This window comes from Delphinus delphis, chromosome 1 (genome assembly GCF_949987515.2).
Source record: "Delphinus delphis chromosome 1, mDelDel1.2, whole genome shotgun sequence".
NCBI classification, from domain to species: domain Eukaryota; kingdom Metazoa; phylum Chordata; class Mammalia; order Artiodactyla; family Delphinidae; genus Delphinus; species Delphinus delphis.
Genome location: NC_082683.1, coordinates 82570627 through 82714805, shown reverse-complemented (window position 1 = coordinate 82714805; position 144179 = coordinate 82570627). Strand labels below are relative to the sequence as shown.

Sequence of the window (144179 nt, the reverse complement as noted above, 5' to 3'; positions counted from 1 at the left end):
GCAGGCTCAGTAGTTGTGGTGCACGGGGCCCAGCTGCCCCACAGTGTGTGGGATCTTCCCGGACCAGGGCTCAAACCCGTGTCCCCTGCATTGTCAGGTGAACCCTCAACGACTGCGCCACCAGGGAAGTTCCTAAGCAAATTTCTTACATTGTAACTGTTTTGTTTTTTACACATTTGTACTTTTTTTTTTTAAGTGCGTTCCTCTGTAGTTTTGATTGGCATTTCTCTAATGATTAGTGATGTTGAGCATCCTTTCATGTGTTTGTTGGCAATCTGTATAACTTCTTTGGAGAAATGTCTATTTAGGTCTTCTGCCCATTTTTGGATTGGGTTGTTTGTTTCTTTTGTTATTGAGCTGCATGAGCTGCTTGTATATTTTGGAGTTTAATTCTTTGTCAGTTGCTTCATTTGCAAATATTTTCTCCCATTCTGAGGGTTGTCTTTTCGGCTTGTTTATGGTTTCCTTTGCTATGCAAAAGCTTTTAAGTTTCATTAGTTCCCATTTGTTTATTTTTGTTTTTATTTCCATTACTCAAGGAGGTGGGTCAAAAAGGATCTTGCTGTGATTTATGTTATAGAGTGTTCTTCCTATGTTTTCCTCTAAGAGTTTTATAGTTTCTGGCTGTACATTTAGGTTTAATCCATTTTGAGTTTAGTTTTGTGTATGGTGTTAGGAAGTGTTCTAATTTCATTCTTTTACATGTAGCTGTCCAGTTTTCCCAGCACCACTTATTGAAGAGGCTGTCTTTTCTTCATTGTATATTCTTGCCTCCTTTATCAAAGATAAGGTGACCATATGTGTGTGGGTTTCTCTCTGGCTTTCTATCCTGTTCCACTGATCTATATTTCTGCTTTTGTGCCAGTACCATAGTGCCTTGATTACTGTAGCTTTGTAGTATAGTCTGAAGTCAGGGAACCTGATTCCTCCAGCTCCATTTTTCTTTCTCAAGATTGCTTTGGCTATTAGGGGTCTTTTGTGTTTCCATACAAATCGTGAAATTTTTTGTTCTAGTTCTGTGAAAAATGCCTGTGGTAGTTGATAGGGATTGCATTGAATCTGTAGATTACTTTGGGTAGTAGAGTCATTTTCACAGTGTTGATTCTTCCAATCCAAGAACATGGTATATCTCTCCATCTGTTTGTATCATCTTTAATTTCTTTCATCAGTGTCATAGTTTTCTGCATACAGCTCTTTTGTCTCCTTAGGTAGGTTTATTGCTAGATATTTTATTCTTTTTGTTGCAATGGTAAATGAGAGTGTTTCCTTAATTTCTCTTTCAGATTTTTCATCATTAGTGTATAGGAATGCAGGAGATTTCTGTGTATTAATTTTGTATCCTGCTACTCTACCAAATTCATTCATTAGTTCTAGTAGTCTTCTGGTAGCATCTTTAGGATTCTCTGTGTATAATATCATGTCATCTGCAAACAGTGACAGTTTTACTTCTTCTTTTCCATTTTGGATTCCTTTTATTTCTTTTTCTTTTCTGATTGCTGTGGCTAAAACTTCCAAAACCATGTTGAATAATAGCAGTGAAAGCGGGCAAACTTGTCTTGTTCCTAATCTTAGAGGAAATGGTTTCAGTTTTTCACCATTGAGAATGATGCTGGCTGTGGGTTTGTCATATATGGCCTTTATTATGTTGAGGTAGTTTCCCTCTATGCCTAGTTTCTAGAGAGTTTTTATCATAAATGGGTTTTGAATTTTGTCAAAAGATTTTTCTGCATCTATTGAGATTATCATATGGTTTTTATCCTTCAGTTTGTTAGTATGGTGTATCACATTGATTGATTTGCATATATTGAAGAATTCTTGCATTCCTGGGATAAACCCCACTTGATCATGGTGTATCATCCTTTTAATGTGCTGTTAGATTCTGTTTGCTAGTATTTTGTTGAGGATTTTTGCATCTATGTTCATCAATGATATTGGCCTGAAGTTTTCTTTTTTGGTGACATCTTTGTCTGTTTTTGGTATCAGGGTGATGGTAGCCTCGTAGAATGAGTTTGGGAGTGTTCCTCCCTCTGCTGTATTTTGGAAGAGTTTGAGAAGGACAGGTGTTAGCTCTTCTCTAAATGTTTGATAGAATTCGCCTGTGAAGCCATCTGGTCCTGGGCTTTTGTTTTTTGGAAGATTTTTAATCACACTTTCAATTTCAGTGCTTGTGACTGGTCTCTTTATATTTTCTATTTCTTCCTGGTTCAGTCTCAGAAGGTTGTGCTTTTCTAAGGATTTGTCCATTTCTTCCAGGTTGTCCATTTTATTGGCATAGAGTTGCTTGTAGTAATCTCTCATGATCCTTTGTATTTCTGCAGTGTCAGTTTTTACTTCTCCTTTTTCATTTCTAAATCTCTTGATTTGAGTCTTCTCCTTTTTTTTTCTTGATGAGGCTGATTAATGGTTTATCAATTTTGTTTATCTTCTCAAAGAACCAGCTTTTAGTTTTATTGATCTTTACATTGTTTCCTTCATTTCTTTTTCATTTATTTCTGATATGATCTTTATGATATCTTTCCTTCTGCTAACTTTGGGGGGCTTTTTGTTCTTCTTTCTCCAACTGCTTTTGGTGTAAGGTTAGGTGGTTTATCTGAGATTTTTCTTGTTTCTTGAGGTAGGGTTGTATTGCTATAAACTTCTCTCTTAGAAGAAAGGAAGTTTTTGCTGCATCCCATAGGTTTTGGGTCATCGTGTTTTCATTGTCATTTGTTTCTAGTTTTTTTTTAATTTCCTCTTTGATTTCTTCACTGATCTCTTGGTTGTTTAGTAGTGTATTGTTCAGCCTCCATGTGTTTGTATTTTTTACAGTGTTTTTTCCTGTAATTGATATCTAATCTCATAGCATTGTGGTCAGAAAAGGTACTTGATACAATTTCAATTTTCTTAAATTTACCAAGGCTTGATTTGGTACACAAGATATGATCTATCCTGGAGAATGTTCCATGAACACTTGAGAAGAAAGTGTATTCTGTTGTTTTTGGATTGAATGTCCTATAAATATCAATTAAGTCCATCTTGTTTAATGTGTCATTTAAAGCTTGTGTTTCCTTATTAATTTTCTGTTTGGATGATCTGTCTATTGGTGTAAGTGAGGTGTTAATGTCCCCCTCTATTATTGTGTTACTGTTGATTTCCTTTTGTATAGCTGTTATCAGTTGCCTTATGTATTGAGGTGCTCCTGTGTTGGGTGCATATATATTTATAATTGTTATATCTTCTTCTTGGATTGATCCCTTGATCATTATTTAGTGTCCTTCCTTATCTCTTGTAACATTCTTTATTTTAAAGTCTATTTTATCTGATATGAGTTTTGCTACTCCAGCTTTCTTTTGATTTCCATTTGCATGGAATATCTTTTTCCATCCCCTCACTTTCAGTCTGCATGTGTCCCTAGGTCTGAAGTGGGTCTCTTGTAGACAGCATATTTATGGGTCTTGTTTTTGTATCCATTCAGTGATCCTGTGTCTTTTGGTTTAAGCACTTAATCCATTCACGTTTAAGATACTTATCGATATGTATGTTCCTATTACCATTTTCTTAATTGTTATGGGGTTGTTTTTGTAGGTCCTTTTCTTCTTTTGTTTTTCCCACTTAGAGAAGTTCCTTCAGACTTTGTTGTAGAGCTGGTTTGGTGGTGCTGAATTCTCTTAGCTTTTGCTTGTCTGTAAAGCTTTTTATTTCTCCGTTGAATCTGAATGAGATCCTTCCCGTGTAGAGTAATCTTGGTTGTAGGTTCTTGCCTTTCATCACTTTAAATATGTCCTGCCACTCCCTTCTGGCTTGCAGAGTTTCTGCTGAAAGATCAGCTGTTAAACTTATGGTGGTTCCCTTGTATGTTATTTGTTGCTTTTCCCTTGCTGCTTTTAATATTTTTTCTTTGTGTTTAATTTTTGATAGTTTGATTAATATGTGTCTTGGCGTGTTTCTCCTTGGATTTATCCTGTATGCGACTCTCTGCACTTCCTGGACTTGATTGATTATTTCCTTTCCCATGTTAGGGAAAATTTCAACTATCATCTCTTCAAATATTTTCTCAGACCCTTTTTTTTTTCTCTTCTTCTTCTGGGGCCCTTATAATTCAAATGTTGGTGCATTTAATATTGTCCCAGAGGTCTCTGAGACTGTCCTCTATTCTTTTCATTCTTTTTTCTTTATTCTGCTCTGTGGTTGTTATTTCCACTATTTTATCTTTCATGTCACTTATCCGTTCTTCTGCCTCAGTTATTCTGCTATTGATTCCTTCTAGAGAATTTTTAATTTCATTTATTGTGTTGTTTATCATTGTTTGTTTGCTCTTTAGTTCTTCTAGGTCCTTGTTAAATGTTTCTTGTATTTTCTCCATTTTATTTCCAAGATTTTGGATCATCTTTACTATCATTACTCTGAATTCTTTTTCAGGTAGACTGCCTATTTCCTCTTCATTTGTTTGGTCTGGTGGGTTTTACCTTGCTCCTTCATCTGCTGCATATTTCTCTGTCTTCTCATTTTGCTTACCTTACTGTGTTTGGGGTACCCTTTTTGCAGGCTGCTGTTTCATAGTTCCCATTGTTTTTGGTGTCTGCCCCCACTGGGTAAGGTTGGTTCAGTGGCTTGTGTAGGCTTCCTGGTGGAGGGGACTGGTGCCTGTATTCTGGTGGGTGGGGCTGGATCTTGTCTTTCTGGTGGGCAAGGGTGTGTCTGGTGGTGTGTTTTGGGGTGTCTGTGAACTTAGTATGATTTTAGGCACCTCTCTGCTAATGGGTGAGGTTGTGTTCCTGTCTTGCTAGTTGTTTGGCATGGCGTGTCCAGCACTGTAGCTTGCTGGTTGTTGAGTGGAGCTGGGTCTTAGTGTTGATACAGAGATCTCTGGGAGAGCTCTCACTGATTGATATTACATGGGGCCAGGAGGTCTCTGGTGGTGCAGTGTCCTGAAGTCGGCTCTCCCACCTCAGAGGCTCAGGCCTGACACCCGGCCAGAGCACCAAGACCCTGTCCACCACATGGCTGCTAGTGCTAGAGGGTCTTCTGCAGAGGTGGGGAGTGGCTGTGGTCTACTGCGGGGACAAGGACATTGGCAGCAGGAATTCTGGGAAATACTCTTTGGCGTGAGCCCTCCCACAGTCTGCCATTAACCCCCCTGAGTTGTCATTTTAATATACCTTAATTTAAGGACACCAAGTGCGATTGAAAAGATAAAATAGCTCTCCACCCAGAACTGACCACTCCTGTCTCGAGCACCTGCAGCACTTTTTGTTCTATCTTCGTCTAGGACAGTGTCTTCTGCGTTATAGCACATATTTTTGCCTTCACCTCCCTAGGTCCCTTTGAGGGCAGGGGGAATATCTTGGTCTTCCTGGTGCCCCCGCAGTACCTTGCCCTGAGCTGGCACATAGTGAGTGCTTAGGGTAGGATGCTAGCAGGCTGGATCATGGTCAAATATACGTGCTCTGGATTCAAATGACCTGCTTTGAGCCCCCAGCTCTGATGCATCCCGGTGTGCGATCCTGAGCAAGTTTCCTTAGCCTTGCTAAAGGCTAAGGTGGAGGACTTACAGCACCTGCTTCTCAGGATTTTCATGAGAAGTAAATTAGATAATCCTAGTGCACGGTAAGCACTCAAAACATCCTGTGACTAAATCATGATGACCTAGACAGAAAAGTTTATCAATGCTGGTAAAACAATTAGTACTTCCCTGTGAAATGTTCAGGCAAAGGGAAACCTACTCATTTTAGACCATTGTTTAGTACCGATGGGAGTGTTAGGAGGTGGGTATGAGGAAAAACTCCATTACCTATCCAGTACTATCAAGAAGGCTTTAAGGAATTGAGGTTTCAGGAGCTCTTAGTTGAAGGGAGCTTCCCCGGGAGAGTCTTATAGGTAAGTGGGAGGATCCCAGAAAATTGCTCTTTGCCTCGCTCTCTGAACTCCGCCTCTCAGGTTCTCTCCTCCCCAAAGCCCTTCCCAGAACAGCACATCGCTGCTGAACTTGGAAAGGGATTGACACCGAGGAGCAGGTTCAGAGACTGTCATTGTCATGCAGTCATCTGCCTCCCAGTCTTGCCCTAGGGCATTGCCCACCCTGTCTCCTATGTGTAATGTGCCCCACAGGTGTACCTGATTACGTTATTCTGCCCTGGGAACTGTGTGCTCATTGTGTGTCGACTGCATGGCTGGATCTCAGTAATAATGGACATTGCTAAGCCTGCAATAACTAGAAACAATGCATTTGCCAATGCGGAAATAAAATAAGCAGACCCACAAGCGAATGGCCCGTAATATCTGAGTTAATTCTAGTGACAAAGAAATGGTGAGTCTGGGTGCTTTGAACCATGTCAGTTTAGAAGGTATATTCACAGAAACTATGAACTATAATCTTAGAAGATAAATATTAAAAGCTTTAAAAAGTAATTTGAAAAGAGTAATATTTGATACAACTAGTATATATCAGCCATGAATATAAGCTCTGGCCCACATTTCCAAGTCTCTAAGAAAACGAAAAATGGACTATGAGGTTTGGACCACTGTTCCATTGTGCCCATTTTACAGGTAGGAAAACTAAAACCCTGAGAAATCAAATGGCTTACATACCTGCATACATGCACACACAACACATAAATTTCTCTCTCCTGGGGGAAGGAGTGCATGCCACTTTTCCATGACCACTTTTGATTTTAAGACTCAACCATTTCACAAGGCCTCAAAATCCAGTGTGCTTTGCTCTTGGATTAACTGTGCTATTTGAACTAAAGGCTTAACTTGTTCTTAATCTTCTTTTTGAAATGTTGACTTAGAGAATTAGCTCCCTGCCCATCAGGTCCCAGGCACAGATGAAGCAAACAGCCAGCATGCACAGTTTAGCAACAGATAGAGCCTGGGTCGGAGATCTGGGGACCAGTTTGTCATGGCACCTGTGTCAGAGCCAGCATACCAGGGTTAGAGATCAAGGCAGAGACAGAGATAGTGGAGGTTATCTGAGGAGGCACCAGATACGATCAGGAAAGAGCATCGTGGCCACAGCCAAGACTTCAGTGACTGCAGCAGCCCTCTTGGGTAATTCAGAGTGGGCAGACTTTTCCATGAAGGAGAAGCAGAGATGGTGCCTTTCACACACCTGCTGTTATTGTTATCCATCACTGATGAGGCTGTGGTAACCATCCCTGCCCCACCGGGTTAACGAGCAGCTGGGAATCAGAATCTATGAGTATTGCCCGGCAGAACTGGATTAATATTTCCAGTCATAACATGACCTTTCTGCCCTATGTAGACAGAGTAAAGTGACTTTCTCAGGCATGGGGACAAGGCGCTCCTTTCCCTCTCTCGGGGTATTTGGGGGCAGCTGGTGAGAGCTTGTAGTTCATGGCCATACAGTCAGCTCCCAGCTCCTCTCCATTATGACAAGAAAATTCTCTCCATCTGACCCCACAGCTCCCTGACATCCCATACACTATCTCACTCAACTCCTGCTGCCCCCGTGGGGTTTTTCTCTCCTGGCTGCCCTTAATGATGATTGGGACATTATTGCCACGTGATAATCATGTTCCTGATGGGAGGAAGGAAGAGGGCCCAAGGTGATTTTTCCTAGCATCAGCCTCAGTCGTGGGTTCTCAGGCACCATCAGCATTTTTCTAAGCAGCTTTAAAGGTGATGCAGAGGGATTCCCTGGTGGCGCAGTGGTTGGGAGTCCGCCTGCCGATGCAGAGGACGTGGGTTCGTGCCCCGGTCCGGGAGGATCCCACATGCCGCGGAGCGGCTGGGCCCGTGAGCCATGGCCGCTGAGCCTGCGCGTCCGGAGCCTGTGCTCCGCAACGGGAGAGGCCACAGCGGTGAGAGGCCCGCGTACTGCAAAAAAACAAAAAAACAAAACAAACAAACAAACAAAAAAAGGTGATGCAGAAATGGCCACATAGGCAGGGCACAAGACTAGTGATGGTTTAATAAGCAAAACCCAGACACCCAGGTGCTGGTGCCACCTGACCTGCCCCCAGAGGCAGGCTCAGAGATTGGCATGAGGCAACCTAGCCTGGCTTTGGGGAAGTGACGCCCACAGAGGAGTCAGGTCTGTGGTGCAGGCAGCCCCTGGATCCCACAGGGAGGAACTCAGCTGAGGAGCCTCCCTCCTGGGCTCTCAGGTAAGGAGCAACCATCCTACACAGACAAGTGGAAATACAAGGGAGTCCAACAAGTTCCCTCTTGAGCCTGGACATTTGCATCATGTGTGAGAAAAGGCATGTGGAAGGCAGATAAGTGGAGGTGATTACGGTTTAAACGAACTCATCAGCTCCATTACGCCATAGCAAGAAGTAGGCCAGAAGGGTCCTCCTGACCCAAACTCTAGTTTATTCATCATAATCATGACCCATGTTTCTTAGTGAGTAACGGAAATGCTGAGGGATATTTATTTCATGCTGTCAAGGCAAGAAGAAGCCATTTTCAGGTAGAATCTCTTTTTATTCTGCTCTAGAGAGGGGAAAAGAATCTGAATGTGGAAAAACATTAAGGACCATATGAGTTGGAAACAAAGCAAAAGAAGGAGCCCTTTATTCTTGAATAAGACCAGGTTTTGGCTTAGCTTTCGTTTGGAAATTCCCTTTTGTTTCAAAGCCTGGAACTTCAGAGAGGGCCAGCTTCACAAGGTAAGAAACGCTGAGGAAAAAGAGAAAGGGACTTGAATCCAAGCGTCGGTTTCCGTGGAGCTTTCATAGGACCTGTGCATGCTTTAGTGCTGTCCTTGGGGAGAGTAGCATGTGTGGTGGTTAGGGAGTCGCACCCCGGAGCTCAACTGCCTGCTTTCAAATCCCAGCTCTGCCTCTTCTCAGCTGTGGAAACTTGGGCAAACTCCTTAACCTCTCTGGCCTTTGGGTTACCTCATGTTATAAAATTCTATCTACCTCTCACAGGGTTGTCATGAGGATTAAATCAGCTAATACCTAGAGGATGCTAGAATGATATCTTCCGGCCATTTTCACTAGTTGTAAATAATAGAAATAGATCACTGAATATTTCCAAATGATCATTTGTTTCTCCACTGGCATCATGACATCAGCTAAGAAGAAATAAGAGGCTATTTATAGAGGGAACAAAGTTAGTTTGCAGATTTCCTGGATTCTCAGAAAGTGACATCATGTCAGAGCTATGTCTAGTGTGTTGTCCATTCATCTAGCAAATATTTGATGGGTCCTGGCCTTCTGTGGAGGAGCAAAGGCAGACATGTTCCCACCTGTGTGGCGCTTAGACCAGGAAAGAACAGAATATCATCATAATAACCTCAATACAGGGCAATGAAGGTGGCAAGAGGGTAAGTACGGGATTCTGGCTGCTGACCAGGTGGAAGACTGTGTCTTTAACAGCCCCAGCCCCCCAGGTGCCCAGCACAGGCTAGACACATAGTAGGTGCTCAATAAACATCCAAGGAACTAATGCATACAGTACTTATTGTGTGGGACTGTGTGTCTCGTGTTGCCCTTTATCTCCTACTCTTCAGGGCAGGAACACATCTTCATTTTTGCGACCCCAGCACCTAACGTCACGCCTAGCACATAGGGCAGGGGGCCATAAATATTTGTTGAATTGATATGAATGATTGATAAGCCTGATGTGTCTCTCCCCCTGTTCAACGGTGGAGGCCTTTCTTGCTTTAACCCAAAGAAGTGAGAAACTTGACAAGATGGGTAGCCAAGTTACTTTTAGGAGCTGAATCTTTTCATACCCATTAAAATTATATATGTAACTGGTTTTCTGCTCACTCTCAGCTGCCACGACCTCCTCTTTCTTATGAAAACTCTCTCTCTTTAGGGTTAGGGTCCCACCTGCCCTCCCCCATCTCTCTGGAAATTTCTCCATTTTTTCCCTATCATCTCCCTCCTCCAGCTCCCAGCCTCAGTCCTAAGCCCAGCGGTCGCCATTGCTGCTGTTGGGCCACTAACGCTATCAACCCCCTCCCTCCAAGAGCAGACCCACACCCTGGCCCCAGGAGCCGACACGTGTTCCTCTGGCAACACTGACTGGCCCAAGGAGTGGGCATGAGCCTCAAGCAGGGACAAAGTCCTTCCCTGGCATGACGGCTGCACCCTGGGGTGATGAAGCTGACAGGACATGGCCCTGGGGCTGTTGGCAGCAACCAGGCCATACCACGTGGAGTCTCCCTAAGAGACAAGTGGAGGCCAGCTGAAATGGGAGATGGGAGAGAGAGCAGACAAGAATGAGAGAGAGACCCAGTCTCTGGGACTTCCCTGGTGGTCCAGTGGTTGAGACACCAAGCTTCCAACGCAGAGGGCACGGGTTCGATCCCTGGTCAGGGAACTAGGATCCTGCATGCCATAGGCACGAGGCCAAAAGTAAGTAAATAAATAAATATGACCACATACATTAAAAAAAGAGAGAGAGAGAGAGAGAGCACGAGAGAAACCCAGCCTCAGAGGGCTCTGGTTTCTGTAGCCCTTGCACTGGGCTGTGAGCTTACCAGACGCATAAACCCGTGCCTTCCCCTTTAACTGAGCTGGGCAGACTGGAGTGCTGCTGTCTGCAGAGGGATTTGCTGCCACCCTAACCCTCCTTGGGGGCCTTGTCCACTTTTACAGCTTTGACCAGACTTCTAAGCAAATGGCTCCCAATTTCTATCCCTAACCTCAAACTCTCCACAAGCCTGTGCCCCGGTTCCAACGTTCCGTGCAGGGCACTGTTCCTGGATGGCCACTGCCCGCCTCAACTTCAACTTGTGTAAGGCTCTTCGCTGCTGAGCTGCTGACCTTCTCCATGCTCTACCTTGGACTGTGGTGCCTCGTTTCTCTCCCCCGAGGCCTTCCTCCTCTCTCTGCTTCCTGCCGCCACCCACAATCAGGCGCTAAGTCCTGCGGCTTCCTCCTTCGCACTGTCTCCTACGGCTGCCTCCTAACTCAATTCTTCTGGCACGGCATGATCAGAGGAATAAGCTTCTTGAGGTTCTCTCTGCTGAATCAAGTCCAGGCTTCTTAGCGGAGCCCACAAAGCTGCCCGCCAGCCATCGTCCTGGTTTCTGGCCACACTCCTCACCTACAGGACCCCTGCGCCCCAAACCCATCGCGCATAGCACTCTGCTCATGCAGGCCTCAGCCCTTGCTCACCCCTCCTCTGCCCTGCCATTCCTCTGCGGTCCAGCTCAGATATTGCTTTCCTCCAGGGAACCTTCTCTCTTCCTCCGGAAAAGTGAACTCTCTCTTCAAAGGTCCCAAATACATTTTAGGTCTTTAAACAAAGTTTTATGGCTGTGGAGGAACTATTACGTGCCAGGCCCCGGGGACCTGACTTAGGATAACGCAGTCTCTGCAGGCACTGAGCCGTCAATGGACTAGCAAGAGACATGGCGACACATCCCGCTTCACTTATACCGCCTCCTCCTGTGGAAGCTTCCATATTAGTCTCACTCCCCTGATTAGCTTGAAACACATTTTAGAGAAGGGACCCATAGTATAGTTCCTGGCACACAGCCCTACACATAGGAATTCCTCAATAAATACTAACCTATATAAAGCAACGTCTAGGTTAAAAAATCCATAAAGGATAAGAGATGTAAAAGAACATTATTCTTTTTAAAAATTAATTTTATTGAAGTATAGTTGATTTACAATGTTGTGTTAATTTCTGCACACACACACTCTTTTTCATATTCTTTTCCATTATGGTTTATCATAGGATATTGAATATAGTTCCCTGTGCTATACAGGAGGACCTTGTTGTTTATCCATTCTAAATATGAGTTTGCATCTGCTAATCCCAAACTCCCAAACTCCCAACCCAGCCCTCTCCTACCACCCCCCGCCTTGGCAACCACAAGTCTGTTCTCTATGTCTATGAGTCTGTGTTTCACAGGTAGGTTCATTTGTGTCATATCTTAGATTTCACATATAAGTGATATCAGATGGTATTTGTCTTTCGCTTTCTGACTTCATTTAGCATGATAATCTCTGGGTCCATCCATGTTGCTGCAAATAGCATTATTTCATTCTTTTTTAACAAATACTATTCTTAAAATTAAGGTCCAGGCTTAAAACTAATCCTTTCAGTTTGGTCATTTTAACAGCTGTGTATAAAATTTACCAAATTCTGAAAACTACTGCCTTGGTACCACAAGCACCCTCTAGAGTATATGTCCTGTTACTCCCCTCACCACAGGGAATAGGAGTCGTTTCATGGTTTGTGTGTAGCTGATTTAGAACTGTGAGTTGCTACAATATAGTAACTTAAAGGGGGATAGTTTAGGACAGCAATTACAACTAGCCAAACATTATAAACATGCTTCCACTGTGGAAATAACTTGGCTTATTCAGGAATTACTTACAGGCTTGAAAGCTCTGTTTTCAAGAGTAATTGATGTAATAGGACAGAGCATCATTCACTAAAGGCAGCAAGTGATTGGATGAGTGATGGGCTAAAATTTTGGAGCATTTGTGACCTATGCTATTTTATAAAATGTCAGCAAATGAATTATCTAAAAAAGAATGAATCCTCCTATGCAAATGTTTTTAAACTGGTTATATCATTATTTTTAAAATTTTTCATCTGAGGTGGTTATTTCATTATTTTTAAAATTTTTCATCTGAGGAATTCCACACCCAATTATCTTTTTCTATTAGACTTGCCTTTTAATAGGGTTGTCTTTCTATATTGGAATTCATTTTTTTCCATGTACAAAACTTTGAGAGTTCATCGATACATCCAACCTGATAAAGTATATGTACTTCAAGCCCACAGATAATTTTCTGAGTTAAAGACACCTGTTTGATGGACTGACCATGACATACCTAAAGGTTATTTATTTTAATTTGCATGGAACAAAATTTATTAATAAATAACATTGTTAAGATTGTTCATATCCAAACTAAAATGCTGGCAGAAAATTGTACAAATCATTGCATAGGATGTAATGTATGTACATAGGAAGGATTCTTTTTGTTTTATATCCAAAGTCTAGCAGAGAACTCAGCATCAGGCAAGATACTCACGCATTTATTGAATGAATAGATTTCTGTTCATCAAATTAGTGCATATGTCAGGGTAAGTCCAGGCCACTCAAGACGGCTGGTCTCTTGCTCTTGGTACATCCGCTACTTGACCAGTGCCTGCTTCACTCACATGACTATCCAGTCCTTACTTATAGGGCCGAATTTGTCCCTGGTAACTGATGAGACAACCTGATGTCAATTCCCTCTATAAATGGTAGCCTCCTTCTTCCCTAAGTAGTAAAGACTGCTGCCATTTCCTGCTCACTGTCTGCCGCACATGGTGAAGTGTTGCTCCAGGACACTTTGGGTAAGATTCCCCCATCTATTAAACCATTAATGTCTCTGTCGCTGTCTCCAGGCTCTTCATCTCCAGGCTGGGCAACTGCAAGGCTTGCAGGCCTGTGGGGTTCAGCCCACAGTCAGGTATAAGGAGATCTAGAAATGGGGAATTAAGCGATGTTTTCATAACATGATACCATATAAAAACTTTTAAATCATATGTGTTATATTACTAAGAACATATGTTAAAGGCTTTAATTTTAAATGAGTTTTTCTTACTAAAACAATGTCCACAATTTACATTTATGATTTATTTATTTTGTCAACATTGTATGTAGATAATATATGATGAATATTTACTGTTCATCAAAATGAAATTTGGCAGGAAGACTGATAAGTCTTAAGCTTATAAAGATAGTTGTGTGCTGAAAATAATAATCCTGTCTAAGATTTGAACTGGAAGCTTTTTCTCTAAAATTATACTTTTCAGAATACTGGTGCTATGGGATAACATTTGGCAAAGTTTCTTGTAAACTATTCTAGACAGCTAGTAGGAGTATTTTGAATGACCAGGACAATAGATTTCATTTTATGGACTCTCAACTATTTAATTTCGGTCTAAAGGTTAACTGTTAGACTAGTGTATAATTATTTTCACAAAATGCATAATCATGACTGTCAACTTTTCCATGACTAACTATACCCTGCCAGATGTTTTTAAGGTTCTGCTAAGTCACATTTTTTTTCCGCCGGACTCTGTGTTCCCACACTTATTCCCTCTGGTCTTTTTTCATACTTTGCCTTTTACCTGAATTTTGGGTAAATGGTTTTATTGCTCTTTTTACTATTTCATATGAATATAATAGTTTCATATAAATTACTCTCAATTTCACCTTCTATCATAAAGCTTAACCCATCCCTTTCCTTGGGAGAGATACAGTTTGTGCAATTTATTCTGAAAAGTTATTAAGCCTTTCTAAGCAAGGAAAGCTAGCAACAGCTCATCAGATGACTGAAAATCTGCTGAATCACTCTAATATCGAGTCTTTTAGGAAAATGCTAACCATTTCCCAAACTTTGACATTTGTTTTCTGCTCTTCAGCCACTTCTCCTGATTAGATTTTCTGGCTGTAGCAAGGATCATTAATCATTAGACAGCTGGGGCTCATTGTCAAGTGAGACCTTGTAACACATGGTGGATTTGTATTTTCTTACCAAGTTGAGCTTTTAGGGAACATTCGCTGCTGGCCACTAGCAGAAGAATTTCGATGACAAATTTCATCTCTCGAGTGCCAGTGAAAATATCTGGCTGCATGCATGGTTTCAAAGTGTTTATTGATTCAAAATGTATTAAAGCCTACCAGGTGCTTGTAATTGTGTGAGAAATGTGAAGAAAAAAACCCAGTTCTTATTCCCCGAAGGAGCTCTAGTGGGAAAGACAGATGACAAACACACAGTTGAAATCAAGTAAAGTATTCCATGAGGTCAAGTCTGTGAAACAGGTGGGGAGAGCTATAAAAGTATAGAGGAAGCGCTGCAACATTGCCCCAGTCACCTTCAGACTCTTCACCAACCACATTTCATCACTGGTTATGCAAAGGCAATGCAACCCTGCTACATGACTCCATGCATGCATGTTTGAAGGAGAAAACATCAGAATATTTCTGCGGGAGAACAGTGAGGTCTCCAAACTGCAAATATTTTCTACACCAATTGCAGAGCATTGTTGAGCACCTACGGTTGAATAAACTAATTAAAGTGAGCTTGGGTTTACGACCTAATCTTACTTCCATGCATTGGGAGAAGAAAGCATGGTCGTGCAAAGAAATCTCCTGCGGTCAGAAAACCAGATGTGTATTGTGAGATTAGGCAAGCGGGGTTCACTCAGGCCAGCTGAGCACAGGATCGTCATCTGTGAAGGCATGTCTGCCAGGTCCCCCCACTCATGTGACATTCTAAGATCTAATCATAAGGGGATTGGTCAGGCCAGCCTGATTATCATTATAGTTTAGGACCATTTCAAACATCTGAATCTCCAAGGTGTATCATATAGGAGGAAACTCTGGTAACTGCTGAGCTCCACTTTATTGAAGGGGGTTAAAAAAACTGTTTTAATAATCAATCGGTTTCTGTGCAAAAAATTATCAGTTATGAAATTTTAACCGCGCAGAGCAGCACTAGAAAGCATTTGGCCACGGTCTGATCAACCAGGAAAAAAACTTTACTATGAAATGTTACTTACCATAGCCAGTTTTCTTCCTCTTCTTGAAAGTGGTCATTCTTTTTTAGCATTTTTCAAATCTTTTATTTTTTTTTTACCTTTGATAATTGACTTTATTTGTGGAGTTTTTTGTATACACAAAAACTTTAATTTTCACATATTCAAATATGCCTTCACATTCTTGCATAGCTTTGGGGTTTGCAGTTTTAATTAAAAAGGTATTCCTAACTCCTATATTGTACATGTGTTTTAGACTTGTCTACATTTAACTCTTTTTTTAAATTTATTTTTTATTTATTTATTTTTAACATCTTTATTGGAATATAATTGCTTTACGATGGTGTGTTCGTTTCTGCTGTATAACAAAATGAATCAGCTATACATATACATTTATCCCCATTTCTCCTCCCTCTTGCATCTCCCTCCCACCCTCCCTATCCCACCCCTCTAGGTGGACACAAAGCATGAGCTGATGTCCCTGTGCTATGCGGCCGCTTCCCACTAGCTATCTATTTTACGTTTGGTAGTGTATATATGTCCATGCCACTCTCTCACTTCGTCCCAGCTTACCCTTCCCCCTCCCCGTGTCTTCAAGTCCATTCTCTAGTCTGCGTCTTTATTCCTGTCCTGCCCCTAGGTTCTTCAGAACCATTTAAAATTTTTTTTTAGATTCCATATATATGTGTTAGCATACAGTATTTGTTTTTCTCTTTCTGACTTACTTCACTCTGTATGACAGTCTCTAGGTCCACCCACCTCACTGCAAATAACTCAATTTCGTTTCTATTTATGGCTGAGTAATATTCCATTGTATGTATGTGTCACATCTTCTTTATCCATTCATCTGTCAATGGACACTCAGGTCGCTTCCATGTCCTGGCTATTGTGCATTTTTCAAATCTTAAAGAATGTCATTCTATATTCACTCAAAAACCTATGCTAACACCCGACAAATTCTTCTCTTTCCTGCCCGATAACTTTAGTGAATATGCAAAATAAATATTCTTCTACTTTGTCAACATTTATGGCACCTTTGGTATCACAATATAATGTTAAACATATTTTTCTTATCAAACTGCTGATCTTGACAATTTAAACAATGCTGATTGTTTAAAGCCCTTTATGATTTCAGGACAGTCAGTGGCTCCACATACAATCAATTACTCTGCAGACAGAGCAACAATTCCTTGGGTCTTGTAAGGCACTTGATTGAAGTGTAACATTTTCTCCCAGCTGCCTTCAACTCCAGAGCACAAAGAATCACAACCCATGTGGGGCTAAAGATCCGTTAGGAAAAATGACTCCGGCCAGAGACTGCAAAAAGGAGGATTGCATGGCTTAGTTTTGCAAATATAAATTTTGTTTTAGAGTTGGAGGAGAACTCAAAGAGGAAACCAGCAAGTGCAGCTTTCAGCCTCCAGGAAGGAAGGACTACAAGAGCTAAACCTGGATGTGCTATTTCAGTTCAAGGAAAGGGGGAAAATTTAATTTTGCAAAGTTTCATTTCTTTTAAAATAAGTGTAATGCTATGGCTCAACAGGCTATATGAAAATGTGTATAGAGTGTGCACTAAAATGCGAGGCTAATTTCCCTAGAAAAAAACTGGGAGAGAAAGAGAGAGAAAACAGACTCCACTCTCCTAAAAACTCTCCAGTCTGTCGAGGAGGCAACTACAGAGTACAGTAAAAAATGACGGCAATACTTTGACAAGAACGCCTACAGAGCCGCTCAGTAGAATAAGAGTTAACATTCTCCTGCCTGACAACTTTACAGCAAAGCCCAGAAGAGGAAGCCAGAAAATTCAGAAAAACCAAAGCTTAAGTCTGACTATATTTTTAAATTTCATTTTTGGTTTCTTTATACTTGAGCAGAGCTCAGTCCCGCAAACTTCTTCAACGGCGGCAGATGTCACCTTGGAATTCTCCCAGAGGCAAAGTGCTAGATTTGGGGCAGTTCTTCCTCGGTCACTAACCCGAGGTGGGCTGGGTTGTGCCTGAGCTGACTGAACTTCGGACCCGTAGAAGCACCTGCATTGGCACCATCTCATAGGATGCACCCAGGCTAAGGGCCCGGGGAGGTAGGCGAGCCAGGTATCATTGCCTTCGGGGCGAAAGCCGAAATCACAGCTAGGAGAGGGCTCTGCTCCTCGTCACGCTGTTACTTGGCTGCAGATTCCAAGGCTCAGCCTGACGCGCGCAAAGCGCCCGGGAAATGCCCTGGGGGCCGGAGAGGAGCCCGGAGCCAGTACTTTCTATTAAACTCGGTAAGTACTGCGCTCCCGCTGGCGGGGACACTGTATCGCCAAATGGAAGGGAGGGTTCCCTCTCCTCCACCTCGAACTCCTTCCAACCGCCACCTTTTCCTTCCCAACAGACCTGCCGCCCATTCAGGCGGACATCTGGGTCGCTGGCCTGAGGGCCAGAGCTGGGAGTCAGGGGGTCTGGGCGGCTGGGACTCTGGTTCCCCTCAGCACCTGGAGCCGCCAGTGGCCGAAGGACACTCGCGCTTGACGGCCGATTGAATCACGGGTGAATCAGTCCCTGCAGGGTTTCGGAGTTTCCTACTGGGAGGAGGCGGGGCCGGGGTGTGGATTCGCCAGAAGCAGCCCAGGGAGGCTGCTGGAGCCTGGCTGGGGGCGGGGAGTCGGGAGGAGGGGCGGGGGCGGCCATAGGGCCTGCGGAGGCGCGGGCGTGCGAGGGGCTTTTTAAAGCGCGCCGGGCACGGGCTCCCACAGACTCGGGGTTCCTCGCGCCCCTCCTGCTCCATCCCGCAGCCCCAGGCGCCTCCAGTCCAACCTCAGCAGCCTCCCCTCCTCCCCAGCCTCCGGGGCGCAAGGAATCCTCCCGACCTCGCCGTCAGCTCGTGAACATGGCGACCCCCACCGGGCCCCGGGTACCCTGCTACGAGGCCGCCGTCGCTCGGGCGCTCCTATTCGGCTGGGTCCTGGTCCGGGTGGCCGGAGCCACAGGTGAGTGGCACCCTCCCCCCCACCCCCGAGCCCTGGGGCCCGCCACCGGGAAGAGGGAGGACAGTCCTGGCTGGCAGCAGGCTCGCCCTGCCGCCCTGAGGTGCCACCCGCCCGGGATCCGCCGCCCCTTCTGCTAGAGATGCTTGCTCGTGGCGTCCAGCGTTGCCTAAGTGCGTTCGGGGCTCTCGCTTGAAGTTTAGGAAAAGAGCTTCCCAGGGAGCCGACACCTTGAAGGTGGTGGGACGTGGCTTCTCACCTGCACGGGTCGGCGTGCAATGTTTGAATGTTATCCTTCATTATATATGCACTTTCCATAATAAAAAGCGGCTCTCGGTCTTATCTTGATCGTCTGTGTTTTAGATTGCGTTAGAGGCAGTCCCTGCAAAATGTCGCTTGGACTGGAGCAGGAACCACATTGTGCATGCCCTGTAAGCCTGTTCTGTGTGCGGGCAGGGCAGAGGCTGATCTGCTGAGAACTGGCCAGGCAGACCTTAACAATGAGGCATCCTAACCGAATACATCCGACGGTATTAACAGGCTTAACGGCTGCATTGTTGTCTGTGGAAGTTTCAGTATAGAGACATTTTAGATACAAATGAAAAAAGTCAAGGTTTGGGTTTTTTATTGGATGCAGTCCTAACTCTTCTTACACATGTGGGCTTTGTCCTTTAACGTAATTTATGGAAAACCCTTCCTAGCCGGCTTTCCCTGCTAAGTTGAACCTGGAGTCCTGCCCTTCCCGAGTTGGGCCGTGGACACCCTGGGCCACTGATGGCTCCTGGGCTGTGCTTCCAGGTCATTATCACAGGGCTTCCCCCATGAATAATTTCAAACAAAGGTTTCAAGATCCTTGTGTGTTTCCTCAGATTACCTGGTCAATCTTGCCATGAGGAAATTCTGGGTTTAGGAAAAAATTGCAGATTTTTTCTTATAATTCAGTTAAAGCTTTTGTGGTTGGAAAAATATTAATGTGAGGTTTATGATGGTGTTGGGGAGTGGGAAGCTGTTTTATACCATCAACATGAAATCGTGTGCTGAGAAGTTCATGTAAACATTAATAGCTGTTTCTCTGTTGTTTAAAGGCACTACAGATGTAGTAGTAGCATATAATTTAACTTGGAAGTCAACTAATTTCAAGACCATTTTGGAGTGGGAACCCAAACCCATCAATCATGTCTACACTGTTCAGATAAGGTAAGCCAGGTACCAAAAAAGAAAAATCAGATTTTTGCTGTTTCCTGTGCTGAATATAAATGTCTTTAAAGCTGACTGATGGATGAGATTATTTAACGGATAACAAAGAAGAGGGCATTCATCATAATTTGCTGGCCAGAGCCATACTCTGTCAAGCCTGCAACATTTCCAGACCTTAAACTGATAGAACGTTTTAATTGTTTTTGGAGATGATGGGGAAATTTGTAAGTGGAGTATAAGCTATGGATAGGAGAACCTTCTTGAGCAAGCCACGGTGGCACTGATCGCTGATAATTCATTTCATCTAAGTACACAGCTCTTTTTCCGTGCTGTCTAGACTGCTAGCGGGATTTAACATGTTAGAGAAGAGGTGGGGAGGAGTTTGGATGTATACATTGCCTTTAAACAGTGTTTGATTCATTAATCTTTGGATTCATGATTCAAAATTCAGTTGCATACATGATCTTGGAGGGGGTCAAATTCATGACTCACTGAGCGGGAACGGAATACTCCTCTGTCTGCACCCTGAGCTGTCAGGGCTGCTCTGCTCATCCGTCCCCATCCCTGATTGGCAGCTGTCCCCAAGAGCCCCTAATTCAGCATATTCAGTCTCAATGTCCTCTTTTTGATGGCTGTCACCATATTCTTAGCAAGTTTTTGGTTTCTGAAATGTTCTAGGAAGCTTGGTAGAGCTCTTATTAAGTAGAGGAGAGCAGCTGTGGAAATTAACACTGCTTGTAAAAGGCACAAAAGTATCGCTGGCTAAAATTAAAGGTGCTTTGCCATTTTGTTTAGCTTGTGCCAAGCCTTTTGTAGCATTTGGAATGCAGCTGCTAAGTATGGAGTGGGGCTTAAATTTAGGTGGTTTTTTGTTTGTTTGTCTGTTTTTCCAAAATCAACTTCATGACAACCATTGCCAAGGCAACACGGAAGAGAATTTGTGTGTGCATGCAAGCTTGTATAGATACATAGAAAGATTTAAAGGAATTTCATAACTCGAGGTAATAATTACTATTATGGTCAAACTTGTCAAATCAGATTCTACTGGTTGAGAGTTAGTAATTCCACTGATACAGAGCTGAAGTTTACCTTAGTAGATGCTTTCCTTCTGGGTAGTGAAAATAAGATTTTAGGAGGAATGCTTACCTCCGAAATATATTAAGTTTGGTGAACACGAGGAAACATATTTCTGAGTTACCAGCTTTTGAAACATAAACCTTTGTCAACTCAAAGTTCTTAGACTTTGCAAGGCTGTTGTTACGTAAGTGGACGCAGTCCCCTTGTGCAAACATCCTAGTGCAGAGCTGCCTCTTGAGGGCGCCCGCGGACCCGGGCTGGGGGTGGTTCCCGCCGCACCGGCCGTCTCCACACCTGTGCTGGAGGACGTGTGAGCAGTCCCTCGCCCCTGCCGGAGACCCGCACTCTTCGGCGACCAGCCCACGAGTAAATGGGATTCCTGGGTGAAGGGACCGTAGCAATCATTTTATAGAAGAGGAAACTGGCCCTGGGAAGGTGAGGGACTTATTCATGACTGCGCTGATGGGGCTCGCCCAGCAGGGTCCGGTACCACGGTCTACCCAGCGACGCGCACCACCACCCCTCAGTGGGTCTCCCTCGGGTCTGATGTGGGGCTCCAAAGCCGGGAGGAGGAAAGAAAGTCATTCCCACTGGTCTCCTCAGTGCGCCTTCCTCTCTCCCGGTTTCTTTCCCTAGAGAAAGCGTCTTAACCTGCTGCTCCTCCTGACCCACCCACCTCACCACCAGCCAGTCCTCAAACACAGGGTGCCGCTGCTGTGTCTGAAGCCCCTCCTTGGAGCGCCAACTGCCTTTTTCCCCTTTGGAAATGTTCACCGGTGGTTGCAAAGTGTTACTGGCTCAAGCCTTAGCACCGACCATCCCTTGTAGTATTGATTCCATGAAACGTTCTGAATTCTAAAACAGAACTCCCCAAGCTTGTAGAAATCAACTTGCTTCTTAATTGGTGAGTCTGGATTCTGTTGGGATTTTTTAGAAGTTCAGGCGGAACTTTTATTATTTCCAAATCAGGAGATTTTGCAATACCCAGAGGAACCTTGGAGGCGTTTATATTGTTCATGCTGATCATAGCATTCAGAGGAAATGAACTGCAGAATTGCCCCTTCCTAACCTGTTCACAGCACTTCATGGCTTTATTACTTTTGATGATTTAGTTGCTTGTGCTAAATTTTGTCAGAGGACTGTGGTTGCTACTGTGAGCTGGAAGGAACCAAATGCTATCTCTCAGACAGAGTATAGCCTCAGCACCCAGCAGTGCTGCTCTTGTTATCTGAACCATTTGTTTGCCATAGCAGTGGAGAAGAATCATCAGGTTCTCATTCACTTTTTAAAATAGAAATGATGTAATTTAAAAGAATGCATTCTGGTCATTCTGGAATTAAGACTGCATCTCTACTTTTATCACAGAAAATTAGAGAAATCTAAGAGTATGTAAACTGATATTTCTGTATCAATCTTTATTTGTGAATTTAAGGACCAAGAGTGTGTTTACTCACACCCTCTTAGCCCGATTACTTAGTTCAGACTTTTAAAAAAATACTTATTTGTGGTTCTCATGCCTGGATTTAGACAACTGAATCCATATGGCAGCTTGTTTTCCCCCGGTTCAACCTGGAAATGTAAACCATCTAATATCCAGCAAGGCCTGGCCATGTGCAAGCCCTAAAGCCCCACTGCGTGATGGGGGAGCACAAGCGTGTGGAGCCCTGGTACCACCCTCACCTTAAGTGCTTTAATGAGATGTCAGTGCTGGGGGATGGGGAAGGGAAAGATCAATTCTGAGCAAGGAGATCTGGAGATTCCTGCAGAAGGTGGGATTGGAACGTGGCCTTGAATGAAGGGTAGGGAACGCTAGTGGTTGATGATGGGGAAGGTCCGGGTAGCTGTCAACTTATGTGGGACAGATGTGTGTGGATCCAGCTGCAGTGACATTTGTCTAGGAATTGTCTTGGTTCTGTAGAATAATTTCATTTTTAGAAGCTCTTTATATCATTTCAGGATACTTTCATTTTTGGCAGTACTTTAAATCATTTCCTCTTCAATGACATCTTACAAAAGAAAGCTCTGTCTTTCGTCAGATCTGTCTCTTAGTCTCAGACTTTGACAGATAACCACCTGTATTGTTGCTCTATAGTTTTTGACAGCACATCTTGTGAAAGTGAGGGGGGCATGTCGTATAATGAGAGGAACAGACCCAGCTCTCACCGCATAAGCTGTGAGACCTTGTACAAGTTACCTAGCAGCTCTGTGCTTCAGGGTCCTCATATGTGAGGAAGATCCAATACCTTCTTGGAAGGATTATACCAAACAAAGTAACATGGCTGAGGGTCCAGTACAGTGCCTGGCTTATAGTAGATTCAATAACTGTTAAATAACCACACCAAGAATGGTCACAATAGAATGTAATAAGATAGAATATATTACATAGAACATAGAATGTGGTACACAGAATATAATAAGTGGACTGTAATAAATAATTGGGTCTTGATGGAAAATTGCCCTTTATCCCACATAGTCATGACAAATCATCTACATTTTAAGGAAGATATTTAACAGAACGGTTCAGAGCACAGACCCAGTAGTCAATTGCTGTCTGGCTCAAAATCCAGCTGTGTGACGTGGAGCTGGTCACCCAGTCTCCCTTTGCCTCCATTGCCTTACCTGTAAGAACAGAGACAATTACAGAGCCACCCGCAGGTTGCTGTGAGGATTCAAACTCATCTGAAGTGCTCAGCGTACCAAACGCCTCCTCGGGATCGCTTGTGGGAAGCTGCTATCGTAACAAGGCACCCCAGCCAGAAACCAGTTTGTCTTGTTGGATGCAAATCATAATGTTCCATTTCTCTTCCTTCAGCTCTAGATTAGGAAATTGGAAAAACAAATGCTTCTACACAACAGACACAGAGTGTGACGTCACCGATGAGATCGTGAAAAACGTCAAAGAGACATACTTGGCCCGGGTCTTTTCCTACCCATTGGATGCCATCGGTTCTACTGGGGAGCCTCCGTTTACCAACTCCCCGGAGTTCACACCTTACTTAGAGAGTAAGTAGCTCGGTTTGTAGTAACCGTTCATTCTTGTTTTAAAAACTTCTGAATATTCTTGTGAGCTTGTGACCCTTAGGAGCCATGACGTAAGAAAATATTTATCCATAAACACGTCTTCTTTCTCAGACACTGGTAAGTGCCACAGGCCTCTTCGCTCATTCCGGATGTGGCAGGAGGTTCACGGAACGTGAACTTTGGAGTTGATAACAATGTCATCAAGTAGGTTTCTCCACCAGTCTGTCCCCAGACCCTACCAGTAACTGGCTGGATGAGGGGCAGGGAGTAGGAAATTCACCAAGCCTGGGGTTCCAGTATTTCCCCATATATATTTAGGAGAGTCTATATACCTCACTTCTGAATTTTCAGAAGTCCCAGTTGAGGGTTTTTCACAGATGGTCACGAGTCCAAGGGGAGAGTTCCGTCTCCCTCCAATCTCATCATCGGGCTTGCTGACCTTTCTAATCGCTTGACCATGATCTGAGTCCTGTGATGTGCTGCCACTTGCCGGGCCAGCTCCCATCCTGCTTCCTTCATGCTGGTCTTGAAAACGCAGAATGCTTTTCTCCCCAGGCTTTGGCCCAGGAAACTGACTTGAGCGTCTACTAAGGGAGAGCAGAGGATTCCTGCCAAGTAGGAGACGTAAATTTTTTGTCACGGCTATGGTTCTGAACTAGGTATTTTAAATAAACACATGTAGCACATTGAGAAGAGTGAAATCAGCTGCTCTAGCAGGAAGACTTGGAATGAAAGTGTTGTGTTATTGGTGCTTTTATATTTACCCTTCTGACACCCAGAGGGGAGTTTCTCAAAGCAGGGATGGAGAGAAGGGGCCAGAGGGACAGGCAGCCGCCTTTCCCCTTAGCACCTACTTTGAGGGTGGAAATAGGCCCAGCCTCACCCCAGGTGAATCTGGCTGCCTGGCTTGAGCCCCCGTGTGCCAGAGCCCGTCTTCAAACTCCCCTAGTGCTTCTGCCTGTGTGCCTCTCCCAGCACTTAGCTAGAGTAGCGACCCTACCCACAGCCGCCTGCAGTAACTGCAGGGTCATTGACATTTATTCTCCCTCCACTGGCAGCATCCTCATGATTCCTTTTTATAGTTCTTGAGTTTTTTGTCAGCCACTGCAAATCCTTTTTCGGTGCAAGAGGGGAAATAGTTTATTTATTTATTTATGTGCTCACACACACACATACTTGCACATAGTTTCTGTTAAGTTATCGGGATTTGTTTTACTGTCCTTCAACCAAAGCACATGAGATAATTGAGCCATCAAAGAGACCTGGTGGTTAAAACTGGTTCCTTGAGGTACCAAAGACAGACATTTCTTGGGCTTTCCCACAGCCTCTACTTTATTGTATGTAAGATCTGGAACCTTATGCAGTTGGTTAACCACATGTGGCTGCTGAGCACCTGAGATATGGCTAATGCCCTAAGTGTAGAATACATGCTGGATTTTGAGAAAGATCTCCAAAAGTTTTTATACTGATTAAATGTTAAAATGATAATATTCTAGCCATATGGGGTTAAAAGAAATATATTATTAAGATTAACTTCACCTGTTCCTTTTTACGTTTTCTAATGTGACTCCAAGGAAACTTAAGGTGACATCTGTGGCTCCCACTACATTTCCGCTGGACAGCACTGCTGTAGAACGTCTCGGGGCCCAGCTCTGGGGCTAGGGAGTTGGTTCTATGAGCTGTTTCATGAGGGATGACCAAGTTGTTATTAACCGTGATTAATGGCATTCTACGTTGTCTAGAATTCTTTGATTCCAACAAAGCTCATTTTCTGTGTTTTAGCAAACCTTGGACAGCCAACAATTCGGAGTTTTGAACAAGCTGGGACAGAACTGAATGTGACGGTACAAGATGCACGTACCTTAGTCAGAGTGAGCGGCACATTCCTAAGCCTCCGTGACGTTTTTGGCAAGGACTTGAATTATATACTTTATTATTGGAGAGCTTCAAGTACAGGAAAGGTGAGCGTTCTTTTGTTTTTATGACTCGTTTTAAATTGTAGATCCTTGATTTTACAGCCTACTTCTTTCCCAACTCAAATATCAGAGCGGGTGGTTGAGAGGACAGGGTGGCGGAGTGGGAGGGGCCGCTGTCCTGGTTTTACCTGTGACTTCCAGCTGCCTTGCTCAGGGCCTTCTCGGATACTCAGGTTCCTCAGCAAGGGGGCTGGACCAGTCATCTCCAAGGTTCCCACCAGCTTCCTCATTTCTTCCTCTACGGAGGATCCCAGAGACAAGATTTGTTTTCCATTCAACAATTAATACTTCATTCCTATTTTCCTTTACTGCAGACTTTTTAAATTAATTAATTAATTAATTAATTTCTGGCTGTGTTGGGTCTTCTTTTCTGTGCGTGGGCTTTCTCTAGTTGTGGCGAGGGGGGCCACTCTTCATCACGGTGCGTGGGCCTCTCGCTATCGTGGCCTCTCTTGTTGCAGAGCACAGGCTCCAGACGTGCAGACTCAGTAGTTGTGGCTCACGGGCCTAGTTGCTCCGCGGCATGTGGGATCTTCCCGGACCAGGGCTTGAACCCATGTCCCCTGCATTGGCAGGCAGATTCTCAACCACTGCGCCACCAGGGAAGCCCCAGATATCTTCTAAAGGGGCTAAAAACTGGGTTGGATGTGCCCAAACTGGATATCTTCATCCTTGGGAAAAAAACATCCTTAGCAGTTATCGGGGGAACTTGATGAGCCAACTCACTTCCAGTCCTTTATGTCAGATGTGTCCATGTAGGCTTCAACTACCACAGTGACTTAATAAAGGGGGCAGAATTCCCGGAGCCCAGATGAATAAAGGACTCTATCTTTTAACAGAAAAAGGCCACGACGAACACTAATGAGTTTCTGATTGATGTGGATGAAGGAGAAAACTACTGTTTCAATGTTCAAGCAGTGATTCCATCACGAAGAGCTAACCAGAAGAGTCCAGAAAGTCCCATCAAGTGTACCAGCCAAGAGAAAGTTCTGTCCACGGGTGAGTGGCTCTACCCCTGATCCATCTGGGAGGGAGGGAGGGGTGCCTTCCAGGACGAGGATGTACTTTCTTCAGGGGAAAACTGCCGTGGTTTTTTGTGGTTTTGGGGGTACTCATAATTTTAGGCATTTAGAGATGTTTCTATGTTGTTCCCTCGTATTAGCAAGTGTTTTTCTGAGCACATACCATGCGCTAAGCTCTCTGCTGAGCCCTGGGCCCATGGTGCATGTTTAGGATTTAGCATCAAATGCAGATTTCTCTGAGCATTTCTTCATACTTAAATTCTGATTTGGGGAGCTTGGGGGGAGCTTCAGGACCAGGTGCAGCAGCACCTGATGCACATTTATGAGCACCTACTGTGGGCTGTTGCCACAAGGTTTTAACCCACGAAGGGAAGGGACTGAGTCTATCAGGTATACCACGTGCATGTGTGTGTCCCTGGCTGGCACGTGTGTGTGTACATTATGTGCCACACCAGGGCCCTGACACCAAGTGAGGAGTGGATCTTATCTGGAGATGCCATGGAGGCTCAGACACGTGCATGAGGGTGAGAGCCCAGGAATTTCCCACCAGGCTTGAGCGGGTAGTGCTCTGAGTACTTTTGGGAACAAAAAGTCAAAGGATAGCAATAATGACCTAGTGCCTTGTTAAGATGTAATTTAAGCCTTTTAAAAACACTTAAAATTCCCTCCTGTTTATTGACACTGACAGAAGGAAAGGGCTCTCTTTCCCTCTGGTTCTGCACCGTCTGGGCCCTCATACCCACAGCCCTCAGGTCCATCCTCCTAAAGCCAGCTTGAGTTCCGCTGCTCTCTGACTTCATGCACACCTAGATCGCTGCTTCCCCTGCCTCTTATCTATCTGCTGAATTGGGTCCTTTGAGAATGATTTCAAATGCCACCTCCACCAGGAAGCCTTCTTATTGCCCCAACCAGTTATCATCTCTTCTTTACTTGAATTTTGGTAGTGCTCTGCATCTCTCTTTGCACTGAGAGTTCAGCTTCTATAATCGTTGCCACCAAACTCAGCATCATTTTCAGCCACTTGTTTCTAACAGCCGTTCTTGCTTCCGTCTTCATGCATCTTTCTAGACTGTGAGCATTATCCAGTTTATTAAATCGTTTTCACCATTGTCAGTTGCCCGCAAACATCTAGGGTTTGACAGATTCTTTCCTAATCGAAATGGGTTGTGGTGGAAAGAGCGCAGGAAAGAAATTTCAAGTTACGCAAAAACAGGATGGTGTAATTTGGGGTTATGCCTTCAGTTCTGCCCACTGATAAATGGGATTCAAGCTCTCTCTCTCTGAGTTGACTTGGTACCTTTTATTTTTCAGAAATGCCCTTCATCGTTGTAGCAGTGATGCTTGTGGTCATCATCTTCATCATCGTCCTGTCTGTGTCTCTGTATAAGTGCAGGAAGGCGAGAGCAGAGCGAAGTGGGAAGGAGAGCTTGCCCCTCAATGTTGCATGAAAGATCCTGCTCTTGGATCTGCCAACTCTGCAGAACTCGTGTTGCACTGTGACCAAGAACATTTAAGGCAGTAGAATACATGGAAACACAAATGAGTGTTTGGAGCTTAGAGACCCTTGGGCTCAAAGAAAGCTCTTATCTGACCTGTTCTCACGATTAGCATTCTGGTTTCAACATCAGCATTAGACACTTTGGGACGTAATGAGCGGTACAACCAATTCCAGGTTTTTTAAATTTCTATTTTAATGCTGCAGCACCTTTTGCACATATCATGCTCTAGACTGTATATTTTCTACACTCAAGTTGAAGCCAGATCATCTAAGGAAAAACAAATGAACAAATGCCCTAAAAAGTCCTGGGTGGATTTTTGGAGAACTTTTGAGAGGCCGACTTCAAACCATGTGGGAGAGTAAAATGGAAACTGGGTGGACTTTCTAACGTATGTCTGTCCTTTTGTAATATGGTGTTTAGGGTTTTTTTTTTTTTGAGTACTTTTGGAGGTTCGAAACAATTAGCAAACAACATTTATATGAATGTGTTAAAAGCAGAAGACTTGTATTGGGGGCACATTCGTAACATGCATTACAGTTTAGCACTTTAACTGACTTAAATGCTGTTGATGAAACACTTGACAGATAGCTGTATTTTTATAAGACTACTATACCAACCAATTACATAGAGTTTAAGATTTAAGGTACTTCACACTTTATGGTCAACATTGTACATATTTATAATTTGAAAAAAGGTTTTATATATGGGGATTTTCTATTTATAGAGGTAATATTGTTTGTATATATTGAGATTATTTATTTAATATACTTTTATATAAATAAAGGTAACTGGGAATTGTGACTATTTATTATATCTTATTTATCTTATTTAGTTATTATTTATGGTTTGGCCTTTGTATTAGTTGGCTCTGCTGCAGTAACAAATGACCCTGGAATTCTCAGTGGCTTATGACAATGGTATCTTTACATTACACTTACAGTTTGGTGGCTGTGGATTGACTACAGCTCTTCTTAATGTCTTCTCATTCTAGGACCAAAACCAAAGGTGAAGCCCCTATTTGGATCAGGGCAGAGGGAAAAGCAAAAAACTAGTAGAACGGGCAGCCATGTCTTCAAGGTTTAAGCCTCCTCCTAAAACTTCCGCTCCAGAGTGGCTCAGTGTCACTTCTGGTCACATGCCACTGGCCTAAGCAAGACATATGACCAAGCCTGATAACACTCTGCCTGCCGGGAGGCACCACGAGTCACACAGCAACAGGCAGGGGTGTATGGTTTCCAGGGAAGGGAGGATTTTATACCATCTACTGCAGGCTTAGCGGGAGAGAGACCTTCCCATGGGCATCAGTTTGAGTTGCAGATGAGGGTTGGAGAGGAGAACAGAAGAAAAATTCTTCAGATTATTGAAAGAAAATTTGATAAAAGGACAATGTAAGATAAGGAGAGAGAGAAGTGGAGTTTCTAGAGTTATTAGAAGCAAACTAGGTTGAGAGCTCTTTGTGGACAGGATGGGGTCACCGTCTGCTGCTCCTTGAGGGTGACCGTGCCAGTGGGCTCTTAGACATGGCTGAGTCGAACTACTTCACTTCGTCTAGAATGTAGAAATAGTGAGTTCTCCATTCAAATGCAAATAAAATCTAGCAGAACAGTCTTGATCCCACAACTGCACTGAAAGAGGATTCTAAGTAGAGATGAAAATGAGCCTCCTGGCACCTGGTTGAGCCCAGCCGTGTTTGCCTCCTGTTGCGGAAGGCTGGGCCAGTGCGGCCTGAGAAAGGCTTCCAGAGGCCACCCCCGCTTGGACATGGTCCCGCCAAGGAGACACTTAGTAAGCACTGAAAGCCAAGACTCAGCTCACTGTCCAGCTGTTCATGAATTAAGTGCATTTTGTTCCTTTGCTCCAAAGAGTTCAAAGCATTGTCAATAAAAATCTAAACATGAAATGTTAGGTATAACACCATATTTTTAGAAAGAATGGGGCCAAACAACCTTTCAGGTCCTCAGAAAGATGGCAGCCTGAAAAAAATATATTTTGGAGAAATTAAGGGAAACAGACCAGTGGTTGGTTTATTGGCTGGTTCTGATGGGTTGTTTGCCAGTCTGTGTCAATGCTGGAGTGGCATTCAAGCCAGAGAAAGGGCGTGCATTTGCAGCAGAGTCAACAAAAGAGAGGTTGGCATGGGAGCATGTCCCCAAAGAAGTATGCTTTGGCTGTTATCTTGAATTCCTGCTCACATGGGGCTATCCAGGACAAAGAGCTTAGTGCATGGGGGTAGAACAAGCTCCCAGAGAGGGTATCTGACTGGGTGGTTCCATCAGGCTGCTCTATTCTCGGCTAGGAATAAGTACAGCATTATGCAATTCCATGGCCTCATAATCTAAGGAACTTGAATGGTCCCACTAAAGAAAGTACTGGCAGAGTGAAAGCAGGTCTGGGTAGTAATGAGGTGTCTGGCTGTTCACAGGGAAGGAATTCATTACAGATCCAAACGAGGCTGCACTGCAATGATCGGGAAGCTTCAATATTGCACATTTTAACCACGACTCAGGTTTCCACCCCCGCCCTTATCGCTGAGACTAAAGAGCTGCTGCTCAAATCAACATCGTAATTAGCACTGGAGCAGAAAACCATACTCTAAATTGTTGGCTGGTATCCAGAAACTACTGCCCTCCAGTGGGCCAAATTATACTTCACTATTTATCCTGGTCTTTAAAAGTATCCCATAAAGCTAACTGTTAGTAAACTAAACGTTCATGCTTTGAAGACAGATTTTTACCATCTTAAATTATTAACCAAGTTTGACTTACATATAAGAGACTAATACTTGTGAAATCCAAAGACATTTTACCTTAGTTACAGCTGAGAGCCAATAACCTAAGGACTTGTCTCAAACAAAGGAACAATTCTATCAAATAGTAAATAAACTCATTACCAAATGCAGTTTTGACCTGTTCTAAGACACGTGTATTTAGCACGTGTTATTTTTCTTCGGTGGTTGCCTGAGAAGCTTTGTGACGGTTACAAGGTGACTTTCATTCATACCACACACTTATAGTGGACTCTAGTTCTTCTTTCCCACAGCCCTGCTTTTCAACTGCAGACAGAGGTGATTCTGGCTTTGCCATTCAGCACAGTCCTTCCTCATGACTGCAGAAACTGGTTTAGGGGTAATCACATGCCCTAACTTGGTCTAGGAAGGGTGAATCTCAGCGCTCTTTGTGGGAATGTTGGGATGCTCTCTTTCTTGATGAACATAATGAAGAAACATGTAGCCCCAATGTTAGCTTAATCTGATGGTTCTCAAAGTGTGGTCCTGCATCTCAGGTGATGGAATAAGAATTAGCATCACCTGAGAGCTTGTTAGAAATTCAAATTCACAACCCTGACCTCAGACTTACTGAATTAGAAATCTGCATTTTAACAAGAAGCCCTTCAAGTGATTCTAATGCCCAGTAAAGTTTCAGAACCACTGGCTTAATCTATAATCTACTGCAATGAGAGACTACAAGTAGCTCTAGACACAAATGGGGCATTCCTAGTCCTGGGAGAGGTCAGAAAGCAGCTTGCTGTGAAGCCAAAATCAAATTAAGAATACATAGAGCATAGACAAGATCCTCTGTCTTTAGCTGCACTGGAAGGTCTGTCATATATGGGTCTGTTAGGATTTTTTCTGTTGCAACGTACCGAAACTCTTTCAAGAGAACTTCAGCAAAATTGGGGAGCCTGTTTTCTCTTTTGTCAAGTGAGCTAATTGGTTGAAAGCTCTTCAATCTCTTTTAGCCTAAATTCCATGATTATGTATTCATTAGACAGAGCATGAATAATTAACAGCTGAAAGGCAACACTTTCTCTGGGAGAAACGAAAATACTTCAAAACAATCCAGGAATTTTGTAACAGAAATTGCAATTCATCTTGAATATACAAAATTTAATAAACATTTAAAACAGGGTTCTAAAAAAGCTTTAAGAAAAAAGGTTTTGACATAATCTTAATCCAGCCTGATTTTCAAAAATCCCTGGAAAACTATGCTCCATCTGCAAAGAAACTTGTCTTCTCTAAGCATGTATCAGGCCAGAGAATAAGAAACATTCAGAGGGGCAGGAAAATGCTTTTCCTCTGCATAACGGCATTTAGGGTGGAAGTGTCCTTTAATGACTAAGATTGCGGTGCCACCTTCAGTTCCTGAGGAGGATCGCAACTTAACCAGAATTCAAGAACTGGATTGCAAAAGCAAAGGAATAGTAAATAAAACCCAAAACACCTGTAAATGATTAAGAATGAAGGAACATGGTGGGGGGAGTGGCCAGAATCACTGAACCAGAGAACCTCCTCCAAGTTGCTGCAACTCCACCTGTGATGGTCTCTTTAGTCCACAGCTAGAGCTCCACCCCAGATCCTGCTACTTAAAGTGTGGTCTTGGGACAGCGTTTGAGCATCACTTGAGAGGTAGTTAGAGATGGAAATTCTCGGACCCTCCCCCGACCTACTGAACCAGAATCTGCATTTTCCAGGTGATTTATATGCACATTGAAGCTCTGTGCTTTCCCCAATCATTTAGCCCACTCTTCTGATTTCACAAAGGCAGGGTAGGGGAAGTGAGGTGGAGAAGGGGAAGAGACACCTCACCAATGGATAGAACTGCACAGCCTTGACAAGAAGTTGCCATTTATTAAACTTCAATTTTAGCAAGTTATTAATCCATGCCAAAAGTAAAAGCAGAGCCATGATCATACTGTAAATACCACACATTCACTAAGACAATACTCTGAGGACCTCTGCTTTAATCCACAGTTTTCTAAAGACCAAAAGCTTTCCTGCCTCAATCTCACTGATTCATGTGCCCTGCTTCTACCTACCCATCCTTCAAGACTGGATAATAATTCCTGGATCTCACCCAGGAGCTTTCGTCTCCCATATTCCCAGTGCACTCTTCCTACCTCCTTACTGCATTCTCACAATTCTTTCTTACCACCCTTAGTATTGTACAGATCTTTACCTGTTATGGCCCCTTTCTAGATGGTAATTTTTCTGGCAAGAACCATGCTTATGCATTTGAATTCATTCATTTATTCTAATATTAAGCACCTACTATGTGCCAGGCATTTTGGATTTTATAAAATACAACAGGTATAATCTCAGCTCTTGTGGAGCTCATGTATTTGCAGGGTAAAATGTCAAACAATAATGATAATAGAACGTAATCATTATGATAGGGGAAGTATAGGGTGCTTTGGGAACTCATGTGGGGCCATCTAACTTGGAAGGGCTACCTAAAACCTCAGCTGAAGGACACAGTTAACCAGGCAGATGGAGGAAAGGGAGAGGAGAAAGTGTGAGAAGTGTTCCAGGAAGACGGAAGGCTTGATCACAAAACAATGTCTTGGACATAGGATGATGCCAAAAATAAATATGTGTTTGAAAACGCTTGGAGTTTTGTACTGCCTTAAGCATCCCAAATTCAAAGCCATTTGGCAAAATATCTTTGGCTAAATAGTTTGGCCAATTAATTTATGTTTAAAATTTAAATTTCTAATGGATATGTGTATAACTCGCTTTGCTGTACAGCAGAAACTAACACAACATTGTAAAGCAGGCTAGGATCATTAGCTAAAAGCCCGCCTGTGACAAACTCAAATCCTCACACATCGACTGCTTTAAATATTGTCCCAAACCATAATTTTAGCCGCTTAGAGCCTACCTACTTTACATACAATGAAATTGTATTGAACATCTGCTAACCATAGATTAGACAATCCTATAGCTGTAAGACCCCAAACCACTGCTTGTCCTTCAGAGCAACTGCTGCTGAGGGACATCACCTAGACACATGAGCCCCTCTCTGATTTCCCTGTTGCCCCCGGGAGTCCCCTTGTCCTATTCCACTTATAGGCGGTGGTCTCACGCCACCATCTCTGGAACTAATATTTTCTTAAGTTCTGTCAGTTCTCACGTGTTGAAGGACTTCCTCTCTCATGCAATCCTGTCCAACTGCCATCCAAATAAAGTTTATGTGTTTAAAGTTTATCTTGTCTCCTCCTTGATCAACACCCAAGCCCCTGACTTACCACAAGAAGTTACGAAGTTCACAGGTTCAAGGGATGGGATTATAAACCTCACTTCTCTTTGGAGGATGTTCATACCACACTGTAAAGAGCATGTGGGGTTGGGAGCATCCTTGGAAAATACAATCTGTCACAAAGGTCAATTTACAAAAATTAACAAGTAGAAAATATACTAGAATCAACAAACATCAAATGCCTAGCAATGAAGATGTGCAAGACCTCTACACAGAAAACAACAAAATATTACTGACAGAAATTCAAGAAGTCTTAAATAAATAGAGGGATCTATCACGTTGGGTGAATTCTGCAGTTGCTGGGTACACATGTTAATTAGGTCAAGTTGGTTAATTGTGTTCAATATTTATGTGGGGTTTTTTTTTTTCCCCCACTACTGGTGGATCAACCTTTTATCATCATGAAATGACCTTTTTAATTTTTAGAAATGCTCATTATCTTAAACGTCTACTTTGGATTCTGGGACAAGATGATAGAGTAGAAGGACTTGAGCTCACCTCCTCTCATGAAAACACCGAAATCACAAGTATCTGCTGAACAACCATCAACAAAAAAGACTGGAACCTACCAAAAAAAGATATTCTATGTCCAAAGACAAAGAAGAAGCCACAGCAAGACAGTAGGAGGGCATATGTGTAATATAATCAAATCCCATACCTGCTGGGTGGGTGACCCACAAACTGGAAAGTAATTGTATCACAGAGGTTCTCCCACAGGAGTGAGAGTTCTGAGCCCCATGTCCGGCTCCCCAGCCTGGGGATCTGGCATCAGGAGGAGGAGCCCCCAGAGCTTTTGGCTTTGAAGGCCAGCGGGGCTTGATGGCAGGAACTCCACAGGACTGGGGAAAACAAAAACTCCACTTGTGGAGGGTGCACACAAGGTCTCATGTGCACTGGGACCCAGGGAAAAAGCAGTGACTTCATAGGAGGCTGGGCCAGACCCACCTGCTGCTCTTGGAGAGTCTCTTGGGAGGTGGGGGGTGGCTGTGGCCCACTGTGGGGACAAGGACACTGGTGGCAGAGGTACTGGGGGATTACTCATTGGCGTAAGGTCTCCTGGAGGCTGCCATTCTGACACCAAGACCTGGCCCCACCCAACAGCCCATAGGCTCCAGTGTTGTGACACCTCAGGCCAAACAACCAACAGGGTGGCAACACAGCCCCACCCATCAGCAGACAGGCTGCCTTAAGTCTTCCTGAGCGCACAGCCACCTCTAAACACAACCCTTGACGTAGCCCTGCCCACCAGAGGGTCAAGACCCAGCTCCACCCACCAGTGGGCAAGCAACAGTCCTCCCACTAGGAAGCCTGCACAAGTCTCTAGACCAGCCTCACCCACCAGGGGGAAGACACCAGAAGCAAGAGGACCTACAACCCTGCAGCCTGTGGAACGGAGATCACAAACACGGAAAGTTACGCAAAATGAGATGGCAGAGGAATATGCTGAAGGAATCAGATAAAACCCCAGAAGAATAACTAAGTGAAGTGGAGACAGGCAATCTACTCAAAAAAAGAATTCAGAGTAATGATAGTAAAGATGACACAAGATCTCAGAAAAAGAATGGAGGTACAGACCAGGAAGATACAAGAAATGTTTAACAAAGAGCTAGATGTTATAAAGAACAGAGTTGAACAAATACAATAACTGAAATGAAAAATACACTAAAAGGAATCAATAGCAGAATGAGGCAGAAGAACAGATAAGTGACCTCGAAGACAGAATGGTGGAATTCACTGTCATGGAACAGAATAAAGAAAAAAGAATTGAGGACAGTTTAAGAGACTTCTGGGACATTGAACACACTGACATTCACATTATAGGGGTCCCAGAAGGAGAAGAGAGAGAGAAAGGGCCTGAGAAAATATATGAAAGGGCCTGAGATAATAGCTGAAAACTTCCTTAACATGGGCAAAGAAACAGTCACCCAAGTCCAGGAAGTGCAGAGTCCCATACAGGATAAACCCAAGGAGGAACATGCTGAGACACATAGTAATCAAACCGATAAAAATTAAAGGCACAGAGAAAATATTAAAAGCAACAAGGGAAAAGCAACAAATAACATACAAGGGAATCCCCACAGGGCTGTCAGCTGGTTTTTCAACAGAAACTCTGCAGGCCAGAAGGAAGTGGCACAACATAAAGTGATGAAAGAGAAAAACCTACAATCAAGAATACTCTACCCAGCAAGGCTCTCATTCAGATTCAACAGAGAAATCAAAAGCTTTACAGACAAGCAAAAGATAAGTCAGTACCACCAAACCAGCTTTACAACCAATGCTAAAAGAACTTCTCTAAGTGGAAAAGAAAAGGCCACAGCTAGAAACAAGAAAATTACGAATAGGAAAGCTCACCAGTAAAGGTAAACATATAGTAAAGATAGGAATCATCCACACACAAATATATCAAAAGCAGCAATCGTGAGGAGAGTACAAATGTAGGATATTGGAAATGCATTTGAAATTAAGAGATCAGCAACTTAAAACAATCTTGTGTTTGTGTGTGTGTCTGTGTGTGTATATATATATATGGACTGCTATATCAAAACCTCATGGTAACTGCAAACCAAAATTCTACAATACATATACACACAAAAAAGAAAAAGCAAAAAAATTAAATTAAATTAAAAAAAAAAGCAACCCAAACACTACACTAAAAGTGGTCATCAAAACACAAGAGAACAAAAGAGGAAGAGAAGAAAAAAGACCTACAAAAACAAATTCAAAACAATTAACGACATGACAATAAGAACATACATATCAATAATTACCTTAAATGTAAATGGATTAAATACTCCAACCAAAAGACAGACTGGCTGAATGGATACAAAAACAAGACCCATATATATGTTATCTACAAGGACCCACTTCAGATCAAGGGACACATGCAGACTGAAAGTGAGGGGATGGAAAAAGGTATTCCATGCAATTGGAAATCAAAAGAAAGCTGGAGTAGCAACACTCGTATCAGACAAAATAGACTTTAAAATAAAGACTGTTACAAGAGACAAAGAAGGACACTACATAATGATCAAGGGATCAATCCAAGAATATGTAACAACTGTAAATATGTATGCACCCAACAAAGGAGCACGTTAATATATAAGGCAAATGTTAACAGCCATAAAAGGAGAAATCAACAGAAACACAATAGTAGTGCGGGATTTTAACAACCCACTTACATCAATGGACAGACCGTCCAGACAGAAAATCAATAAGGGAACACAGGCCTTAAATGACACATCAGACCAGATGGACTTAATTGATATTTACAGAGCATTCCACCTGAAAGCAGCAGAATACACTTTCTTCTCAAGTGCACATGGAACATTCTCCAAAATAGATCACATGCTGGGCCACAAAGCAAGCCTTGGTAAATTTAAGAAAACTGAAATCATATCACGCATCTTTTCCAACCACAACACTATGAGATTAGAAATCAACTTCAAGTCCTCGTGCAGGAAGATCCCACATGCCATGGAGCAACCAAGCCTGTGCACCACAACTACTGAAGCCCGCGTGCCTAGAGCCCGTGCTCCACAACAAAGAGAAGCCACCGCAATGAGAAGCACGCACACCGCAACGAAGAGTAGCCCCCACTGGCCACAACTAGAGAAAGCCCATGCGCAGCAACGAAGACTCAACACAGCCAAAAATAAAATATAATAAATTTTAAAAAAAAGAGAAATCAACTACAAGTAAAAAACTGTAAAGAACACAAACATGTGGAGGCCAAACCATACGCTACCAAATAACCAATGGATCACTGAAGAAATCAGAGGAAATCAAAAAAATACCTAGAGACAAGTGAAAATGAAAATATGATGATCCAAAACCTATGGGACGCAGCAAAAGCAGTTCTAAGAGGGAAGTATTCAATATATAGCAATACAAGCGTATCTCAGGAAACAAGAAAAATCTCAAACAACCTAGCCTTACACCTGCAACAACTAGAGAAAGAAGAACAAACAAAACCCAAAGTTAGTAGAAGGAAAGAAATCATAAAGATCAGAACAGAAATAAATGAATTAGAGATGAAGAAAACAACAGAAAAGATAAATGAAACTAAAAGCTGTTCTTTGAAAAGACAAACAAAATTGATAAACATTTAGCCAGACACATCAAGAAAAAAAGGGAGAGGGTTCAAACCACTAAAATTAGAAATGAAAAAGGAGAAGTTACAACTGACACCACAGAAATACAAAGGATCATAAGAGACTAGTACAAGCAACTATATGCCAATAAAATGGATAACCTAGAAGAAATGGACAAATTCTTAGAAAGGTACATTCTTCCAAGACTGAACCATAAAGAAACAGAAAATATGAACAGGCCAATCACAAGTACTGAAATTGAAACTGTGATTTTAAAACTCCCAACAAACAAAAGTCCAGGACCACACAGTTTCACAGGCAAACACTAACTAACATTTAGAGAAAGTTAACACCTACCCTTCTGAAACTATTCCAAAAAATTGCAGAGGAAGGAACACTCCCAAACTCATTCCATGAGGCTCCCATCATCCTGAAAACAAAACCAGATAAAGATATGCCTAAAAAAGAAAATTAGAGGCAATATCATTAATGAACATAGACACAAAAATTCTCAACAAAATACTAGTAACTGAATCCAACAATACATTAAAAGGTTCATATACCATGATCAAGTGGGATTTATTCCAGGGATACAAGGACTTTTCAATATCTGCAAATCAATCAGTGTGATACACCACATTAACACATTGAAGAATAAAAACCATATGATCATCTCAATACATGCAGAAAAAGCTTTTGACAAAATTCAACACCCACTTATGATAAAAACTCCCCAGAAAGTGGGCATAGAGGGAACCTACCTCAACATAATAAAGGCCATCTATGACAAACCCATAGCTAACATCATACTCAATGGTAAAAAGCTGAAAGCATTTCCTCCAAGATCAGGAACAGGACACGTTTATTCAACATAGTTTTGGAAGTCCTAGCCATGACAATCAGAGAAGAGAAATAAATAAAAGGAATACAAACTGAAAAAGAAGTAAAACTCTCACTGTTTGTAGATGACATAATACTATACATAGAGAATCCCAAAGATGCTACCAGAAAACTACTAGAGCTCATCAATGAATTATGATAAAGTTGCACGATACAAAACGAATACACAGAAATCTGTTGCACTTCTATATATTAACAATGAAAGATCAGAAACAGAAATGAAGGAAACACTCCCATTTACCATCGCATTAAAAAGAATAAAATACCTAAAAATAAACCTACCTCAGGATGCAAAGTACCTGTACTCTGAAGGGAGTACACAAAGGGTATCCAATTACATATGAAGTTCACAAACAGGCAACCTAATTTATAAGTCAGGATAAAGTGGCTTTTATGGGCTAACGATTGGAAGAAGACATGAAGGAGGCCCGGAGGCGTGACAACGTCCTATTTCTTGATCTGGGGGGTGGTAATGCACATGAACACTTTCTAAAAATCCAATGAGCGTAAGATTTGTGGGCCTTTCTGCTTATGTATTATATTGCAATAAATATATTGGCTGTGGCTGGAATATGGGCAGCAGGGGATGCCTAGAACTGAAAAAGTAAGAAGTAGCTATATAATACACTGCTTAAAAATAAAACCACCAGGGCCTCCCTGGTGGCGCAGTGGCTGAGAGTCCGCCTGCCGATGCAGGGGACACGGGTTCGTGCCCTGGTCCGCGAAGATCCCACATGCCACGGAGCGGCTGGGCCCGTGAGCCATGGCCGCTGAGCTTGCGCGTCCGGAGCCTGTGCTCAGCAACGGGAGAGGCCACAACAGTGAGAGGCCCACGTACCGCAAAAAATAAATAAATAAATAAATAAAAAAACCACCATAAAACAGTTACAGGTTAAAAATGGTTGCCCCACTGAACAGCAGAAACGACCTCAGCATTGTAAAGCGATTATACTCCAATTTAAAACAAAAAAAGAGAGAGAGAGATTGCCCTTAAGGTGTGGGGAGGGACTGTTATTTATGAATTTCTGGTACTAGATTTTTTTAAGTGGCATGCATACATTTATAGGTCAGAGCATTTCAACTCTTCACAAAAGAAAAATTACTGATGGAGGTAAAAATGTAAACAGCTTCCTACAACTAACAATGCTAAAGTCCCATCTGATAGGAGAAAACTCACTCTGCTTTTAGGCAAACTATGGTTTTAAACACCAAATTTAAAAGTTAAAAAATTATATAAGGAAATGATAGATGCTATAATATCACCACAGTTTTAAGCCAAATGCTAATCATTAAGGGGTGGAGGGGGAAGAGGTGAAGGGTGGTAGGATTTGTCATCCCAAAATATGCCACTTTGGCATAAGGACTAGTTTGAGCTACAGGCACTTAAACAGCAGGTGCAGGAAGGGCACTCTGACTCTCCCCTTTTTCTTCCTTAAAATAGGCGATAAAACCCCCATATGGAATATGTCCTCACTATACCCGAAGGAGAATAACACTGTTATCAAGGACAGGATGTTGAGGCTGAGAGAATTCTATACAAAACTTATTAAAATAATTCTTACCTTCTTTTAGCCTCTCCACATAGTTATTTTCCACAATTGCTTGTTTGTTCAGCTTTGTAGCCTCAGGTTTTGCCACTTCTTTGGGGCTTTATTTCCTTTCGAGGACTCCCGTGTCACATAAAACTTATATTAAATAAATGTGTATGATTTGTCCTGTTAATCTGTCTTACGTCAATTTAATTCTTAGGCCCAGTCAAAAACCCAAAGAGGGTAGAACTTTTGCCTCCCTTATAGAGGCAAACCCCAGATACATTTATTCTATTAGTGCATAGCATACAACCCTAGGTGTCTGCATCCCTATTTTCTCATAGAAAAAGTAGAAGCTTGGTACGATACATTTGATATGCAGTGTGTTGCTCATGGATGAAAGTCCTTATCTTCAGTTTATTCTTCAGATTAAACTGCCATTTCCCAGTTCAGTCTATGAACGATACTAACAGGAATTATATGGGAAAAGATGTTCCATGGTCAATCACGTTCTGGAAACACTGGATTCCTTTACTGCAAGCCTTCCTAGAACCAACAAGTTAATGTATACTGTGATTCTCCAGGAAAGGGATCTTTCTTTATACCTCATATGGTGAGGCACTTTAACATTTGTTAAATTAAAAATGGAAGAAAAAATAAAGAAAACAAAAACAAAAAAATTTTTTTGATTGCAAGAATTCATTACAGGGCTTCCCTGGTGGCACAGTGGTTGAGAGTCCGCCTGCCAATGCAGGGGACACGGGTTCGTGCCTCGGTCCGGGAAGATCCCACATGCCGCGGAGAGGCTAGGCCCATGAGCCATGGCCGCTGAGCCTGCGCATCCGGAGCCTGTGCTCCGCAACGGGAGAGGCCACAACAGTGAGAGGCCCGCATACAGCAAAAAAAAAAAAAAAAAAAAAAAAAAAAGAATTCATTACAGAGAAATAAGGAGGCAGCTAGGAAAATACTTCTATTAGTAGGCTTACGATAACCTAGAAATCTGAAAATCTGAAACTTCCCCTATGCCATAAAATGTTTCCCAGGACTGATACTATCTTTTAAGGTCTCCTGTCTATTTGGTAGCATTTGTGAAGTACACTGAAGGTTTTTTCCTGGCTTTTCTAAAGAAGAAATTCATTCCATTAAAACCACATTTGACAAAAATTTTTAAAAATTAGATACTGGATGCTAAAAGGGCTTTCTGAATGTTTATTTTTGTATTTTTCAAGTCAAGACTGTATAACTCTGTATGAACTACCTAGGATTTATATACCAGAATAAAAAGAACAAGCAAAGGTTGTATAGGATATCTGATTCTTTTTTAATCTGAACAGAAAATAAGTAAGTATACAAGTTTGCTAAAGAGAAGTGGTAAAAACTGAATGCTATGTATTATGGAATCAGTACATCAAGTTTTAACTTTGGTAGTCAGTGATTCTTATAGTTAATTCTGCAAAAAAAAAACCCAAACCAGTTATGCAGAGACAAGAATATAAAAAGCCCCTTTCTGAATCCCAGTTTGATAAAACTGATTTCATATCTAGCTTATTGATAATACTCAATTTCAGTTCTCCCTGTGCAAATAATACACATAGTCATTAATGGTGGTCTGGTGAGATGAAATTGATTTCTCTTAGGATATAGTTCAACATAATGACCCAAATACAAAAAAGTTATTAAAGAGTCACAGAGATAAACCAGTGCCTTAGGAAACATAATTCATTCATGTGCATAATTTTATAACATATTTTTTAAACATAAAATCACAGTCAAAGACAGTGATAACACTGCATACTCAGTGCTTTACTTCATGTAGTACATTCCTATGGCTCATCTGGAGTTTAACACCATGTAACCACCACACTTCTAATGAATGGGCTCCTAACATATACAAATCCATCCAATTCTTTAAAAATTCTAAAAATCTTATAAGACCTTGAGCTTGACATGTAAGGACTTTGTGTTTTCATATCCCATCACTGAGAAGATTAGGTGTGAAACACAGTAACCATCCCCTGTAAGCAAGACTGCACATATACTTTTGTTGCATCACCACAAATAACCCTCAAAACAACTCAATAATGAAGATTGCGAGTGGCACATTTATTATTTAGCCAAAGAAAATCCAAATGGCTTTCCTGGATTCAAATGTACCCCAAGACATAAGCAAGGAATGAGTATAACTGTGGCAGCTAAAGACATCTGCCACAGGGTAATAAAGGCCATTATGCCAAGATGTACATTTTGATAATACACTATGATTTGTTTGTTTCCCACTATCATGGGGCACAAGAAAATGAAACTCAAGACTATCTTGTTAGAACAGGACAAGTGATGACCCTAGTTTTAAATAGGGTTCTTCATTGAAGGAAAAGATAGAGCCATAAAAGTCAAAGTAGCTGACTTCAAATGGTTTACATCCCAGGATGAATCAGGTTACACTGATTTAAGCCCAATTTAATTTAGGCAGGTTTTTAACCACAAGAATAAGGACATTCTTAGTACATATTAATAATTAAACCAACATATACACAATTAGCAATATCCTATATAATATTAAATGTTTCAACAACTTATTCGTGATTATTTTATATCTAGTTAATTTGTTGTTTTGTTTAAAAAAACAAGCTCAACTTTATTTTACAATGTACTTTGTATTTCTAATTGTATTGTGTAATTAGTTCATTGAAGCTGGTTCAATACAGTTCTCTGGATTCTAAGAGCCAAACTCAACTGTATCTTCTGTTATCTGTTTGAATTCATAATTGCCTCTGCCATCCATATGCAGGTAGTACTATGGGAAAGAAGGGGGAAAAAATCAATAACTGAGAATCTCCTTTTTGTCAGGAATTTATGTAGAGCTTATTATACGAGAAAATGATTGAAAATAATTATTTTAAGCCACTAAAATCTTCAAAAGTTTATACTCAGAAATGCATACCATTTTCCAAGGAAAGACTAAAAGAAGATGTCCGCTCTCTTTAAAAGGAGCCACAATATACAACTGCTTGTAGTGGATACAGTACTTTCCATTAAGAGAACTAAAACACCAGACTTCCTTATTATTATTTTTTCCTTATTATTTTAAAGGAACCAAATCTGTAAGCATCCCACAAATCAGAAAGCTTCTAGCACTCCACAACCAACAATCTGATCTACAGAGGTGCAAGGGCACTAAGTGCAAGCCTGTCGTATAGGACAGCCTCTAAAATACTTACTTTAGCTGGTTTCCCAGATCAGCTCAGAACCTCTAACTTAAGGCTTTTTGTTCATTTGTTCTTTGACTTAGCAGAGGAGGATGAGAACTAGAGAGTGAGCTCAAATATTTCATCCTATGAAGATGCTTAGGACAGCAGTTACAAAGCCTTCCGTTTTATTTAGTGGCTTTTTGTTTACAGAAAAGACTTTTGTTTTTCCATTTTCTATATTGTTATTTTTAAGCTATTCTGGACTCTTTAACATTGCAGTTCTTTGTGTTACCCCTCCTTCACATGATCAATGGCCTGACGGTTATTTTGATAACTGTCTATACACCTCCAGGAGAAGAGGAAAGGGGAAACCCAAGTCCTTTCACTGTCCTATGGCTGTAATGTTTATGAACTTCTGAGAAAACACAAAGGCTTGGGTATATTTTAAACTGCTTTGATTTCTAGTTATTTAGTTTTTCATTCAATTCATGAAAATGGGCAAATTATAATATGTCATTAAGATAATAAAAGTATCTTTAAAAGTCAACAGCTATATAGAACTTCATTACGGTTTATTAAGAACTTTCATACAGGCTACCTCTTTGATCCTCACGGTAATCTATGAGACAGTTAGGCAAGGATCAATACTTTATTATACGAAGGAAGCAATTAATGCCAGAAACAGTGATGCCTGAACCCAGGTTTTCTGACTTCAAATCCCACGCTCTTCATTTAACCATTTATACACTATCATCTAAACCATAAGGTTCTTGAGTGTAAGGACAGTACTCTGTATCCCTCATGACACTTAGCCCAGTATCTGGTTAAAAAGATAATCAGGTATGTATTTTATGGGACAAAACACCCTCATCATGTTCCAATTTTTCTCAACCCTTTCTGTATCATTTAGGTAGGAAAAAAAGGAAAGAAGAGAAGAGGGAAGGGAGAAAGAAAGAAAGGATGGAAGGAAGGAAGGGGGGGGAGAGAGGAAGGAAGGAAGGAAGGAAGGAAGGAAGGAAGGAAGGAAGGAAGGAAGGAAGGAAGGAAGGGAGGAAGGGAGGGAGGGAGGGAGGGAGGGAGGGAGAAAGGAAGGGAAAAGAAAAGAAAAGAAAAAAGAAAAGAAAAAAGAGAAGAGGAACTAAGCTGGGTTTATTTTTAGGGTTTGATTATTTTACATTAAGAGTTGAAGAGAACTCCCACACTGAGAATGGCACTATGGCACTGCTGGAGCACCTGTACCTATGTAAACCTCACTGTAATATCTTTGTAAATTATAGTGACCACCTAATGAATTCTGTTTATTACAGTGTGATGACAAATATAGCTGACATTATACAGTTTCCTCCTTGTAGTCCTGATCTCTACTAAAACTGTCTCTAAACTTTTTGCTACCTGATCCTTCTTAAAACTTTCTCCTTCTGTCAATACAGAATGGTAAGAAAAAGTTTGTTTGGCCATAGTTGTGATAAGATTATGCACATTTTAGTCAGTTATTATACAACAGTCATTTATAAAACTGGAGAACCACTAACTGGTTCTCTAATATCTATCATATATAACAAGGGACTGTTTACATATATTGTAGCTTTCAAAATTAACAACTACAATAATATTTATGAAAATCCTGTTTTATAAAAATGAATTAGAATCACCTTTTTCCCTTAAGTTATATATTTATAAGGGAATATACACCAAGAAATCTAAAACCATAATCACCTGAATTCATATATGAAAATAAACTCTCACTATACCATTCAATAAGAAATACAAACCTCATGGTGTTTCCAAAGAGACTTTCTATGTGACACAGTGAAGAGGGTAATGCCAACCTAATACAAGGAAAATGATTTAGGTTTATATCAAGAACACAAAGTCACAAATTAAACTAGTCTATATAATTTAAGCTGTTAAGATGACTGTCTTCAGTAGCTATAGTTAAAAATCAATGCCAAAGAGAAAGAACTGTAACTGATGCCAAATGTTTAAGGTAATGCAAAGTACAGGCCATTGACCGCATAATAAAAACTAACAAGTATCAACAGAATCTTAAAGAAAAAAAAAACTAAACTAATAGGTACTAGCTTAATTAAGTGTATTATTTTGTTTTGGGCAGGAAATATATATCCTAGCACATTTTGTATTTTATTGTAAAAAATATATGAAAAGAGTATAAAGGTGGTAAAAGTAGCAAAAAGTCAAAAACAGGAAAATTAAATCAATATAGTACTGCCTACAGCAAATTTGTTTTTCAAATACAGGGTCATAATCTTTTATTGGAAACCCTTATTTTGGAATGTCCTAGAATTCAGACTTTGGAAAAGTAGTATTTACCACCCCCAGAGGGTTCTGAGGCAGAATTCTGAAATCAAACACATCAATGTTTCTGCAACAACACATATGGACATGAACATTCAGTGAGATAAATAAGAGCTTAAAAGTCTTCTGTTAGTTCAGGCCAGGTCTGGCTACCCAGTGAGCTTGCTACAAAATAATGAAAAATCTTTTGGTTTTACAAGCTTACTGGATTTCAGACTGTGAATTAGGATTTATAGATTGTTCTTCAAATTTTCAAAACAACACTAAGAGATACAGCTAGTTGCTCTGGATCAGTGATTCTCAACCAGGGAGGGGAGGCAGGGGATTTTGTCCCATAGGGGACATTTGGCAAGGTCTTTTTGATTGTTGCAACTGAGAGTGCTACAGAAGTCTAATGAGTAGAGGTCAGAAATGCCGCCAAACATCCTACAAACAGAGGACAGCCTCCCACAACTAAGAGTCATCCAACCCACAATGTCAACAGTGCTGAGATTGAGAAACCTTGCTCTAGATCAGTGTTTCTCAAAATGGATCTCTCGAGGCTGAGATACATGCTAGGGTAGCCAGGAAATCTCCACCATGAGTTCCAATTTTCATATTCATTTTGATAATTAAAAAGAATTTTGAGTATGTTCTTCTTATCACTTCTATCATGAGATTTAAGTGCCCAAGTTTGTGTTTACACTTCTGTTGGCACCAAGTAGTGACTTAAAGTGGTATCATTTAAAACTTTTAATGTATCATAAGTTTGGCTGCCGTGGGAAAGGTTTTCAAACAGGTTAGGAACTGCATGACAAGTATACGGTCCGTTATTAATAAAACATATATTTCGATGGTGCAACACATATCTGATTTTTGAAAGCTCACTTCAGATATTCTTTCTCTTACAACTCTAAAATAACTGGATTAGATCTCAACTGAATGAAGGCATTCTTATAATAGAATTACTTAAGTCAAAATACGTAAGCAAAATTCAAAACATAAGATCTGGACCTCCTATTATTTTTGGACCTCAGATTAAACCTAAACGAGTGGTTTAGTTTCAGCAAAACAGTATCATAGGTCTCTCTAACGCTGCAGTTTTGAAACTGTGTTTTAAAGTTTTATCTGTTTTATAAGTTTATATTGGTTTTGTAGCTTTTGTAAATGAGTTTTAAGTTTAAGTTCATACTTCATTTCATGCTTATCCATATTCAAGTGCCATTATAGTAATACAATTTATCAACTGGGGGCTCCATAAGAATTTTTTTCTTTTAAGTGGAATCTATACATAGGAGAATTGCATCCTTTGTGGGGACTTGCAGCCTACAGCTAGATATAAGAGGAAACTGCATGGACAAAATTACCAGCAAAGTGCCTCTAAATCACTAATCAAGTAGAGACTACGTGGTTCTATGTGTAAGAGATTCCACAAACACCTCTAATGCCTATAAATCTGAAAATATGTATGGACAAATGGATAAAAAATTATAAATGACTAAAACTGATTAAGAACAGAAAACCATTAAAGAAATAAAATCAGTAGCTATAAAATCTTCCTAAAAGATGAACGTAGCAAATTTATTCCTTCTTCATTATGCCAATTCTTCTCAAACTTTAATGTGCATTTGAATCATCTGGGGGTTTTGTTAAAATGCAGGCTCTGATTTAGTAGTAGGGCTTGAGACCGCATTTCTAACAAGCTCCGAGGCGATGCTGCCGCTGCTGAGCTGTGACCAACCACACTTTGAGCAGAAGGAATTGATCCTGTATATATGCATCGTGACTTTTTATATTTATTGTGAACTCCCAAAGAGCAGTTACAAAATGTTAAAAGACCCCTGTACTTCATTTGCTTACACTGAAACTCTAAAAAACAGGATACACTGCTCTTGTTCTCAAAATCCAACACAAGTATAGATGATGGTGACAATTCCTCACAGGAAAAAAAAACAAACAAAAAAACTGAGATTACTGGATAATTACTTAAAGAATGGAACCAATGTAGACAGCCTCAGAAAAGGCTACTAAAAGAAGCCTTGGTAAAATACTGGCCAGGCCAGAGAAAAAAATGGATAAATTAAAAGTTGCCAAATAATTACTATTAAATTTTTTTAATTAAAATTTTTTTTTATTTTTTGAATTTTCTTTATAAAAAAACAAATGATATTTAGGTAAAGTTGATGGAACAAATTAAGAAAATATCAGTTTACTAACTCTGAGTATAGAGAATGAGTTAAAAGGAAAATAAATGTAAACACTTATTTTATATCTAATACACGGCTAAAAAGAATTATATTCAGAATTCACTGATAATTTTTTTTACTCATATCTATTAATTATCAGTTTAAAATATTAAAGCAAGATATCATCCTATGATAGTAATTTTGTCACTTTATAACTTGGAATCTTCTCTTTGGGTAGATATTTGGTTGGACACAGAGTAAACTGAAAGGGGGGACTGAGAATTTATCACACTTACCTTTCGACAATGACTGTAAATGTAGTCTTCCACATCCACACTAACTGCACTTGTGCATTCATCCAAAATGGCAAACTGGGGCTTATGATAAAATAATCTTGCCATCTGAAGCATAAAAAGAAATATTCTGTACAATCATTTAGAGAGCTAAAATTAATATGCGAAAGTAGATTTACTTTAAATTGAATACTCATTTACAGTCTTCTAAAGCAAAGATGAAAATTATTCTAACTCAAAAAATCTACTTCTCAGAAGCAAAAACAATATAAAGAAACCTGATTGTTTTTATTATTGTCCTGAACAAAGGGAAAAATGTAACACATGGGAAATATTGTTAAGAGTAAAGCAAAAACTTTTAAGACTGATGGGAGATGAAGTTGAGTTTTAAACTAGTATTAAAGAAAGCTCTCTAAAAGTCAGAGGGTACACTTTTTGATGAAATCTTAGAATTCAGACTATAGATGACTCATGCAAAAACTGACTATTTTTAAACATTTTGTTGCTAAAGTAATGTCAATATTATGTTGCCAATTAATATTCCCACCAACAATGTTTGAGTGCACCTGTTGTATATATCCCTGTGGTCAGTACTGGGCATGCTCATTTTTAAAAGGCTGTGCTAATTTTATAAGTGAAAATTAACATCAAGGTTATTATAGCTTACATCTCTTTGATTAGCAGTAATGCTGAACATTTTGCTGTTTATTTTCCATATGTAGCTTATTTTCTGGGAATTATTTATTCTGATCCTTTGTCTAACAGATACTCCAAATTGTCATCTGCTCTTAACAGTGATCTCCATGTTGCATGACCATGGACACTTTCTATCCTTGCCCAATTTATCTTCTCTGCAACATTCAATGCAGGTGACCAGTCCCTCCTTCTTGAGAAAGTGAAATCATGGTTTTAAGTTTCTTTCCATTTCTTATGCTGTTTTCTCAGTTTCTTTTCCAGCATTTTCTCTTTCACTTGACCATTAAATGTTGGGGTCCCTGAGGGTTAATTCCTAGGTCCTCTCCGCTTTTTCCTATGTTGTTTCTCTCTGAGTGATCTCATCAAATCTCATGATTTCAAATATTATTTACATTTGTAAACTCTCGATATATCTCCCTCACCCATACTTCTCTTCTGATTTCCAAACTAATACATAAAAATTCCTATTTGATCTTTCTATTTGGATATCTTACAGGACTCACAGACTTTAAAAATCTAAAACTCAACGGATTTTCTAGATTTTTCCCTTAAATCCATTCATCCATTTCCCCCACCCCATCTTGAACATTTCAGAAATGAAGCTATCAAACAAGCTGCTCAAGCTAGAAAGCTGTGAGTCCTCCTTGATCTTTCCTTTCTCCTCCTCCCTTCCCCTCCCCCCCATTTTTAGTCCATTCAAGTCAGTCCTGTGGACCCTACTCACCTTCCCCCAGCTCACAATCATGTCCTTAGCCCAGAGCATAATCCTCTCCTGCCTGGACGACCACAAAGAGCCTCCTGCTTCCTCTTTTGCACCTCTTTAACCCATTCTCCATGTAATCAGAGAGGATCTTCCAGAATCGTAACAGAGAATTTCATTCTTCTGCTTAAAACCCTTCAATAACTTCCCATTTCACTTAGAATAAAATTCAAACTCTTTACCATGGTCTACAAGGCCCCGCACAACCTTATTACTACTCACTCTCTAACTTCAACATTCCAGCCACCCTCTCCTCTCAACTACCAGGACACAATGTGTCACAGGTCTTACAGGCTTAGCACGTCACTTTCCTTGTGTCTCAAACGCCTTACTCTGCTCCTTGCATCTTTCAAATTTCTGCTTAATGTCACCTTCTCAGACAAACCTACCCTGATCCCTTTCCCCAATCCAAGTAGGTCCCTTCTGTAACATCTCTGCAGCTCTTCACATACTGTAAATTGTATGTTGTCTGTTTCTTTGTCTACCCCTTAGGCTATAACATTCACAAAAGCCGAAACTCCGTTTTAATCACTACTGTACACCCAACACCTGTGTAGTATAGGAAACATTCAAATATTTGATAAATGAATGACTAAAACATAAAAACAGCTTTCTTGGGGTTTATATCTTATTTATGAGAGGTGTGAGGAAGGGGAAGCAGCAAGGACAGACCATCAAGAAGTTCAGCTGTGCAGAGAATGAAAGGTATAGGCTACATGGGACCTTTGGTTAAGGTAGAGTTTGCTTTTTAGATCACAGAGACCTGAAAATATCTTTCTATAAGAGGACTAGAAGAGATTAAATATGGGGGGGGGGGTGTCGGAGGGGGTGCATACTGAAGGAGAGGGATGTGATAAAGTTGGAGGAGGGAGGGTCCAAAAACATAGATGGAGACATTTAGCCTTTCTCAAGAGGAAGGATGACATATCCTCCACTAAGAGTGGGAGCAGGGAGGTCAGGACAGCCCAGTGCAAAGTTATTAAGAGGAGTGATTATTTGAAGGCATTCTACAAATGCTCCTCCTCTGTGTTCCCATGCAATGCTTTGCATACCTTCGTCACCACACTTAGCACATTATATGGAAATTGTCTCATCGTGTGTTTTTCTCTCTCCCACTATGCAGTCAGCTACTCGGTTTCTCAATACAAGGAGATTTTGGAGTATATGAACTCTGCAGTCATACTGCTGACTGAGCATGATAGGCCACTCCCACCGCCCACCAGCTTTAACATTTCCTAGATATCTTTGCCTGGCAAGCCACTTAACTGTTCTACATTCTATTTCCTCTGTGAAATGGGACACTCACAGCTCGCATCTCACAGGACTATGGCGAGAATGAAATGAGATAACCTGTGTAAAGTGCTTGGCATACTGCCTATCGCCTATTTAGCACTCAATAAAAATTAGCAGTCGTGTAACTGAAATAACAGCATCTCTTTTTTCTTTAAGAAGTAGGAGGGGGCTTCCCTGGTGGCGCAGTGGTTGAGAGTCCACCTGCTGATGCAGGGGAGACAGGTTCGTGCCCCGGTCCGGGAAGATCCCACATGCCGCGGAGCGGCTAGGCCCGTGAGCCATGGCCGCTAAGCCTGCGCGTCTGGAGCCTGTGCTCCGCAACGGGAGAGGCCGCAACAGTGAGAGGCCCGCGTGCCGCCAAAAAAAAAAAAAAAAAAAAAAAGAAGTAGGAGGAGTTATTCTGCTGAGAGTGGTGGAGAAAGTAATGGGGTAGAAAGCCTGAAAAATGAGACAGAGGGACAAAAATCAGTAATAGGATTGCCAAGCCATGCTGTGAATCCCTGTAAGACTGGAAACCATGGAAGTGCAGTGCCACCAATCCATCTTATTCTCTGATTTTTTTTCCAGCGGTGCTCAGAAGCCAATGTACAGAGATGCCAAGGCAAACAAATGCTCTTGGATTGGTGTTTAAATAATATGAGAAAACAGAAAGTGGGAAAGGAAGTTAAGGGGAAGGGATCATTTGTTCATTCCTTTAAGAAATATCTCCTGCGTACCCTGGATTGTTAAGTCTGTGCTGGACAGGAAAGAAGGTAGTCAGAAGGGAACTGATCAATTATAGAGAAGGAATGGGTCAATATTAGAGAGACCTCAGTGAGTCTGAAGAACGGGGACAGCTGCCAATTAGGTAAAAGAAAAAGAATTACAAAAATGAATTTAAAAAAACACTAAAAATCTTATGACAGTGGTATGTCTGGTAAGGTGTTTTGGGCCTTTCTTTACACTTTTATAAACATTCCAACTTTTCTATCATATATACTTTTTCATAATTCAATATAAAGAAACCATCACTAAAGAGGAAGAGCAAGAACAGAAGAGTAGAAAAGAAAACTATGGGTCAGAGAAATAAGACAGCCCAATTTATGATATTAGGTGGAGCAACCCTGGCTGATGTTTGGACCAGGGTTGGACTAGCTGATGGCTGGACACAAATGGGTACAATGGGGGAAAAAGACATGTCACTTGAGACTTCAAGGCACAGTGAGAGAAGAGAACTGGTCAGACAGTTCACCTGCATATTGAAGGCCATATACTGTAATGTACTGGTTAGGAACAAGAGTTCTGGGGTCAGACTCACCTGCACGTGGATCTCAGTTCTGCCATGCAGCAGCTGTTTGGTATCAGTAAGCTGCTAAGTTCTCCAAGTCTTTCCCTCATCTGTACCTTACTTCACAGGGGCTCTTGAGAGAATTAAATGGGACCTGCCATCCCAAACCAATCTTTCCCTCATCAATATTCTAGTGCATTTTCTTTGTAACTATCACTGAAGACTGCCTGCCTGGTATCACAATTAAAGGAGCATATCTGGCTCTCCTAACTAGATTATAAAGGCAGGCACCTAGCTAAGTGCCTTGCACAGAATAGATTCTTAGCTAATCCTAAACTCTGTGGCAAGCATACCATAATTAATTTTTTTGCTGTTAAAATAATGGAATATTTCCCCCTATATTTATGTTGCTATTTTTCAAGGGACTTTTAGAAATGTGTTCACCAGATCTCCCTTTATTCAGTAGTTTTATTCCATTCCCTCAAATTCAAATCCTGATTCTTCTTACCTAAGACTTCCTTTGGTTCATCTGTTTTATACCAACGTTCACTCATAGATTCACTGTTTTGGTTAAACCTCTCAAGTCTGTTCTTCCTAAAAACTATAATTTTTATAATTTATAAATTATAGGTTTTTATAATTTATAAAAATTATGTCTTCTCTTCCCATCAACTTTTTACTTTGAAAATTTTAATCCTACCAAAAAAATGAAAGAACAATAAAATGAATACACATACATTCTCCACCCAACTTCAGCCATGTTAATATTTATTGCATTAGCCTTTTCTATCTTCCTCCAAACCCTTCTAAAGTAGCAAAACAATATGCTCTCTTTTAAACTTCACATTCAATTCTCCAAATACTGGCCTATACAGAACACACCCTGTCAAGGGCTTGGCCATGCAACCGTGTTACAGGTGAGCTCTCCCCATTTCCCAGCTCTATCATGGTTCATCTAGCTTTACAGGGTTCCTTCCCCCACTCCCTATTCTTCCAAAATAACCTCTCACACCTCTAGGCATACCCTTAAATTGTGTATCTTCTAATAAAAACTACCCTCTTTGTAACATTTATACCAAACATATAGAATTCCTTCGTTTAAGCAGATTTATTTTTCTTTCTGAGTCTCCATTGTGTCCACTTGTGAATCTTGCCTTATCCTTCCATTTTCTTTGAAGTCATAGTATAGGAATGTAAATTAGTTTTCTTGAATTGCAGTTATTTCTATAGGCATCTTCTAAACTGATTCCAGAAATGCTCAATCACTTTAAATTTTCATGCCTTCAGCCCAATTTCCACTTTGAGTATGGCTGATATCTCCTCTTTTGTTTATGATTCATTCATCACTCTAGATTAATCTCACTAGCCAGACAAATCACAATATTAAGTTGATATTAAGTTCATATAGAATGGGTATGACCTGGAGAAAAACAACATGCAAAACAATCATGGAATAGGAGGTAACCAAAAGGTAGAATATAACCTGAAGATAAACAGTAAGCAATTCTGAAATAAGTCCATTCTGCTGCTATCCTTCCTTGGCTACAGTTTTCTCTAATTTCCACAAGGTTATAACACTCCCTCACCAAAAAATTCCTCTGGATCTGCTCAAATTATGGTATGTCTAGTTAGAAAATGACTCCCTAAAAGTTATCCCCCTTGCGACTTCCCTGGTGGCGCAGTGGTTAAGAATCCGCCTGCCAATGCGGGGGACACGGGTTCAATCCCTGGTCTGAGAAGATTCCCACATGCCGTGGAGCAACTAAGCCCGTGCACCACAACTACTGAAGCCCACGCGCCTAGAGCCCGTGCTCCACAATGAGAGAAGCCAATTCAACGAGAAGCCTGCGCACCACAACAAAGAGCAGCCCCTGCTCGCCGCAACTAGAGAAAGTCCACGTGCACCAATGAAGACCCAACGCAGCCAAAAATTAATTAATTACAAAAAATAAAATAAAAAAATAGAAGTTATCCCCCTTTACAGAGTACTCAAAGAATCACTCTTAATATGTCACATTTTGTAGTCATGTTTGATTAAGATAACTTTACTTGATCATAAAATAATTGCTTTGAAATGTTTCTTTATATTAGGAAAATTTAAAAATTCTAAATAACTTTAGGTAGTAGATACTGAGCCCTGAAACAAGGATAAATATAATGATAGAGGGAAAGGACAAGAACAGAATAAAGAATAAAATGATAATAAAATTAACATCTCTAATACCTTCAGCTACTTTAGAGAGAACAGGCTAAGACAGAGAGGTGTCTATAGGGAAAAAATACTGAAAGGGATCTCATAACCCAACCAGGACCTATGTGCTACAAAGTTCCCCAAACTTTTGGAAAAACGGATTAACGGTATATAATTGGATCTGCATCTTTTCCTTTCATAGGAATATTTTTGAATTTTTCAGAATTCCAAATTTACATGCAAGCTATACTTCTATTATCATATAAACTAAACCACACTATAATAATTGCTAAATAAAAAGATTAAAACAAAACTGTATGCCTTGATTACCAAAATGCTGGATTCTAAGAGTGACTTTATGCAACCAGCTGCATTGCTGTGCAGTGTTTTCAGAGCACACTTACTGCCATTCTTTGCTTTTCTCCACCACTGAGTACATCCATCCAATCCTGAACACTGTCCCAGCCTCCTTCACGTTCAAGGATATGACCCAGCTGGACATTGTCTAAGTATTCCTTCAGTACCTTTCAGCAAAATGATTAAAGATGAAATCATGCTTAATATAAACCAATATTCTCTATCTTGCTTTATTTTTTAAACTAGAAGGACTATAATACTATTGTCAGTATCACTAAAAAAGGCACATTTCACAAAAGAATGTGGCACAAAGGTAAACAAACTCTTTACTTCCTATTTATACTAATTTTGACAAAATATATCTAGAGGCATAAAGAAAATAATACTATTGTACATAATTAAAGGACAAGGGCAATGAGAAAACAAACAATAGTGTAAAGACAAGGTTAAACATTCAACAAGTCATATTTAAGCAAAATGGTTAACGTCTTACCTCAACCTGGAAAGTTATAATTAATGATCAGGCTGTAGAAGCCTTTACAAAAGGTTAGGATAAACTACTTGAAATCTAAAATACTTAACTGATTAAGATAAAGACTCTGAAGTGGTGTTTTCAGTAAGTCTAGGAAATAAACATTTCCTTACGAGGTCAGAAATCCCCTTCTTTCTCTGATCTTCTCTTCCATCTGGATATATCACTTGGTCTCGAAGTGTTCCAAGGGTCATATAAGGTCTCTGATAGTAACAGAGCAAAAATCATTAGAAGTGATTTTTTAAAAAATAAGTTAAAAGATCTTGAAATCAAAGATTATAAAATAACTCAAACAAGGTCTTACCTGGGGAACGTAAAATAACTTTCCTCTCTCGGGTTTAGTTAGACGTCCTCCAAAAAGAGGCCATAACTATAAAAGCAGAGGAGGAGGGGGAAGAAGAGCTGTAAATTTCACAATGTGGTAGATTATATGGCAAAATAAGACTACAAAACCTTGAGGCCAATTTTTACTTACTTCACCAAGAACACGGAAAAGTGAACTCTTTCCACAGCCATTTGGACCACAAATTAGAACGTTTGCCCCAGATCGAACCTGAAAGGAAATGAGTCTATGAATTAATTAAATAGAATATACACTCAATGAACATTTCTAGAGAGTCAAATAGTTCTTCGCTAATGATAAGCTTTCTATTATGTCTATAAATGTGATATTAGGTAGAAGCAGTGGAGGGTATGGATGAAGAGACCTTTTATTTTTGTTTACTTTCAATTTTTACTCAGTCACTTTTTTTCCCACTTAAATATCACTATTGATTGATATCAACTTAATCTCAATCAGAATGCAAATATCTAAAGCTTGAATTCTTGAAAACAGTAATTATGTATGTAAACACAGTCTTGCTTTAAAAACAGAATTGTACTATACATACTGCTCTACAACTTGTTCTTATTTAACAATATATCGGTGCTGAATAGACTCATCCTGCCTAGTTGGGGAGGTCAGCAAAGAATTATGTTTTATTTTGCTTTGCTTTTGAGGTTTTTAAAATGTACTTTAAAAAATCCAGTTATGTATTGCTTACAAGAAATATACCATAATAAAACAGCTCAGGAAAGGTATAAATAAAGACTTGTACAAAATACAGATGTAAACAAAATGAATTTCATGGAAGGGATCAAGATGGTGGAATAGAAGGACGTGCCCTCCCTCTTGCAAGAGCACCAGAATCACAACTAACTGCTGAACAATCTTATCAACAGGAAAACACTGGAACTCACCAAAAAAGATATCCCACATCCAAAGACAAAGGTGGAGCTGCAATGTGACGGTAGGAGGGGAACAATCACAATAAAATCAAATCCCATAACCACTGGGAGAACACAAACTGGAGAACAATTATACCACAGAAGTCCACCCTCTGGAGTGACGGTTCTGAGCCCCACGTCAGGCTTCCCAACCTAGGGGTCTGGCAATGGGAGGAAGAATTCCCAGAGAATCAGCCTTTGAAGGCTAGCAGGATTTGACTGCAGGACTTCAACAGGACTGGGGGAAACAGAGACTCCACTCTTGGAGGGCACACACAAAGTAGTGTGCACATCAGGACCCAGGGGGAAGGAGCAGTGACCCCACAGGAGACCGAACCAGACCTACCTGCTAGTGCGGGAGGGTCTCCTGCAGAGGCGGGGGTGGGGGGGTGGCTGTGGCTCACCCTGGGGACAAGGACACTGGCAGGAGAAGTTCTGGGAAGTAATCCTTGGCATGAGCACTCCCGGAGTCACCATTAGCCCCACCAAAGAGCCGCGTAGGTTCCAGTGTTGGGTCACCTCAGGCCAAACAACCAACAGGGAGGGAACTCAGCCCCACACATCAGCAGACAAGTGGATTAAAGTTTTACTGAGTTCTGCCCATCAGAGCAACACCCAGCTCTACCTACCACTGGTCCCTCCCAACAGGAAGCTTACACAAGACTCTCAGATAGCCTCATCCACCAGAGGGCAGACAGCAGAAACAAGAACTACAGTCCTGCAGCCTGTGGAACAAAAACCATATTCACACAAAGATAGACAAAATGAAAAGGCAGAGTACTATGTACCAGATGAGGGAACAAGATAAAACCCCAGAAAAACAACTAAATGAAGTGGAGATACGCAATCTTCCAGAAAAATAATTCAGAATAATGATAGCAAAGATGATCCAGGACCTCAGAAAAAGAAAAGAGGAGTCAAAGATTGAGAAGATACAAGAAATGTATCTTCTAGAACAATTAAAGACCTAGAACAATTAAAGAACAAACACCCAGAAGATTTAAGAACAAACAAACAGAGATGAACAACACAATAACTGAAATGAAAAGTACACTAGAAGGAATCAATAGCAGAGTAACTGAGGCAGAAGAACAGATAAGTGACCTGGAAGAAATGGTGGAATTCACTGCAGTGGAACAGAATATGGAAGAAAGAATGGTGGGATTCACTGCTGTGGAACAGAATAAAGAAAACAGAATGAACAGAAATGAAGACAGACTGAGAGACCTCTGGGACAACATTAAACACATGAACATTCACATTACAGGGGTCCCAAGAAGAAGAAGAGAGAGAGAAAGGACCCGAGAAAATATCTGAAGAGATTAGAGTCTAAAACTTTCCTTAACATGGGAAAGAAAATAGCCACCCAAGTCCAGGAAGTGCAGAGAGTCCCACACAGGATAAATCCAAGGAGAAACACGCCGAGACATATAATAAACAAGCTGGCAAAAATTAAAGACAAAGAAAAATTATTAAAAGCAACAAGGGAAAAATGAAAAATACAAGAGAACTCCCATAAGATTAACAGCTGATTTCTCAGCAGAAACTCTACAAGCCAGAAGGGGGTGGCATGATATATCTAAAGTACAACTAAGATTACTTCCCTGGCAAGGACTTCATTCAGATTCAGTGGAGAAATCAAAAGCTTTACAGACAAGCAAAAGCTAAGAGAATTCAGCACCACCAAACCAGCTCTACAACAGATGCTAAAGGAACTTCTCTAGGTGGGAAGCATAAGAGAAAAAAAGGACATACAAAACCAAACCCAAAACAATTCAGAAAATGGTCTAATAGGAACATACATATTGATAATTACCTTAAATGTGAATGGATTAAATGCTCCAACCAAAAGACACAGGATTGCTGAATGGATACAAAAACAAGACCCATAAATATGCTGTCTACAAGAGACCCACTTCAGACCTAGGGATACATACAGACTGAAAGTGAGGAGATGGAAAAAGATATTCCATGCAAATGGAAATCAAAAGAAAGCTGGAGTAGCAACACTCATATCAGATAAAATAGACTTTAAAATAAAGAATGTTATAAGAGACAAGGAAGGACACTACATAATGATCAAGGGATCAATCCAAGAAGATTATATAACAATTATAAATATTTATGCAGCAACACAGGAGCACCTCAATACATAAGGCAAGTGCTAACAGCTATAAAAGAGGAAATCAACGGTAACACAACAATAGAGGGGGACTTTAACACCTCACTTACACCAATGGACCGATAATCCAGACAGAAAACTAATAAGGAAGCACAAACTTTAAATGACACAACAGACCAGACAGATTTAATTGATATTTACAGGACATTCCATCCAAAAACAGCAGATTACACTTTCAAGTGCATATGGAACATTCTCCAGGGTAGATCAGACCTTGGGTCACAAATCAAACCTCCGTAAGTTAAGAACACTGAAATCATAGCAAGCATCTTTTTCAACCACAATACTATGAGATTAGAAATCAATTACAGGGAGAAAAACGTAAAAAACACAAACACATGGAGGCTAAACAATACATTAATAAATAACCAAGAGATCACTGAAGAAATCATAGAAGAAATCAAAACATACCTAGAGACAAATGACAAGGAAAACACAATGACCCAAAAGCTATGGGATGCAGCAAAAGCAGTTCTAAGAGGGAAGTTTAGAGCAACACAATCCTACCTAAAGAAACAAGAAAAATCTCAAATAAGCAATCTAAGCTTACACCTAAAGGAACTAGAGAAAGAAGAACAAACAAAACCCAAAGTTAGTAGAAGGAAAGAAACCATAAAGATCAGGGCAGAAATAAATGCAATGGAAACAAAGAAAACAATAGCAAAGATCAATAAAACTAAAAGCTAGTTCTCTGAGAAGATAAACAGGATTGATAAACCTTTAGCCAGACTCATCAAGAAAAAGAGGGAGAGGACTCAAATCAATAAAACTAGAAATGAAAAAGAAGTTACAATGGACACCACAGAAATACAAAACATCGTAAGAGACTACTATAAGCAACTCCATCCCAATAAAATGGACAACCTGGAAGAAATGGACAAATTCTTAGAAAAGCATAACCTTCCGAGACTGAACCAGGAAGAAAGAGAAAATATAAACAGACCAATCACAAGTAATGAAATTGAAACTGTGATTAAAAATCTTCCAACAAACAAAAATCCAGGACCAAATGGCTTCACAGGTGAATTCTATCAAACGTTTAGAGGAGATCTAACACCTATCCTTCTCAAACTCTTCCAAAATATAGCAGAGGGAGAACACTCCCAAACTCATTCTACAAGGCCACCATCACCCTGATACCAAAACCAGACAAAGATACTACCAAAAAAGAAAATTACAGACTGATGAACATAGATGCAAAAATCCTCAACAAAATACTAACAAACAGAATCCAACAACACATTAAAAGGATCATACACCATGATCAAGTGAGATTTATCCCAGGGATGCGAGGATTCTTCAATATATGCAAATCAATGCGATACACCATATTAACAAATTGAAGAAAAAAACCATATGATCATCTCAATAGATGCAGTAAAAGCTTTTGACAAAATTCAACACCCATTTATGATAAAAACTCTCCATAAATTGGGCAAAGAGGGAAACTACCTCAACATAATAAAGGCCATCTATGACAAACCCACAGCAAACATCATTCTCAATGGTGAAAAATGAAAGCATTTCCTCTAAGATCAGGAACAAAACAAGGATGTCCACTCTCACAACTTTTATTCAACATAGTTCTGGAAGTCCTAGCCACAGCAATCAGAAAAGAAAAAGAAATAAAAGGAATCAAATTGGAAAAGAAGAAGTAAAACTGTCACTGTTTACAGATGACATGATACTATACATGGAGAATCCTAAAGATGCCACCAGACAACTACTACAGCTAATCAATGAATTTGGTAAAGTTGCAGGATACAAAATTAATGCACAGAAATCTCTTGCATTCCTATACACTAACAATGAAAGATCAGAAAGAGAAATTGTGGAAACAATCTCATTTACCATTGCAATGAAAAGAATAAAATACCTAGGAATAAACCTACCTAAGGAGGTAAAAGACCTGTACTCAGAAAACTATAAGACACTGATGAAAGAAATCAAAGATGACACAAACAGATGGAGAGATATACCATGTTCCTGGATTGGAAGAATCAGTACTGTGAAAATGACTATACTACCCAAAGCAATCTACAGATTCAATGCAATCCCTACCAAATTATCAATGGCATTTTTTACAGAAATAGAACAAAAACATCTTAAAATTTGTATGGAGACACAAAAGACCCTGAATAGCCAAAGCTAGCTTGAGGGAAAAAAACGGAGCTGGAGGAATCACACTCCCTGACTTCAGACTATATCACAAAGCTACAGTAATCAAGACAATATGGTAGGGGCTTCCCTGGTGGCACAGTGGTTAAGAATCTGCCTGCCAATGTAAGGGACACGGGTTCGAGTCTGGCCCAGGAAGATCTCACACACCACGGAGCAACGAAGTCCATGCACCACAACTACTGAGCCTGAGCTCTAGAGCCCGCAAGCCACAACTCCTGAGCCCACGTGCCACAACTACTGAAACCTGCATGCCTAGAGCCCGTGTCTGCAACAAGAGAAGCCACGACAATGAGAAGCCCGCACACAGTAATGAAGAGTACCCCTGGATCACCGCAACTAGAGAAAGCCTGTGCACAGCAACGGAGACCCAACACAGCTAAAAATTAAAAATAAAATAAAATAAAGACAATATAGTATTAGCACAGAAACAGAATATAGATCAGTGGAACAGGATAGAAAGCCCAGAGATAAACCCATGCACCTATGGTCAACTAATCTATGGCAAAGGAGGCAAGGATATATAATAGAGAAAAGACAGCCTCTTCAATAAGTGGTGCTGGAAAAACTGGACAGCTACATGTAAAAGAATGAAATTAGAACACTCCCTAACACCATACACAAAAAATAAACTCAAAATGGATTAAAGACCTAAATTTAAGACCAGACACTATAAAACTGTTAGAGGAAAACACAGGAAGAAGACTCTTGAAATAAATCACAGCAAGATCTTTTTTTATCCACCTCCTAGAGTAATGGAAATAAAAACAAAAATCAAGAAATGGGACCTAATGAAACTTCAAAGCTTTTGCACAGCAAAGCAAACTATAAACAAGACAAAAAGACAACCCTCAGAATGGGAGAAAATATTTGCAAACGAATCAATGGACAAAGGATTAATCTCCAAACTAAATAAACAGCTCATGCAGCTCAGTATTAAAAAGAACAAACAACCCAATCAAAAAATGGGCAGAAGACCTAAATAAACATTTCTCCAAAGAAGACATACAGATGCCCAAGAGGCACATAAAAAGCTGCTCAACATCACTAAATATTAGAGAAATGCAAATCAAAACTACAATGAGTTATCACCTCACACCATTTAGAATGGGCATCATGAGAAAATCCACAAACAACAAATGCTGCAGAGGGTGTGGAGGAAAGGGAACCCTCTTTCACTATTGGTGGGAATGTAAATTGATACAGCCATTATGGAGAACAGCATGGATGATCCTTAAAAAATTAAAAGTAGAATTACCATATGACCCAGCAATCCCACTACTAGGCAGATAGCCAGAGAAAACCATAATTCAAAAAGACACATGCACCCCAATGCTCACTGCAGTACTATTTACAATAGTAAGGTCATGGAAGCAACCTAAATGCCCATGAACAGGCGAATGGATAAAGAAGATGTGGTACATATATACAATGGAATATTACTCAGCCAGAAAAAGGAACGAAATTGGGTCATTTGTCAAGACGTGGATGGACCTGGAGACTGTCATACAGAGTGAAGTAAGTCAGAAAGAGAAAAACAAGTATTGTATATTAATGCATATATGTGGAATCTAGAAAAATGGTGCAGATGAACTGGTTCGCATGGCAGAAATAGAGACACAGATGAAGAGAACAAACGTATGGACACCAAGGTGAGGGAAACGGAGGTGGGGGTCGGGTGGGGGGCAGGGTGGTGGTGGTATGAAATGGGAGATTGGGATTGACATATACACTAATATGTATAAAAGAGATAACTAATAAGAACCTGCTGTATAAAAAAATAAAATTTAAAATAAATAAATAACAAACAAACAATATATCACAGATATTCTTTCAGGTCAGTATATTCAGATTCTCCCCATTCCTCTCTTAATGCCTGCAGTGTATTCCATAGTAAGGATGTATCATAACGTATTTAAATACTCTCCTTTTGTTAAATATTTAGGTTGTCTGCATTTTGCTTGCTCTTTTAATAATACTGCAATGAAGCTCTGAGAGTGCAAACTGATGCACTAGTGAGAAATACTTCTACAGATCAGATTCTTAGAAATTATGTATTGTATAAAGTACATATGTATTATAAATATTTATAAGTGCCACCAAATTGCTCTGCAACAACGTAAAGTTAAATGAAAAATGTCAAGAGTGGTTGATTTCTAAGCTTATGGTCTTATCTGAGTTAATCAACCTGGTGATGAATCAAAAAACCTGAGTCATAATTGTAGCTCACACAGCAATGTATCACAGCAGGAAAAGACAACAGAGAGATATGAGTTACCCTGGCTGTGGAACCTGCCTTTTTTAAACTGTTGAGCCTTAGGTTCTTATTTTTTAATTCAATGAATATGTATTGAATACTCAGTGTCTGGCTCTGTTCGAGGCAATGCAGCTACATTAGTGAGTAAAAGAGACCAAAGAAACCCAAAGAACAACAAAAAAACACAACAAAATCCTTACCCTTACCAGTACACATTCTAGTGGGAGAGATATACAATAAGGAACATGCATAATAAATAAGTAAATTAAACAGTATGTTAGAAAATAAGTGCTACAGGGAAAAAATAGATAAAGGTAAAAGAAACTGTGGCGGGGGGGGGGGTGGGTTGCATTTTTAAGGTGGTCGGGCCAGGCCTCACTGAAAATGACAACTGGGCAAAGCTGTGAAAGAAAGAGTAAACCAGAAGTTTATCTGGAGGGACTGTTGCAGTCCCAACCCTACCCACAAAAAGTAGCTACAAAGGCTGAAGCAGGAATGTACCTGTCCTATTCAAAAACCAGAAAGGATTCTGCTGAAGAAGAATGAGCAGGAGGGAAGAGTAGTAGGAAATGAGCTCAGAGAGGTCAGAGGTGGTGGTAGGGTAACGGCAGATAAACACTATAGGGTGCTGTAAGCCACTGAAAGAACTTTTTCTGATGGAATGCAGAACCTTCTGCGTTATTCAAAATAGTCGAAAGTGGAAGCAACCCAAGTGGATAAATGAATAAACAAAATGTGGCATATACATACAATGGAATATTATTATTCAGCCTTAAAAGGAATGAAATTCCTTTTCATTCAGCCACAACATGAATGAATCTGAAGACACGATGCTAAGTGAGATATGCCAGACACAAAAGGACAAATGTTATGATTCCATTCACATGAGGTACCCAGAATAGGCAAATTCAGTGAGACAGAAAGTAGAACAGAGGTTACCAGGGACTAAGGGGTGGGGAGAAACGAGTTACTGTTTAATGGGTACAGAGTTTCTCTTTGCTGTGATGAAAAAGTTCTGAAGATAGAGGTGATGGTTGCACAACACACTAAATGTACTTAATGCCACTGAACTGTATACTTCAAAATAGTTAAAATGGTAAATTTTATGTTGTACATTAGAGAATGAGCTATTCTGAATGACTTTTCCAGATATTTGTCTTTTTATCTGAGAAATTATTTTAAAGAGTTATTTTGATGGACTTCTTCTAAATACATATTTCTTTTTCCTATAAACTTGAATATAGTGAATATTCCTAGTAATACATTATATATAATAATTGTACTCTACTATAAAAGTGTTTCCCCTAGGAGCACCTTAAAGTTCAGAGAACGATTAATTAAATGGTTCCCTAGCACTCTGATTTATTTAGGTAATGTCAGCCATATGTACTGTTCTCTGCACCTAACTGCTGACTGTGGCTTTCACTGATATCCAATACCCCTCCACATTACTTGGTGCAACATGCCGGGAAACCTCAAAACCAAGTTTGTAATGATGTGTATAAATAGTAACTAGAGTTACTGAAATCCTTAGGTGCTCTTCTATGCACAAATGTCTTAGACTCAGCATTAACTTTTCTTTACTCCGTGGCTTCTGATAATGTTGGACAAAACTTCCAATTACGACATCAGCCATGGTAAGCCAGTGATAATTTTTCCAAATTAAAGATTTGTAAAAACATGTATTTTTTTTTCTGGGTTGAATTAAGACTAAAAGCCAAGGGTTCCTTTCACTGAAAACCAGTTATTAAGTTCTTAATAACACTCTATTTTTAAATTTTTTAAATATAAATTTATTTTATTTATTTATTTTTGGCTACGTTGGGTCTTCATTGCTGCGCACAGGCTTTCTTTGGTTGTGGTGAGCGGGGGCTACTCTTTGTTGCGGTGTGCTTCTCATTGTGGTGGCTTCTCTTGCTGCAGAGCATGGGCTCTAGGGACAGGCTTCAGTAGCTGTGGAGCACGGGCTTAGCTGCTCCACGGCATGTGGGATCTTCCCGGACCAGGGCTGGAACCAGTGTCCCCTGCACTGGCAGGCGGATTCTTAACCACTGAACCACCAGGGAAGTCCCAATAACACTCTATTATTGAGGATCCTGGATTGCTTTACTGGGGCAATGAATGCTCTGAACCACCATATCTTTACCAATAAAAATATTCCCCCAGAAATATCACTTCCTGATAAATCCTACTTCCTATGAATTTACTATAATAAAACATCAAATATTCTACACATAAATATGATTTAAATAAAAGAGAGATTACATAAAAGTATGCTGTTTACGAAGATTTACTTAGGCTTCTTTAAACATTAAAATATGCTCGCTTACTGAAAAGGTAAAAATTTTAGTAAGTTACAAAGTACTATTTTAATGCCCACATTATAACCTGCAAGTAGTTATTTCTTAGGTTTTCTCCAGTCTATATAAATATGCCATTGCTGAGGGAGTTTATAAAGGAATAAGATATAAAATCTCCTATCTCAAAGAAGCTTACATTATTTGATTATTAGGTAACACAAAAGGCAAACTGATCATAAAGTAGGACACATTTATTTGTGATGGCCAAGTCTCAGTTTTATCATGCCTCTTTGCAGGAGAAAGGAATCTTTATTTTCAAGTAAGCCAGATGGATAGAAAACAATCAGATGTTACAAAGAAGTGATGGATGTTTGTTGAATTAAAAAACAAAATAAAACAATGTTAAAAAAATGATAGAAAGACAAAATAAATGAGAAAAAGCCAAGTCTAACTTAGAATACCCTAAGTCAGAAAGAGACAGAAGAGGAATTTATTAACAGTGGACCAAAAGTACAGAAGTCAAAGAAACAGCTCCAAGTGGAGGAGAAAACAATACAAGAATCACAGAATAGACAACAGTGATATGGAATGGTCACAGAGTAAAAAAACTTAAACAAGCAGGGGTGTAACTGATAACTAAAATAAGACTTTCCAAAATGAAACCAAAATAAGAGCAAAAAAGTTAGGTCCTTTCTGAGACTAAAAGTGAAGTTATCAGGACTGGCCAGAAGTATACTAAAATTCAAACATAAAGGCTTTAAAGCGAAGGGCGGCTTTGGACTAAGATGAAAGGAACAGCATTAGTGTGGTAACACTATGACAAAGTGAGCATATCACAGACCATATATTCCACGTGGCTGTACATACAGATCCCAAATCTCTCCTCACTAGGCTCAAGCCATGTGTGCATCTGTATTGTTGGCGTATTCTATGTCTGTGTAAAGACACAAGTGAGGGAAAGTAGGAGAAAGGGCTAAGAGGATTCTTCAATGGAGAAATCTCATGGCCCTTTTTACTCTTGGGTAGTGACAATAAAGGGGCTACTGAAAATCTATCAAAGATGGAGTTTTAAGCTCTGTTTTATTCCTGAAATCAAGCCCTGTAGGTGGCCACCTACTTTGCCAAGGGAGCAAAGCAGCACCTAGAGCTGCAGCTCTGACTGCAGCACCTGGAGCTAAATGAGAAAACACTTCTGTAATACTTGTGCCATTAAATATTTACCAAATATATTCACATTTTCTGTACTTCCCTTTTTGTTTCCTGGCTTTAAAATAAACATGACAATATATAACACTCATTGTTGAATAAGTCCAAAGTACGTTGCATAACCAACGCTTTTCATTTTTACAGTTCCTTAAAAAGAAAGTGGAGACGTACATAATAAATATACATGACTAAGAGTAGAAAAACTGAAGACTTACCTATAATTATAACACTTTGAAAACAAATCCAGTAATTATACTCCTTATTTTATAAACTATCAGACAACATTCCTTCAATAACAGCAGTTGAAAAGAATCTCCATATACAACACAAATTACAGAGGACCATAAACATAAGCATGTAGAGAATTCTGGAGTTGTGCTGTCCAATACAATAGCCACTAGTCACATGGCTATTTAAGGTCAAATTCATTAAAATTAAGTAAAATCTAAAATTCAGTTCCTGAACTGTACTAGCCATATTTCAAGAATACAATATCCACATGTGGCTACTATACTGGACAATGCAGACATAGAACATTTCCATCATGGCAGAAAGTGCTATTGGACAGTGTTATTCTAGAGTAATGGTATCTGGAACTGGAGAGACAGCCCACATGATAGCCATCTGTTACTAATCTTCAAGATTTTCAGATATGAACTATTCGTAAAGTCACAATAGACACATAACCTAAATAGTAACCCTTAGGTCTGCAAGAGTCTTATAAAATCATACAATAACAATAATTCTCATCTTTTGCTTTTGCTTTTTCATTTGGCTTGCCATATTCCCATTTGGTTAACAGACTATATTGATCAGCACCACAATTCACTTGGCTCGAGATGTTATGTGTCTTGGGTGAGTGGCAATCTGCAGCACTATGGTGCTGCTCTTCCACTGTTTTCATCAGTAATATGAAAGTTTATGTTTTGTTTTTATAGGTACAGATCCTCCTATACCATCAAAATACTACCAAATGGTAAATTATTTTAATTTAAAGAGACTAATGTTATATTTGCATGTTTAAATATTCATCTTACATCGGAGATTCCAATTATCTATATCTTCTATGGCTTTCTTCAGATGGACTTTATTTGCAAAAGATTTTTGATAGTAGTATTTGAAACTTTAAAGTCCTGTCAAATAAGAAAAATAAATTTCTATTTCAAAGACTTACTTTTTATTTTTTTCTTCCAGTTTTATTGAGATATCATTGACATGCAACACTAAGTTTAAGGTGTACAGCATAATGATTTGACTTCCATACACCATGAAATGATTATCACAGTAAGTTTAGTGAACATCCATCATCTCATACAGATACAAAATTAGAGAAATAGAAAAAAAATTTGTGTGTGTGATGAGAACTCCTAGGGTTTACTCTCTTAACAACTTTTCTATATGACATACAGCAGTGTTTTTATATTGGTCATGTTGTACATTACATCCCTGGTACTTATTTATCTTGTAACTGGAAATTTACAGTACCTTATGACTACCTTAATCGAAGGCAGTCCTCCTTTATAAAGACTTACTTTTTAAAGCAATTTTGTGGGTTCAGAAACTAAGTGAAGCCTTAAAATTATGTTAAATATTCAGACAACAGTTCTCCATTTCACATTCTGAAGATGATTTAAGCTTTTATATAACCATGTAAAAACTTACTTCAAAATTAAGGTCTCGAATCAAGATATCTCCATTTGGCGTTGCTAAAGGAACATGATCAAATCTATAGAGGAAATTAATAAAAAGAGAATAATTTTACATTAAACACTAAGCAGATGTAGCTGAAAGAGAAAGGCTACTGTGTACTTTAACAGATGTTTATGGTGCTAAAGAACCCTTTTCTGTACGTACTTTATAATGTTGTCTGCATTGATGATTTCTCCAACACCAGGTATCAAGGGAATGCCTTGTGCTCCTTCAATACATTAAATGGAAAAATCAGTATTAAAGCGTCATGTCATGTCAGCAAAAACTTATGTGACCTAGTGCATTCATATTTACCTTTTTCCTGTTGTGAGACCATGGTGCGTTCATATTTGCCCTGATTTAAATCCTTTAGTACTTGCATTAATTCTGTAATCCGAGCAGTAAAGCTGAAGAAAAAAAGAAGTCATAATCAAAACTCCAAAGGCTATATCTTTAATTTTTATTATTTATTTTGAATATAATTGACATATAACATTAAGTTCATATTTTTTACTTTATACAAATCTAACTGAAGTTTCTAAACTTATCATTTAGTTTAAATGAGATAACTTAAAAGACATCTCATCAACATAAAGTATTAGTACACGTTTTATTATTATGCTTCAATAGGAGAGGAGGAACATGCGGCTAAGAAAAGAGGTCTCATAGGATCCCACCTCAACAGATACTTCATTAATAGGCAAATCAAGAAGGTTCTCTGCCACTAGAATTTTAAGGAATTTTCTAGTAAATACTATAAAAGGACCAATGCTAGTGCATTCCTTAGGTCCAGGAAGCATGGACCCTGAGTTCCTGCTGGAGCGAGTTATAAAGCCTTGGATAAAGTTGGCTTTTCTCTCTGAGGACATCATTTATTTTAAGTATGCCAAATGCACACTACTTCCCTGCAAACATGGAAGAATTTGGAGGATTCCTCTCTTTCTTCCTCTGAAGAGGGAAAAAAGATGAAGTGTTCTTAATATTAGAAATCACTGTGGTGACAGAAATCAAAACTAATGACAAGAAGTTGAGGAGGAGAAGAATGATATGATGGTCGAAGAGAAAGCACTCTAACCAGAGAAGCAAACAGGATCATTCCGTGAATAACAAGCAGAAACTTCCTAAAGGAACAGAAGCATCCCGTATGCTAGGAGCTGTAAAGGCATGAGAAAGTTATTAACAAGTAGGAAGAATGTCAGCATTCTCAAGAGAGAGACTCCTCATAGTAGTTTATAACTTCTTCTATCTTGCCATGAAGACCTTAACTGCCAAAGGAGTAGAGAAGAAGGAACAGAGGAAACAGGCAGACTAATCACAGGCCTGGGAAAGATCCAAAGACATCTAATTTCTTCAGATGACCTGAAACTTACGGTGCTCTTTTTTTACATTATCGTTTTTTTGACACCATACCAAGCCCTTTATATTAGACCCTGAAATTTTGAAATATTTAACTCCATTTGATGGTCTAAGAACAATTTTACTAGACACCCTGACCATATTTACAACTGGACCTACAGCTACCATAAGGTAACTTTTCACTTTTTTCATTAAAATCAACTTCATCCTTGTTTATCTTTTGCTGAGTTGCCAGGTATCAAAGACCTAAGGACAAAAAAGTCTGGTAGGGGACAAAAAAGTTCAAACGAGAAAATTCTATTCACTAACTTAATTTTCTGTGAATCAAGGAAAGACTGCCCCAATTCGACATTTCCCAGCTTACTGAATACCAGCGTCCACAGAACAGACAGCTTGAGAACAACTAACCTAGTTTAAGGCTCCAAACAGCTATCTTAAGGAAACATGGAAAGTTCACCATCAAAGAAAAATCTTCCTACTTTTCTATCAAAACCAGCTTGCAAGAGCAAGAAATACGGGGCTTCACTGCCCCTTATCTCAACCTCAACTGGGCACAATTATTAAGGATAACATATTTGAAAAAAATTATTCTCTGCAATTGCTCATTATTACTAATTTTACTTACCCAGCCAATCTTGTCATTTCACGGCCAGCCAAAACTATTCGACCCAGAGCTTGAGACATTCGCAAAAGCATTCTTCCACTTTGGTAGTAATCCTGACAAAGAAATAAATATTAGTTTTCACTTATATTTCTAAGATTAAAACTAGCTTTTCTTTATTGTTATATTTAAAATTTCAATTGAGTATGACTACTTCTACCACTTTACCTCCAGAAGTTCTGAATGTGAGCTTTTGAGATGTCGAGGATGAGACAAATCTAGGAAAGGACGACTGACAACTACATAACCAACCACAGTGGCAAAATCTGAAACAAAACAGTTAAAAACATCAACAATACTTCACTTTTCCCACAAATTCCATTCCACTATCTCTTTTAAAGCATACTTACATTTGGCAATTATGCTATCAATGAAGCCCATAGAAAACCGAAACAAAATGAAATTATGTAGGTGCTCCACCTGGCAGAAAGCAAAAACAAAAAATATATATACTTTCTGTATATTAAAAAAATGAATCTATCATGAGGACAAAAGAAACTAAATAGTTTTTGTATTGAACAAGTATTAACTGAGTGCCTGTGATCTCTGATTACATTATATACATCACATTTCATTGAGCACAATGCTGATCACAGAACAGTTGCCAAACAAATACTTCATGAAACCATTTTTATGCAAACAGAATGGAAACTACTTAAAGAATATCAATGTGGTGTCCCTTGCATGTAACAGTACAATGATCCTGTATTCATAATATTGTCAGATACATACATGTTAAAATTGATCAATAATCAAAAGAAAAAGAACAGAAAGATGAGCTAATTTAGGTGAAACACCAGCTGTCTGGAAATAGCACTCAATGCTTTGCCTTAGTTGGAAACCTCTGGTCTGTGCTTTCTCTAAGAATTATATTACACTCAATTTGAACCAAGCGCTAGTGACGCTGCACAGCCCGAGTCTGTAGCTTTAATCTCAGCATGCATTATCTCAAAATTACAAGTCTAAAAATGTATTTTATTCTGCATTTTTAATGTTCTTGACTTTTCCATCTATCATATTACTCAAGGCCCTGCATGATCCGGCACTGGTCTCTATCTTAAACCTCATCTGCTTCTACTTTGCTCTTTCTCACTGAGCTCCAGAAATATTGGTTCCTCAAACATGCTTCTGCCTTAAGGCTTTTCTCCTGCTGTTCCCTCTGCCAGGATTACTGTCTTCCTCGATATTTATATTCTGTGACTAACTCCCTTACTTCATATGGGTTTCTGATAAAATGCCACCTCTTCAAGAAAGACCTTCCTGCCATCCCCTACCTAAAATAGCTAGGCAACAGCCCCCATCATACTCTACCACTTTATTCCATTTTATTTTTGGTCACAAAATTCACTACAACCTGAAATCATATATTGTAAAATATCCAGTTGTTTACTTGTTTATTGTCTCCCCCACTAAAACGTGGATTTCCTGAGTACAGGGTAGCTTGCTCTTAATATCTTCTGTAAAAGAACAATGGCTAGAACATGTATTCAATGAATGACAGATGTTACATACTGAGCTCAATGCTGGAGATACAACAATGAATAAAAGCAGACAAGGTCCCTGAGCTCATGGAATTCACATACTAATGAAAGAGACAAACTAGTAAACAAACAAAATAATTATAAATCACAATGTACGCTTTTAAGGAAACAGATCATTAAAATGGGAAAATAACTGGTGGAGGCCATCAGAGAAGACAAGGCCTCAAAAAGGTGTTAACTTTTGGGCTGAAATCTAAAGGATAAGCATGGGCAAGCCATGTGAAGAGCGAACTAGTTAACAGCAGTCCCCTAGAACATTACCTTAAATGCATTTTTATCAGTGAATACTATCAAAGTTCAGTCATGTTAAATATAAAAAAGGCAAAAATTCAATTTCTGAAATAATTTAAAATAACTTCTTAAACCTTTAAAAATCACCTCAAATATGTACTTAATTTCAAAAACTTCCACTAAAATGTAAGCTCCTTAAAGGGAGGATGTGGCCCATCACACACACCACTGTTATCACACTAATCACCTGGACAAGCACAGACACCTAGATGGTGCTCCGTATCTTTTGAATGAATAATCAATAAAATTAATTAAATTCAAATTTTCCAAGCGGCAAGTAAATAAAAACCAAGGTATAGTTTTCATAAGAAACAACGTTTATATTCTAAATCAAGGGTCAGCAAACTATGGCCCACAGTTCAAATCCAGCCTGTCACTTATTTTTGTAAATAAAGTTTTATTAGAACATAGCCACATCCATTCATTTACATACAGAATATGGTTACTCTTGAGTGGCAGAACTGAACAGTTGCAGCAGAGACCATATGGCCTGAAAAGCCTAAACTATACATGTATTATCTTGCCCATTACAGAAAATATTTGCTGAACTGTGCTCACAGTATTTCCATGAATGCTACAGGAACAAATTCTTTCTGTAATAATCACTAAATTTATCACTAAATAAGACTCCTAAGTAACCGCTTTAAAAGTACAGACAATTATTTTAATAAAACCTACCCAATTTTATAGTTGGGCAGCTTAATACAATGATCTGATAGTTTTTAGGAAAACACAGTATAAAAATTCTTCACAGTTAGTTATTCTAAAAATAAATATTTTAAAGATTAAAGGTATATGTATGTATCTTGGCAAAGGCCCCCAACCTTTTTTCCATAAACACATGAGCCTCCAACATGTTATCTTACCAGTTTTCGGAAGACTGAGTGGATTGTCTGCTTTTCTCTTTTATTTCCATTGTAAAAGGCAATTTCTTCACTATTAAAGAAAATAATTTAGCAATTAATTTTAATGTTACCTAAGCCTGAAAAATAACTGAAATACCGTATTTAATGACTGAATATTTGTATATAACTGGACATTTTGAGACTATGAGCTTATTGGGTACATCTCAAGCCACTATCTGTACCTAGCTCAACTGATCAGAGCACAGGGATACGCACCTGACTGACTGGATCACAGACTGCACTACCGACATATGTTGCATATGCCACATATAGCCTGGCTGGAAAAGATGTGCTGGGTTAATTCTCAGAAATGTGAACAAAGAAATAAGAAATATAATAAGAAATAAGAAGTAAGAAGGAAATTGCCATGACATATAGGAAGGCAGGACTAGGGCAGCCATTACTACAAACTGAGTACAGATCTAACCAGAAGGGAGAGGAGAAAACAACAGTTAGAAAAAAAATAAGGTAGTGATGCCATGACATGCAGCCTTTAAAAGACAGAAAAGCAAACTAAGTCCTGCCCGCCTCACAGTGCCAGCTCCCAGGAGGCCTAGCTGAACAGTTGTTCTTATTCTTGGAACCCCAGCATAGCCTCGCAACTCCTCTTTCTTTGAGCTGATTTGAATGGGTACACAGGGGCCACAAGGATCTTAACTAGGAAAAAAGGGTCATTTTATGGATGAAAAAAGGTTAAATATAGTTAACTAAATTTGCAGAAGTCATGGAGCTGGCAGGTCAAATAGCTGAAATTATAACTCGTATCTGACACTAAAGTCTAGTTTTCCACTCTATTCAGTATAATGTAAACTCTCCCAGCAAAGTACCTCTTACAGCAGAGGAAAGTAAAGATTTACATAGGCATCTAGAAGGCACAGTTAAAACAGCTCTTAATAAACACACAATATTTCTTTAAAGTCTCTTTTTTCCCTTAAAAACTTATGTGAGTTTTATATTCTAGTCCAAAATGTACCTGTATTTTTTTCCATCATAAAAACAAGGTAGCCCCTACCTCAACCAATTCAAGTAAAATTAACTTTCCATAAAGTTGCTTCGTGTTTGACCTGCCTTTCACAATTTCCCTTACACAATAATACAGGGCCCCAGGGTATCAGAATCCCAGTTTAACACAATTCTATACCTATAATTTGTTTTCTTACTTCCTTTTACCTCCTCTGCACATTTAAGTCAGTGGAGAAAGATGAGGTGATAATTCTACTTCTCCTGAATGTTTTAGCCTAAACCTAAAACCTGAAAGAACAGAACATCCCAGAATACTGACAACTGCCTATCCAACATTTATTCTCTTCCATGTCCTTCTTCCTAAGAGAACCCCAATTTTCTTAAAGTTCTCTATCCTTTTCTATGCATCCAAATGGTTGAGGAATGGCCTCAACTCCATCCACAGGGGAAGAGTTCCCAATGGTCTAAGCCAATCACTTTGCTGTAACTGCTTTAGTGATAATTCTGGCCAATGAGATGTGAAAGAAAGTCTGTTGTGGGGCTTCTGGCGAAGATTCCTTGCTCTCTTAAAGAGACAGCAGAAATGGTCTGTTTTTGTTTCTGGACTTTTTGCAGGGGAGGAGGGCTGGTGAGATCTAAAACTGCTTTTGTCATCTTGTGATCACAAAGAGAACTAGCCAGAGGAAAAGGGTAACATACAGAGGAGGAGAGAGCCAAGAGAAGACCCAGACACCCCGATCATGCTGCGCCTAGAACTGCTCTATCTTTAAGAGTTTTTATGTGAAGTAGTAAATGTCTTTATTGTTGCAGCCACCTGAGTCAGGGTTTTCTGTTTCTTGCAATGGAAAGCATCCTAGCTGATACCATCTTTCATTCACTTGGCAGATCACCTCTCTACGCAACCTTCTATTCTTCTGTCTTCCTACAGCACAAAAACCCTATTTAGAACTGGTACTATTTTAGCAATCCAAGGAAATAAAGGAAGAGGGAACTGTTAAAAGAATAATTTCCTAAATAATTCTGTAATGCCAACAGGGTAGTAAATAAATATTAGGACCCTCAAGATGACTTAAGGTTGACAGATCATCAATATGCGAGAAAATGTATTGAGCACTTGCTACATATTAAAAACAGTGCTGGAAGCTTTATATATATTTCATATTTAATCCTCATGACAACCCTATATTATCTACCTAGCATAAACAAGAAAAGTGAGGCTATAAATAACTTGCCAAAAGTCATATATAACTGATAAGTGGAGAAGGTAGCTTTTGAAACTAGTCAGGCTGGCTCTAATGCCCAATACTTCCTTCTTTGGATTTTTAAACTGTCTGGAAAATAGGTAGAGACACATGCAGTGAGACTGAATTAACTCTGAGTAGTCCAAATACAGTCTCAAACAAAAAACATCTGTGGATAAATTGAGACAAAATTTTCTTTGAAGAAGTAAATTTGAATTTAAATTGTTTTTTTGACTTTGCTTAAAGTGAAATCAACAGAAAGTTAGTCAATAGAAGACGTGAAGAGGTAAATCAGGGATACTAAACAGTTAACAAGAAACAGGGTTAGAGGGCTTCCCTGGTGGCGCAGTGGTTGAGAGTCCGCCTGCTGATGCAGGGGACATGGGTTCGTGCCCCGGTCCGGGAAGACCCCACATGCCGCAGAGCGGCTGGGCCTGTGAGCCATGGCCGCTGAGCCTGCATGTCGGGAGCCTGTGCTCCGCAACGGGGGAGGCCACAACAGTGAGAGGCCCGCGTATCGCAAAAAAAAAAAAAAAAAAAAAAAAGAAACAGGGTTAGAAACGTTGAGGATTACTACTTTATAAAACCGATATCCTTCATAATGTATATTTTCAAAAGAAGTAAATACACACAGACATAATTTCAGTAACAGTGTTACTAGACTTTTTGGAGTCAGCTTACAGGACTTCAATAGCCATACAAAGGAATTTTTAGTACAGCCAAATACATTTAATACATTTGTACACACCTGTTTGTGATGAGCCGAGAATTAACGTATCTATACTCTCCTTCAAGCTTTTGCTCAGTTATTGTCATCTTACCAATGGGTCTTCTAATTCGAGTTAGGAATAGCCCAGAAACAAGCAAGTAGGCCATCATGCTTGCTGGGCCCTGTTAGTATTGGGAGAGAAAGATATACAAAGGTCAAGGATATAATAAATTCATTGAATGCAACACACACAATTTATTATAATTAACGCCAGTTACTTTGAGAGAAATTACTCTTTTGACTAATTTTTTCCCTTAATTGTTTCTTTTCTGAGAAATTACACACTGGGTCTTCTTTGTTTTTACTACTCATCTACTCCTCCTCCCACCACTCTTTCCCAAGCTCTCCCAAATTTGCTCACTTAAAAACTCCTAATTGTAGTCCCCACTCTTTTTTACAGCACCTAAAACTCTTCTGATGGAACTCTTCTCGACACTCTCTTAATTCCACAATAACTCGCAAACCTCTTTTTCGCCTTTTCTTTGAATGTTAATACTTCCTGAGGTTTTCTCTTTCACTCCCTTCTCCTCCCAAATTTATACCTCTAATTCCATCACTCTTAAGAATCCAAGATGTTATTTCCAAATACTTACTGTACATCTGAAGCGGACTACTCTGTAGAACCTCAAGCTCAATTCCCCCAAATGAGCTCAATCTGCCTTTCCCTTCTCCTGCGTCTTGCTTCTAGCTGCCCTACTTTGTAATGTGGTAAAGTACCTCATCACGCATTGACCCTTCTAAGAGAGAAGCTTCAAGCTTGCCTTTCCAAGCTCATCGAAGGTACTTCCCTCATTCCCACATATATATATCCTATGTTCTGCCATACTGAAATAACTGTTTCCTGAACGCGCCTTTCAATGAAGTTGTTCTTATGTCTGGCAAGCCTGACATGTCTAATGGAGGCCTACTCATCATCCTCAAAGCAGCGCAAATATCACCTCCAATTCTTCTGGACAATAAATACATTTCCACACTTCCATTACTGGACTTATCACTTATTACAATTGTTTGAATATCTACCCTTTCACCAGATCATAATCCCTCTTCAGTAGGAACTGTGTCTTACTCATCTTTTTATTCAGACAGTGTGTATGGAATATAGTGTGTATTATTTTTAAATTCAATATGATTGATTCAATGCATTTCAACAATTACTAGAAGGATGGGCAAAAGAGATAACTAAAACATAGTTTCTACCTAAGAAATACAAAATCAGAAAATAAGAACACATGGAGATATATTTAAATATAATACTTAAGCATTATAAACACGTAATAAGTACCATCAAGATATTACAATATATCGGTAAGAGGCCTTAAGCCTATTCACTTGTTTACAGTAAAAACAAGTTTTAAGAATGATTAAACCTGGCTTACGAGATATCAAAAGGTTAGGAAGATAGACAAGAAAATTAAAATAAAAAACTGCTTTCCCCAATGTTTTGGAACAGAACAAAAATCACTACATAAATTATTTATTAATCAACTACAGAAAGTATATACATACACATGTACATATACACATAAAACAACCACACTATTATATGACTGTTATAAATATATAACAATAATACTACATATTAAATGAGTAAAGTTAGACTTCAACGAGAATACTCAGAATATAAAGGTCATTCTTATTAACACAAATGTCAGAGAGACACCTAATAAGGCTCATAGGATAGTCAACCATTTATATTATTATAAAATATTCTTGAAACTGTTATGGCCACTCTAAAAGTATTTAAACATTCAAATTGCATAGTAAAATAGCTGTCTCCAAATTTCTTTTTAGACATTACTTTGCAACAATAAATACATGTATGTTCAATGTTTAAGCACTTCTGGTTGTTAAAGCCACAAAAATTTTCGAAGTGTCTGGCTTAAGCAAAATTAAAAAGCTAAATTAGAAACCTTTAAAAATCTCTAGTACAGTATTATTTTATAACCAGACTTTATTACCTACACTTGTAAAAAATACATTCTTTGAGATACATAAAAATTCTTACAAACCATCCAGCTATTCACAGCACAGTACTGTAGCCATTTAGAAGACAGAATAAAAGTAAACTTACCTGAGCTCCTATTGCACTCGTTAACTTGAAGATATACAAAACTATGTCTAAAAATGGCTGTAAAATAAACATCAGAACGTTCAGAATTAAAAAGAACTAGATTGCCTAGAGTGATAGCCAATAAACATGTTAAATACAAAATGCTATTCGACATTTATAATTGTCAACATGCAGAGTTCCCACTATGTATAATGTACTGTAACAGTATGCAACTCAAGACACAGTTCTTATTCTCAAGAAACCCAAAATGGAGACAGCCTGATCAATGTCTACTGACCATCAACTGGGAAAAGTATTTACCACTTTCCATCAACTAAGGTAGCTCTACTGTGATAATTAGCCATTATTTACTTAGCAATTTCTCAATGTAGTATAAAGACACTGAATAAAATGACCTGAGTTTTAACCCCAAATCTACTAACAGCTTTTCTGGTTTCTATATATCTTCACCTGAAAAATGAGAGACTCTTTCTGCTCTTAACGTTGTCTGATTTTATCACAACATCTACATGTTGAAATATGGTGAGTGAGCTTATGAATCTAATTTTCTGACCTAAAACTCAAGCTCCTAGAACTAAAATAATACATTAATGTACTGCTCCTCACACAGAGACAACTCAACCGACATACCAAAAGTTGTACATATTTTGAACTGTTTTTCAAGAAACCCAAACTGTGTTCATTTACTTTAGTCCATAGCCACTCCTTTCTGACTATATTAGGATAGGTGGCTTCGTTTATTAATTGGCTTGTACTAAGATGAACCTTTTCTTTCTTGTCTTACGAATTATCAAGAAGTTAGATATATTTAGACATATACTTAGATATATAAAATTCAAGTACACTTAAGTTACTGACAAAAATAATGACTCAATTGAAGTCAGAGTTCAAACAATCAGATATTTTATAAACTAAATATACTGTCGTATATAGCACCACTACAATCAATTAATTTGATAATATTTTTCTTTACGGCAGCTGTGACAAGTCCTGAGCTATGGACTTACTCAAGTGCCAAGATGTAATAAAGAATACACAACAATGTCTACAGAATTACATGAAAAATATTATATACAGCACCTCCCCCCTACACACACACACAGAGAACGAACTAAAATGTGGTGATGGGCGGAGGGAAAAAAGCAGCTGAATTACTGAACAACTTGCAGCTGTCTGAGTTTCTAGAGTTTGGATCAGTAAAGAGTTAAAGAGAGCTAAATAAAGAACAAAGTTTGGCATGAAGTGAAAAGGTGTCCTAGCAGTGGGCCTATCAAGAGGGATACAGATTGCTTTTCTTAGAACTGCCTAACCTCCTTCCATCCACATGGTTGAAATGGGAGCATTCCTATTCTTACAATGTGACCCAGCCCCTTGTAGTATATAGTTTTTTGTCTCAAGACTGGAATATTTGGATCAATTGCGGTCAGAGGCAAGATACTACAAATGGTCCAGTTTGAGACAAGCTCCGACCACAAACCAAGAGCAGTCATGTGGACTGGATGGGAAATGGGGCATCTAAGATGAAGAGTGGCGGGGGAAATGCTGGGCAGACAGTCTTATAGATGCCCTCTACATGTGCTAGCCAACGCAGGAGGTAATGGCAAAGAAGATGGCTTAATGAGAAGACCACAGCAAAAACTGTAAGGGTGGTGAGATAAGAAGAGGAAGTAAGAGCTGACAGAATCAGGTGGAAGAAAACTAGTTAAGGTCAGAGTCAAAAGCTTTGGCAATATTCTGGAAAGGGGGGAAAAACAGTAATTAGAAAAAACTGAAATGTACTAGTATCTTGTGAAAATTTTTTGACTATTACTTAAATGATCTATTAGAGATACTGAAGCAGAGAACTGGGCAAGAATATGTCCTAGCCTAGGGTTATGAATGTGGAACTAAAAATAAATTGACCATGAATTTCTAACAACTGCCAGAAGTACACAGGTCAAGAGATAAAAATCCAAGTTTCTGTCGTTTTACTGAAATCAGCCTGCAAAGTTCTTATAACATCTTTATAAGACACTAAATTCTCAGTTCTTGGCCAAAGCACTTCACACCAATAATATAAAAAATTAAGTAACTGTAGTTAAAACTATTATAACAACTCTATAATTTTCTTATAAAAGCATTAAATACTTATATGCTGCTGTTATGTGCATCAAATCAATTCCATATAAATTTGCTTAGATTCAAAGATAAGCAAATTAACAACAATAAAAATAGAAAAACTTACCTTACTAAGATTTGAATACAGATCAACTACACTGTTACAAAACTTTTCTACATCTTGTGTAAGCAGCTGGTCTGGATTAGCTATTCTGTTGTCCAGATTTCCCATTTTATAATACGTGAAAGTTCTAAAATAACAATAAGAAGATGACTTTAAAACAAATGATTTTAAAAACAAAAAAATTCACATTATACTATGTAGTGCAAATTCATAGAAACAGAAAAATCTGGAGCTGGAAGAGGCCCTAAAGATTGTCCTAATTTATTTTAGAGATGCAGATGCAAGTCTGGAGAAGGATCACTGGCCAATTAATGGAAGAGCCAGGATTAGATTCCAAATAGCTGATGTCTTTCTCTATATGCTTCTGGGTCTAAGAGCAATCCTCTTGAAAAACATATCAAATAAAAAAGAAAAACTTCTACATCTCAATATCATAAGTATTATTGTTTAAGTATTTTAAATATAAAAATAGGTTATTACTTACTGGAGATACTCCTCATAGAGGTACTTAGTTAGTCTTACTCGGAAGCACAGTTTGAGCTCATTTAACCCAAACTTCAAGAAGTTATTAACCAGAGAAATCTAAAACAAACAAACACATATTATTGGTTTTGCTTCATTTCTACTTACTAAATTATAATTTGTTTCCCTATCATTGATTTTGTCTCCAAATCCTATAAATTTTTTATAACTGATAGTACAAATTGATATAATTCAGTTCTGTTTTACTAAACATTTCCAAAGACACAAAGAGAACATGCTAAATCAAATGTAATTAGCTATATTACCCTTTACTTGGAAATTAATTTTAGAATATATTAATATTATTAATTATGAGAAGCACCTTGTTACCTTTTTTATTTTTTGGGGGGGGAGGGAGATATAAACAAGCCAAAGAGCAAATCTGTCACCTTTCTATCCAGTGTAAAGAACTTACTTTAGGAGTACTGACATTTATGCTTAGTATATCTTCTCTTTCCTGCTACCAGCACTACAACCCTAGACAACGGAACTCTATACCCACTGTATTTGCATTTGTTAAAAAAATTACTACAAGTTTTATACCAACTAATGCCATCTTCTAGATTATTTCTGCAGTCAACTTTACTACTCTTTTCCACCATTATATTAAAATTAATTCTTCCATAGTTCTGAGGTCACATTTATATAAAAATTTTCTCAAGGAAACACTGGTCTTCTGCTGAATCTCCATCTTTGATTGACATCAATGCTGCTTTTCTCAATTTTCTATTTTAAAAGGTCTTCCATGTATGTCTATCCTCAAGCTTTATTAAATCTGACATATGTTCTAATTAATTAAGTTCTATAATCAAGCTCCTCCCTTTTACTCCCACACATACAATACTAAAATTCTTATCGTGCCGATAAAATAGAATAAAGGTAAGACCCAAGCTAAGAAAATTACTTATGATTTGGACCACTTAACGTTTATTTTTAGTAAATTCGGACAATAAATTCCAATTACATTACATTACATTACATTAGTGGTTCGAGTTACTGTAACAGTTTATGGCCTACAGCAATGATTCTCACCCAGGATTTCTGCCCTCAGCTCACTGCCCCACAACCTCACCTCAGCCCCCCACAGGCCACTTGGTAATGTTTGGAGACACTGAAGACATTTTTTTTGTTGTCACAACTGGGGGAGGGGTGCTATTTCCATCTAGTGGGATGTTACTAAATATCTGAGAAACCCTGGCCTAATGGTCAAAGAAAAAATCATCTACACTTGTATACACCTACATATGTATGCAAAGAAACTGATCCAAACATAATTCCTTTAAATTTTTCTATCTAGTGTAAAGGTTTGCGCACTGAAAAACTCCACTATAAGTTACAAAACTAAACTTGAAAAAACTTAGTATATAAATCTTCAAAGAACTTAATAAGTAAAAATCCTAAAAGATTTCAGTAAGATGCAATTTTTTCCCTATGTAAAAATCTTTAAAGAATTAACACTTACGAGAGGCATGGCAGCGATGAAGTTGAATAAGTATTTCTTGAAATCTTTTCTGCTACGACCAATGATACCACTGCAAACCACCACATGCAATGCATTAGTTGCAAAAGAAGCAATATTTAACACTAAAATAACCTCTCTAAATCTCTAAAACGATTTTTGGAAATTTTCATTGAATCAAATGAATCAATAAGAAAAAAGATGCTAAAAACATTTTCTTACAAAAACATTAACTTTTGAAATTCTGTCATTTTAAACAGCTTGCTTGGAAATCACTCTACAAACGGCAAAATTAAATAAGAATGATAGCTGGTTCTTTCCTTCGTAAAAATGGTAATTAAACAGCAGGCTTGGGCTTCCCTGGTGGCGCAGTGGTTGAGAGTCCGCCTGCCAATGCAGAGGACGCAGGTTCGTACCCCAGTCCGGGAGGATCCCACATGCCGCGGAGCAGCTGGGCCCGTGAGCCATGGCCGCTGGGCCTGCGCGTCCGGAGCCTGTGCTCCGCAACGGGAGAGGCCGCAACAGTGAGAGGCCCGCGTACCGCAAAAAAAAAAAAAAAAAAAAAAAAAAAAAAACCCAGCAGGCTTACACTTAAGCAGTCACAAAAGGGGTTTTATCTGATGAAACAATTAACAACTTTATAGACCCAGGAATGGATTACTGTGGATAAAGTACTATTTCTTTGTTTGCCTTTAAATATTTTAACATCCTGTCATTTGTATGAACTAATGGCAAGGAGACAGACTAATGACAGATGAGCAAATTCTTACTATAAAGGGCCAAGAGCAACCATTTTAAGCTTTGTGGGCCATAAGGTCTCTGTTGCAACTACTCAATTCTGCTATTGTAAAGCTAAAACAGCTAAGAATGAGATTGACTGTGGTCCTAAGAAAATTTTACCAAAAAAGATGGCAGTGGGATTTCAATGAAACCAGATCTTTTATCTATTTTTAATCTATTTTAAATATTTATGTTTTTAAAATATCCACTAAGAACTTATTTAAGGGTTCCACTACTTTTTTAAAAAGATAGAAAGCCATTATATCATTATAAGTAAAGGATCTCTGACTACCAAATGTCTGTGGTCTAGTGCAAAGATAATGTTAATATTCCCAGAAGTAAATTAACCATATTTTGAAAAACAATGTGCCAAATGATTCAAACCTAGCTCTACACAAAAAAATGACTCGTATACATACTGATAAATAATTTCTTTTTATGAGGGAGTAGATGAATAATGCCAAGTAATATGAACTGATCTTTTAGAGCAAAAAAGTTCCATGGGCAAATAAATTTGCAAAAACCTGAGTTAACGCTAACAAATGTCTTTACCAAAGGCCCTCTCAAAGCTCTAATGTATAATATGCATTGTAAAACTCTGAGAGGGCTTTGTAGCACTAGCATTTCCTCCATCATTGCTAAGATTCCAAAGAACATACTTTGGGAAATGTTACTCTAGACCGATAGAAAAATTAATAGTCCAATTTTGATATAGCTGCTAAAAAGTGTTAAAAAAAATTTTTTTTTAAAGCTGAACTAGAAAAAAGTTAAAATAGAGCCACACAAAAATGTTGTGTGAGCAATAAGAATATTAGAGGCGAAAAGTAATTAAGTACAAAAGTTTAGAGGTTTAAATTAAAATTATTTGAACCAAACTTTACATAAAACCAAAGTGCTTTAGTGCTGCCCAAGCTGTGAAACACACAAGATTATCAAACTTTGGTAAAGCACATGCCATCATTCAGCAATGGTTTACCACTGGAGTAGCAGCTACAAATTTAAAAAATGGTTTCTTGAATAAAGCTTTATTTCTGCTTATTATCCCACTGCAAAAGAAAAATAATCATCAATAAAGTAATTTTAGAGTAGTCGCAATCATTACTTCTAAAACATACAGGAATCCTAAGACAGTTTGGTAATTTTAAAATGCTACTTATAGCCAAGTGGTTAAAAATAAAAGATATATTTATGATTACATACGGCAGTATAGGGGAACAAACTTTGCCACCCCAAAACGTGTTTCTTTGGCATAAGGATTACTTTAGGCTGATTATTTTTAAGAAACAGAAGCCTCAGGAAGTCTTTCTTTTTGCCTCCCCCTTAGCTGCCTAAAGAATTTAGATAAAAGGGCCTGCTCCCAGAATAGAGCTATGACCAGAGATATCTGCAAAGCATATGGGCTAAGCATGTGTGGGGAAAGTAGGCAGGACCTAGAGATCAGAGTCCACGCTGTGTCCCAGAGTCTCCACGTGGCCCAGCAAACATTTGTTTACCAAACATTTGCTTTTCCATCTTCATGTGAATTGCCTTCCTCCCCTGTGAAGTCCCAAACCCCTACCCCCAACATCCTCTCTGTCGTTAGCTGAAGATGGTATTCAACATGAGAGCTTCGGCTATTCTGGCAAGTTACTAAGTTCTCCTGGGTCTCTCCCATGTACACATGTTATTAAACCTTTGTTTGATTTTCTCCTGTTAATCTGTCTCACGCCCATTTAATTCTTAGACCAGCCAGAAGAACCTAGAAGGGCAGAGGGGAATTTCTTCCTCCCCAGCAGCAGCAACAAGATATGAAACATTACCTTCCATATCATAGAATTGCCAGTTTCTACCTTAAAGAAGGGGTCTGCCCTATTAAAATCTGCCCCATTCCGAAGTCATTAGTCACTGCTAACAAGTAAGCCTAAAAGATGTAAAGGATATTAAAATTAAGTACATTAAGGACCATAACAAGTCTTTTTGTGACTCTATTTTAGCAGAAGAACATAAATCTAAACATACTTTGCAAGAGGCAAAATGGAAAAGACAAAGTTTACAATGTACCTTTAGTAGCAAGTTAGAGAAATGTGTTAATTTTTCCAATAAAACTGTTCTATATTATGAATTCACAATATTTTAAAACTTTTAATTTGACCAAATATCAAAAGATCTCATGCACAGCAGAAGCTCAAAAATCTTTATTCAGGAGAAAATAAACAATTAACTTTTGTTTTTGTTTTTTGGGGGGAGGAGCAGAGAAAGGTTTATTGCAGGGCCAAGCAAGGAAAAGAGGTGGCTCGTGCTCAAAAAAAACCCAAACTCAACAATTAACTTTATTTATTTATTTATTTTGGCCACACTGCACAGTATGCGGGATCTTCCCTGACCAGGGATTGAACTCATGCCCCCCGCAATGGAAGTGCACAGTCTTAACCACTGGACTGTCAAGGAAGTCCTCAACAATTAATTTTTAAATGACTGCTTCAAGGATTTCCCTGGTAGTGCAGTGGTTGAGAATCCACCTGCCAGTGCAGGGGACACGGGTTCGATCCCTGGTCCGGGAAGATGCCACATGCTGCGGAGCAGCTAAGCTCGTGTGCCACAACTACTGAGCCTGTGCTCTAGAGCCTGTGAGCTATAACTATTGAGCCCACGTGCCGCAACTACTGAAGCCCATGCACTCTAGGGCCTGCGTGCTGTAACTACTGAGCCCACTTGCTGCAACTACTGAAGCCCACACACCTAGAGCCTGTGCTCCACAACAAGAGAAACGACCGCAATGAGAAGCCTGCGCACCACAACAAAGAGTAGCCCCTGCTCGCCGCAACTAGAGAAAGCCCACGCGCAGCACCAAAGACCTAATGCAGCCAATAAACAAACAAACAAATAAAATGACTGCTTCAGAATCGTGAATTTGGGTTAAGAGTATAAGGAAGCTCCCTGTACTATTCTTGCAGCTTTTCTGCAAGTTTAAATTATGTCAAAATAATATGTTTCTTAAAAACTCTTAAAATTTTTGTTTTTTTAATTTTTTTCTACATCTCATAACTGAATTTTAAGGCTGAGTACCCAACAAGTTGATTAGTCTAGTAGAATTATAAGTTGGCTCATGCTACATAATAACTTTCCTCTTATCCATCATTACCAATTAAATTAATGCACCACATACTCTTAGTGATGGATTTTCTCTAGAGCATTCAGTCTTTGAGAAAATTAAAATAAGCACCTATTTAATTAAAGTTGGAAATCCCTAGCTTAGAAAATTAAATATTATTCTTTTAGGTTACAAAAACATGAAATCACAAAATATGAATAAAAGGGAAAAAACTTTAAAAGATAATCTTCTATACTATACCATGATTGTACAGGGTTCTTTATATGTATCATGTGACTGTACACAGATATCTAATATAATGTTATTCACAGTGGATGTAACCTGTTATTTTTGTCACAGGTAATTAATAACACTACAGTTGGGGAGCCTGTATTTTTATTAACAGATATGGCATTTAAATAATAAGTAAAGCCATCAAAGGAAAAAAATATAAAATTCTATAATCATGTAAAAGGACATACATGTCTTCTCTATATTAATCATACAAATGACTCAAATTACTTGTACACAAAGCTCATAGAAAGAGAACTTAACAAAACTGATCCTGCTAAAGCTGATGTGCTAGCAGCAATGAACAAACACTTCAATTACACTCATGCTTAACTTCTTAGAATTCCTTAGAGGATTCCTCACTGGGGCACAAACACACAAAACTGACCAGACTCCCCCTACAAATTCCCTTCAGGGAAACCAGACAATCAACAACCCCACAACTTGGCTTCTAGCAAGTTAAATATGAATACACAGCCAAGAGTGACTGCTTAAGGAAAGCTCTAAACTGAATGACAAAGATCAGAACAACAAAGGACACTGAAAGTCACAGACTTGAAAGAATGACTGCTACAAAATTGAACATTCATACAAAAAGATAACTCCTGGAAATAAAATTAAAACAAATAAAAATTCACTGGATGATAAAGTTAAAAGAAATCTCCTAGAATATAATATAAAATGTCAGAGATGTAAACAGTAGAGAAATTATAGTCAGAAGATCAGTCCAGGAAGTCCAACACTCAACTAAGATTCCAGAAAAAGTACAGAAAACACTGGAGAGGAAGAACTTTTTTAAAAACACAAGAAAATTTCATTCTTCAGAATGAAGAATGAGTTTCTAGATTGAAAAGAGCCCACCTAGTGCCTAGCACAAACACACGGAATGAAAAAAAATTCACACCAACATTCAGTGAAATTCCCATAACACCAGCAATACAACATCAACAATAAAGAAATAATAAAAGCTTCCAAAGCAGGTAAAAGAAGATCCGCTGCTAAGGGCGGGCAATCAGCACAGGAATGGGACTCAACACCAAATGTGGAAGCTAGATCAGTAGTTTTTAACCTTGGCTGGGATCAAGGTTAGGATCACCTGGGATGCTTCAAAAAGTAATGATTGATTGAATCAGAATCTCTAGGGGTGGGCCCAGGCATTAGTAGGTCTCCAAATTCCCCAGATGATTCTAATTATACTGCAGCCAAGGTTGAGAACCACAGAGCCCTATAGAAGACAACAGGATGATGCTTTCCAAATTCTGAAAAAAAGTGATTTCCAATTTAGAATGAATAAATACAGCTAAATTATCAAGTGTGAGAGTAAAAGACTTTATCAGACCCACAAGGTCTCAAAATTTTACTTCCCTCGTAACCTTTTCTCAGAAAAAGACTGCATCTGCCAAAATGAGAAAGTAAACTGAGGAAGAGGAAAACAAAAGATCCAGAACATAGGAGTTATTTAATGCAGGAAAGAAAGATGAAAAAAATTCCTAAGATCATGATAAAAGTAAATTCAAACATGACTGCTATTTAGTGAAGCTAAAGCACAATCAATCCTAATGAGAGCCGGAAGACAGAAAACTAACAAGAGGTATGGGGTGGTAATAGATAAAAATCAGTTAAGTTATCTAGTGTGTTTGACATATTACAATACTGAGATTTTTTTTTTTTTTTTTTTTTTTTTGCGGTACGCAGGTCTCTCACTGTTGTGGCGTCTCCCATTGCGGAGCGCAGGCTCCGGACGCGCAGGCTCAGAGGCCATGGCTCACGGGCCCAGCCGCTCCGCGGCATATGCGATCTTCCCGGTCCGGGGCATGAACCCGTGTCCCCTGCATTGGCAGGCGGACTCTCAACCACTGCGCCACCTGGGAAGCCCCCAAATACTGAGATTTTATAGTGTTGTCAATAAGCTTGAGCTGAATTAGTAAGAAGTAGGCAAAAAATTAATGTGCACAAAAACCTGCAATTTATAAATGCCAGGAAAAGAAGTTGTATATAAAAGAAACTACCAAAGAAGAGCATTTGGCTCAGCTGTAAACAAAAGTCAAAATCATGTAAACAATAAATTCTGATTTAACAAAAAACTGTGATATAACATTGAGAGAATGAGCACAGACATGGGTAGGAGTGGAAAAGAGCTAATTCTCATCTTCCAAAAGAGAAATAAATACACACATAGTCTCTAAGACTGAAAAATCTAGAGACAGTAACATAAGTGTGTTACTGTGTGAAGTAACAGAGACAAAAAGTGTGAAATGCAGAGACAAAATAAGAGATGAAACAGTAAAAAGAACAGAAGACAACTGGCTCCAGGAATGACAGTTACAGGTGGGAGGAATGGGGCACAGAACTAATGTTTTTGTGATTAAGTCCTGTATGGCTATTTGATATTAAACTATATTCATGTTTTACTCTTTAAGCTTTTCATATATTACTTTGATTAAAATAAAAAGGCATGGGACTGACCAAAGGATTCAGGGCGCCCTGAATTGAATATTGGCGTCTATACCATTTACACATATTCAGAGGCACGTGGTCGAGGCTTTAATCCTATGCAAATAACCTTCTTTGTCCTTCTAGAGAGATGAGTCAGAAAACACCTGCATAAAGCATTCTGCCTCTCCTACAAATCCTCTAAGCCACACACAAATCAAGGATGTCAGAAAAAAACTTACAAAATTTGGGAGCATTTAAAAATTTTAAGTACCGTCATTCAAACAGTTACATTATACTAAGTACTTTAAGAAATTTTCTGATAAAATACTGCATGCCAGGAAACAAAATTCCAAGAAAAAATTTTTTACTGACATTCAAATTGGTATCATGAGGATACCAATACCTTTGTTAATACCTTTATTAACAGATAAATGTTAATATCCCAACTGTTTTTTTGTTTTTAAATTCCAAATCATCAATTGCAGTGATTAATATACGTACAAAGACTATAATGAAAAAATATATAAAGCACTAACTTCAGAAACTGAAGAAAATGTCTAAGAATTTTTTTCTGTTTAATAAACATTCTCAACATGATTCCCTGAAATGCTTTGATATTTTCCTCAAATTATCTCATTAATTTCAGACATCCAGCTTGGTGACTTTTTAAGTTCCCACTACAGCATTTATTATACTGCATATTAATTTTCTTTCTTTCTTTCTTTCTTTCTTTTTGGCCGTGCCCCAGGGGCATGCGATATCTTAGTTCCCCAACTAGGGATTGGACCTGTGCCCCCTACAGTGGAAGCGTGGAGTCTTAACCACTGGACCGCCAGGGAAGTCCCATAATTTTCTGTTTACTTGTCTCTGACCCTCTATAAACGGCCAGCTCTGCAGGGCTTGGTACAGGGTCTCTCCTGTTCACTCATGGGTACATCCCTATCACTGCCTGTGGCACAAGGGAGACAATAAATATCTACTAAGTAAATGAACAAAGACATAATTTGACTTAAGTATTTATACCTAACTTAGAATCTATTCCTTGCTTAAAATAACACTTAAATATGACACAAATCAGTATTTCATACATACAGGAGGAAGATGAAAAGTACCTTTCAATGAGCGTCCCGTTCTGAATCATCCAAACATCACAATATGTTCGAGACACCAGCATAACAGCAATAAGTATCAAGTAACCTGTCTAAAATAAACCAGGTATAGTAAATTAATTAAATGCATTTTAGAAAGTTAAAAGAAACATTACTTTGGTAAAGATTTTTGGTTTCTAAATTCAAAGCTTTATTCTAGCTTTAATGTAGTTGGCTGACATTTTACCTACAGGTTATTTTTAAATATAATTTTGAAAGAAGTTTAAAATATAATGTAAATGGAAAAGGCCTTATAGATCATTTAATCTAATTTTTCATCCAGATTCAAAAGTAATCCCAGGCAGGTCAAATGACTTGCCTTCATATAATTAGTCAATGACAGAAACCAGCAGTATAAGTTAGACTACCTAAATCACAGTGTATTGTGATTGTCCTATGTTTTTAATATACAACTCTAATAAAGAAAAATGACAACTACCAATACACAGTTAAGAACAAATACTGAAGCCTAAAATTCTGCTTAAGTAGAATAAATTTGGTTCAGTTTGTTAGAAAAATCTCTTAATAGTGCCCCTGCCCTTGCAGGGCTTTCAATTTAGTTATTAAGGCAAGATTTACACACAAAATGTAAGAAAACAGACCAGTGTAGGTAAGTATATTTGCATCACTTCAATGTGATACGTGGCAGGATCGAAAGGTCTGAGGTAGCAAAAAAGGCTTATGACATTAGAAATACATTAAATAACCCAAGTAAAACAAAGGAGAAAATGAGGATTATGAATAAAAAAAAAGATGAAAGATTTAATGGAAAATAAAAAATAGATTAAAACCATATGAATTACAGTATTGCACATCCAGCAGATCTTATAAAACTACTGCAAGCTTTTAGGCAGAACAAAATATTAAAAAGTGTTGTTTACAGAGCATTACTTAAGCAATGCTGGGCAAGATGGATCATTGTGGGGGAGAGATGAGAGGCTGAGTGGCTGGCTTGGAGTCAATTGTCTTTGTGTGGGATGAAAATCTACCCTCCAGCCTCCAACTGCAACACACACCCATTCAAAGGTGACCTTAAACTTTCTAAATGGGAAAAATATGACAGCAGCATAGAAGCTAAAGTCAGAGAAGAGGGTGTGTGGCAGGGGCAATGTTTGTTGGATAAGGTGTTTGATTTCAAAGTTACGGAATTGAGAGGCAAATGCATCTATGACTTTTGTAATTTTTGCAAAACAAATCTTGTTTTTTAAAAAAGGTGAAGGTTCTGAAAATACAGCCCTTAAGTGAAAGACAAGGCAGGGAGTAATAAACATGGAAGTAATAAATGAATCCATAAGAAAGAAGACAATGTCAAAGAAAGTCTACACGACTGAGTTGTGACAGCTGCTCCCCCAACGTTTGCCAGAGCTGTCCAGCAAGGAAGATACCATCTTCCTACCCTCTCCCACCATCTCGAAGTTAGGTATTAAACTGAGAACAGAAGAACCTACTGATTTTAATAAATCCTATCTGTAGATGACACTTTAACGGTAATGCTAACTTTTAATTCAGACCTTAAGTACAGCCTCAATCCTAAATTAATCATTTGAGGAATAAAGGTAACATTAGACAAAGACAGTTTATTTTTTCCTTTATTTTATATACTTTGCTTAATTTTTTCTTTAAATAAGTATCAAGTTTATTGTCTCATTTAGCAAAATCTGCCGAACTTTGATTACTGACAGTCCTGAAATGCCTTTTTGATGCAAAGGCTGTCCTCAGAATCACCATAATTCCATTACTGGGTTCATAGAATATGTCAGAAACTAAAGATAGGCTTGATTTAGGCAGTCCCTCACCTTATGATACAGATGAACTTCTATATGTTCATATGCAGCATTTTTATTTCATAAATTGATTAAATTAATCTCTCTATCTCTACCTCCAATTATCTGTGATTTCTACTGGAGTTTATTTCACTTTCTTGAACTGGGGTTAAGCCCGTATTTTTATATCCCTCAAAGATGGTTCGTAAAATGGCTCTGTGGCATGGATGCACCTTGACAGAACTGGGAGGTTGGCCAAGTTAGGCCCATCTACCTTCTTATTAAATCCCAGAGATCTATTCAATGTCTCACATTCATTTCATATTCAGCAAACCTCTGCTAAAAGGTTAAATGAACATTAAGCTGTTAACTGGTAAGGGGGGGGTAATACAAAAATCTTTCCAGAGAAGAAGCTTGTACTTTAAATAAAGATTCTTCAAAGTCAGGTAGATTGTAGAATGAGAAAACAATGAATTATATCCAGAGAGTCACGGGACGCCTTCACAAAGAAGATAAAGAGCATTAAGCTGTTTTTAAACGTTATTTGTTTTTGTTGGGGGTGTTGTCACAAACATGGTGTCATGAAAGTACGAGGGCACAAGGCCTGGCTACAAAACAGCAAAGGACCTTCCAAGTAGATGGTATGCAAAGGAAGGGCAAAGTCACGTTGTGATTTACCCTACAGGAGAAAAGAAGCCAAGTGTTCTTATTCGGGTTTCAGAAAGAAGACTAGTTAGAAAAGGAGAAGAGATTATAATAATCCAAGCAAGTGAGAACAGTACAAATGGAAAGTAAGGGACTAATCGAAGAGAAACTCAAGGATGCTTGGAAAAAACATTTAAAATATAAGGGACGAAGCAGATTTAAAAAGTGCATTTTCCAATTTTTCTTCAAGAAACACATAGGATCTCTATCTAATTAGAAAAAAACCAAATGTTATTAAATTATTTTTTAGAGTCTCTTTTAAGGGCAGAGTCAACAAGACATGACGCTGAAGTGAGGGGAAGGAGAGCAAGTCCAGTGTGATGGAGGAATGTGCCTTTCCTTTGAGAATTATAGTGCTTTTGGAATGTCTTATCCTTTTCCTGCTATCAACAGATTACAAGCCTAATGCTTTTTAAAATTTGAACGGTGGGAAACAATTATGTTTGAAGAAGACAAACTTGACAGAAAAGATTTAAAAAGGAGAGATTCGGGCTTCCCTGGTGGCGCAGTGGTTGAGAGTCCGCCTGCCGATGCAGGGGACACGGGTTCGAGCCCCAGTCCAGGAAGATCCCACATGCCACGGAGCGGCTGGGCCCGTGAGCCATGGCCGCTGAGCCTGCACATCTGGACCCTGTGCTTCGCAACGGGAGAGGCCACAACAGTGAGAGGCCCGCGTACCGCAAAATAAATAAATAAATAAATAAAAAGGAGAGATTCTTTGAAATGAGACTAATTAAAGAACACTGTAATATCTAGGTAAGAATATTTAGAAAGAAAAATTAGCAGATACTGAAAGGATCTGTATCTGTGACTGAAAGGATGAGAGGTAGGTATGGGGAGGAGAAAGAGTCAACAGTGATAATATTTCTAGTTGTACAAAAGGAGAATATTAAGGTAATTAAAGATGGAGAACACAGCATTATGTTATTTTTTAATCATTAAAATACTTAATAAATCATGACAAAGATAATTTTGACAAAAGAGTAAATGAAAGAATAACAAAACTTTATTCTTACAACCAGTTCACTTCCTGAAAATACTTAAAGAATTCAGGTATCTTAAAAACATATTTAATCAAATATGAAGAAGCAACTCTCAAACGTATTCCATATCAATGCTACTTGTTAACATCTTAATGTAATAAAAAGGTCTTTCTAAATTTAATCTCGTTTGCATTATATTAAAATAAAGCAACACCATTTAGGCTGGCTGTACTGAAGTACTCTAGTATTTCACATAGAATATAATAATATTTCATAAACAAGAGAAAATCATTTAAAAACTGGCGCTGAACAACAAGGGTACTTGCATGACAGGCAATGACTTAGACAAAAATTTAGTCTTCATTACCTACAGAGGAGACACTTGACCTGCAGTAGAACAAAGGCTTTATAATTCTATCGTTCTGATCTCACATAAGCTTTAAAGTTGAACACTTAATATTATCGTTTCATAAGACTTACCTCTTTACAAAATGTTCTAGGGACCATGATTTTCAGAATTCGTGTGAGCCTTGAAAAAAACACCTTGTCCACCACAGCTCGTTCTTTTTTCCCCTCTTTCTACATACATTAAAAAAAAAAGAAAGAAAGAAAGCTCTTAAAATAGTTATAACAAATTAGATTAAAGAACCATGTTTCATCTAAGGCAACATAAACAACTACTAAGATGGATACTGCATTTGAAGAACATAGTCTTGTACTGCTCTTCATATTCAAACATGCTTTCAAGAAACTAAGATGTTACCAAAAACTGAATAAGGAAGTGAGAACTTCCTTTCAGAAGTGAAGTTGCAGAAATATCTGGAAAAAGAACACTGCAAACAGAAGAAACAGCAAATGCCAAATACCAAGGTAAAAGCTAGTTTAATAACAAAACGGCCAATCTGGCTGGAGCTGTGAGCAAGAGAAAGTAGTAGAAGATGAGGTCAGAGGACAGCTAAGAAATGGCCATTATCCATCTCATTACTGTTTGTTCATCATCCACTTCCTTATTAACAACAGAATTTTTTAAAAATCCTGAACAGGAGTTTTCCTGCTATCAATTACAGGAAACTTTTGGATTCCTAGATTTATCATTTAACATTTCTAATATGCACTCTTCCTTACCAATTCAAAGACAGACAAGGTTCCCTCACTCATACAGTTCACATTCTAGCAGGGGAAACCCAGATAAAAATAAACCAATACATAAACTGTTACAGATAGACTAGGCAGGGTCAAGAGAAAAAGAATGATCCAGAAAACTATGAGAAGAAAGGTCTCTTTGGGGGAGGGTAGTAAAGCACAGGGAATACCAAGCACAAAACCCAGTTCAGGAATAAAATTGGTATGCACACTGAAGAGCAAGACGACAGTGCTGCTAGAGCAGAGGGGACAAAAGGAGAGACGCTGAAGAGATGGGCAGGACCTATAAAAAACAGAGCCCTGAAGCCATAGAAGGATTTAGAGTTTACTGTCAGTGTAGCGGGAAACCACTGACGATAATTAAGAGCAGTAAATCATTTTATTACCCTCAGATATTTCTTCATTTTCACTGGTCCAAGAAAATAGAGCTATAAAACCATTTGCAAGGATAAGGAAAGAGTGACACGAACTGGGTATAGTGGACGTTATTTACTTCATTACCCTTGGGCTGTCTGGAAGAACAGGCAGAAGAAACTTCTGAATAGGCAAGACTCTCCAGAAGGACCCCATCCCCAGTTGAGCTCCTTTCCCCAACTCCTATAATCACAGCTCACTTATGTATTAACTACTACGCTCTTGATAAACAAATACCCATGGTATAGTCAATTCTATTTGTTAGACAAACTTTGCTGTAAATATGCTGTAATTAAATTAATATCTAACTTGATAAACCTTAAATGAGTTCTTTGTGTACTGAATTAGAATAATAAGCTACCATCCATATGTCACACACTGTGCTAAGGGCTTTATATATGTAATCCTAATAAACAGACACTGCATGTCGTACAGAACTGTAGACAAGAGATGAAGGCACTGGGTGTGTAGAGTTAGATCAGAAAGACTAAGACAGAAAGAACTGGATAAGAACCAACCTACCGTGTAACTGCTGGAACAGAGTTCAGGTCTTTCAAACCGTGCAAAGGTTGTAAACCCCATCCCACTGAGTCACAGGCCCAGTCTACTTCATTCACACATGTATGTATTCATTCATTCAATATTTACTTGGCCCAAGGCACTGTTCTAAACCATGGGGACACACCAGTGAACAAAACACAAAATGCCCTACTCACAGTCTATTTACTCTAGCTAGCCTATTCTCCCCAAGCCAAACCTTACAACTTCAACCTAAATATCCCCTTTCACCTCCCCAAACTGAGAAAGTATAGGAAGAAAAGAATAAAGAGAAAGCAATGTACATCAACTACCTTTAAAGAAAGTTAGACTTCTACTCTCGTTTCCCTCCTGTCACTGCCTCCCTACCTCACTTCATCCCACCTGTAGTCAGTACCTTCTCCATCCCTAGCTTGAGCCTTAGACAGAATAATTCCAAAGTGAAACGGCCACCTTCTGACTTAAACAGAGGATAACTATTTCCAGCTGTTCTCAAGAAATGATCTAGGGCAAACAATGAGGAAGGTTTAAAAAAAAGTTATAAGAAAGTAACAATGAAGCACGTCGTATATAATTAGCAGTTTACCTGGTATTAATTCCTCCTCCTCTTTTTCTTCTGTCCCTGTTGTCACTGCTCCTATTTCTTAAGCTGTCTGAAAGCTGACTTTATTATTTTCATTACATTTGAATCCATAAAGGGAACGATATACTTCCTAAAGTCAGGAAACACCAAACATCTGGGCTGGAGGGCTGACTCAGGGTGAAGAAATAATCAAGATGCTGTACTATTCTTTTTTAAAAAAAAAACATGGAACGCTTCACGAATCTGCGTGTCATCCTTGAGCAGGGGCCATGCTAATCTTCTCTGTATCATTCCAATTTTAGTATATGTGCTGCCGAAGCGAGCACTGTACCATTCTTGATACATAATAAAAGTCATACCTGAAACCAATCTAAATGCAAATACTTACAGAGACAGTACATCTCATAAACACTACTAGCTTCTCCTAAGAATTCATTTTAACCACAATTGACTTTCCCCACCTTTAAACTTCCCAGTAATTTTTTAAAAATATAAAAAATACTCTTATGATATAAATCTAACATGCAAATCATAGAAAAAAAAAAACAACCATTAAAGACCATTTAAGAAGCTAAAGTAATAATGCAGTCAGAAAAAAAAAATGTACCTAACATTCAGGAGGCAACAAGGTCAAAGGGCAACGAGAAGTTCCTATTGATGTGTCAATCAACTTAGAAAGGTGACATGAACCAGAACTGACCAGAAAAGACAGATGTTTGAAATAGCAAATAAAAGGTCATGTGGTGCTGACAAAAGTGTAAGCATTTCTGTATATTGTTAGACGAAGTATAAATCAACATAACTATTATGTTGCATCTATCATAATATAAAATGTACACTCATTGCAAAATGTAAAACCCAGCAAATTTACTTTTAGAAACTTATCCTAGAGATATTCCTGAACATATGCTTAAACACATAAATGAAAAAACTTGCACATTGTTTTATAATACTATAAAATTAAAAACCTAAATGTACATCAATTATGAGATATTACATAAATCATGGTAAATTTATGCAATGAAGATTCTACACAACTGTAAAAAAGGAAGCAGCTCATATTCATACAAGAGAATACTATAGAGTGGTTAGTTAACTAGATCTATAGCTATCAATATAGATGGATCTTAAAAAAACATTATGCTGAAAAAAAAGGAGAACGATAGTACAATGATTCAACTTATAAAATTTTTCAATAAGCAAAATAATTCTACCTATATTGTTTATGGAGATATACGCACACCCCAAAAGTACAAAAATATGCATGGGAATGCTGAAGACCAAACCCAGCACAGTGCTACCTTTGTATATTTTGAATTTTATACCCTGTGTATTACATCAAAAAGAATAAATATTTTAAAACAAGTCAACTATCTCTTTATACTATTCTCTATCTAAATTTTTTTCTCCTTAAATCTCATGTCTTATGAAACTTGTCTCACCTCAACCCATCCCACCAAAGATTATAAAAAATTTCAATAAAAAGTTCTTTTCAATTGCGTCCCCTCATAAGTGACACACATTCACTGTCGTAAAATTAGAAAATTCTGATGAGCAAAAATAAGGAGCCTATAGCTACCACTGAGAGACATCAACTGTTAATATGTGGCACATCTCTTACAAATTTCATTTCAGCATATGTCTGTGTGTGCACTTCCTATACATTTCACAAATGTGGTATCAGGATGTACACTGCCTTAAACCTTTTTTTTGGCCAACCATTTGATCTAAACTAAATTTATTTTGCTTACACTATATGACTAGCAAACAAGTATATATATTTTTAAATGTACAAAAAAATAGGAAGAATTAAAATATGAGTGAATGAATACTGCTGTACTGGATAGTTTCACTGATGTCCTAGAACTTTCAGATACGGTGGTATACAAATAGTAGCTATAACTAAGATAACTAAGGTTTGATTACTCAGGTATAATTTAGATATAAGAGATTATGAAGATGGAAATTTGCCAAATGACTGGAGATAAGCATATCTTGTCCCATTTTTCAAAGATTATGGAAACTGGAGAACAGCAATTTTGATGTCCATCTCCAGGATATTCAGAGAATAGACATTAATATTGAGGGTTTAGGAAGACCTAAGAGACGCTAATCCCTAGAAGCCAGCAGAAGTTTACTAGGAAGAAGTCATGTCAAAGCCTTCTAATTCCCTTCTTTGTTAAGGATACTGTGCTAGTATATTAGCTGACATGCACAACATTAAGCTCCATGAGGGTAGGAACTTTTGTTAACTGCTATACACGCAGAACCAAGAACAATGCCAGGCATATATGAGGGGCTCAATCAATATTTTTTGACAGGCTGACTTAATAAATGAATTAACAAATTAATCAAGGAATTTGATGTTTCTTATAAAACTATTGTGGCCTTAATGGAGAAATAAAGACCAGATTTTTCTGCAGCTGGATATAGTCACAGCTGAATAAACCAGAACCAAAAAAACAAAGATTAAGAGATGGCACAGAGGAATTTTCTGGTCCTAACCTAGTCAATACTATCAGCAATTGTGAGGAAGATAGAGAAGACAAATTAAATTTGTAGATAATACCTTCCACTTAACACACTAGATGTTAGAATTATATTCAGAATTATACTAGGGAGTTCCCTGGTGGCCTAGTGGTTAGGATTCCAGGCTTTCACTGCCATGGCCCGGGTTCAATCCCTGGTCAGGGAACTGAGATCCCGCAAGCTGTGCAGTGTGGCCAAAAAGAAAAAAAAGAAAATTACAGTAACAGAATAGACATTATAGAATAGACTAATAGTATAGACCCTATAGGCTGACATTTACAGGGAAACAACTGAGTTACCATATGACCTAGCAATTCTACTCCTAAGTATATACCCAAGAGAAATGAAAACATATGTCCACACAAAAACTTGTACATGAATGTTCATAGCAGCATTATTCATAATGACCAAAAGGGGGAAACCACTTAAATTTCCCTCAACTGATGGATAAATACATGTGGTATATCTAAACAATGAAATACTATTCAGCAATAAAAAAGAATGAAATACTGATACATTCAACAATACATATGAACCTTGAAAACATCATGTTAAGTGAAAGAAGCCAGTCACAAAAGGCCACATATTACATGATTCTATTTATAGGAAATGTCCAAAATAGGCAAATCAATAGAGACAGAAAGTAGATCAGTGGTTACCAAGGGCCAGGAGGAGAGGGTAATGAGGAATGACTGCTAATGTGTATGGAATTTCCTTCTGGGGAATTGAAAATTTTCTAAAATTAGTGGTGATGGCTGTACAACTCTGTGAACATACTAAAACCACTGAATTGTACACTTAAATAGATGGATTTTAAGGTATATGAATTACATCTCAATAAAATTGTCATTAAAAAAAGAAATAAAGAAATCAACTGATGAATACAGACGTGTGTCAAAAGAGCTGTTCATCAGAAAGACACCTGAAGGCTTACAATTTATCACAAACTCCACTTAATATAAACAGAAGTAATGGCTAAAGAAGTAAAAGCAACTTTAGGCTGAATTTTAGCAACATGATGTTCATATCAAGAAATGTAGTAGTGCTGATGCATTCCACGCTAGTCAGACCACGTCTACATTAGACTACATTCTATAGACCACAGACTACATTCTATCCTAAACATAATGTCTAGAGGAACTAACTAGTATAGATCCAGAGGAATGTATACATAATTGAAGAACAATTAGAAACCATGTCACCTGAGAAACACTTGAAGGAATGAGGACTGCTTAGCGGGGGAAAAAGATTCAGAAAATACAACCATCTTCAAACAATATGAGAGTCTATTAAGAGAAAATAGAGTAAAATTGTCCTGTGTTTCTACAAATGACAAAATAGAGGCTTAGAGAGGGAAGATTAATTCCATCATGGACTTGAACTAATACAGTTATGGCTATCTCCTAGGTAGTACTTTCCAACAAATGAACAGATTCAAGTAAATACGAAAAGTCACCTACCAAGGATTCCTATTTTAGGAAGAATTCCTATAATATGTAGTGGATTAGAGATGATATTTAAGTTCCCTTCTAATTCTTAAATTCTGTGATTTTATCCTAATTCAAAAATATATAATGAAACAAATGAAATAAATGCACGAAATCCCGAAGAGTAGACAACATAAATTTTACCTCATTGTTCCGTAATGGTGGTTTTCCATTTTTCTTACTGCAGAGAAAAAGAAAAAAGAGCAAGACAGCTTTATTTGCAAACTGTTCCCATCATAAAATATTATTTTAAGATATCAAAAGAATATACCAAATTCTCCAAATGAATTTCTTCTTTTATATTTCATACTGAGATAGAATATATTAAATACAATAGTCCAACTGTATAATCCACAGTCCTCTTACTAAGTATAAATCACAAAAAGTGCTCAATAAATGTTAACTACTACTATAATATATCAGGCATTACGTTGTAATTTTTTTCATACACACACAATTACACTTATTTTACAAATTCTCCCATGGAGATGCAGAGTCTGTTTTTCCATCCTTGAATCAAGGCTTGGCCAAGATATTAGCAAATTGACACAAGGAAGGCCTTGAAAAACGTTTGTGCATTGGGCTCACTCTCTTGCTGCTTGGAATCTTTTCCCAGCCATGTGAGCAATCCCAGGTTAGCTGCCTAAAGGATGGGAGACCATGTGTCATTTCCACGTTACAAATGAAAAAACTGGCTTGGGGGACTTCACTGGCAGCACAGTGGTTAAGAATCCGCCTGTCAATGCAAGGGACACGGGTTCGAGCCCTGGTCTGGGAAGATCCCACATGCCGTGGAGCAACTAAGCCCGTGATCCTGCACTCTAGAGCCCGCTCACTACAACTACTGAGCCCACTCACCACAATTACTGAAGCCCACATGCCTAGAGCCCGTGCTCCGCAACAAGAGAAGCCACCGCAATGAGAAGCCCGCGCACCGCAACCAAGAGCAGCCCCCGCTCACCGCAACTAGAGAAAGACCCAACGCAGCCAAAAATAAATAAATAAATAAATTTAAAAAAAAAAAGGGAAGAAAAAACTGGCTTGGAAAAGTCAGTACCATGCCCAAGGTTCACGCTACTCAAAACAATATAATAGCACCCCAAAACAATATAATAACCAGGCTTGGCTTCTTTTTATACACACTACCATAGCACCCTATGCTTCTATATAACATTAATCACGTATTAAATCTCTTGTTTAACATATATTTCCTCCCAGTATATTAGTTCTATGAGATCAGGAGCTATTGCAGGTTGGCTTCTCCAAAGTAGAGGCGAGGTGGTGTTTGGAGTACAAAATGTTTATTAGAGATCAGTATCTGTGAAAGGAAGGCAAAGAAAGAAAGTTTGGGCAGAACTCAAACTGTGATATAGGCCAACAAAATTTCAGCCAACCAAGTGGGAAGCCCCGAATCAAATACTGTCCATCATAGTGCTCTGTGATGGGATGAAATGGTCAGGTCTTTAAACCTCTTTCTACCGTCTTTAAACCTCTTTCTAGCTCAGCATGCAAATGTATGCTGCTCCAGGGAGATCATGACCTTGAGGGAGGTAGCTCTGCAGGTAAGGCAGACCCTAGAGATGTGTGCAGAAGGGGCTACCTGGTAATCCGCACTCCTCATAGCTGGACAATGAGCCCTTCTTTGAAGGGGAATCTGGGTAGCATATCTCCTTGTCTACTACAGGGGTCATATATTACCCAACCCTGTATGTTCAATACCTAGTTGAGCCACAGCAATCTGTACAGCAATCAGTGAACATTTTCAGTAATAGGATACCACGTCACTGAATAACGCTAGAAAGGCAAACAACTATTGATACAATTCGGTAGATGCTATCATTTTTAAAGTGCTTAGGTTTATTACTGTTTCTAGTTTCAATTATACTGCAGGATTGTTCATCTGTTTTTAAATTTCCATGAGACCGCAAAACTGTTTCACAGAATGCCTTTTATATATATGTTCAAGCATGCACAGTTAATTATGAGCCCCTTTTATAAATAAGGCTTTCTAAATTCCTCTTTTTAAGAATTCTTTAATGTTTCCTCAATTTTGAAGATACCAGCTATATAAATACATATAAATTACTTAGGATAAATTAGAGCAGTATACTATATTTATGAGCTAAATCCATTAAAATAAAAGTATTCAACACGTTCGAAATATATCATCAATATGCACACAAAATGGCGAGGTATCTATAATACCTAGAACAATCACTAAATATCAGTTATCTCGTTACATTTCAGGGTATAACCAACTGAAGTTATTTTTAAATCTAATTTTGTGACTATGTGAATGATGACCTTAAACCAGTCTATTATACCAATATCAATGTCATGTTCAGTCAGGAGCTGCTCATCTATCTTCTTCTCACTCAATAAATCAGCACACTTTCCAAAATACGACGGCACTCCTGCATCAATCCTTTTCATTGCCTTGCCCAACATCCAGGCGTGGGCAAAGGCAAGGAAAAGAGAATCGCAGTACCAGGATAAGATATATAAAAACAACTTGGTTGCTAGAGTATGAAACAAAGGCACACAGAAAAGATACATTATCAAGTGCATGTGGTACTGAAAAGACAGGTAAATTATAAAAGTGACATGGTCAAGAAGCATTCAAACGTCTACTAATTGCTTACTACATGCTAGGCACTATTCTAGATCAGCACTTCTCAAACCTCGTGGTCTCAGGATCCCCAAGAACTTTTATATATTTGTGTTACATGGGTATTTATATGAAATTTCAACCTCATAAATTTTAAAAATACTTATTTACTCATTTAAAACAACAAACACATTACATGTTAAGTAAAATTTTTATAAAAATAGCTGTATTTTCTCAAACAAAATAATTTAGTAAGAAAAGTGGCATTGTTTTTACATTTTGGCAAATCTCCTTTATGTCTGGCTCAATAGACGACAAATGGATTCTCATATCTGAGTCTGTATTCGTTCTATCTACTGTAATTCAGATAGGTAGTTGTAAAACAGGAGTATTCTGATAACTGTGGATATTCTTCTGTGATACTATAATGCTGCAATGCAGTCTGATAATTATATCAATGAACTTGTACTTTGATACAATAAAATTCACTGGTCTATATTATATTACACTTTAAAAAAAAATTTATTTTATTTATTTATTTTTGGCTGTGTTGGGTGTTCGTTGCTGTGCACGAGCTTTCTCTAATTGCGGGGAGCAGGGGCTACTCTTCGTTCCGGCGTGCGGGCTTCTCATTGTGGTGGCTTCTCTGGTTGCGGAGCATGGGCTCTAGGCACATGGGTTTCAGTAGTGGCAGCTTATGGGCTCAGTAGTTGTGGCTCGCGGGCTTAGTTGCTCTGCAGCATGTGGGATCTTCCCAGACCAGGGACGGAACCCGTGTCCCCTGAATTGGCAGGCGGATTCTCAACCACTGTGCCACCAGGGAAGCCCCTATATTACACTTTCAATGGCTCTTTTAACCCACTCGAAATTTTCTAAGATCATGCATTAGTCATTTGGAAAATGCTGGTTCAATGAGTTATATAGTAGGCCTTGCAAATGTAATACATTTTATTATACAATATTTTTAAAATTGTATTTGTTAATATTACCACCAACCTCATCAGAAAGGTCTTAAGCACTGGGAAACCAGCAAGCTCATGGTAGCAGACAAGATTTCCAAATTCTAATTTTCACTTGAAAGCTTAAACTGTAACATTAGCAACAAACACTGCCAGTTGTTTTTCCTTGAAGGCATTACAAGAAAATGTCTGCAACATTCAAGGCTGAATAACCAGAGTTATTCAGTCTTTCTTTCAAGTAAAAATGATGTTCCACCAAAAAAACAAAAAAAAAAAAGTGGCTAGTTCAGTTCACAACTCAAACAACTGCACAGTGCTTTCCCTCAAGACAACCTATGTATTTGATATGCTACAAGAAGTGCTTTTGCAAATTTCTCATTTTTCTTTGGCAAAGACATTACAAAAAAGAAAAGACAAGAGCAGTAACCAGCTATAAAAAGTATAGGAAGGTTTTATACAAGAAATGTAAACTCAGGTTAACATTTGAGAAAACAAGGTAATTCATCATATTAACAGTCTAAAGAAGAATAAACATATGATCATATCAATAGATACAGAAAAGGCCTATAAAACCTGACACCTACTCATCCTAAGAACTCTCATCAAACTAGAAATAAAAGGAACTTCCTCAGTCTGATAAAGGACATCATCAAACACCTACAATTATCATCATACCAATTAACAAAAGACCGAATCTCTGTAAGATCTGGGACATTGCAAAGATGCCAACACTCACCACTTTTATTCAATATTGTTACTGAAGGACGCAGTGCAATAAAGTAAGCAGAACAAACAAAAGGCACATAGAATGAAAACGAAGAAGTAAAACTATCTTTATTGCAGACTCTATAAACACTATATAGAAAAGCCTAAGGAATCTACAAAAAAGCTAAGTGAGTTCAACTGGTTTCCAGGATACAACATCTATATATAAATACCAATTGTATTTCTACATATGAGTGAAGAACAATTGGAAATTGAAATTTTAAACATACCATTTATAAAAGCATCAAAAATATTAAATACTTAGGGCTAAAATTAAAAAGAAAAAAAAAGACGTGCAAGACTTGCATGCTGAAAACTACAACACATTGCAAAGAAATGTTCAAAGAAGACTAGATAGATATATATCATGGTCATGGATCAGAAGAATCAATATTATTAAAGTGTCAATTCTTTCCAAATTGATTTAGAAATACAATGAAATCCCAATCAAAATCGTACCAGACTTCTCTATAGAGAGTAACAAGTTGAATCTAAAATCCGTATGTAAATGCAAAGGACCTAGAACAATCAATAAATTTTTACAAAGAAGAACAAAGTTGGAGAAATTGCACCTAATTTCAAGGCTTATCATAAAGCTCTACTAATCAAGAGTTTGATACTGGAGTATAAACAGAGATCAAAGAAACAGAAAAGTCCAAAGTAGACCTACACATATAAGGTCCATTGATATAAGACAAAAGTGCCAATGGCAACTCAATGAGGAAAGGATAATCTTTTAACAAATGGTACTGGATCAACTGGACAGACATATGCAAAAAAAATCAAAAGGAACCTCAGATGTTATTGCACACCATATACAAAAATTAACCTGTAATGAAACAGAGACCTAAATGTAAGAGCTAAAACTACAAAATTTCTAGAAGAAAACAGAAGATCTCAGTAATCTTGAGTTAAAGACTTGTTAAATAGAACAAAGTACAAACTACACACAGAAAAAAAAAATCAATAAACTAGAATTTATCAAAATTCTAAATGTTTGTTTCTCAAAATATACTACTAAGAAAATTAAGACAAGCCACCAACTGGGAGAACATATATGCAAAATACATACCCAAGAAAAAACTTGTATTCAGAATACATAACAGACTCTTATAATCAAATAAGGTGGCAATTCATTTAAAGATTTAAACAGACACTTTGCCAAAGAAAATGTATGGATGGAAAATAAACACAAGGAAACATGCTCCAAATCATTAGTTCTTAGGGAAACTCAAATTAAAACCACAATGAGAAACCACTACACACATCCACTAGAATGGCTAAGATTACAAAGACTGATCACAGCAAGTGTTATCAAGGATGTGGAGCAACTGGAATTTTCTTATACTGCTGATGGGAATATAAAATGGTACAATCACTTTGGAAAACAGTTTCTTAAAAAGTTAAACATACACCTACCATACAAGCCAGCCATTCCACTACTAAGTATTTACTCAAGGAAAATAAAAGCATATTTCCATAAAACTTACACACATATTCATAGCTGCTTTATTTTTAATAGCCAAAACCTGGAAACATCCAAATGTTCATCTACAAGTGAATGGATTTAAAAAATTGTAGGTATTTCCATAAAATGTACTCAACAATTAAAAAAAAAACCTATTGATGCACGCAACATGGATGAATCTCAAAATCATTATGCCGACTAAAAGTAGCTAGACAAAAATGTACATAGTATAGATCCCACTTAACATGAAATTCTAGAGCAGTCATATCTAATCTACAGTTATAGAAAGCAGGTCAGTGGTCGCTTCAGGCTGGTGCAAGGGAGAAGATTGACTACAAAGGGGCATGAGGGATCTCTGGAGTGATGGAAATGTTTGCTATCTTGATGGGTGTGATGGTTTCACAGGTGCTTACATGTCAAAACTCATTAAGTTGTGTATTTTAAACATAAGCAGTTTATTGTACATCAGTAAAGCTTCAATAAAACTATAAAAGAAAAAGATGACCAAAACCTAGGGGAGACTTTTTCCTAAGAACACAATAGAAAAGTACATTTTCTTTGTTCTTTATTGTTGGAGGGGTGAGGGAGAAGGAGATGGAGTTAACTATTCCTTAATAATGCCAACAAAATATGTAAAACTAATAAGCAGAAACTTCCCCCAACAAACTATGAGACTAGGAAAAAGAAATTGACAAAAATTAAAAGAGAAGTTTTCAGATAACTTTCAGACTAAGTAAAAAAAAAAAAAGAAAACAATTCTGAAAACTTTGATCAGAGTTTTGTTATCCAGAACAATAATTCTGACCCTAAAATTTCTCACTTAGTTCATTTTTCTAGGCCAGTGTTTCCTGGACTTCAGATAATATATGAACCTCTCCTGAAGGAAAAAAAAATTCTTACAGACCCCAGCGTTGACTTAATTTGGTGCTTCCTTAAATATGTATAAGCGGGCTTCCTTGGTGGTGCAGTGGTTAGGAATCCGCCTGCCAATGCAGAAGTCACGGGTTCAAGCCCTGGTCCGGGAGGATCCCCCATGCCGCAGAGCAGCTAAGTCTATGCACCACCGAGCCTGCGCTCTAGAGACCACGAGACACAATTGCTGAAGCCCAGGCACCACAACTACTGAAGCCCATGCACCTAGAGCCTGTGCTCCACAACGGGAGAGGCCACCGCAGTGGGAGCGCACACACCACAACGGAGAGTAGCCCCCGCTTGCCTCAACTGGGGGGGGCCCGCACGCAGCGACGAAGACCCAACACAGCCAAAAATAAATAAATAAATTTTTTTTAAATGTATAAGCATAAAATTAAGTTAACTGACCCTTAAACATGAAGACTTAGGAGCACTGACCCTCACTGCAGTTGAAAATTCACCTATAACTATACAGTAGGCCCTCGTATCCGAGGCTCCAGATCCTTGGATTCAACCAACCATGGATCATATAGTATGGAAGTACGTATTTAGTGAAAAAAATCCACACATAAGTGGACCCTCGCAGTTCAAAAACATGTTGTTCAAGGGTCAACTGTATACATTCCTTTTGTTTACAGCTCTTCTACAACCACAAAATAAAATTTATCACTTAAAAACTAACAAAAATTTTAAAGCCAATAAAAATGGAATCAACATTCATTTAAAGTGATAGGTGAGATAACATTGCTACAACTAATCACCAGTGCTGGGGTAAAAAAGTAGAAGGAATTATTTATGTGTTGTATGTTCCAGTTAATAGCCAAGATTTTTAAATAATCTTCATTATTTTTCTTTTGTAAACAATGAACTGGCTTTAAATCACTGCTTCATTAATGTTGATGGGATAATCAATTTATTAGTACACCCCAAAACAAAATTCTAAAAATTAAAATACTCAGTGAAAATGTCATAGAACTTACTGCTAATAATACTAATAATAAGTGTTACAAATTGGTATTTATAGAGACAAATGGCGATCCATGCAATGTAACTGCTCACAAAAATATAATTTGCATATATATATAACATACATATACATACATACATATATACACACATATCCACCCACAATACATATATATACACACACCCACAATGGGCCACATGATCAGTCAGCTCTCCCATCACTTTTCTCTCTTCAAGCTACCATGAAATACCTTATTCAGAGTATACCATGACATCTTATGAGGCCTTCACTTGGTGTAAACACATAATCTACATGTCAGCCCTATGTTCTTTAACAGTTTGTGACAAAGTAATACACTACTCAATTGCTCTACGTCTTTTTCATGATTTCAAACCAAAGCTTCATTATAAGATTTCAGTTACTTAGAAATTCTATGAAAACACCTTTCACCCGTAATTATCACTACAAAAGAAAAATTTAATAGCAAAATAATTCAGTATGAATACTAAGGTTGAAGATGATTTGCTTAGTTTTACATTACTACACTTCAGCCTGATGTAGGTTCTAATGCAGCAGATTTGTCTACCATACATGTGGTCTCTTTTGATGGTCACTTAAGCAACAATTCAAACACAAATACGGGTACAAAAATCTGCAATACTATGGTAGTCATTCAGACGATCCAGAATGTGCTTATACTAATTTATTTATAATTTATCACCAAGATGAAAACACAAAGTTAGAAAATTCTCATAGAACTTTAGGACCCTGAAGAATGAATCATTAGATCCATTATCTCTAGGCCCTAGAGATACTACATTAGAACACCTCGGTCAAAACCATGATATCAGCTATCACCCATTCTCTAATGACTCCCCAAATCTCTAGCTCCCTCATCTTTCCTAAGCTCCTGACTTGAATAATCTATTTTTTTAAATAAGGTATCTGTACCTGGATCTACTGAAATCATTTTAAACTCAACATGCATCTATGTCTGAACTTACCTTTCCACCCCAAATCTACCTTTCCACCTTCTCATCCTGAGCTGGGCCCTAACTCAGTGAATATACCTTCTTCTATCCAATCACCTAAGCCACAAACTTGGGAATTATTCTTAGATATTCTCGCTTTCTCATACTCTCCCTATCCAATCTCTCTCTATGCTCTCCTTTTCCTCTATTGCAACGACTTCAGTTCAGGCTATCAAAACTTCTCATGTAAACTAACAATTTTCTCACCTGCTTTCTAAGTAGGTTCCTTATCATTTCTATTGTCCCCCAGTTCAAGTCCTTAGCCATATCAAATATAGCTGTGTGTGTGTGTGTGTGTGTGTGTGTGTGTGTGTGTATGTGTGGGCACACATGTGCACGCACACAACCAAGGTCAATCAGGGCCCAGAAATGATGAAGATGTGAACAAAGGTGGTGGCTATGGAAATAGAAAGATGAAACAAAATTGCTAGAAATAACAGGGTGAGAGAATAGATAAGAGCTAAGACCTAACTGAATATGGAAATGAGAGGAGAAGAGCAAAGACTTAAAGAACTATGTAAAAAGATACAGGAGGTATTAGAAACCTTCCGCTCCAAACTTATGCCCTGAAAGGCAAAGATCATTTTTCCTCAGGTCTCGCAGCTTGCACCCTAAGCGACCCGAGGACAGTCATTCCATTTACCATAATAAAGAATAACAGTAGAAGCATGCAGGGAAATAATAATTGGACTCATTATAAATGTGTTAAATTTCAGGTTCCAATAAGATAACGATACGGAATTGTCCAGAAGATTTTTTTTTTAAGTTTAGATTTGAAGTTCAAGAGTGGAGATGTTGATTTGAAAGGAATTAACATGACAATACTGTGAATATACAATGATATAACTCCTTTGGGAAACAAAAATATGAAATCTGAAATGTGAGTCTTACACCTGTTTATTAAGCTACTGTACTAAAAATTTTAGTATGTGCTCTTAAGAAACTTGGTTTAAGTTCTTCCCTGACTGATACTGCTCCCAGGTACTTTAACAAGTAAACTTTCCTCTTAAAATGAAAGTATGTTTACTATAAGCCTCAAAATTATTCCAAGTAATTTTAAATAAAATGTCTAGACCATAATCAAAAATAACCAAGCACATAGGAAACTACACTCCATAACCAAGAACCAGTAGAAATGACAGAAAACAGGAGCAGACCCAAAAAGATTTCAGATGTTGGCATTTCCAAACATACCCTATAAAACAATGCAGACTATATTTAAAGAAATAAACAGATAAAATAAAACAAAGTATCTACCAAGATAAGAAAATAATAAAAAGCTACACAGACTTAAGAAAACCAAATGGAATTCTTAAAAATAAAAATACAATTAAAATTAAATATTTAATCAATAGGTTTAACAGATTTCACACAGCTGAAGAGAAAATTAATAATCTAGCAGCTAAGTCAGAATTGACTATACAGAGTATAGCAAGGAGAAAACAAAAAGACAGCAAACAAAGAAATAAGAGACAGTGGTTACAATAAGACTATCTCAGTTGGTGTCCAGGAAGAATAAAGAAAGAAAATGAGGCATAGGTAATGGCCGAGAATATTCCAAAATCGAAGAAAGACACCAATCCACAAAAATTAAAAGGCCCAGTGAATTCTAAGCAAGACAGATAAAAAATAAATCCACACCTAACCATTACTGCCAATCTAGAATTAAACATTCAGGAAAAAAGACACTTACATGAAAGAAGGCAAATAAAGACATTCCCTGGCAATATGGAGAGGGTTCATCATCAGCAGACTTGTACTAAAGAAATTTATAAAGGACATATTATAGGGGAGAGGAGGGTTGATCTCAGTTGAAAGGTATAGATTGCAAGAAGGAATGGAAAGCAAAGAATGTGGTAAATATATAACTCTAAGTAAATATTATATAAAACAATAATAATAATGTCTTATAGTACTAAAAAAAAAAAACCCACAACAAATGCATCTAAATAAGGAGGAAAAGTTAATGGGGTCACTGCTCTGAAGTCCTTTTACTGCCTGGGAGAATTATGAAGTATTTCTTATTGATTAATATTTAGACTTGAAAAGGTAAACAGATGGCAAAATTTCTAGGGTAACCAGTAAAATTTAAAAAAAAAAAAATTTATATAGAGAATAACTTCCAAACAACTAAAAGAGCTAAAAATAAAATGAGGAAAAAAATCAATACTCTAACCACAAAGCAATTATGCTGGTAATTAACAGCAAAAAGAAAAATACAAGAAAAATTCCCAAATGTTTTGAATTTCTGGTATATTAAATACTGAGACAAATTCCTAAAAAGGAGGAATCTTTTTTCCCACCCTTGAATCTGGGCCAGGCTTGTGACTTGCTCTAGCCAACAGAATGGGTGGAAGCCTTTCTGCTTTCACCCTGGCTTCTTGGAATGCTGACCTGAGACCACCATGTAAGGAATTGGTATAGCCTACTGAATGATATAGTCACTTAGATGAAAATCAAGGCATCCCAGCCACCAGCCAGCACCAACTACCAGATATGAACCTTCCAGTGCAGCCAATCCTCTACTGGGTTCCTCATAAGGGAACCCAAACAAAACAAGCAAAGGAACTACCCAGCCATCCATAGAAATAAGGAGGAAAAATAACTGTTGGGGTGGTTTGTTATACAACAATAGGTAACTGACATAAAGAGATTCGCTTTGGTTTGTGAAAAGTCATGGGTCAAAGAAATTTTTAAAATATTTGAAATGAATGATATACATATCAAATGATATGTTTACAACATAAGAGTTTACATATCAAAAAAACTGTGGGATGCAACTAAACAGTGCTTAGAGAACTTTATAACCTTAAACGAATACATTAGAAAAGACGGAAAATTCATCATCTATGCGAACATTAGAAAAAGAACAAAATTAACTGAAGTATAAAGAATAAAAGAATACAGATAAAAGCAAATAAAAATGAAATAAAAGACACTCAACAGAGGTAAAGCAAAACTGAAAGTCAGATTTTTAAAAAAATTGACACCTTACAAACTCATGGCAAGATTGATCAAAAAAAAAAGGGCACTATAACCAATTTTAGAAATTAATCTATTATTTAGATGAAATCCTCATCAAAATCCCAACATGCTCATTCTAAAATTTAAATAGAAATAAAACCAATGCAAGAGTTGATACCTGAGGCACATTTCATATTTTTATAAGATTCACTGCATTCATAAAGGTTCCTCCAAAGCATCTATAAGAGAGCATTAACTACTTATTTACAAGTAGTGAATCATTAGGTTCATAATGACACTTAAGAAGAATTCATTGGTCACCTCCAGAGAATAACAAGAAACTGATGTATAATAAAGAAGCAAACATCCATCCTGCCTTTCCTAACTGAACTGTACCACTGGGGAACCAAATAGATGAAGAAAACTTCCTTTTTACAGAAGCATTCCACCTTATAAATGAAGTAATAACCGAATTCAAATATCATCATTTTGTAAGACCTAATAAACTCATTGTTCTAGGTATCAAATATCAGTGGCTGCTCAAATCACAAAAAGAAACCACCAGACCTTATATACCTTGTGACAGAGAGTATACCACATCAACACCTAGGAAGCATTCTTGTCCAAAAAATAAAAACAAAATCTAAACTTTAGATCCAACTAGCAATTTACAGGAAATAGAGAATGAAGAAAAATTATACAACTGGCATAATCCAAATTACAGAATATGTATAGGTGAAAACACCTGGTTGCTTCAACAAATAAACTATAACAAAGGGGAAAGAGAAATGGCATGCAGACTCATAGATTAAGAGAGACCTGAACAAAAAATCCCACAAACACATCTGAATTATACTGCTTAGGAGCGCACCTTTGGGTGATAAAATTATAAAGAAATGCAAAAATGTAATTACTATAGAAGTCAGGATAGTACAGGGAAGGGGCTGTGACTGGGAAGGGGCATGTGGCTTCTGGGTAGATGGCAAAGATATTTCTTGACCTGGGTGGCAGTTACAAAAAAAGTCATTAATTTATATACATGTTTTATGCACTTTTCTATATTTGCTGTATAATATACAATAAAAATGTTTTAAAAATCTTAAGAGTATTTCACCATGACTATATTTTAAAATTAATATACCACAATAAAATTGTTAATCTAACAATTAACATAACTTTGAATTTAACATTTTTTCTTAGCCCCTGAATGATTCTTGACTGTTCTTCTGAATCTGAAACCGAGTTCCCTCACTGAGTCTATGATTACTCTCTCTATCCAATTCTTTATTCCCTTTTTTGTCCCCTCTGACCTCAATCCTGTGCTAACTGAACACTAATCAACCAGAGTCAGAGGACGAAGACTGCTACTGTCGATAACATCGTTAATGTACTAAAATTCCTATTATGTATATCATCATTAACATACAAACCCAGGTTGTTTCTCCAGGGCAAGATGAGCTGATGGACCCCCAAGCCACGGACCACCTGGTCTGAGCCTCATAAACCAGAACATCCCGACTCCCGAAACTATGATGAAGAAATGTCACAAGATGATGATTAGTCCCAGCTTTCGTTCTTCCCCTTAAAAAAAAAAATCCCTAACTCAAAGACCAAGATGGAGTGGATCTGAAGCTTGTCTCTCTCTCTTGCTTGGCGCCGTGTAATAAACCCTTACTTTGCTGAAAACACCTGCTGTCAAGAGTTTGGCTTTCTGTCCAGGTGCGCATGAGGCCTTGCTTGGTTACAAACCTAAGTATATCTGAAGGATCTGATAAAAATGTTTTATTCTGTCTTTTACCCTCCACATGGCTAATTCAAACGTAAGAACTCTTATAATCAGGTACCATTTTTACCTTTCTGATTACTCACCGATAAAATAAAGATAATAAAACAACTATCTCAAACGACTGTTGTCAGGAATAAATGCAAAGTATTTAGAACCTATAATATGGCAAGTGCTCAATAAATAGTTAATAGTAAGGTTACCAGCTTCATGTCTTTGCAGTCCCTTCTTCTCAAATCATAACTCCACTAACGCCATCCTTTGCTCATGCTACTTTCTCTACCTAGAATGCCTTTTACGCCTTATCTCTTAAGATCAGGCACAAAAGTGAAACCTCCCCAGGTAACAACCAAAACAATCAAACATTCCCAATTCAGTGCTCCCTCCCACAGAATTATTATTAGACCACAGGTCTAGTCACACTGACTTGTACGACTTTTCTATATATTTGTATTTCCAGGGGTTAGAAATAATGTTCTAGAAATAATGTTCATCAATTTGGTATCTCAATGCCTAGCTTAGAGAAATACAAGAAGCATTCAATAGAATGTATTGGATAAACATTGTATTTCCTTCCACATTGAAAGTTTCTTCACTGAAGTAAGGGGAAGTAGCTATTTTGTTGAGCCGGTGATAAAATACAGAGAGAAATGTATTCACTCATCAATAGTTAAATTGGAAATTATCTGATACGTTAAAAATGGGATCATTTCATTGATTCTGTCCTACACTTGCCTCCCACAGTGCCTCCACTGTTTTACTAAACACATCTTGGGCATTACTGCAGGGGAAAGAAAATGAATACCATAGTTGAAAACACCTTAAATCTAATTTCCTGATGCAACAAAATTGTATCACAGGTAAATGGAGAATAATATTTTAAATAAAATATACCAGGAGTTTCTTTTCTTAACTAGAAATTTGGTGTGAAATGTCCAGACACAGGATTCCCTCTTTTAATAGTCTGTGGGTTTCTTAACAGCAAAAATCTTGCCTAATTTAATTTTTAATCTTCCCAAGTGCCCAATACAAAACTAAAATGAAATGGGTTCTGTCTTCTCTCACTACGGGATCCATCTAGGAAACAGACCTACTCTTATTCACTACTGTGTGTTCTCAGCACCTAGCACTAAATGTTGAATGAAGGTACAGACTTGTATCATATCCCCCAACGCTCGAGAATAGGACCTTTTTTTCATCTCTATAAACCCAGCATCTGACATGTAGCAAGCACGAGATGTTTTGTGAGTTAGTGCATGATCTTTGGGTCCCTTTCTTTGAGTGGTTCATTGATTCCCATGCCACCCTACTTCCTCCAGTCCTTGCTCTGGAATGAGGAAAAGATCTGATTCTACCTCAACTTAAGTTAACTTCAGTTAACCTCTAAGATATAATGAAGAAAGAATGACAGTAACACTGAATATGGAGTCAGAAGATTGAGTTTGATGTAAATTACCGAGAAGCATTTTTATAAGCAAATTAAAAACATGCACAGTAAAACGGAAATGTAACAATATGCCAATACCATATTAATCAAAGCTAAGATGCGTCGGCTGTAAATTGCATCCTAATTTCAGAGAAGCTGAAATGTAAGAACGTCCTACTCACTAAAGTATGATAAATTTATAGGACCATACTTTTTCCTTCTGAGGAGACACTATGTGTCTCGTTGCTTACTTCATAGGTTTATGAAAGTGTAAATGTTTTAAATAGCGACATGCAGTGACCTACAGACACAGTATGCTGATTAAATAACCAAATTATGATTTACCTAGAGAAGCTGCCTCATTCCACATAGTACATTTATTTTTAATGCCAACAGATAACTATTGGCACTAAATTAATGCCAATAACTTCTTAAGCAGAGTAAATCATACAACCCATGTTTATGTCTATTATTATGGTGCCATTACAGTGGTATGTGAGACTGTTACGTCTATTCACAGATATCAAATTAGCTGAATGCTTTGATGAGCTTTATTTTCAATTTTATACTTTATTAATTTAATTGCAATCATTCAGGACTGCTAATTAGCCAAACAACAAATGCATGTTTTTTTTAAAAAAACACCTTTACCACACTCACTAGTTTTATCTAACAAGGCTTCAAACTATCTTAATATGCATAATAGTTCCCAATGAAGAGCGCAACCATCAGTTATCCAGACCATTTTATCCTAATGCTTATGGAAGGCTATATTCTTAAAAGAGATGCCTAAAACAAAAGTTATCTCCTCATAAAAAGAATGTTATGATAAAAGCCATATTCTTAAGCAAGGGCCTTATGTCTAATTTTTTGTAGAAATGACTACAAATGTCATTTATAAAAACTCTAACATTCTGTAAAAAAATCACTCCAAAAAAAATAACAATAGGGAAATACAGTACCCATTTTGCATAAAATTTAATTTGCCACATATAACTCTAAAGAAAATTACAAAGAGCGCCTATCTTTCTTCTTCATAACTCCAGTTTAGGGAATTCCCTGGGAGTCCAATGGTTAGGACTGACTCCATGCTTCCACTGCAGTGGGCATGGGCTCAATCCCTGGTCAGGGAACTAAGATCCTGCAAGCTGCGTGGTGAGGCCAATAAAATAATAATAATAATAATTCCAGTTTATATTTTATTGCAACAGATTAGAAGGTGGTGATATTCACAATCCATGACCGAAAAAGGAAGACCATTTCCCACTGACTCCACAGCAGAAACATCACAGAGGAGGAAGGATTCTGACTGGCCCAGTATGGATCAAATGCCTAGCCCGAACGTCAGAGTGCCAAATATCACCAGAAGGAAAGGTGTGAAAAGGTACCAGGTAAGTTAAAGATGAGAACCAATACAACCCCCAAAAGGTATCATTTAAAAGAAAGGTGATAGTGACATAAATACATTGTTCTATACTTAGTCCTGTCCGATAACTTATTGACAAAATATACAGAAAGAATACTAATTAAATGTGCAGGATCTACTGTATAGCACAGGGAACTCTACTCAATGTCTGAGGTGACCTAAATGGGAAGGAAACCCAAAAAAGAGGGGATATATGTATATGTATAGCTGATTCGCTTTGCTATACAGTAGAAACTAACACAACATTGTAAAGCAACTATACTCCAATAATTTTTTTTTTAATGTGGATGAAAAAAAATTTAGGAGAAAGTGATGTGCCCAAACAAAGATAAGTTGTAAATACTCACACCCAGGTTTAAAAAAAAAAAAAATCAAACACAGCAAGCTAAGAAGGGGAAAGGAAGGGAAAACAATTGTGCAAGCTAAAATATGAGTGAAGAATACTGACTGTCACAAAAATGAACGTAACCTCACCTATTTTAACAAAAGTTTTGGATTTACAAAGCAGGTAACAGCCCACTCCACTCTGTCAGTCAGACCACACTTAGAATAATGAATTCAGTTTCAGACCTCCCTTTAAGGGGTGGAGAAATAGAGTACCATATTCAGGAAGCAACAACTGAAAAAACAGAGGACTGAAACCATGTCACATAAAAGTAACTTAAATACTTTCCAACTCTGAATGAGTCTATCAATTTGAAAGGTTTCTTTAGGGAGATTTTGGTGGGCATATTTGAGGAAATTTTTATGAAGGCTCAATAGTTACTGAGTACATAACAATGGGATGTTTTGCTGTCCTTTGGCAAGCACAGGGAAAGCTAAAGCTATCTTCTATTTACTGAGCTTTGTTCCAGCTATTGAGTTAGGATATTTTCTCATTTGATCCTCACAACTACTGATTAAGTAAATACTATTATCCCTGTTCTACAGATGAGAAAACTGAGGCTGAAAGAGGCTGAGTAAATTGACCAAGATCACAGGTCTAGCAGATGGCTGAATAAAAACCTGAACCCATATCTAACACCAAAGACCATGTTTTATACTATGCTGAGTGCCTCCATAATAAAGACAGGTTTCTGCATATAAAAATATGCATTCTTGGAAATTAAAATAATCCTGAAACATTATTTTACATCTCTAAAGTAGTTCCCCCTCCAAAAAAATTCAAACATCCCTTAATGATGATTAGAGAATTAAATTAGCACTCATTCATAGTACTCTATGGCACGATTCTTAAAAAGTAATATGTGGAATTTGTGTAGCTCCAGAATGTTTATGTTTTCCTTTTCCACAAAAACTAAAGAAAGCTTATAACCTTCATTCATTAATCCTAATTCTGGCAATTTATTCCAAGGAAATAATTCAGCAGAGACAGAAATGTTCACTCACAAACACACACAGTATTATCTGTAAAAATTACAGAAGCAATCTAGATACCAAATATTTAAGGGTAAAATAAATTATGATATAGTCACACAAAGGAGTATTTATGTATTTCTTTTAAAATATAGTAATGAGGTTCATGTAGAAACACAGGAATGATGTCTATGCTTTAAACGAAAATAGCAAACCATGTATATAACTGTGTAAAAATATATGCATATAAATAATAAAAGGTAATAAAACTAAAACAATATGTGTGTTATGGTGATGACATTATGCATGATTTTTAATAGATCTTTATTGGCGTATAACTGCTTCACAATACTGTGTTAGTGTCTGTTGTACACCAAAGTACGTGATTTTTAATTTCTTAAAATTGTCTTTAATGTTTCTACTCTATTGTTAACTGTCAAAAGCAGGTTATAAAATAATGATACTATTTTTATAAATTTCTAAGACTTGCTTTACCCATGCATATAGAAGGGGCCCGGCTCCTAAAGAGCTCATAATATACTTCAGGACACATTTACATGTGTAGCAAGAAAAAAATTGTTATTTAAAACAAACAGTAACCACAGCTCTAAGAAAAATGGGAGGGAAAACAATGAGGATGTATGGGGAAAGAGAATTCCAGGCAGGGGAAAAGCAACTGCAAAAGCCCTAAAATGGAATGCCTGGCCAATGATGCTAATGTGCCCAAAGCTGAGAAGTTTAATTATAATAATTAAAAAGTCAGTACCCAGTTACCCCCAGCATACCACAGACAGCTGCACAGTTCTGAGAACATGACCTGCATCAGTTGGTTTCTGTATAGAGCTGCTTTTCCTGGCAAATCCTTTAAGGCCTTCTTTACCCATAGCTGCTTAAGCATCTCCTTTTTATTCTGAGGATCCATATGGCGATGAACCCTACAACATCCACTCATGGTTCATCCTAAGGGTCTCATGCAACTCCAGCCCCTCACCTGACACACGCCTGTACTTTGCAGAACATTCAGTGGGCCTGTGAAACTGAGAAAAGTGAAGCCAGCCCCTTCTAAAGCTTGATATGAAAGGGGCAGATCTCAAGAAGGAAAGCTGAATTCAGTATGCAGGAAAGCTGTAGGGAGGTTAGTGGGGACAGAGTACAGGGAGTAGAAGCTAGAGATATGGAAACATCCAAGGGGTACAGAAAAGACCCAGCAACAGGCCACAGGGCTGAGGCTCAGGGGAAAACAGACAACAAATTTCCAACAGTGGGAATGTACAAGAAACTTGTAAATAAAAGAACTTCTCCATTTTAAGCTGTTCCCTATGTTGCAATATAATCCCTGCCACTACTCCCAAATTTTCAGTAAAGCTCTACTACAAATACTGCTTTGTGACTGATGCTTTGGAGGAATCAAGGCAGATACCAAAATGACAGGCTCAAGAGACAACATACAAGTGGGTTCTAAAATAGAGCAGAAGCACAGAAGTAAGGCATGACTAAGAGAAACACAAGCTCCCTGAAACTCTCCAAAAATATTTGGTTATTCCTACCATCTATAGATTGGGGATTTGAAAAAGGACGAAGGAGGACCCCATAAGCTCGTGGACATGGCTACACTCCGATGGCTAACAACTAGATCATACCCAGTCAAACAATTAATAGATGAAAAAAGAAAAGCACCTAAATACATGGTTCATAAGATTAAAAAGGGGTTGTTTAAAATTACTTCATGGAAAAGGTGACCCTGATGTAACCCTTAAAGGATAAGAGTTGAAGAACAGAGGATACAGGAAGAGATATTCCAGGCATGGCTAATATCATGAATAAGGCTCCAAAGCCAGGAATGAGTGTGGCCTGTTCAGAAAACAGTGCAGAAACTGGCCTATTTGGAACAGAGAGTAGTCACTGGCAGGCAATGGAATAAAAGATTAGCCAGGTAAGGTGAGACCAGATAAAGGAAGGTTCTGAAATCCAGGAAGAGAAATCTGAACTTTGACAAGCATTCATGGGAAGAGAAAGAAAACTGCTTTGTTCTGTTTTTGTTCTTTGTTTGGTTTTATTAAGATTATAAAATAGTTTGGCAATGTAGACTGGTCTCTTCCCTGCCTTATAATACTGGCCCACTGATTTCCTACCCCTCCCTACCCCCCCGTTCCTGTTATATAATCTCAGGTACACAACTATCACTTCTCTGAAGATAATGCCTTTACTCATGTTTGAACTAGTACCCCATCTCCAACTGCCTGTCAGACAATTACCCTTAAAAATTCTTCAAATGGGCTTCCCTGGTGGCGCAGTGGTTGAGCGCCTGCCTGCCGATGCAGGGGACACGGGTTCATGCCCCGGTCCGGGAAGATCCCACATGCCGCGGAGCGGCTAGGCCCGTGAGCCATGGCCGCTGAGCCTGCGCGTCGGGGGCCACAAAAGTGAGAGGCCCGCGTACCTTAAAAACAAAACAAAAAAAAATTCTTCAACTATCCTACATCATTTGTCCACCCTATAAATACTTACTGAATGTCTATCCTATGACATGTGCAAACTAGGAATTTAAAGATGACTCAGTCCATGTCCTCCAGAAACTCACAGTCTGATGCAGGTAGAAGCCAAGAAAATAAACTACCATACAGAGTGGTAACTAGAGTAGGGGAATGCTTAGAGCAGCCTGAGAGCAGAGGACAACAACATCAGTTTGGAGATCAGGAAAAGACAGGAAAGTGCTAACTGAACTGAGTCTTGAAGGAAAATAAACATCAGAGGGTGGGAAGAAGTGGTGGGGATGACTGTGATTACAATAAGACTGCAACGGCTGGGCAAGAGCCTGTCCTACTCAGAGTGTGTTAATTCCATATAGCTGGCTGAGTCGAAGTAGCAAAGGACCAGATCATGAACATCATTCACTCATGCTAAGAATTTTGTATTTTAGAATAGCTGAAAGATTTTAATGAAGAAATAACATGATTATATTTGTGTTTAAACTGAAAGAGTACCACCAAGCTTCTTCCTCCCATAAAATGCAACAAAAATCTAATAAGGGCTGCTACTGGCATTCAATTTATCTCCAGTTATTCATTCCTACCCTCTTTCTAGGCTTAGCTCACATTCTTCATAAAACCTTCCCTAACTCTTCCCAAACACATTAATCTCTTCTTTCTCAGAATTTTTAATATATGACTGTCTGTACACTGCATTGTCATCATCTTACATTTTTAACTAATTCACACTTAAAGATGTCATATATTTTTTTAATGTATGTGTAACACACACGCACACATACACACACCTCTCCATCCCATAGCACCTAGTAATACAACATTCAATACTTCCTTTGCACTGAAATACATGGTCTCCTTTATCCATGAGTAAAAAGATTCCACTGTTCCCCATATAAATAATAAACAAAATAAGATGTACGATTAAGCAAAACTAGGGTGAAAAAGGTTAGTACGGTGGTCATGTAGAATGAATACAAGAGAACTTTCTGGGGAGATGAAAATGTTCTAATTTATGAAAGGGATGTGTTATACTATCGTACCCATTTATTTTAAAAAAGTACAAGATGTGTACAGCTCAATATATATAAATTTTACCTAAACACCTGTAAAAATCAGGGGCGGGGAGCAAGGAGCTATAAGAAACAAGAATGGTAAGATGTTAACGGCACTTCTTGTGTGAAGTGTATAGGAGGTCCATTATATTATTCTGCTTACTTTGAATGTGTGTGCAATTTCCCATAATAAAAAGTAAATTTCACCCAGTCAAATCATATGTAACTAAAAAATTATTCAGAACATTAAATTACTCATTCTCCCAATGTCTGGAATAAAATGACACTGTAACTTTTAAAGTGATTTTATTATCTTTATTAACTATCTGGTTCTAAGGAATATCTTCTAAGACAAATCTACTGTCAATAGCATAGACAAATAAAGGTCAAGCACTCACAGGTTCCTTCATTAGGCACCAGATAGTAAAATTAATTCGCCCTGTTACCACAGTCACCCGACAAGCCAGTAAAATATAAAGTTAGAATTTTCTCATCTTCAAACTATGATGCCAAAGATAGCAACTGAAAGATATCCAAATGATTATGGAAGTATATTATCTACAAAGATAGATTTGACACCATTCTTAATGGTTTTATAGTAATTCAACCATTTTACCTCAGTAATTTAAACATCATGCTTATCTGCTCATAATTTGCACTCTCCTCCCACAAACTAATGTGTAAAATAAAGATTTTCCTCACTACTGCCAGTGCAAAAGATTAACAACAATCTTTTGTTCAGTAAATTAACTGTTGCATAATTTAATCCCCCAAAAAGTTTACAAAGTTTCTCAAAAAGAGGTTTGTAAAGCATTTTATATAATAATGAATAAACACTTAAATTATTTAATAAAACTGATTGCATTATACCATCTTGCTATTATTGCTATTTCCCATTAGATTATATTTAAAATTTCCCTCGCTCAATAATCTATGGCCTTATTAATCAGTAACTACTTTAGCTGTGACTGGAAGGGACTTGAAAAGAGCTTCTGGGTTGCTGATAATATTTTTATCTGGGTGCAGATGACGGTGATGATTACATGAGTGAGTTCTATTTGTGAAAACCCTTCAAGCTCTACACTTACATGTATTTTTCTACAACTATGTAATACTCCAATAAAACAAAGTTTTTAATTAAAAAAATCATAAAAGCAAGCCAGAGCTGTTAGGGCTGTCCTCAAATCCCCCTCTCCCATACTAAAACACCTGTTCTATGCACTAAAACACTTCTCTGTAAAAATGTAATTCAAAGTTATTTTATAGCATTCAGCATTTTCTATTGGCATATTCCCAGATAATAAATAACTTCCATTTGCAACTGGGAGATCAGAAAGCACACAATCTAACAGAAAATTTTGTTTATATTTTCCAGAATAAATCATTTTAAAAGCAAACTGAAGAGAGGAAAAGTGAATAGGTACTGTACTGTCCTGACAAAGAAGCAAATCATTTTCAACTTTGTTAAGCAGATTTAGGAAGGAAAAGAAAGACCACTGCTTCAGACTAATAAGATAAAGAAGCCAGGGGAAGGTTAGTAAGAACTTCATGGGAAGGAAGGCCACTTGTCAGTGTTTTAGTCCAAAATCTACTACTAATAAGATATATTAGGCAAGTCAAAACCAAAGGCAACAGTACCTGCCCAAAGAAATGAAGTAAAATGGATGAAAGCACTATGCTAAGATTTAATATGAAATATCCAATAGTAGCAAGAATGCGTTGGAAGTAGCCTTTTCTCATTCATTTGCTGAAGAAAAGTGACTCCCAGCAAATAAAAAATTGTCTTGTAACGCCACAACAGTAACTCAATTCTCTCTCTTCCTTCTCTAATCTTACAATCTCCCAAAGTTAAGTTTAAACATTAAAATTCTCGAGGGAGAAGCAGCGGAATATTATCAAAAGGGATCTGGATCCTTATCTAGAACACACTTTCACGTTCCACCTGCGAGTCAGGGAAACGAACCTTGCCCTCCAAATACCTCGGAACCGATTCAGCTTTTCCGATGAAATGCTCGGGCGTTCACTGGCCAACTCGAAGGGGACACCACTTTAGAAAGCAACTTTGCCAAATGGACCCAGGATAGTTCACACAAACCATCCTCGCGACTTTCAACAGCAACTACTAAGGAATCGTGCCAAACCTCACTCATCCAATGACTTAGACAACAGCCTCCAGCCTGGTGAGTCCAATCCCCTTCCTCAAATCACATATACACGTCCACAAAGCAAATCCACGGTCTGTCAGGAGATGAGATGGCAAAACAAGAATACACCCATAAAGTTGATGCAAAAAGGAGGTGGTGGTGCGGATGCAAGAAAGGGGAGGACATCAGGGGCGACGGCCTCGGGGCAGAGGCACGGGTTTGCTAGCGAGCGCAGGAAAAAGATTCGCACACCCGGGGGCAGAGTGAGCAGCCGGACAGGCCGGCGGAGCGCAGGGAGCACGGGGGACGCCCGCGCCGCGGGGACACCGGACATCCTGACATTGGAGCCTGGCAGCGGCCGCAGCCGGCCCCCTCTCCGCTTGACCTCGCGGGGCAAAGGCACTCGTCCGCCGGGCGAAGAAGAAGAGAGCGCGGGGAGCTCACGTTCGGGCCCGGGAAGGCGGCGCGGCCACGGGCCTTCTTACCCGTGCAGGCCGAGGGCGCGGCGCCGCTTGTGGAGCAGGCAAAGCAGCAGGAACGCGGCCCCCGCCAGCGAGGAGTTTCGCACGGTCAGGTACTTGCTGAAGGCCGCCATGGCACAGTCTTTGCTAGCGAGACGGGGACAGGCTCGGTAACACGGCGGCGACTACCGTAGTGCAGGAAGCGCGGGGGAGACTGGGAGGACAGGAGCGCGCTGGGGGCGGGCAGTGCCGGCCGCGCAGGACCGCCCCCTGGCGCGCGCCGCCGCACCGGCCGCGCGCCGGAGCCCACCTCGGACTTTGGCTCGTGGGGAGCGCGCGCGGGCGCCACGGAGGCCGGAAAGGTCCCGGGACGCACTCTGCGCACGCGTGGACCCTCGCAGGGTCTCTGGGAAAGCGGGCTCGGAGACGGCCCTGGGCCTCCCTCTGCTGCTCTTGGCTGCTGCTGGGTCAGTGTGTCGCCCCTAGCTCACCCCTACCCCCCCACCTCCGCGCGCACACACGCGCAGGCTTTCACACGAACTGGAAAAGCGGGCCTGGCCTGCGCCGGGGGCTTCGTGGGACCTGCCACTCCACCTCCAGGATGGGCCGTTACCACCCTCTTAAAGGAGCCAGGAAGAAGGGAAACGGCCCCGTTACAGAGCATTTACACAAAACTGAGGGCACTGTAATCCTTTAGATGAAAACAGCTGTCCGGGACTCTCCGAGGTGTACGGAAGTGTGGAAAGAATGACTACAAATCAAAAACCTTTTGCCAAGTCGGTGTTTTCTAAACCATAGATTATAGTCTCTAGGGGATTGTGATATCGGTTTGATAGATGGAGACCACCACTTCTTTTTTTTTAATGAAATCTAGAAGAATAGAACACAATAGAACAATCTGAGAGTGCATTACATGTAAAGGAGTTGTTTTGAGAAATTTTTATACCAGTCTTTTATATCTATGTGTCCTGAGGAGTGATACAAAATGTATTTCTTGGGCTTCCCTGGTGGCGCAGTGGTTGAGAGTCCGCCTGCCGATGCAGGGGACACGGGTTCGTGCCCCGGTCCGGGAAGATCCCACATGCCGTGGAGCGGCTGGGCCCGTGAGCCATGGCCGCTGAGCCTGCGCGTCCGGAGCCTGTGCTCCGCAACGGGAGAGGCCACAACAGTGAGAGGCCCGCGCACGGCAAAAAAAAAAAAAAAAAAAATTATTTCTTAATGTGGATCTGATCAAACAAAAAGTTTGAGAAACACTGTTCTTTGCAGAGGGACATTCAGACGTAACAAGAGTGCATTGTATTAATGCTGGCCTTACTCTCAGAATCAGACGGGCATTACAGATTACAGCATTCTTCTGTCAGGCCTGATGATACAGAATTTCTTATCCTTAGCATTTAGACTCGGGTATGTACAGTGACTAGCGAGTCCCTGTCTTTAGTTGAGGAAACGAGAAAAAAGCAAGTGTGTCAGTCAGAAAATAAGTACATAAAACCTTGCATAATACACATATTAAAGTAGCCCACTCTGAAGTAGCCCACAAAACAGTAGTTTCCTAGGTGTTTTCTCAATATAAATTGGTAGTTGCCTAATAAAGATTACAAGAGTCACTCAGTAAGACAAGAGGGAAAGTTACTAATTCACTAATAAATTGCATAGTACTGTGAAAGTGTTAGGGACCTTGGGAGAAAGTGACTGTATCATCTTGGAGTTTGTAGCACTGAAGGAAGGGCATGCAAGTTTAGTCCAAAACATGTCTAATTAGTAAATAGATTATATTTCAAAGAAAAGATATATTTAGGAAGTAGACTATAGTTCAGAGGAAAGATAAGAATGACTCATTGGGCAAGATATTCTAAAAGATACCCTTGTTCAAGGAGCATGAGTGATTCTTAAAAAATGAAATTAGGGGCTTCCCTGGTGGCGCAGTGGTTGAGAGTCTGCCTGCTGATGCAGGGGTCACGGGTTCGTGCCCCGGTCCGGGAGGATCCCACATGCCGCGGAACAGCTAGGCTCGTGAGCCATGGCCACTGAGCCTGCGTGTCCGGAGCCTGTGCTCCAAAATGGGAGAGGCCACAACAGTGAGAGGCCTGCGTACCGCAAAAAAAAAAAAAAAAAATGAAATTAGTTAATAATGAGCTCAAATAATTTTAGTTGTTCATAAAGCCCATCATATAAAAACCACCAGGGACAAACCTGTAACCCAACAAAGTTAGGTTTATTAACTTACTGCAGCAAAGGAAACCCCACACAGCAGAGGAAGCAGAGGAATTGTGGGTATGTCTCCGAAACAGGGAGGAAATGGGGATCATTATGGTATCAGGGGAAGGGAAGCGTTTAGGTAGATTCTAAATAAAACAGTACTTAATAGGCTCAGAGCAAATCAGATCTGTATGTAAAGGGGTTAATATCAGACCTGGCTTGAGAAGCAGACTAGTGGTTCTATTTTCTTGAAAGATAAATTTAAGATTAACGTAGAGTATTGTGTCCAAACCCCCGCACTGAAAATTAAAGCCAATTCTCTAAATCAAAGTGACCTGTAGGGTATACACCCCCCAGGCAAGAAAGGAATGTTCTGTTCTCACTAATATGAGTTCCAAACAATGAAGTTTCTGTCAACCTAGGATTTTAGAGAATGTTCCTTAGCACTGTGTCCTTTGATAATTAACCAAAGCAATTTTTCGGATTTATACTTTATAATACTAAATGATTTTTTAAGTGTGAATTAATTGGGAGATCTTCAGGAGCTCTGAGTTTTAAAGAATTTGAACTATTGGAAATAGGGAGGAGAGGGGCATACGGAGCTAGGGAATCTAGAAAGCCTCTTGAAGAGATGTTGTGACAGCCAGCCTCCAACACTGTCCCAGATGATCCTTGCTTCCTGGTATTTATGCCTTTGTGTAATCTCCCTCATGCTAGGACTGGTCTGTGTAACCGAAAGAGTATGGCAAAAGTGATGGTATGTGACTTCTGAAACCAGATCATAAAAGGCATTGTGGTTTCCGCCTTGGTCTCTCAGATTGCCTGCTGCTGGGGAAGCCAGCTGTGCAGAGAACAAATAGCCCTAGGGAAGAACTGAGGACTCCTACCAAGAGCCAGCACCAGGTTCCCAGCTTAGGAAGCAGATCTGCCATCCCCAGTCAAGCCTCAGATGACTGCAGCCTCATGAACCATCCCAAGCCAGAACACTCAACCAAGACGCTCCTAAATTCCTGACTCACACAAACTGTAGAAGATAATAAATGCTGGTCGTTGCTTTCAACTACTAAATTTTGGAGTAATATGTTATGCAGCTGATGTGATTTGGGCCAGGCCTTGAAAAATGGATGGAAGAAAAGGCTTTAGGAGAAGATATAATAGGAGCAAAGCTACAGAGACAAGAAGGTACAAAGCAGATTCAGGAAGATGATTAACTCTGGTGTGGATGGAGGTTCAAGAAGGGGTGTGAGGGCTTCCCTGGTGGCGCAGTGGTTGAGAGTCCGCCTGCCGATGCGGGGGACACGGGTTCGTGGCTCAGTCCGGGAAGATCCCACATGCCACGGGGCAGCTAGGCCTGTGAGCCATGGCCGCTGATCCTGCACGTCCGGAGCCTGTGCTCCGCAACGGGAGAGGCCACAACAGTGAGAGGCCCACGTACAGCAAAAAAAAAAAAAAAAAAAAAAAAGAAGGGGTGTGAAATGAGAGAAAAGGATGAAATGTTTAATGGAAGATCTAGAACACTAAGTTAACCAGGTGGGATTTTCTTCTGCATGTAAGAGGGAGTATTGCGGGTTTGGGGGAAGGGTAGTGACCTCAGCCATCAGTTAAGGAAGACCAGGTTAGTGGCAGCGTGTAGGGCAGATTGAAGGAGCGAAGCATCAAGTAGAGAAACCAGTTTGAACACTCTTGAAATAATATAGGTAAAATGTTGTGGGCATCTGAGAGAGTGCAGCACAGAGCAAACAGGAAGGAAAGGACTTTGTGGATTCAAATTGGGTGGGGATGGGCGAGATCATTACTTAGTAGGAAGAAAAATTTTTTATTAACTCCGAAATTTCCTGGTTGAGTGCCTGAGAGGATAATAATATTTCCCAGAGAGCAGGGGCACACAAATGGCACACCTTGGCAGGAAAGATATTGAGATGCAGATGAATAAATTCCTCACTGGTTCCTCATCACCAAGATAAACCCCAAGACCCTTAGCATCTTACAGAAAGGCAGTAATGATATAAGCTGTGCCTACCTCTCTGAATTCCTAACTTGGCACTCTTCCCCTCCAACAGGTATACTCTACCTCTGCCCCAGGACACACTTCTATTCCCCTCTGTGGTTTTCCCTCGAGTATGCTATTCCTTCTACCTGAAATACCAATCCCGTTCTGCCCTAACATCCTTTAAGCTGAAGCTTTGATGGTCTCCGACCCCAAAGTGTTTTCTGACCACTTCCCCCCACTGCCACCCCCACTCCCTGCAAAGTTAATCACTCCCCTCTTTGTACTACTTATGTTCATATGTAGTTCTATTAATGTAGAACTAGGGTGTTGGGGAGGCAGATCTTAAAACTTTTTTAAAGAGAAACAGCCAATCATTTCTCTGACAAGGTAAACACCTCTAGTCACAAGGAACAGTTCATCTTTGCTTAGAAAAGAAGCACTTGAGAAGCCCTTCTTACTGACACATTTATAGGAGAGTTTGGTACCCATTGGATTGGGGAAAGTACGTAACAGGACATCTGGACAAGACCATTCCTCCAAATAACCCTAGTTAGCCCAAATTGGTAATGTGAAAATTTGCCTAGGATTGCCTTCTGGGAAGAAAGACTGAGATGTCAACCTCTTTCCTTTTGAGGTTCCATATTATTAGAACCTTCTGATAGACTGAGACAGTCCTGTCTCATAAGCTTGGGATCCTAAAGAGAAACTCCCAGGGGAAATAGGAAGCCTGGGCTGGTGAACTAGTTCAAAAACAGCCTCATGGCCACAAGGAGAACTGGTTCCAGCACAGTACTTGGCTAAGTCATGAAGGCCATCCAAATTCAGCCATCTAGGAATACCCGAGTTCTTTGGGAACAGTATCAAAGCATAGAAAAACTTTGGGAGTCCATGCTTCAGCCACTGTACAAGCTGTGCACCCAGGACGACATGACAGGGGAGCAAGGATGCTGAGGACAGCCAACTCGCAATGGCAACAGCAGCTAGTACCCACAGAGTTTTGGCAGTAGTTCCCTCTCTTACCTGGAGACGGACAACTTTTAACTTCTCTGGGCTAAATTACTGCCTGTGGTTTTCGGTGAATTAGGTGAGAAAGGCAGCCTCAAGGGTAAGACACAGATTTTCCTAATAAGGGCCTAACTGAGCAATTAATTGGAAAAATAAATGATATGAAATGATATGTGACTATTACCCCAAACTGATGGAGCAGGTCATACTGATTAAAAGCATTCACACACATAATTGTGCTTTTTGTTTCTTTAGAATAGATATATCTTTAGGCCCTATATACTGTTGGCACACAGCATATGTTTGTTAACCTGAACAAATATTTTGGAGTGTTAAGAGGAATACCAAGTGGAAATGCCCAGTACGTAATCAGAAAATTAAGATCTAGTTCATAGGAAAAAAGGTTAGTATTAAACATTTATTCATATGAAAATATTTGTTAATGACTTACTGTGTGCCAGGAACTGAGGCCATAGGTGAGAAAAACAGAATAGTCCTAACCCAGAACAGTCTAGTAGGTGAACAGATATTAAGCAAATAATCAAATAAATATAAAATTCCAAATATAATAAGAGTTTCAAACACACATTTAGAAAAAATATACATGGATTTAGAGGTCTTCCATACACAAAACAGATGAATCCTTGGAACTGAATAAGAGTTAAAAAGAAGAATGGGCAGTTGAGAAGTGGAGTGTAATCCTATGAAACACCTACATTTTAAGGATAAAGGAAGGAAAAGGAGCCAGGACAGTGAGAATACTTTAAAAGGTAGTATGAGAATGCAGAGACATGAGAATCAGAGAAGTCAAGATAAAAGAGAGTTCCAGTAGGATATAGGAGCATTAATTCTGATCAGTAAGTATTGGAGATACATTCCTTTGTGAAGCCTTTTCTGGACTCTCTTTTCCTCTCTTTGGTGTCCCCAAGGCACACTGTTCTGATTTCTGTCACAGCTCCTAAAATGCTAATTTATTTAAATGGCAGTAACCATTACAAGGGAAGAAACCAAGTCTTATTTTTCTTTAATCCTGCATCATCTCAATAAAAAGAATTGGATCCATACCTCATCAGCCAAACAAAATAAAAAGAATAATTTCCAAATTGATCAAAGGATGAATAAAAAGAAAAAAGAAATTTAAAGAAACTATAAAACTATTGGAAGGAAACATAAAATAATTCTTCATGAAATAATTTTCTTATAACCTTGGCACAAGAAAGACCTTTACAAGTATTAAATCCAGAAACTGTAGAAGAAAAAAATTGATGCTTGGCTACTAAAAATAATTTCTTCATGACAAAAAACACAATAAACTGAGCAGAAAGAAAACTGTAGGAAACAATTGCACTTTATTTCATAGACTAGTGGTTCATTTTCCTAAAAGTACATCAAATCAGTAAGAAAAAGACCATAGCTAAATAGAAATGGGTAAATAATATGAAATATAGTTCATAGAATAAAAAATTAAAATTAATATGAAACAATGCTTTTTGTCACACATGATAAGTGATACAAAATAAAACTACACTAAAATACAATTTTCACCTACCAGATTGGCAAAGATCCCAAATTTTTTAAAACATACTATGAAATTTTTAAATTAATATTTCTGAGGGGCAGGTAAATTAGAGCAAACTATAAAATAATTGATCAAAAGCTTTAAAATAGTCACAAATGCACATACTCTATGACCTAGTAATTCACTTCAGGGAATTGATTCTGTAGATGTACTCTCAGATAAGTGAAATGTCATAGATATAATGCATCTTTGTAAAAGAAAGGAATTGGGAATATTCTTTAATTCCTATCAGTGAAAAACTGGTTAAATAAATGTAATGGAATATTGTACATGCATTAAAGTAATGAAGCAATTCTGTATGTACTACTATGGAATGATATCAAAATATACTATTAAGCAGAAAAAAAAAAACCAGGAGCAGAATAGTATGTGAAATGTGTTACCATTCATAAAAGGAGTGGGGAGGTGAGCAATATATACTTACTTGCTTATAGATGAATGTAATATCTTTGGAAGGATACTCATGAAGTTGATCGTATTGACTAGTTGCAGGAAGGGTAAAATTGTGGTGAAAGGCAGGAAGAAATATTTGCACCGAATAAATTTGTACCTTTTATATTTTTCACCTTGTGAATATATCGTCTATTACATTTCAGAAAAAAATTTAATGAGGTGAAATTCACATAACATAAAATTAACTATTTTGAAGTCAACAATTCAGTGGCATTTAGTACATTCACAATATTAGACAACTGCCGCCTGTATCTAGATCTAAAATATTTTCATCACCTCAAAAGAAAACCCCATACCCATTAAGCAGTTACTCTCCACTGTCCCCTCCCCTCAGCCTCTGGCAACCACCAATCTTCTTTCTCTATGGATTTATCTATTCTGGATATTTCATATAAATGAAATCATACAATAAGTGACATTTTGTGTCTGGCCTCCTTTACATACCATAATGTTTCCCAGGTTCATCCACATTGTAGCCTTCCTTTCTATGACTGAACAATGTTACATTGTATGGATAGACCACATTTTATTTATCCACTCGTCAGCTAAGGACATTTGGATTCTTTCTACCTTTGGGCTACTGTGAATAGTGCTGCTATGAACATCCATGTACAAGTATTTGCTTGAGTACCTGATTTCAATTCCTTTGGGTGTACACCTGGGAGTAAAATTGCTAGACATATAGTAATTCTATGCTTAAAGTTTTTGAGGAGCCGCCAAACTGTTTTTCACAGCAACTGAACCATTTTGTGTTTCCACCAGCAATGAATGGGGGTTCTAATTCTTTGACATTCTCACCAACACCTGTTATTGTTTGGGTTTTTGATCATAGCCATCCTAGTGAGTCTGAATACTCATTGTGGTAATGATTTGTATTTTCCTAGTGACTAATGATGGAGAGTACATATTCATGTGCTTGTTTGCCCTTGTGTATCCTCTTTGGAGAAATGTCTGTTCAAGTCCTTTGTCCTTTTTAAAATTGGGTTGTTTTCGTTGTTGAGTTGTAAGAGTTCTTTATATATTCTGGATACTAGATCTTTATCAGATATATGATTTGAAAGTAGTTTCTCTCATTCTTTAGGTTGTCTTTTCACTTTCTTGATCATGTCCCTTAATGCACATTAGTTTTTAATTTTGACCAAGTCCAGTTTATCTGTTTTTTCTTTTGTTGCTTATGCTTTTGGTGACATATCTAAGAATCTATTGCCAAATCCAAGGTCATGAAGATTTATCTTTTATCTTCTTCTAAGTGTTTTATTGTTTTAGCTCTTATATTTAGACCTTTGATCCATTTTTAGTTAATTTTTGCATATGGTATGAAGTTGTCTAATTTTCTTCTTTTTTGTGTGGATATCCAGTTATCCCAGAACTATTTTTGAACCTATTATATTTTTTAAATGAACTTTAAGTATAAAAAAAATAAACTTAGTCTTTTCAGGCTTTCCTCCTTTTGGGGGGTGTAAAAGTTTTGGGGTCTCATACATAACTAAGGAATTGTAGAGGCCCCTTCATTTATCAGTTCTCTGTCTGTACTATCTGTGACTGAAGCGTCATTGTCTCAGCCTGCACAGTTCCTTCCATGCCAGGAGATTTTGGATGAGGCTAGGATCTTCCAACCTAGCATTTAGCTGACCTGGTACACTCTGCAGCTAAAGAACCCCTCTCTCCTCCTGTCTCAGGCAAGATCTTTTTATTCTCTTCAAACCCCAGTCTCAGTTTAAGCTTTGACAATCAAAAGTCATAAAGCCATCCTACCAAGGCCAGCTGAAACAATGAAGCATAGAGCTTGCTCCATGAATGGGAAAGGGAAAGGGGAAACGATAGGGAGAAAACATAAACTGATATTATGCTGCTACCCATGTATTGGGAACCTACTTACAAGAAATTTGAAAGCAAAGAAGATAGTCCCCACCCTCTTGAAATTAACAATGTAAGGACAAACACAGGCTAGGGAGTTATAAGGCGCCAAGTTTCTGATAACATTTATTTCTGTATTTACTTTTACATTTACATTCACTTCAGTTCTCTGTCTGGTCCACTGTGCCCCACACTTGCATGCTCAGTTCCAATCATTTTTAAGCAAATTCTGATTCAAATAGTAGTTACAGTATTGATGCCCTATCTGACAGGCTAAATTCTCAGTCATCCACTTGTATGTGGGATCCAGTCAACCAGACACAGCTCCTGGGCCTCTGTAAAGCAAAGTTTGATTCATTATTCAACTGAATACCACCATCTCTCTTTTAGAATTATTGTGCTGCCCTGACCCCGGCTGGGACCGGACACTATGCTGAGTCTTCTCAGACCTCCTTCGCAGAACTAGAACTTTGCACAATTCCATGGCCAGCCTAGGGTCCTGCTCCCCAGTCCCTTTATATGACTATTGGCCATTGTCTGATTCCTGGATTCTCTACCACTCTATGCTATCCATCAGAATGGAAATTTAAAAGGCTGCTAGAATTTGGTGTGTCGGGCAAACCATAATAAAGCCAGAAAGATATGAAATAAAAAAGCTATAAAAAGGCCAATGAAGTCTTTACTATTTTCATTTATATAATTTTTAAAAAACTGAAAATGCATACTGTTTTACCAATATAGTTGACCCTTGAGCAACATGGGTTTGAACTGAGTGGGTCCACTTTCATACAAATTTTTCTCAGTAAATATAGTACCTGTGTTTTCATTTTGCAGGTCTTTAAATTAACAAGTTTGGAGGAAAGTTTGTCTTTGATAAGGGGTCACAATATATGGAATCAAAAGAAGTAGGGTTTGAGTCCTGATTCTATCCAAACTGTTTCACCTTTCATCTCAGGTGAGTCATTGATCAATTCCTTTGTTTTTGAGGCAGAGAAAGCAGCACTGATTTTCAGCTGGGCAGCGGGGTCAGTGCCCCTAACTCCCACATTGCTCAACGGTCAACGGTGTGGCTGTATATTGTAGTGATAAATTGTGAGATAAGAAAAATGTAAATTGGCTTATAATTAAATTGCAGATCTAAATTAATTCATCCTATGTTGTCTCAATTGCCTATTCATACAATGTTTCAAAGATCTATCAGGGATATTTAGGGAAAAAGGACTGAAACATAAAACATTTAAAACTATAAGGTGACTTATTTAATGTAAAAATGAGCATAGGCAAAAATGCCTTAGAAGTTTCCAAAAGGAGCAGAATAATATGAATGGAATTAGCATGGTGAAAAGTTCTCTGTTCTCTGAATGTTCCTTTTATAGACTCTTATTCTTACATGATGGTTGTGGTATCATTTCTTGTCTCTCTGAGACTATGAATGATAGTTATTTTTAAGTTGTCTTCTCTCTGCACACTCTGTTTTCTCCAAGTTATTATTTCTTTTTTAAAAAAATTTATTTATTTATTTAATTTATTTTTGGCTGCGTGGGGTCTTTGTTGCTCGTGCAGGCTTTTCTCTAGTTGCGGCAAGCAGTGGCTACTCTTCATTGTGGTGCGCGGGGTTCTCATTGCAGTGGCTTCTCTTGTTGTGGAGCACAGGCTCTAGGCACGTGGGCTTCAGTAGTTGTGGCACGCAGGCACAGTAGTTGTGGCTCGCGGGCTCTAGAGTGCAGGCTCAGTAGTTGTGACGCACGGGCTTAGTTGCTCCGTGGCATGTGGGAATCTTCCTGGGCCAGGGCTTGAACCCATGTCCCCTGCTTTGGCAGGCGGATTCTTAACCACTGCGCCACCAGGGAAGTCCCCAAGTTGTTATTTCTATCATGCCTTTATCTTCCACATAGGAGATTTTCCTTGGATGTCTAATAACCCTTGATTTTGTGTTCATGATCCTTGATCGTGTGGAACAATTTTTAAAGCCTAAAAATTAGCACTGATTAAAAAGAAAAATACCACCAACATGTAGGTATTTTACTTTATTCAACTGACTTAGTTTACTTTATTTACTTTATGCCTTCATGTCTATTCCTATATTTACTTGGGCCCTACTTTGTGAAACAGGTTCAAGAAGATGATTATTTAAATCATAATGATAACTCTGAGGGGGAAAGCTATAAAAGGGTAAGCATGAGCAGAAGATTGTAAAGCTACAATGGACCTTTTTTTTGATGCTAATGCTTTTTTAAAATTGAAGTATAGCTGATTTACAATTTTGTGCTAGTTTCAGGTGTATAGCAAGTGATTCAGTTATACATGTATCTATATCTATTCTTTTTCAGAATCTTTTCCCTTATAGGTTATTACAGAATATTGAGTAGAGTTCCCTGTGCTATACAGTAGGTCCTTGTTGATTATCTATTTTATATATACTAGCATGTGTATGTTAATCCCAAACTCCTAATTTATCCCTCTCCTTTCTTTCCCCTTTGGTAACCATAAGTTTGTTTTCTATGTCTGTGGGTCTATTTGTTCTGTATATAAGTTCATTTGTATAACTTTCTTTTAGAGTCCACATATAAATGATATCATATGATATTTGTCTTTCTCTGTCTTACTTCATCTAGTATGATAATCTCTAGGTTCATCCATGTTGCTGCAAATTATATAATTTCATTCTTTTTATGGCTGAGTAATATTCCATTGTGTATATATACCACATCTTCTTTATCCATTCATCTGTCAATGGGCATTTAGTTTTTAAAAAACTAAAAGTAGAGCTACCGTATGATCCTGCAATCCCACTCCTGGGCATATATCCAGAGAACGCCATAATTCAAAAAGCACGCCAATGTTCACTGCATCACTATTTACAATAGCAAGACATGGAAGCAAACTAAATGTCCATCGACAGATAAATGGATCTTTACATCTAGACCCATGGCCTTATTTACAGATGAAGAAACTGAGTTAAGGAGAGGTGAAGTGACTTGGCCAATATTCTGTGACTAATTAGTGACAAAATCAGTATAATCTTCCCTATTCTATTTTTTGTTTCTATATTCTTCCCAGCTCCTTCCTCTGTAATATAGTTACAGGAAGACAGACCCATTCAGAGTAGTGTATAAATGTTGGTACCCACTTGAATTCAAATATTTCTGTTTAAAGTTGTTAACTTGAGGTTTTTAATAATCAAAGCAGGATTATTAGAAAATAAATAATGAGATTCATTAAACAAATTAAGAAATTGCCAATTAAATATATCTTTTTAAAGAAAGCTATACATAGGAAAGTTGACTTGATTACCAATCCGTAACCATTAAGAAGGTTTTGATTGTTTTGTTTAAATTTTTTGTTTATTTTCATCTTATGATCTATTTATTCTATTCTCTTGGTCTCAACTAATTGCTCCCTAATATCCCTGATAGCACCTTGGAGCAGCTTTGTTCATAGTTTCATTTGTGCTACAAGAATGAATGGAGGGCTTCCCTGGTGGCGCAGTGGTTGAGAGTCCGCCTGCCGATGCAGGGGACACGGGTTCGTGCCCCGGTCCGGGAAGATCCCACGTGTCGCGGAGCGGTTGGGCTCGTGAGCCATGGCTGCTGAGCCTGTGCTCCGCAACGGGAGAGGCCACAACAGCGAGAGGCCCGTGTACAGCAAAAAAAAAAAAAAAAAAAAAAAGAATGAGTGGATATTTTTTCATCATGACAAAATATATGAACCTTACTCCTAAAGTCAGCTCCGAAACGAGGAAACTCTAGCAGCAATCTCACTAAAGTCAAGAACAACAGATGCCTGCTATCTCCACTATTATTTAACATTCTCTGGAGTTACTACCCAGTGTAATTAGACTACTGGAAACAATGAGGCAGAAGAAAATAAGAAGTAAATCTATCTATTTGCAGATAAGATGGTGATATACCTGGAAAACCCTAGAATAGGGGTCAGCAAATTATGGACCACAGGTGAAATTCAGCCCCTCATCTGTTTTTTAAATAAAGTTTTAATGGAACACAGCTATGTCTACTCATTTCTGACTTGTCTATGGCCGCTTTTGCACTACAATGGCAGGGTTGAGTAGTTGCATCAGAGACCTTTACACCATCAGGTCTAACATATTTACTCTCTGGTCCTTTACATAAAATGTTTGCTGACTTCTGCCCTAGAGAATCAACGGTAAAATTATCTCAAACAATAAAAGAATTACAAAAGGTAGCAAGATATAAATTTACCATGCAAGAATCAATAACATTCATATATACAAATAACAACCAGTTAGAAGATATAATGGATGAGAAGACCCCATTTACAATAGCATCAAAAAAGAAAAAATATTTCAGAATAAACCTAATAATAAATGTTCAAAACCAATATGAAGAAAATTATAAAACATTCCCAAAAGACACAATAGTAGTTTTGAACAAATAGAAAGACATCCCCGTTCTTGGTTAGGATGTTTCAACATCATCAGTATGTGAGTTCTCCCTTAGTAAACACTGCAATTTCAAGTAAAATTCCAACGAGCTTTGTTTGGAAGTAGATAAGTTAATCCCAAAGTTCATATGGGAAAATAAACATGCAAGAACAGCTGACAAGAAAGCATTTAACCCTTTCAGATATTAAAATATACTATAATGCCTCTATAATTAAAAGTGTGGTATTGATACATGAATAGATAGACCAATGGAATAGTATAGAAAATCCAGAAATGGAGCCAACTGCATATAACAGTCTAGCATATGATAAATGTGGTATCTCTCATCACTGGGCAAATATAATTTTTTTTTTAATAAATGGTGTTGAGACAACTGGATAACCATTTGAAAAAAGATAAATTTAAGTCCATTTCTCACACCATACACCAGAATAAACTCCAAATGGATCAGATATCTAAATGTAAAAAATAAATTACACAAGTACTGCAGGAAAACATGAGTGAATTCCCCTATAACACAGATATCAGAAAAGTCTTTCTAACTATAATTAAAAATCCAGATGCAGTAAAAGAAAAAGATTGATAAATATAAGGACTAAAAATTTAAAAACTTTGATATGTCCAAAAAACAGCATAAGCAAAGTCAAAAGACAGATGATAAACTAGAAGAAAATATTTGCAACTTACATTCCAGTTAATGGGATAATATCCCTAATTTATAAATAACGTATAAAACCTGAAAGAAAAAACGCCTATAGAAAAATGGGCAAATGACAAAACACAGACAATTTACAAAAAGAGATATAAAAAATGGCCTTTAAACATATTGAAAGATGTCTAATAAGAGAAATTAATGGAAGTAAATTTCTTACCAATAGCAAGTTACCCTCTGGCAATAATATGAGGAAAACAGACACCCTCATACATCACTGTGGGAATGGAAAAAAAAAAAATGAGGGAAGTTGGGAAATACAAATACAAACACAAAATTATACATGCATTTACCCCTTGCCCAGAAATCCTACTTCTAGGAATTTAAATGCCCAAGGAAGTGGATCCACTTCCAGAAATACAAAAATCCATGCGCACAAAATTCTCTCTTGCAGCATTATTTGAAACTGCAAAATAATGGAAACCAGCCGAAGATTCAAGCATAGGACATTGATTGAAGAATCTTTGGTACAGGTACACAAAGAAATTCTATGCAGCTTTAAAAAAAAATAATAGAGAAGATTTCTGTGAATTGAAATGGAGTAATTTTGGGAGGTACGACTAAGTTTAGAAAAAGCAGAAGGGCTTACATAGGATATTATCTTTTACGTACAAAAAAAGGGAAAACAAGGATACATACATTTTTTTTGCTTATCTTTTTTTTTTCTTAAATTTATTTATTTATTTAACTTATTTATTTTTGGCCGCGTTGGGTCTTCGTTGCTGTGCACAGGCTTTCTCTAGCTGCGGTGAGCGGGGGCTACTCTTTGTTGTGGTGTGCGGGCTTCTCATTGCAAGTTGGAAAATGATCATTTTGCAACAATCACAGTAAAGATTGTATCAGGTAAGAATCACCAATGATGCTAAATCTAGGAGGAAATTTTCATAAGGAATAGGATATTTTCTCGATTCTAAATTATCTCTGCATAGTCCACCCATGATTTACAACGGAGAGGAAAATAGTAATTTTACACTGAATAAATTAGACAGCATCTTGACAGGGCAATCCAAATTAAAATCACCAATGGGGGACAGATGGACAGTTCATGCCTCTAACTGTGCTACCCTGAGAAAGAGCATCTCCCATGCAGTATTCTGATCTAGACTGCATAATATAAATCTAATTCTGAGGAAACATCAGAACAACCTGAAATGAGGAACACTTTTTTTTTAAAGAGAAGGGGGTACCAATTTGTCAAAAATGTAATGTTATAAAGACAAAAAAAGGCTTTAGAAATACTCCAGATTAAAGGAGGCTAAAGAGAGGTGACAGTTAAAAGCAATAGCTGATCCTAAACTGGATTTTTTATTGGGGGAGTAGGGGACTTTGTTAAGGACATTATTGGGTCAATAATTGACAAAATTGGAATACAACTGATAGATTAGAGTATTACACTGATGTCACTGAAAAAAAATAAAAAAAGTATTACACTGATGTCACTGAAATTGGTAACTATACTGTGACTATATTAGAGAATATCCACGTTCTAAGGAAGTATAGACTGAACTTTTTAGGAGTAAAAGGTCATAATTTTGGAGCAAAGGACCTTCAAATTGTTCAGGGAAAACACACACACACACACACACACACACAAATGATAAAGCAAAGTTTAAATAGTTACAATAGATAAATCTGGAAAAAGGGTATATGACTGTTTTGTGCAACTTCAATTTTTGCTACTTTTGGTAAGTTTGAAATTATTTTTTAAAAAGAAGTTTTTTAAAAAGAGAAAATTTAGGGCTTCCCTGGTGGCGCAGTGGTTGAGAGTCCGCCTGCTGAAGCGGGGGACACGGGTTCGTGCCCCGGTCCGGGAAGATCCCACATGCCGCGCAGCGGCTGGGCCCGTGAGCCACGGCCGCTGAGCCTGCGCGTCCGGAGCCTGTGCTCTGCAACGGGAGAGGCCACAGCAGTGAGGCCCGCGTACCGCAAAAAAAAAAAAAAGAGGGAAAATTTAAAGGCATTCGAGAACATCCGTAGCAGCCTTATTCATAACAGCCTAAAACTGGAAACCCTCGTGTCCATCAACAAGAGAATGAGTAAACAAGCTGTGATACAGCCATACAATGGAACACCACTCAACAACAAAAATGAAGAACTACTGACAAGTACAGCAACATGGATGAATCTCAGAAACTGAAAGAAGATACATGCACACGCACATGTGCACACACGCACACACACGCTACTTGGTTCAATGAATATGAAGTGCAAGAACAGGCAAAATGCTATAAACGTATCATAGAAGTCAGAAAATGGTTGCATTTGGAAGTGGGGTAAAATCGACCAGAACTTTCCGGGGTGATGAAAGTGTTCTATATTTTGTTTGGGGTCAGGGTCTTATGGGTGTTTACAAATGTCAAAACATCAAACTGAACACTTAAGATCTGTGTCTTTTATGGTCTACAAATTATAACTCCAACTAAATGAATGAATGAATAAACAAACAAACAAGGTAATTCTTTTTTAAGGGCAATAACTTAAGGTAAATTCAGGTTCAAAGAGAAGTTAATATCCCTGGAATTTGTTCCAGTGTTAAGACCATTATGTCCTGAGAAAGATCTGGAGTTTCTAAAAATAGCAAAGGGAAATAATTTATCTTAAGAAGACCTAGGGTATCTGAAAACATGGAAGGGAAATAATTTATCTTAACCATCCCTCAAGCAACTTTTAGAATATTTAAGGATGTCCTGTGGGATGTATGGTTAATTTCAAAACATAACTAACCAGTTTGTTAACCCCAAAAGATGCATATATTGCTACACTTGTGAGGATGCCCAGATTTTGCTGCTACAGTTTTTTATTTTCTCTCTTACATATAAGGAGTGGCATGCCTTTATAGAATTGGGGCCTGTTTGGGCACCATTCTGTGCTGGGAATGTTCTCCTGATTTGCTCACACTGGGCCCAAAGCAGGGCTGCAACTACGTGTGTTACCTGAGTTCCACCCAGTTCAGGCATCTATCTTTAGCAGTACATGAAGGAGTTCATTTTATTCAAGCGATAAAAGGATTAGTCCACAAAAACTAAATTGTGCAATGGAAATAATGCTAGTTTAAATATCTGTGCCATATTTCAAGTACTCACAGCTATAATCATAGCATAGCTTTAGAGTTGCAGCAGCGCCTCTCCTCTAGATGCTGGTGTAGGCTTCATCCAAGAGGCACTAGGGTGATGCTCTATTCCAGTCCTGTGGCAGCTCTGCATCTTTGGTCAGGCTGGCTCTGAGATTTCTCTCCTTGACCTCTTTTGTTCCAGAATGCCACACTGGTGCAGTTGGGGGGTCATTTCCTATTATCACAGCTAGGATACAAATTCTGAAGTTTTCCAATCTCTTCAGTTCATCAAAGTTCAGTTTCAAGGGCACAGATTTTATCAATAGTTCTTTTATCGTTCTAGAATATTGTGCTTCTAATTGCTACTGCTCCAATCTTTGCAAAACAGGGACTTCCATGAGAAAATCCTTGCTGGTGCCTTCTGTCTGTGAGCTGCTCTATGAATCCCTACTAAACCCCTGCTGTGGCCAGAGTGGAAAGGTTTTTTATAGACCTCCATGGCATAACACGGAAGATAAAAATCATACTCCCCCAACACATGACTGCCCCTTTATCCACAGCTGCCGCAGCTGAGGTCAAAACGGTCTACTTACCACCTCATGGGTGTTTTACAAGTTGTCCATTTCACACTCATCTATATTTGGGTTGCAGATTGATCTGAGTACGTGCCTTTGAACAAAAACACCAGGAAGTAGAAAGAACAATGATCTGGTGGTCTTGAGTCTGAGATCCAGCTTGGTTTGTCATAACAAAACTTGTGTGACCTTGATCTCTGATATGTGAAGTAAAACAATCAATACCAGTTAACTCTGAGAGTGGGGCTTGGAACCATTATTAACTACTAGGCCAGATATGGACATACCAATGGAGATAAAAAGAACTACAGAAATAGTCAAACCCTTACATATTCACACATACAAACAACTGAGGGAGAATTGTTTTCATATTATACCTTTCTTTACCATTAAACAAAAATGTGTGTGTATTTTGTAAACTTTAAAAATACAAAAAAAATTATAAAATAGAAAAATTTTGGACAAGTTGATTCCTAATATTCTTTATTGCTTAAAAATGTTTATTATTTTACCAGAAGGTGTTAGAGCAGGGGAAAGAATGTATGAAAAATAAATGACACAACTGCATGGGGATGGGAGAAGAGCTGACCCATCTGGGAGAAGAGTGTTTTTACTGGAAACTGTAAGACTAAAGTCAAAAAGAACTGATGAAAACACTGATATATTTTACTTGGTAAATGTGTGTCACACAAGAGTACAGTTTAGCAATTCTGATACTGCATTACGAGTATACTAGGGTTGAACAAAAGTAAGTAAATTGTAGATAATGGAAATCATGTTTCTCATTGTCAGAGAAAGTAAATTACAAATAAGTAAGGGAGGAAAGGTTAGAATGAACCCTGTGGAGTTGAATGAGTCAAAGATATCAGCATAAACTCACATAGTTGTTAGATAGATAGATAGATAGATAGAAATGATACAGAAATAAAAAGAGCTTCATTGACCAAACTTGGAGGAATTTGAGCAATAAAATTAATAACAATAGTATTATATATATAGGATTAGTTATAATAGGTTATAATAGGATTATAACTCAAAGAATAAAATAAGTATCTATTAATTCATATTGATATAAATAAATAATTGAATAAATAAATGGAGAAGGGAAAACTCTTCCTTACAGAAAAATTCCAAAATTCCAAATAATAAATATAGAAGGAATGAGGGCAATAGAAAAATCACTATTTGAACACCAGAGTAATAACTACTGTGGGTAAGATTCAAGGATGTGTGCTAAAATTAGTGGGTGAAACTTTAAGGAGAAACAGCATAGTTGCACAGCCTCAATGTATCTCCCCCCAAATATTTACTAAATGCTTTAGTGGTTTTAACATATGTGCACAAATTCTTTAATACTCCTCCCTCCAGAAGGTGTCATTTATTTCCCCAGATCTTGAGTGTTGACTGGACTTAGAAAGTCACTTCTAATGAATACAGTATGGAAATGGAAAAAAAAATTAGTAATTTTACAGTGTAGAAACCTGGCAGATACCACTGTAACCAAGTGATCACCAGTAATAAGTTGATTAGTACATGCTGATATCATGTATCCTTGATATGATGCAATGAGAAGGACACTTCATCTCTGTGGTATTCTAAAAACTCCACAACCCCAGTCGGATCATGAGAAAACATTAGACAAACTCAAATTGAGGGACATTCTGGAAAATATCTGGCCAGTGTTCTTCAAAAGCGTCAAGTTCATGAAACACAAGGAAAGACTGAGAACCCATCAGAGATTAGAGGAGAC

The 144179-nt window shown here is 38.5% G+C and overlaps 2 protein-coding genes and 1 non-coding gene across 3 annotated transcripts; 1 reads left to right on the top strand and 2 right to left on the bottom strand.

Annotated features, from left to right (window-relative positions):
* The first annotated feature begins 18122 nt into the window (after window positions 1-18122).
* Window positions 18123-29014, top strand: F3 (coagulation factor III, tissue factor). The gene is made up of 6 exons (XM_060025942.1): window positions 18123-18424; window positions 19507-19618; window positions 23508-23698; window positions 25499-25677; window positions 26532-26691; window positions 28026-29014. The coding sequence occupies exons 1-6, from the start codon at window positions 18325-18327 to the stop codon at window positions 28160-28162; spliced, it is 879 nt and encodes a 292-aa protein (XP_059881925.1). The 5' UTR covers window positions 18123-18324; the 3' UTR covers window positions 28163-29014.
* Window positions 29015-41549: 12535 nt separating this feature from the next.
* On the bottom strand, window positions 41550-124811 carry ABCD3 (ATP binding cassette subfamily D member 3). Its single transcript, XM_060025939.1, has 23 exons — window positions 124609-124811; window positions 100918-100954; window positions 94561-94659; window positions 90594-90682; window positions 82908-82977; window positions 81408-81505; window positions 80927-81050; window positions 78703-78759; window positions 76611-76753; window positions 73620-73689; window positions 71272-71341; window positions 71090-71187; window positions 70886-70977; window positions 69220-69311; window positions 69070-69133; window positions 68878-68941; window positions 56302-56379; window positions 56131-56196; window positions 55940-56029; window positions 55342-55461; window positions 48734-48838; window positions 45729-45785; window positions 41550-43562 (listed from the first exon to the last, which is right to left on the bottom strand). The coding sequence occupies exons 1-23, from the start codon at window positions 124716-124718 to the stop codon at window positions 43485-43487; spliced, it is 1971 nt and encodes a 656-aa protein (XP_059881922.1). The 5' UTR covers window positions 124719-124811; the 3' UTR covers window positions 41550-43484.
* Window positions 96977-97083, bottom strand: LOC132416757 (U6 spliceosomal RNA). The gene has a single exon (XR_009517713.1). It is a non-coding gene; the product is annotated as a U6 spliceosomal RNA (small nuclear RNA).
* Window positions 124812-144179: the final 19368 nt, after the last annotated feature.

Excerpts from the sequence above, each read along its gene's own strand:
- F3 (XM_060025942.1), top strand. The coding sequence starts at position 18,325 with ATGGCGACCCCCACCGGGCCCCGGGTACCCTGCTACGAGGCCGCCGTC. Across the intron at positions 18,425-19,506 it reads CCGGGTGGCCGGAGCCACAG|GCACTACAGATGTAGTAGTA; the intron begins GTGAGTGGCACC and ends TGTTGTTTAAAG. Across the intron at positions 26,692-28,025 it reads AGAGAAAGTTCTGTCCACGG|AAATGCCCTTCATCGTTGTA; the intron begins GTGAGTGGCTCT and ends TTTATTTTTCAG.
- ABCD3 (XM_060025939.1), bottom strand. The coding sequence starts at position 124,718 with ATGGCGGCCTTCAGCAAGTACCTGACCGTGCGAAACTCCTCGCTGGCG. Across the intron at positions 78,760-80,926 it reads TGTATTCAAATCTTAGTAAG|CCATTTTTAGACATAGTTTT; the intron begins GTAAGTTTTTCT and ends TTTATTTTACAG. Across the intron at positions 71,342-73,619 it reads ACTCAGTCTTCCGAAAACTG|GTGGAGCACCTACATAATTT; the intron begins GTAAGATAACAT and ends GCTTTCTGCCAG.